Source organism: Panthera tigris, chromosome X, assembly GCF_018350195.1.
Source record: "Panthera tigris isolate Pti1 chromosome X, P.tigris_Pti1_mat1.1, whole genome shotgun sequence".
Lineage (NCBI taxonomy): Eukaryota > Metazoa > Chordata > Mammalia > Carnivora > Felidae > Panthera > Panthera tigris.
Window position 1 is genome coordinate 108,117,074 of NC_056677.1, and position 144,179 is coordinate 108,261,252.

The following is a 144,179-nucleotide window of genomic DNA, read 5'->3' on the forward strand; positions in this document are numbered from 1 at the left end:
CTAAATCCCTTTGGCAACTTTCTGACTTTTGATTGAACAGTGTGATCCATTTACATTTAATATTATTGTTGATAAGGTAGGGCTTAGATCTGTCATTTGCTATTTCTTTTCTGTATCTTACTTGTTCCTTTATTCCTCCATTATTGTTTTCTTTTGTGTTAAATATAAATTTTCTTATATCTCATTTTAATTAAATTGTTTCTTTTAATACATTTTTTTCCTTTTTCTATGCATAACTTTTATTTACTTATTTTAAATATGAAATTTATTGTCAAATTGGTTTCCATACAACACCCAGTGCTCATCCCAAAAGGTGCCCTCCTCAATACCCATCATCCACCCTCCCTCCCTCCCACCCCCCATCAACCCTCAGTTTGTTCTCAGTTTTTAAGAGTCTCCTATGCTTTGGCTCCCTTCCTCTCTAACCTCTTTTTTTTTCTTCCCCTCCACCATGGATTTCTGTTAAGTTTTTCAGGATCCCCATATGAGTGAAAATGTATGGTATCTGTCTTTCTCTGTATGACTTATTTCACTTAGCATAACACTCTCCAGTTCCATCCACGTTGCTACAAAAGGCCAGATTTCATTCTTTCTCATTGCCACATAGTATTCCATTGTGTATAGAAACCACAATTTCTTTATCCATTCATCAGCTGATGGACATTTAGGCTCTTAATACATTTTTGAGTAATGTACTTAGTGGTGGCTTTAGGAATTAAAATTAACATCTATTTTTATTTGTTTCTCTTTCCTTTATCTTTCTCTCTCTTTTAATGTTTATTCATTTTGGAGAGAGATGGCACAAGCAGGAGAAGGGCAGAGAGAGAGAGGGAGACAGAGAATCCGAAGTGGGCTCCAAGGTCTGAGCTGTCAGTGCAGAGCCCAAAATGGGGCTCCAATTCATGAACTGTGAGATCATGACCTGAGCTAAAGTCCAATGCTTAACCGACTGAGGCACCCAGGCATCCCAAAAATTAACATCTTAAAAAAATTTCCTTAATGTTTATTCATTTTTTGATAGAGACAGAGCGTGACTGGGGGAGGGGCAAAGAGAGAGGGAGACACAGAATCCAAAGCAGGCTCCAGGCTCTGAACTGACAGCACAGGGCCCAACGTGGGGCTCAAACTCACAGAGTGTGAGATCATGACCTGAGCTGAAGTCGGATGCTTAACCAACTGAGCCACCCCGGCACCTCCAAAAATTAACATCTTAATGTATAACAATCTAGTTTGGATTAGTAACACTTAAATTTCAACAGTATAAATGAGATTTGCTCTTGTATAAAACTCAGTTCCTTCCCCCTTCATTTGTAATTTTGTCATACAAATTACACCTTTATACCTTATAAGCCCATCAACATACTCTTATAATTAATCCTAACACTTTAAAAGAGTAATTAATCCTAACACTTTAAAAGAGTTTGAGTAGTGGAGTGATCTGACTTACATTTTAAAAGGGTTATTCTGACTGTTGTAGGAAAAATTTATTTTAATGGGGCAAGGGTAGAAGCATAAAGACTATTTAGAAGGATATTGCAAAAACCTAGGTAAAAGATGATGGTGGCTTAGAACAAGATAGAAATCAAAGTAGTAAGAAATTACAGGGCCTTTGAAATATTTGAAGGAGAAAGATCACCAGGATTCATTGGTGATTTGGATCAGGAATCTTAAAGAAAGAGTTAAAGAGAATTCAAATATTTATGCTCTAAACAACTGAAGATGGGAATAATGGAAATATGGGATGCCAGGGAATATTTTGGAGAGAAGAAGTGTAGACAGCAAGATTTCAGTTTTTCACATATTAATTTTGAAATGCCTATTAAACAAAGAAGAGATAATTCAGTTAAATACATGAGTCTAGAGTTCAGGGGAGAGATGTGAGCTGGAAACGGAAATATGGAAATTGTAAACATAGACAGTATATTCAGAGTCATGGGACTGGATGAGATCACCAAGAGATAAGTAGCTACAGAATACAAAAAAAAAAAAAAAATTCAAGAACTGACACCTGAGGAACTCCAACATTAAGAGGTCATGGAAAAAAGAAACTGTGAAAAAACCAGAAACAGAGTGGCCAGTGAGTTATAAAGCAAATCAGGGGAGTGCATCATCCTAGAAAACAAACAAAAAAGCAAAGGGTATCAAGAAGAGAATGATCAGCTGTGCCAAATGCTGCTGACAGGACAACTGAGAACAGATAACTGACCAGAAACCTGGCATTTTCTATGAAGTCAAATTCAGATAGATATTACTTTCCATTTTATAAATAGATTACTGAGAGAATAATTGTTCCCAATGTTACACAGACCCTTCCCTGAAACTGATATATGTATTATATTAAAAAACACAGAAAACTCTACATTCTCACTTTTGTTTATAAATGCAAATGCACATTTTATCCTGTGAGATATGTCATACAAAAATTATTTTTTCTTTTGAATATTTGAAAAATTTTTAATGTTTATTTGTTTTTGAGAGAGAGAAAGAGCATGAGCAGGGGAGAGGCAGACAGAGAGGGATACACAGAATCCAAAGCAGGCTCCAGGCTCTGAGCTGTCAGCACAGAGCCTGATGCGGGGCTCAAACCCAGAAACAACAAGATCGTGATGTAAGCCAAAGTTGGACACCTAACCAACTGAGTCACCAAGGCGCCCCTGAGGTTTTTTTTAAAGAAACAATTTGGAATCTGATAATGGCAAAGTAGCACTTTTGGACCAATCATCTCACAGATTTAAAAAAAAAAAAAAAACTCTGGACAAAATATTTAAAATTAACTATTTGAAGTCAGAAACTAGACAACATTCAACTGTTAAAAGAACAAAACCACAATGGGTAAGATCCATTTCTATCTACATGGCTTTTCTTTTGAAAGTACTACCCAGGGATTTGGCGTGAGTTGGCTAAAACACAAGCAGAAATCTCAAGTCATATTGGTTTGAGGTATCAGAGGATGGAATAGGGACTTGCCAGAGTGGCTAGTAATTGAAGGGGAACATCTCTAAAATAAAGAATGTCACAGAGAGGTGAGTCTCAATTTTTATATACAAACTCCTATCAAATACTTAAATGACCCCTGAACTGTGTGTTTACTGAAAAAAATAAGAAGAAAACTGACAGAAGGCAGCAGAAATAAAGCTGAAAAACTGGAACAGAGATTTTAGGAGTTGTTTACAAGAAAGAAGACAGAGTCTAGAGGCTGAATTCCACCAAGTTAGAAATATTTCTAAATATCTTGGGCTTTCTATTAAAACTCTCAAAGGACCACGCCTTAGGAATAAAGACTATGTCCAAGGATTAAGATGTACCCCAAGACTAAGGGTAAAATAGAATCAGACTCAAATTAACAAAGTAATATGAGAGCTCCAAAAGCTTAAGATGATTAGCCAATAATTTAACTGTCAGCTAGAACAAAAATCGAAATACTCTTAGGAGGAAGAGAATAAAAAATTCTCTATAAAATATCATCAATAGTATCCACTGTGCAATCAAATATTACTAGGCATGTGATTAAAGAGAAAAATGTACATGAATTTATAAGAAAAAAGTGAGTTGAGTAGAAATAGGTACCATAGTCATCCAGATATTGAATTAGCAGAGAAGGATAACTTTAAAAAGCTATCATAATTATGTTAAAGGACTTAAAAGAAAAAGTGGTCAAAATAAGTGGACAAATGGGTATCCCAACATGGAATCTGAAACTATGAAGAAGAACCAAATGGAAATTCTAGAACTGAAAAGTATGCTATTTGAAATGAAAATTCAATAGCTTGGAGAAAGTAGAAATAAGTGATTAACAAAGTTGGAGACAGAGTGATACAAATTATTCAAAGGTCGAGTCTACTCACTACAACAACCAATAACAATAACAAAAGAAATATAGCTTAAAAATCCAATAGCAAAATTAAAATGGAACTCTAAAGTACTTGAATAATCCCAAAAAATATATTAAAAGAGGAGCAAAGGGAAAAGAACTTTTAAAAGGTGACAAAATAACAATGAAATAGTAAAATGAACTACATATTACTATCAATAATTACAATAAACACTTAAGTATTAAACACTCAAATTAAACTGCAGATATTTTCAGAATGGAAGAAGGAAAACCCTAATATATTTTGTTTATAAGAAAAGCGCTTTAAATATATAGACAAATATAGGTTAAAATAAATGGTTATAAAAGTATATAAATGCAAACAATGAAGATAAAAAAACTAAAGTGGCTGAAATAATACCAGATAAAATAGATTTCAAGACAGAAAGTATTTTAACGGAGACAAAGAAAAGTATTTCATAATGATAACAGCCTCAATCAGGAAGAAATAGCAACCATAAATACATATGTGACTAACAGTGGAATTTCAAAATAGTTGAAGTAAAATTTGACAAAATCATAATGATAACAGCCTCAATTAATCAGGAAGAAATAGCAGCCATAAATACATATGTGGCCTAATAATGGAATTTCAAAATAGCTGAAGTAAAATTTGACAAAAATCAAAGGGAGAAATGGACAATTTCACAATCATGGTTGGAGATTTTAACACTCCCTTCTCAGCAATTGATAAGACAACAAGACAAGAACAATTAGCAAACAAATAGAAGATCTGTATAGCACTATAAATACCTTGACCTAATTGATATTTATAGAACACTAATCCATATGAATACATAATGCACATTCTTTTCACTAGAATTGTGTGTGTGCTATGGTATAAAACAATAAATTTTAAAAGATTACAATCAAATAGTGTGCTTTCTGGCAACAACAGAATTAAACTACATATCAATAATAGTAAGATACCTAGGAAAGAGCCAAATATTTGGAAATTAAGAAACATAATTCTAAATAAGCCATGGATCACAGAAAAAACACAAATGAAATAAGAATATATTTAAATGGAATTATAATTAAAATACAACTTACCAAAATTTGTAGGAGCCACTTAAAGCAGTACTTAAAGGTAATTTTATATACCAAAAGCCAACTTTTAAGAATATCAATAAAATTGATAAACATCCACCTAGACTGTTCAAGGAAAACAAACAAAAAAAAATGTCTATCAGGAATAAGAGAAGGGACATCATTATAGTTCCTAAAACAATAAAAAAGAAAAAGGAGAATATTATAAATGACTTCACACAAATAAATTTGATAATTTATTTTTTTAATGTTTATTTTTGAGAGAGACGGAGTGCGAGCGCGCACACACGCACACAAGCAGGGGAGGGGCAGAGAGAGAAGGAGACGCAGAATCTGAAGTAGGCTGCAGACTCCAAGCTGCCAGCACAGAGCCCGATGCAGGCTAGAACCCACAAACTGTGAGATCATGACCCGAGCTGAAGTCGGATACTTAACCAACTGAGTTACCCAGGTGCCCCTATAAATTTGATAATTTAGATGAAATGTACAAAGATACAAATTACCAAAATTAACCCAACAAGAAATTGATCTCTATAACTTTATATCAATTAAAACAATTGAACTAGTAGTTTAAAGTTTTCCAGCAAAAAAAAAAAAAAACCTCGAAGACCACACAAAAAAATGTAATTATGTAACCTGATGGAGGTATTAGCTAAGCTACAGTGATAATCATATTGCAATATGTAAGTGTATCAAGTCAACACTGTACACTTTTATATGTCAGTTATATGTCAATTATATCTCAGTAAAGCTAAAAAAGAAAAAAAACCTCTAGGATCAGATTTTTTTTTGGTAAATTTAACCAAACATTTCAGAGGACAGAGCAATCAATACTGTACAAACTCTTTCAGAAAACAGAAGAAAACAGAATACTTCCAAAGTATTTTTATGATTATTACATTGATAATAAAATCAGACGATGACACTACAAGGAAAAACAACAGACCAATATCCCCCAAGAACATGTATGCAAAAATTTTCAAAATAATTAGCAAATTGAATACAATTGAATGCATTAAAAGGATGCTACGTTATGAGTATGTGTCTGTATCCCAGGACTGCAAGGCAGATTCAATATTCAAAAAATAAATCAATGCTATTCACTATGTAAATACAATAAAGGAGAAATATCACATGATCATTTTAATAAATGCAGAAAAAGAATTTGATCATTTAACACCTGTTAACGATAAAAACTCTTGGCAAACATCCTCAACCTGATTAACAGTATCTGTCATAAACAACAAAACTCTACTGTTAGTGTCTTTCAGGTGAAAGGCTAAATTATCTCCACCTGAGTTTAGGACCCAATTAAAGGTGTCCACTCACACCTCTAATACTCAGTGTTGCACTGGAGGCTCTTACTAGTAAAATATGGTAAGAAAACAAAAGTAAAGAACATCAAACTGGAAAACTATATTTGCAAACAGCAAAGTCTTGTAGGTAGCGAATTCTAAGGCATTTATGAATATAAAAAGCTGGTAGCAATAAGTAAATTTATAAGGTTCACTGATGACTGGATCAACATACAAAAACCAATTTCATTTCTATGAGATGTTAATTCTCTCTGTACTGATCTGTATGTTCTACACAATCCAGTCAAAGTCTCAAAGGAACTTTTTTCTAAAATACATATCACAAACAGGGTGAAACAGGGGTTTAAGAGTACACTTATGATGAGCACTGAGTAATGTATAGAATTGTTGAATCAGTGTATTATGTACCTGAAACTAATATAACACTATGTTAATTATACTTGAATAAAAATAAAATAAAACACATAACAAAAACAAAGGACCTAGGATAGCCAAACAATTCTGAAAAAAAAAAAAGTTGAACGGCTCACACCACCTGATTTGAAGACGTGCTCGAACGCTATATTTAGAATGATCTTGCCTTAAGCATAAGTAAATAGAACAATGGATCAGCATACAGAGTCCATAATTTTGACAGATTGCAAGGCAATTCATTAGCAAAAAAAGGTAGTCTTTTCAAGAAATGGTGATGGAACAATTGGATATTGCAGAGAGTTGAATAGCATCCCCCCCCCCTCCCTCCGCCGCGCCAAAATTTACATCCACCCAAAAGCTCGGAATGTGACCTTATTCGGAGAAAGTCTCTCTGGAGATATCATTAGTTAAGGATCTCGGGATGATACCATACTGGAATTAGAAAAGGCCCTAAATCCATTAACTGATGTCATTACAAGAAGAGGAGAAAAGAAGACACATACAGAGAAGGCCATGTGAAGACAGAGGCAGACATTGAGACAAGCCAAGGAATGACTGGAGCCACTGAAAGTTGGAAGAAGTAAGGAAAGCTTTTTCCCCGGAGCCTGCTGACACCTTGATTTTGTATTTCTAGCTTCTGGAACTGTGAGATAATATATGTCTGTTGTTTTAAGCCTCCCAGATTGTGGCAATTTGTTATGACACCTCTAAAAATGAATATAGATACGTATAAAAAGTGAACCTCAACTCTTACCTCACACCATACTCTAAAATTAATTGAAGATGGATCATACACCAAACTAAATGCTAAAGCCATAAAGCTTTTAGAAGAAAATATAAAATATCTTTATGACACTGGCAGTGGTAAATATTTCCTGGACAGATCACAAAAGAAATTGAACTTCACCAAAATTTAAAACTTCTGTTCTTCAAAAATACAATAAAAGAAATGAAAAGGCAAACCACCAACTGGGAGAAAAAATATTCACATTATTTCTAATCTGATAAAGTTATTATATTTAGGATATACAAGAAACTCCTAAAAATCAACAACAAAAAGACAACCCAATAAAAAAAAAAGGCAAAAGATTTTAGCATATGCTTCACAGAGAGGAAGATTGCGAATTGCCCGTAGTCATATGAAATCTACTCAGCATTATTTGTCATCAGGGAAGTGTCAATTAAAACCACAATAAGAGGGCCATCTTAAGATGAAACTGTATGAGAACTGTTTGTCTCTATACAAGGCTATTATAATATCATTGATTATATTCGTTCTAATGTGCCTTTTATTCACATGACCTATTCATTACATAACTGAAAGCCTGTATCTCCCACTACCTTTCACTCATTTTCACCCATTTTTCCCCCATCCCTCTTCCCTCTGGCAACCAACACTTTATCCTCTGTATATACAGGTCTGATTCTGGGTTTTGTTTGGTTATTCATTTGTGTTTTTTTTAGATTCCACCTATGAGTGAAATCATATGGTATATGTCTTGATTTATTTCAGTCTGATTTATTTCACTTAGCATAATACCCCCAGGTCCACCCATACTGTCACAAATGACACGATCTCACCCTCTTTTATGACTGTGTAATATTGTGTATATATACCACATCTTCCTTATCCATTTGTCTATCAGTGGATACTTAGGGTGCTTCCGTATCTTGGCTATTATAAATAATGCTGCAATAAACACAGGAATGTAGATAACTTTTCAAATTCGTGTGTTCATTTTCTCTGGGTAAATGCCCTTTGTACACTGTTGGTGGGAACGTAAATTTGTACAACCACTGTGAAAAACAGTATGGAGGTTCCTCAAAAAGTTAAAAATAGAAAAATACCATGTGATCCAATGATTTCAAAAATAGTTTTAAAAAACCAATGAGATACTCACCAGATGACTAAGATAAAAAATACCAACAACACCAATTTTCGACAAGAAAATAAAGAAACAGGAACTTTCATATATTGCTGGTGGGCATGTAAAATTTTACAAACAATCTCAAAAAACATCTGAAAACTTACAAAAATTAAACCTGTATCTACTCTAACCCAGCAACTAGCCTCTCAGGTATTTGTCAAAGAGAACCAAAAACATATGGCCACAAAATGACTTGTTCAAAAATGTTTATAGCAGCATTATTCAACATAGCTCCAAATCAGAAACAACCCAAATTCTATCAATAGAAGAATAGGTAAACCAACTGTGGTATATTCATACCATGGACTGTTACTCAGTAATAAGAAATAACAAACAACTAATACATGCAACAACATGGATAAATCTCAAACATGTTATGTCAAGTACAAGAAGCGAGATGCAAAAAAATGCGTACTGTATGCTTTTATGAAGTTTAAGAACTGGCAAAGCTAATCTGGGGAAATGGAAAACAGAACAGTGGTTGCCAACTGAAGTAGAGTCTGACTAGAAGGGAATGCAAGAGATTCTGGGGAGATTGTAGAAGTATTCCATACCTTTATTGGGCTTGTGGTTACATAGGTGTACACGTCTGTCATAATTCATCAGTTTCATGCTTAAGATATGTGTATTTCACTATATGTAAATTCCACTGATTTTCAAAAAAGACAAAGAAAAGAAAACTTAAGTCTCATAGAGGCAGAGGCAAATGGATTCCCCAAAGTTTTGTGTCAAGTTCATGTATGTGCCTTAAGACCTAGACCTCACTGTGTCAACAAATACCTTTATTCTAGGCAACTGATACTCTAACAACAAAAATGAACAATTCCATACTCTTAGCACTTCAGTCCAATCAATCCACTCCCACTTCAGTCCAATCCCAGATGTATGAAAAGCCAATCCACTGTGTCTTCCAGCTTCCCTTCTCTCTTCAGGTGCAGAACTCTGATGTGTTTCAAACTCCTAAGAGAATGGGAGTTCTTCACAGAATGCCTCACCTTTGCTCTCCACCTTACCCAAGCCATATCCCCCAAAGCAAGAATTATAAAGGCATTTCTACCACCTTATTGGGTTTATGATATTCGATGCAAAAGCCAAATAGTGAGCTGTCAGCCTTTTGCTGGAGAAGTAAAACAGTAAGACAGGCACAAGATATTATACCCCTGTGTTTATCCTGTCTTGTAATGTAACTAAAGGCTACCCCTATCCTTTGCCTACTTTGCTCAAGTGGCCAAGGATTTAGGTGTTCAAAATCGCTACTGTCCAAGCATCCTCTAATATTGCTGTAGTCCCAGGCATTGCAGAGGCCCTAAAGGACTACAGTTGCAGCTCTCCACAAATACCTCTAATCTTAGATTATGCCAACTCAACAGGATAATTGATGGTATACTCTCAGAACTACCTTATACTTCATAAAGTACTACTCTCAGTTAACACCTCCACGACATCCTCTCATCTTGAGAACTTGATGAGGAAATCTGCTTCTCAATAACAGTAGTTACCATTTACTGAATATTTTAATCAGGCACGGCTGTGCTTTGTTTTATTTTACCCCTAAAGCAATCCTATAAGTATGACTATTATCATATCCATTTTCCAGATGAAGAAACCGAGATGCACAGAAGTGACACAATTAGTAAGTGGCAGATGTGGGGATTTAATTCAGGATCCGCCTGACAACAGACCTCTCAGTCAAATACTAAGCTATGCTGCTTTCTTGCTAAATCTTTATCAGGCCCATAGCTCGGTTTTGTTTACCAAGGGATTTTGAGCCATGAATGCAGCTTCTGACATTTTATAGTAAGCTTATCCCCACATGATGACAGGAGAAAAGGGGGAATATGATCACAGTTATAAAATTGTTTCAAGAAAATAAAGAAGGGAGAGATCACTAGCAGAGTCTAGTTATCACAATATTTACCTGGACAGTCTCTGTAATCATTGCAGTGCAGGCAAGGAAAACAATAAGTCATTGCCCAGGGATCCCGTCCTTTGAGTATTCAAAAGAGAAGAACTTCTTGGCAATTGAATTTATAGACATTAAGTGCTTTCATTGCAATGCTTGTTTTCTTTTTGAAGCCATTAACTACATTTGGAAATATTTGGGGGCCTCAAGGCAAATTGTTCAGCCTTGATGGGAATCTGGCATGACTTGCAAAGTGTTATAGAAGGAAGGTCCAGAATATGAGGCTTGATCTTTTCCTAAGCACCACAATGGGGTGCCTTGGGGTCCAGTCCTTAAAAGCTTCTACCCTCACACAAAACAGTGGAGTCATCATTTGTCAAAACAGTGAAAGACTTCTTTCAGTTCATGCCACAAGTATGAAGAATTTTTCTAGTTTTCCTGAATACTTTTCCATATTTCTTGCAACAATAGAAGATTATTCAAATTAACCTCATCCATTCAGGTATTTAACATCAATATACCCGCATTCAGAAATAAAAGGAGCTTTTCTATCTCGAGAGCTTCTTATTAACTGTTCTTATCTGGTCAAATTTCACTAGGCAGACCACAGGAAGTTGTAGATCCTAGCGCTTCCCGGATATTGGACTTTCTCCCACATCTCTGCCTGGGAACTGCCAGCTGAGTTATTGCTGTCGGAGAATTATGCAGTGTGTCTGGGCTTTGAGGTTATCTGATCAGCACAGGCATTGGTGAGTAAAGTTTACTTCCCCCCAGCCGGAGAATTATAAACTCAGAGTCTCAGGCCTGGCATAAACTAAAAGGCCATTTTGTCCAACTTGTAGTCAATGCCTGTGTCACTTGAGCATCATATTCAGGCTCCTGCAATAATAGAAGAATAAAAATAAATTTACTAAGTGCTTAATGTATACTAAGGATAATGCTTTATGCATTTCATTTAATATTTGTAACATCACTCTAACATAAAAATTATTTTACAGATGACAAAAATAAAGTTCAAAGGAGTTAGATGGTTTGGCCAAGGTTACATAGAAGTGACAGGGCCGAGATTCAAAACCATGTCTGTCTGCAGAGCCCATTGCCTTAAACACCACATTGTCCCCCATAATTGAATTACATGAGATAATTCCCAGCTCTAATATTCCCTCATGATGCTCCTGAGAGCATCAAGTGAGGAACACTTGACTCATACTTGTCAAAATATCCGTATCAGTGTTAGATTCAGAGAATTCAGTTACCATGCCTGTACCTTCTCATTCTTCTTCTTCCTCTACCAAGAAAAACAACAAACCTACTTTGATTTTCAATATTAGCCCCTCTGTCCATGGTGAGAAAAAAACATATTGGTTAGCATAAAAATGAAACTGGTCATCAAATCATGACTTTTTAAGACAAAAGAAAAGCTTAATTTGAAGACAATATGGGAAATGGGAAATTTGGGAACAAAGATAAACCGGCCATAAGCCATTATTAAGTAATCCCCCAAAGTATCATTGAGTTCAAATTTAAATAGACTCAAGATCTCCTGGTCAAAATGAATCTCTCAGTTTTTCACTTGGTTCTATAAAACAGAATGGTAAGACATGTTTGTCTGACTTGTTCAAAGTTATTTGTATTCAGAGCTCTTTTCCCCTTCTACCTGCTGGTTTGTGACCTCTTCCAAAGCAGGGACCATGTCTTTAATTTACATCTGTTTTCATTCTGAAGTACCTATACATTTACCCTTCCAACATTTATTGAGCACTCTTTGTGTCCTTGACACTGTATTGAGCACTGGATACACTTGAAAAAATGTATTCTCCGTCTCAGTTTATTGAAGAAACTGAACTCTAAACCAACAGCTGCAATTTAATATACAGAGTGCTCTAATAGAAGTATATGCAGAGTACGGTACGAACACATCAGGTAGCACAGTGTCACACACATTACCGATGCTCAATATCCATTTGTTAAATTCAATCTACCTCAAGAGGAGTTTAGCTCAGTAAAAGGGGACCATGACCTATGAGGTAGATCACGGCCACGGTAAGCATCGAAAACCAAGTGCCCTCAGTGCAAGTTCCCCCATGCCTCCCACTTCCCCAAATTAAGACCAGCACACAGACTAAGGATATTAAAATGGAAGAACCGATTCCTTAATTTTAGGTGTTTGTAAAAACCCAACACTTTACTCTGCAAGTGTAATCTTAGGGAATATACTATTATTGTGTGGCCCAGAAATAAGTTGAGTGGGTTGAAACTGAAGATAGTACTAGAAGAGATGAAACAAACTGGTGAAAATCTTAGGGGTAGAGATGGTGGGGGTAGGAGATGGATGGGTAAAAAGTGACAAGCTAAAAGGGATACGGGGGTATGAGCCTCTGAAAATAAGGAATAGACAGTTGTATAATGTTGGTTGGTAGAGAGCAGTAAGTAAATACATTGGTGTTTCCAGCAGAGGTAAACAGTAAACAAGACTTGGTAATCAGTAAGAAGTTGATGAAAACCAACTATCTAAGTAGATTACTGGTTGTTTTGGGATAGTTATTAGGAAAACTGTTTGGGTGGAATACTACTGCAGGAGAAAAGAGGGGGACATGCATGAGACTCCCCCATTACCTGTCTCTTCTACCCTCTGTAACCCCTCTATGGTCACATTTCTTTATTTCCTTGCGCTCATCTTTCTTTTTGATCCCTAATTTTCATCAAACAAGTATTTATTTATCCCTATTGTAGATAAAACAGTATGCCAGGTAAGGACATAAATGACATGTGGTTCCTGCTCTCAAAGAGCTTACAGTCTCGAGAAGGAGATGAATAGTACAATATGTACTCAATTCACAATTTATTGAAGAAAGTGGTTAGTGTTATAACAGAGGAGGAAAAAACAGAACTACTGTGAGAGAACACTAGAGGAAAATATTAATTCTGACTTAGGAGAAAGACTTCTTGGAAGAGATTAAGAAATAAATGGCTAGAATTTTAATGGAGAGAATATGGGTGGGTAGCCATTCTGGTCAGAGGGATGGGAGCAAAGTCATAGAAAATAGAAAGTGGCATGTCTGGAGAATGGTGTGTATATCAAACCTAGGGAAGCCAACTCATCCTAGTTTGCCTGTGATTTCCCAGGTTTGGGCACTGGAACTCCTGCATCCCAGGAAAACTCTCAGTCCCAGACAAATAGGGACTGTTGGTCACTCTAAATATGTGTGGGACATTGGGTACCTACATCAAAGAGAGCAAATAAATAAAAGAGAAACCAAGGATCGGTGAATACAACAAACAGAAAACTAGGTAGTACAGATAATAAAGGATAATGAAAGGTACTGAATGTCAGGCTAAGAAGTTATGACTTGACTTTGGAGGCAGTAGAGAATGAAAGGGTTTTTGGATAAGGGAGTGATACAATCAAAACATAAGATTATTCTGGGAAAAAAATGTCCAGTGAAGATGAAAAGGGTAAAATATTTTTTTTTAGTTTTTATTTAAATTCCAGTTAGGTAATGTACAGTGTAATATTAGTTTCAGGTGTACAATTTAGTGATTCAACACTTCCATTTATCACCAGGTGCTCATCACAAGTGCCCTCCTCGATCCCCATCACCTATTTCACCCATTCCCGTACTCACCTCCCCTCTGGTAACCATCAGTTTGTTCTCTATAGTTAAGAGTCTATTTCTTGGTTTGCCTAGCTCTCTTTTCCCCTTTGTTTGCTTATTTTGTTTCTTAAATTCCACATATGAGTGAAATCATATGATATTTGTCTTTCTCTGACTTATTTTGCATAGCATAATACTCTTTAGCTCCACTCAACATTTCATTCTTTTTATGAGTAATATCCCATGGTGTGTGTGTGTATATATGTATATGTATATACATATACATGAATATATATGTATATATATGTGTGTATACATATATATGTATATATATATATGTGTGTGTATATATATATACATGAATATATATATGTATAGTGGTCATTAAAATCTTCCAAATGTGTGTGTGTGTGTGTGTGTGTGTGTGTATGTATATATGTATACAAACACACACACACATTTGGAAGATTTTAATGACCACTATATATATATAGATATATAGATATATAGATATATAGATATATAGATATATAGATATTCTTTATCCACTCATCAGTCGATGGACATTTGAGCTCTTTCTATAATTTATTATTGACAATGCTGCTATAAACATCAGAATGTATGTATCAAAATGGGTAAAAATCTATTTTGGAACCTATTTCAGGAGTCCATGTGAAAGATACACAGAAGACTTTGACCAGGGCATCTCTAAGAAGAAGGAGCAAAGGAGCCACAATGAAGACATAGTGCAGTGGTAAAAATCACCAAACCTTAATGACTGATAGAAGAAATTTAAAGAAAGAGGGATGATGACTAAGTTTTCCAACCTGGTTTATTGGGAAAATTCAGGTGCCATTAGTAGAAGTAGGAAAGTAAAAACGATAGTTTCAAAATAGGATACTAACGAATATATTCCAAAAAACATTTTTTAAATTTAGGTTAGGTTTCAACTGTCTGGGGCTTGGTAAGTCAAATGGACTTATGACTCTTAGGCTAAAGAAAGATACCTGGCCTGTATTTAAAAAAATTTTTTTTAGCATTTATTTATTTTTGAGAGACAGAGCATGAGCAGGGGAGGGGCAGAGAGAGAGGGAGACACAGAATCCGAAGCAGGCTCCAGGCTCCGAGCTGTCAGCACAGAACCTGATGCAGGGCTCGACCACAAACCGAGTTCATGACCTGAGCCGACGTCAGACACTTAACTGACTGAGCCACCCAGGCGCCCCTGGCCTGTATTTTAGATACCTGGCCTGTATCTATAAGATTTGGAAGCCATGAATACAAAGAATTATGCAAAATCATAAAGCCAGACATGACCATCTATGGAAAGAGTCGAGTTACAGAAATTAGGAAGGCATATATGGTGGTCATTAAAAATCTTTCAAAGGTACTCCAATTCTCATGTTTCACCGGATACATGACATCATTGCCATTTACCAGACACATGACATCACTGCCATATGATTACTTTAGCCAACTAAACATGAATAGAAGAAGTGACTTATGTCACTTCCAGGCAGAAGCGTAAAGAGGCAGTGCACAATTCAACATGTTGTTTCAAGCCATTCAAAATCTGGGGGTTGTTTGTTGCTTAACAGTAAGCTAGATTATCTTGAAGGTTATGGAAAATTTTTTAAATTATTTTTTATATAATTTATTGTCAAGTTAGCTAACATACAGTGTATACAGTGTGCTCTTGGCTTTGGGAGTAGATTCCAGTGATTCGTCACTTACATAAAACACCCAATGCTCATCCCAACAAGTGCCCTGCTCAATGCCCTCTAGAAATGCATACATTTAGTGATCAGAAAGAAGAGGGAGCTGACATAGTAAAAGAATAATCAAAAAAGTGAGAGGTGAATTGAGAGAAAGTGAATCTTAGAAGACAGAGAAGAAAAAATTTCAAGAAGGGATAATGGTAAGAAGTGTTAGGTGAAATTAATTGAAGACAGAGAAAGAATATTGGATTCAATCATTAGTAGTTCATTGGGTCACTTTCTAGTAGGTTCAGTTGTGTGATAGAAACAGAAGCTGTGAGTTGACTTACTCCTCTTGTATAACTGAAACTTTGTATTCTTTGACTACAGCCTCTCCATTTCTCCATCCTCCCAGGCCCTGGAAACCATCATTCTACTCTCTGCTTATATGAGTTTGATTATTTTAGGCTCCTTATGTACGTAGTTTCATGTAGTATTTGTCTTTCTGTGCCTGGCTTATTTCACTTGGCATAACACCTTCCAGGTCATCCATGTTGTCACAAATAGCAGGATCTCCTTTTATTAATTAATTAATTAATTAATTATTGAGAGAGAGAGAGAGAGACAGCAAGCATGAGCAGGGGAGGGGCAGAGAGAGGGAAAGAGAGAATCCCAAGCAGGTCCTGCACTGTCAGCACAGAGGCTGACGTGGGGCTCAAACTCACAACTGTAAGATCATGACCTGAGCTAAAACCAAGAGTTGGACCACTTAACCAACTGAGCCATCCAGGCACCCCTCCTTTTTTTAAAGCTGAATGATATTCCATTGTATGCATATGTGACCGGAGTCAGGTTCTTGAGCCCAACAACCATAAAAATGAGGCTGGATCCTAAAATCAAAGGCACAGGTAAGGCCTCACTGGGGCTAAAGCTGTAGTTAAAGGAAGACACAACACCAACAGAGAATAGTTAGGCTGGTCTCCCCAGAGGGAAGGCTCTGCTTATATAAAGAAACTTCCCTCGTCCTAGTTGGTTGGAAGGCAACTCAGGCAGCTCGTTGGTGCTTTTTGGAGCTACACGTCCTCTGTTTTAAGTCCGGCTTGTATTTGGGACTGCATCCTCAAGGCATCCTGGTTCTGCTCTGCAAGAGAAGCAGTTTAACCACAGCTGCCAGCAGAAAGCACCCCAGGTGCACAACATTTTTCACTCGGGACTTGTGCCCATGTACTCTAAATGCCTCAAATATACCACATTTTCTTTATCCATTCGTCTACCAGTGGACATTTAGGTTGCTTCCGTGTTTTGGCTACTGTGAATAATGCCACAACGAACATGGCAGTGCAGGTATCTCTTCAAGATCCCGATTTAAAGTCCTTTGGATATAGAAGTGGGATTGCTGGATCATCAGTCCTAGAGATCTACCATACCACATAGAGCATACAGTTAACAATAGTGTATTTTATACTTAAAGAAATTACTAAGAGAGTAGATCTTATGTTGTCACAAATTTCTTGTCACAAATAATAAGTAAAGAGGGCAGGAAGAAATTTTTGGAGGTAAATATATTTATGGCTTAGTTTGTGGTGACAGTTTCACAGGTATATACTTCCCTCCAAACTCATCAAGTTGTATGTAACAAATATGTACAGCTTTTTGTATGTCAATCATGCCTCAATAAAGTGTTTTCTTAAAGTTACATTGAGCTGAGGAGCTAACCGGGAGTGTGGAAGTGGAGCTGAGTGATGAGCTTATCCCTAAATTAAAACCTTGGTGAGAGAGACTCTTAAATACAGAGAACAAACTGGGGATTTCTGGAGGGGAGGCGGGGTGAGGGGTGAGCTAAGTGGGTGATGGGCATTAAGGAGGGCACTTGTTGAGATGAGCACTGGTGTCATATGTAAGTGACGAAATCACTGGTTTTTACTACTGAAACCAATACTACACCGTGTGTTAACTAATTTGAATTTAAGTAAATTCTTAAAAACATTTAAAAAAATAAATAAAAACCTGGTGAGAAAGGGAAGTTGCTTAACTAGTGCTGTGCCTCTCTTGATAAACATGATTCCTTATGTCTCTTTCCATCACTCTTTGCTTATACTCTTCCTCCATATCACCCTACTTTTGCCCCCTAGATCTCTCGTTCTCCTAGACATCTCTTCTCTCCCTTGCCTTCTCTATAACCCCATTTCTTCCTGCCATGTCGTCTTTCTCATAATTATGACATCATAGACTCTCCAGGTGCACAGTGGGCCCAGTTCAGCCTGTGGTCCAATACAGGAAATCCATCTACTGTACTGCTGACCGGGCTGAAATTGAATGTTGCATCAATGTGGGAGTGAGCTCACTAATTTATAAAACTGCTTGTTCCATCATATTAAATGACTTTAGTTCTCTAGACGAAAAACCTGTCCTTCTACTCAGCTGAAATATGCCTCCCTTTCGCTTTCTCCCAGTCCCTGTTCTACCCTCAAGTGCCACAAACACAACTATTCTCTTCCGTATCTCCTTCTTGATACTTCCACTCTCTTTTCCCTCCATTCCTCATTCCTACCTCTCACTTCCTGTTCTCTGTCACCGATGGCCCTGAAGTACAAACTAAACATAAGTTTCTTAATGCTTATATGCTTAATATCCTTAGTTTCAAGTGGTTGAGTAAACTGGCCTCACTTTTTAACATATATGTAAATGTAAGTATAGATATATGTAGGCATCAGTATTCAGATCGATGTATTCAGAACACCACATTTTTAGCTCTGAAAACAATGTATAAAAGTGTATATTTTAAACTAGTTTTTGTGCAGCCAGTCTTATGTAAAGAAGTGTTAGGTTTCTTGGTTTTTTTAAAGTGTTTTTAGGTTCACAAAGAAAAAGTTAGGTTGAGCATTTTAAAATCCTCTTTTTTGCTTCACAAACAAAACCATTAAAGTTTTTAAAGTTACTTTTTACTTATGTATGGCCCCTGCCTATATGTGGGAGTTGAGTCAGTTACCCTTAGTAGGTTCAATTAAGAGAGTGAAGGATCCTGGAGAACATCACTCAGCACTGCATTTCTTTAAACTCTCCTCCCTATTCCTCTCAAATGCTGAAGCCTTAGCTTGAATGGGCTATTCTGTTGCTTTTCTAAGGGCTTACTGACAGGCATACAGAGATGGTGGGAAATCTGTTCCAGCACTTAAAGAAACTGTTTATAAAGCTCTTCTCTGGCTGAATATTGTTTCTAACACTAGAGGGGAAGGAAAGGTGCTCATAAATGCACTACTGACTTCCTAGATTCCCTTACACCTTGAAAAGAAACAATAAGGTTAAACAAGAGGAAATCTTAGTTATATTTCTTCTTTCAGAAACAATACTCACTTTTATATCTGCATATGTGTGTAATTTTCACAGCGTTTCCCAACCCATTATCTTGTTAGGGCTTCACAATTCTGTGAAGTGAGGTAGGGAAGGCATGTATGTTTTCATCAGTCTATAGATAATGAAACAGCAGCCCACTTAGGTCACACAGCAAGTAAATGGTCAAACCAAAACTAAAATGCCCTTACTTCAGTATTGTTTCCAATGGTTCACACTGGTTCTTTGAGTTCTATTCAGCTCCAGAATGGTATAGTTATGCTGTGGCTATCCTGAAGATCCACTCTGCGGAGGCCAGACTCAAGGCTTTTCCTACCTGTGGCTTCCACTTGACCGTGGGCATCATTTACTATGGCACAGCAATCTTCACGTACATGTGCCCACATTCTCAATCTTCCCAGGATGAGGGTAAGATCATTTCAGTGTTGTATGGGGCAGTAACAGCCAGGCTGAACCCACTTATTTACACTCTGAAAAACAAGGATGTGAAAGATGCCCTAATGAAGGTGGTCAAAGGAAGGATAATGGTCTGATGGCCATAGGTATCTTGCCCAGCATCCTTTTCAATGAGTCACCAATCCTCTGCTTTTCACAACTGTCCACAAAACAGAATTGAATAAAAGATGAACCTATCTCAGATGCGATCAAATGGAAGTTGGTGTTGTCAAAAGACTCTTTTCCATGACAGTTTCATCTTTAAGAACATGGATCCTGAAGATGGTTCTTTAGTGCATGAATTTGTTTTTCACTGATTATAATCATAACCAAGGAAAAGCAAGTGCTAGAACTTGGGATACAGTGGACAATCTAGTCTCTGTGGTACCACACGACGGAAACTGCTGTTTTACATACAAACAAAACAGAATGCCCTTGCTTATAAACTGCCCCTTCCCAGAGAAGGGGTAGCCACAAACACATGTGATGCTAACCCACTAAGAGCAACACATTTCACATACTAGCTCTGAAGCAGCTAGGTAGCCATGGTGTTCACCTGATGAGAGAAAAAGATATGGCAGGGAGGTACACTCCACATTCTCCCTGGCATGCCATTTATCTCGATATGTTGGCTGCAACAAGTTTGTAATTTCCAGAGCCAGATTAGAATGACGTATGGATCAGCTCTTGCTTTGTTTTGCCTACCCTAGCACTTCCCTACCTACAAACGGAAATGAGAGGGAAGAAAGTAAAGGGAGAGGTCTGTATATCTTCCCGGAGCATATACTCTGAAAAGGACCAGGTGACTGCTAAAGATCTAAGACTAGAAGAATAAGAAATTTAGCAAGATTCAGATGTGCATACCCCATCTATTCTAGGTAACATCTATGGTGCTGCCGAATTGGCTTTCCCCTATTCCCTTCCTTCCTGTGGAGTTGGTCTGGCTTACCCAGTACTAGCTGTGTTGAATGGGTAAGGGGTGTGAGATTGGGTTCTAAAGAGGTAGAGCTGCAATATACACAGTATATATTTATATGTTGAAAGCAACAGGGACACCACGTTGGTTTAGTAAACCAACATTCATAAGGAAAAGTAGAATTTCAGACACGTGAGGGGAACACATGCACTACAAGGAAAGACTAGTCAAGAAGGCTAGAGTCATGGATTGACATAAGGATACCAGATCAAAGAAGAGTGAGAGGCACAGGAACAAAGCCTAAGGAGACTGAAGTGGGCTGACTTAAGAGGGCAGGTTAGTGTAGACCCCTGGTTTTCAAACTCTATGAATCAGATGGGGTATCTTGATGAAATGCAAATTCTGATTCAATAGGTCAGAGTTATAATCTGAAATTCTGGATTTCTAGATTTCTAGCAAGCCTCCAGGTGATTCCAGTTGCTACCAGTATGTAGACCACACATTTGAGTATCCAGAGTGTGAACAATCTCATGTAGAAGAAAAATTTACATACATAAAATCACACAGAAGTCCTTAAACAATTAGACATTATATTTTATAATTCTTATGCATTTCTATAACACTGAGAATAAAGAATACATTTTTCCATAAAGAACAGATTTCTACCTTGGATTAGTCAGGACTCTATAGCTTATGTGACAATGACTCAGTGATGCCTTTCTTAATCCTTAATGATGTTGTTTACAAAATAACATCTAAACTGGGACTTCTCCAGAGGATAATGAGACATTTGCTGCATAGACAGGGGCTTGTGGGCCATAGTTTTGGCATCAGGCTGGAAAGGACAAAGCAGTGGCCCAGTAACCTAACATCATAAATATATGAAATTTGTCCACCCTGAAACCCACATTATTGCATTGGTATCATTGCAAAACTTAAGGCAAATCATATAAGGAACTCTATTCCCCTCAGTACTAAAGGTACTTTCTTTTAATAATAGCTAGCATTTACATAACACTTAACAATTTATGAATTTATAAATTATTTTCACATATGTTATAATATTTCATATTCCAGCAAACCTATGAGATAGATAGGGCAAATATTAGCCCCATTTTCAGAATAGAAAAGGGACTCAGAGAAGTCAAATGATTCACCAAAAGGCACAACTTATACTCAGGTGTCTTAACTATAAATCCAGTGTAGTTTCCATGGTAGGTACATCATGTGCCTTAAAGTAAATTGTTTTAATGCACACTGATTGCCATTCATTTTGGTGGCATGTTCAAGTATTCTAATCAAACAACTGAAAAAATATGAATTTAGGTCATAACATGAAATGCTAAACCAAGAGGCATGGGGTTTACTCCTGTATGAGGAGTAAATAACTTACTTCTTTCATCTCAACTACCAGGTCTTGTCAATTTCTATGTCATTCCCAGTCTTTGGTGTGTGAAACACTTCTTTCCACATAGCAGGGATTACTTTACCTAGCTGTCTACCTATTGAGCCCCACCCCAATTTCAATCTTGAACTTAGACAAGGAATATTTAGGTAACTCTAAATACTTTTGTGATTAAATATCAGGGAAATCAACTTCTATTCCACGATTTGACCCTGTGTTTCAGTTGACTTCCATTACCTTCTTCCAATTAGTTCTTTGGGTCATGGTCAGCTGTCTAGTAGTCTAGGCTCTCTAGGACTCATGAGAAGCCTTACTCTTGCCAGCAGTGTTACGTCCTCCTTCCAGAGACTAGAATCCTACCTGACCAGTACAACTTTCTGCTGTAAAAATTCCTAAGTGATGATTGTCTGCCTCAACTACTTAGTACTGAACCTACACACACAATGAATTTCTGATTATCATGTCCCATCAACGTGTCTGGGTAAGCTTTCATTATCACTAACCCCCAATTCTGACTGGTGATGTGTATCCTCTACTTGTTTCTTTTAGTCACCCTTGCCTAAATTATGTCTTACCTACAAGGTCTTGTCTCATATCACTACCTAGATTTGACGCAGAGTAATTACATGGAGATGTTATATTGGGAGTACAATTTCAGAAAATAAGAAAACGGGACATGGATAATGAATCAAGAAAGCAGGGGAAGCCAATTCAAGGATATGTTATTGAGGGGACCTCAGCTAGGTGAGACTCTCTGCTTAATCCAGTTGAATTTTTTAAAGAAGTTGTATGAACTCAGTCCCATTCATGGGTGGAAACAGCGGGATGAATTAATTTTTTTCCCAAATTTCTGAGGGCAAATTGGGAGACAGTGATGTGGTGAAAAAAATCATCATTAACCAACGTTCCTGAATACTTACTTCATGCCCTGCATTGTGCTAAGTGCCTTATATATGTGACATTGTGGAATCCACACACCAAAAATTTCAGATAGGGACTATTCTTCTCTACAGTAGCTAATGAAGAAACTGAGGCCCAGAACGGTTAAACAATTTGCCCATGGTCACACAGCATATAAATGGTAGAGCCAGGATTTTAGCTCAAACTGCAGGATTCCAGGACCCTTAAACACTATTCAGCACTGTCTCCAGGGGGATGAATTTAGCCACCATGTCCCATCTCCCAGTAGATAAGGATTCACCCATCCACCCAGTCCTTAGGCTTCTAAGTTACACATATATATGTAGGCATCAAGGATGGTCTCACAGTAGTGTTTACTAGTAAATCCCAACTCAGGAGTTGAGAGGCATACAATGAAGGTATGAGATGAGGTATTGTCTGGTTGCACCTGCATGAAGTATGTTGGAACACACACAGCTGACCACCATAGTGACAGCTAGAATAATGTATAAGTGAAGCCAGGATGTACAAAAAAGATGCCTAATATATCCCAACACCAGAGTATGGCCTTTTCTCCCTGTGCCAGATCCACCCAAGTGCCTGAGTCTTGTCTTTTTTTTTTTTTTTTTTTTTTTTTGCTACATCTGGCACCTTTAATTATCTCATGTCTAGCCATATCAAATCTCTTTGTGTTATGGGAGTGGCTGGTTACAAAAGACAATAGGAAAAAACCAAATAGGAAAAATATTTCAACACAGGGAACACAGTATGAGAAAAAGTGCTTGGAAACAGAAACTCAGGCCCTGCTTGGTGAGATAGACCACCTTTTTGGATGGATTCCACTTTTTCATAAAGGAGGCGACTGACAGCCAAAACCGAATGGCCCATTTCACAAGACTGGATGACTTCAAGGGTGTGGAGAAGTGCATAAAAGTGTTTCCCAAGTACATGAAAAGGTGCTGGTGCTGGTAAAGTTTTTAGCAGTCTATGTTGAAATGAAAAGAAAAGAAAGTAAAGTAATGAGTTCTTTGTAGTTAGTTTCATTCAATTTCACAGAGTGTACTAAGCCAATTCAGTGAAGCACTGTTTAGAGTAGCAAATGGTTGGAAATAAAAATTTCCATTAATAAGTGCCTGTTAAATTTGGTAAATCCATGCAATAGACTACTATGCAGACATAACAACAATTAGAAAACTCTTTATGTAGTGACATGCAATGCTTTTCAAGATATCCTTTTTCATACAAGCAGTGTGTATAGAATACTAAACACACACATGTATTTGTTTCCTTATACATGGAATATCTCTGGGAGAACACCCAAAGAACAGGTAACAGTGGCTGCCTCCAGAGAAGGAAACTGGGTGATAAAGGGAGAGGCGTAGGAGAGAGCCTTTTTATTGTGTTTTCCACGTAATTACATTTTGAATTTTGGACAAGAGTTCTTTGTTTTGAGTTTGCTTTCTCCTTTTTTTTTTTACCTTCAAATACTATTTATTTTTTTTCAGTTTATTTATTTTATTTTGAGAGAAAGAGAGATCGAGCTCAAGTGGGGAAGGCAGAGAGAAAGAAAGAGAAAGAGAAAGAGAAAGAGAAAGAGAAAGAGAAAGAGAGAGAGAGAGAGAGAGAGAGAGAGAGAGAGAGAGAGAGAGAGAGAAAAGCCCACCAGGTTCCATGCTGTCAGCCCAGAGCCTGAGCTGGGGACTCACCAACCAGTCTGTCTTTTTGTTATTCTGCTCGTAGTTTGTGTCTCAGTCCTGGACCTGATCTTCTGCCTTAGACATCTGCTTAGTACCTCACTCTTTATAGGACTCAGAGCTTGCTGTGCTTTTGCCAGTCAGTGTCCTCTACCATTACCACCACCTGTGCATTAGCATCCTAATCTGCAATGGTATACTATACTGTGACTGGGGCCCTTCTACCTACTGATTCACCTTTCTGGTATACACAACTTGGTTGCTTTCCTTCTAAACATTACTTATTCCCACATTTTTTCTTTACTCTTCTCTAAGTGCCTGTGAGACCATCCCTGGTAACTCATGTTGGATCTCCCTGATGTCAAGTGTTTGCCTGGACAACCCTTCTTAAACATTATGTTCTATTTCTCAGACTGGAAGTCTTCCCATGGAACTTCGAGGCGATCCTTTCCTTTCAGTATTTCTTCACACCAAATGGGGCCAAATTAGATTATGTCCTGTGGCAGAGATTGCTTGTTATCTATGCCATTATCCATTCTCCTAATCTTCTTTGGTGACAGACGACTGAATTGTATTCAAATAGCAACATATCTAGCTAAAACACAATAGCTCTCAGATTTTCTTGAAGCTAAGTGTGTCTGAGTGACTAAATTCTTATCAAGGAAGTAGAAGTAAAATTGTGGACAATTTCTAGCAAGTCCTAAATAGAAGCAAATCAGCACCATCTTTTCCCCATCCTCCATTCTTTCTTTATGGAATTACGTTTTTTAATGTTTGTTTGTTTGTTTGTTTGTTTTTGAAAGAGAGAGATAGGGAGAAGGGGAGAGGAGGAGAGAGGGAGAGAGACAGAATCCCAAGCAGGCTCATGTTGTCAGCGCAGAGCCTGATGCCAAGCTCGAGCTCTTGAACTGTGAGATCATGACCTGAGCCGAAACCAAGAATTGGACACTTAACCAGCTGGGCCACCCAGGCACACCCCTCCCCGTCCTCCATCCTGATGTGTAGAATGTAAATGTGATATCTAGAGCCCTACCAACCTTCTTGGTCTATGAGAATGTGGGCAGAATAGTTAGCTGGAAGGGCTATGAATCCATGAATATTGCAGAACCACCATAGTTATTCTGGGCTTCCATCTTCAGTGATCTGCTATGTGACATACAAAAAGCCATCCATCCTGTTTCAACCACTAAACATTTTCTGGCCCTTGAAGCTGAAACTGATTCTGACTGACACATTGTCCCTGCCAGTGTGCCACCTCCCTTTGAAGATAACTATGCCTTTCTCCATAATGTTTCTTTTTTATTATTGGATTTTTTAATTTTTTTAAGTTTTTATTTAAATTCCAGTTAGTTAACATAGCGTTATATTAGTTTCAGGAGGACAATATAGTTATTCAACACTTCCACACCTCACCCAGTGCTCATCATGACAAGTGCACTCCTTAATCCCCATCACCTACCTCACCCATCTGCCCAGCTTCCACCCCTCTGGTAACCATCAGTGTGTTCTCCATAGTTGAGACTCTTTTGCTTTCTTTGCCTCTCTCTTTTTTCCCCCTTTGCTCACTTGTTTGTTTCTTAAATTCCACAATGTTCTAATACTCAGCATGTCTGACTAAAGATACCTCCCTATATAGGTAGGGAGTATAGATACTTATAGATTTTTCAACCCTATCCATAGTGTTAATTCCTTTACTGCCTACATACTGATTTATTATTACTCACTGTATATTTGGTGATTATTGCTTTATAATTAATTTAATTCTCCACCCCAAACCATGAGGAGAGGACATACCATGGCATGGGTTAAACGTGGCTTTTCCAAAACAACCTGAGAAGATGTTGGTTGGAGCAAATTCAAACTCATGAACACTGTCATGTTACTATTAGAGTAATAACTACCAAAGTTCTATTTACTGCTCAGACATCTCTTCTGAGCTCCAGTCACACGCATTCATGGAAAATGGACCCATATTTACCTCAAGTTTTATGGACAACCCATATAATACCATTCAAAAACAGAGAGCTTCATCTCTCCCCTTAAATCTCCCTTTCCCCGTGTTTTCTGGGTCTCATTGAATGGTACCACCATCCACCTGAGAGTCATCTTCTATTCCTCTTCTGCCCTCACTACTACCTGTAATTATCCTTGAAGATTTGCCTATTATATTCCTGTGATAAATCTCAATTCCATCCCTAGTCACTCACCTTACCGTCTCTCCCTTTTCCAGGGAAATCATTTCTTTTTTTTTTAAGTTTATTTCTTTTTTTTTCTTTTTTTTAAAGTTTATTTATTTTGAGAGAGAGAGAGAGATAAAGTGTAAGCAGGGGGAGGGGCAGAGAGAGAAGAAGAGAGAGAGAATCCCAAGCAAGCTCCACAATGACAGCGCTGACAGCCCGATGTGGGGCTCAAACTCACAACTGTGAGATCATGACCTGAGCCAAAATTAAGAGTTGGATGTTTGACTGCACCACCCAGGTGTTCCAGGTCCCATCATTTCTTGCTTTGACTATTGCAACAATTTGAGACATGGTCTCTTGAGCAACCCACTCCAATACAGGCTCCACACTATGGTGTCACCTATCTTTCTGAGATGTGTCAGAGTATATCACTCTTGTTTAAAATTCCTGGTGGCTCAGTAGGTTGAGCATTCAACTCTTGATTTCAGTTCAAGTCATGATCTCACAGTTTGTGAGTTTGAGCCCTGTGTGGGCTCCATGTTGACAGTGCAGAGCCTGCTTGGAATTCCTGCTCTCTTCCTCTCTCTCTGCTCCTCCCTTCTCTCTCTCTCTCTCTCTCTCTCTCTCTCTCTCTCTCTCTTGCTCTCTCTCTCTCTTTCGCTTAACATAAATTAACTCGAAAAAAAAGTCCTCAATGATGTCCAGTTTTTTGGAGGCAAGAAGCTAAACTCTTCATTGTGACATTTAAGACCTTCAAAGATCTGAACCCAGCCTGCGTGGGTGAACTGACTGTTGCTGATCCCACCGTACAAATGTATTACCATTCCCACAAACCCTTCATTCATTTCCAATCGCTATATAGGATTGATGTGGACTCTGCAAAATGGGTGCCTTTAAAACCAGTGAACTATCCAATCTTAGGAACCCAGCAAGATTATCTCCTCTAATTTAAGCTTTCTTCAACTACTTTTTGTCTCTCAGCATGAAGAGAAAATCCCTTGTTCATTAGGGTCCCGGCACACAACTTTGTATGTGCTGACTTTGTGCATCTCTTATACTGTGTACATGATTGTGCAATGTAGCACTCCTTCCATGTCTTAGAAAGCAGGAGAAACCAGCACTAGGACAAACCCATGCTGCTGTGTGAACTTCCCCAGACACTCACATAGATATAGGGCCTTCAGAGGGCCATAGAACATTTTGCAACAAAAAGAAGTCCACCTCTAGTCCCCTGTACTTCTCACCCTACTGACTTCAGGGCCTCTCTTTTCCCCCAAGTCCCCACCAGCCCCTTTTACTTCCTGCCCAGGCCTGGTATCACCCAAGTTCCGGGCCTGGACTTGCTGAGGAGATGCAAACCCTTCTTCCCAGGTACCTCTCTAACCCAGTGGCAACTTGGCCTCCTGAAAGATGAGATGCATTTGAGCGGCTTGGCTCCTCAGCATAGCTGATGGTTTCCAACTGCTAAGGACTCTCTGTTCATTTGGAATTGGCCTGAATAGTCTCACGTGGCTAGAAACTAGTCATTGTCACTAAACTCAAGATATCAGAGAAAATACTAACTGGAAATTCTTGTCTTTTTCTTTTTAAAAAATACAGAACCTCTGGGGTGTCTGGGCGGCTCAGCTGGTTAAGCGTCCGACTCTTGGTTTCAGCTCAGGTCATGATCTCGTGGGTTCGTGAGATCAAGCCCCTCGTCAGACTTTGCACTGACAGCATGGCTGCTGCGTGGGGTTCTCTCTCTCTCTTTCTCTCTCTCTGTCTCTCTCTCTCTCTCCCCCCCCCCCACTCATGCTTGCTCATTCTCTCTCAAAATAAATAAATTTTAAAAAATTTAAAATACAGAATCTCTAATAAATAGCACCCTTTCCCCGCCAAGCTGAGAGTCAAATGGAACCAATGCAGACGAGTTGTCTTGTTTTCTGCACCGTTAAGAAATAAGGAATTCAATGTGTATTTACAACGATAGCAAAGCTAAAATAGCTCATACTATGTTGCCAAATGAAGGATAACAGAGATATAAACACTGTCTTTAAAAAGATTCTTTTAGAAGAAAAGTATGAATTGAATCATTTACTGAAGTACTGTTTGAACAGATGGTGTGATTAACAGCTAACATGTAAGCCATCTTGGGAGCTTATGGAAAAGTAAACAAGTGGAGCTAAAAAGAAATCACTTTATTCCCCAAAAGGTTCTTTCATTCATTTTACTAGGAAAATTGGAAAGTCTGTGTTTAGAAGCTCTGTTTCCTTGGGGGTTGTCAGGAGTGAGCAGGGAGGAGAGTCTCTGAGTATGAGCACATTGATGCAGGATTGAGCTCCAAATTTGTCTCCTGAAGGATGAGACGGGTCTGAGCAGCCGAGACCCTCTACACAGCTGACCCTTCCCAACCACGAAAGACACTCTTCATCTCTGCATGTCCTGAAAGGCCTCATGTGCCCGGGTAGAGGAGAAGGGAGTCAGGAGCTGGGAATCAGCTACGTAACAGGCACTCCGCTAGGAACATTCCAAGCACTGTTTCCTCTAAGGCTAGCTCACCATGGCCCCGGGAGTCACACGTTATAAGGCTGATTTTCCCAGTGGGGAAACTGAGGTGGGGAAAGGGGAAGATATCTCCCAGAGCCCGCGTGGTCATGTCCTTTGTGGAGCTGCCCTTGAAACGCTGGCTGTTGACCTTCAGGCCTTAGGAGAGGCAGCTGATTGCAGAGGGAAGAGCACTGACCGTGTCTGGAGGCATGGGTGTGAAAGGGTCCTCTGCTAGCTAGTGCCTCAGGGACAGCAGCTGTTGCCTTCTGTGCCCCAGTTTCTCCATGTTTAAAATGTGGGAGCGGCACCACATGGGCTCCAAGGTCCTCGTTCGGGTCTGAAAATGGTATCAGAATATCAATCCAGCTGGCTTCCCCAGCCCCATCGTTCCTGATCATCGTCAACTGAAATACAGAAAGAGTCCTTACACAGGGGGCAGCTCTAGCTATGGTGCCACCTACGTAGGCAAATCTCCAAGGAATCGGCTGACCCTTGGCAGAGCTCTCTCTCCACTGCCTTACCTTAGTGTTACCGTATCCACTTAGTGATGGCCCACCACGCGTCGTCCTAGTGTTTTCATCTGACTAATATTTACTGAGTGTGTAGTAATGCTCCAAACACTGTGCTAGGCACTGTGGAAACAACTGGGAGCAAGGACACAGTGTCTTCCTTCCTAAAATTAGGCCCCGTGGGGGAGATACAGAAGCAAACAGATAGGTAAAACACCGAAGGGTAAGTGTGGGCATAAGAAAAGGGAACCAGAGTTCTACCTGAGGAGTCAGACTATGTTACCTTGAGGTAATGATGTTGACATCAGATTAAACTTTTTGTCAACCATCCAGATATTTAGAATCACCCAGGTGACTGCTGCAGATTTGCTTGGCCTATTATCCCGGCACTTGGTAGCACTGAGGTGAAAATGTTGGATTCCCATGCCATTTAAGGCCATGCCAGGAAGGTAATGAAATATTTTGTTTCCAAAGTTCTAGAGACTTAATTAAGGAGGAAAGCAACTTTAGTGTTAGTAGTCTGGAAATAAACTCCTTCTCTTGGGCATGTTCCTGTAAATACTTCTGAACTCTTTCATGTGAATGGCCTTCTAATTGCCTCTCTGGGACCTAATCCTGGAGGCTTCGAAATGGTTTCCCTTTGCAACTTTGAAACCTTTGATACTGTGTTCCCTGGCAGGTGTGATTCCACCTCTGTCCCTGACCTTTTCTAATAATTGGACTTTGGGAGTGTTCCTCTCCCCATTTAGTAAAGTTGCTGCTGCTTTTGAGTTACATTTGGAATTAACTTCAGGGCTCTGCTAAATGAAAGGAAAGCATATGTGTTCATATGTGATACTGTTCATTCAGCCCAAGGATTCTTTCATGTCAACAGAAGAAAGAAACTCCTATAACCCCTCAAGTACCTGTCTGCCAGGACACTTACTACTCTGCACCTCACCTTAAAGACAGCTGTGTCAAAATATTACCCCTCATCTCATCACTCAACTGTGAGTTTCTACAAGCAATAACAGTACTTTCGTTGCCCAGAGCCAATGCCTCGTATGTAGGAGATGTTGTTCAATATTTGGCCAAACTCCAAATTTCCAATGTTGCTTTATTGGTTTCTCAGTACTGTTTTATTGTCACATAAAGCCTGCCATAATTCATTCCCAAAGTCAGCCATGGTGCTATCTTACATAGCAATATTGTTTCATTATTTTGACAGGTGCTAAAATTAGCCTCTAAACTTCTTAACTCAGAGTTAATGTTTTCTAAACATTATATTCATCTCCAGTAATTTTCATAACAGCTAACTTCTAGTCTTATGGATCACTTGCTTCTCCTGGAGGAGAAAGGAATGGTATAATCTGTTCTTTAAATTACCATGCTGGACTGCTCATTAGGCTACAGTCGAATCGAGGGCCAACAAGTATAAATAAAGGATTTTAATAATTCCTTATAAGTTTACCAATAATTTATTACTACAGTTATTCCATTTAGTTTCCATGAAAAGCTTTATGTTAACTTGCTTATTGGAAAAAAATCAAATACTCACCATGATTTTCTATGGACTTTATATTGACCATAAGAAACTAAACATACCTGAAATCATAGAGCTAGAAGAGTCCTGAACAATTGTGTAGTGCCACGGGAAAATGCTTGAGTGGGAAAGCAGTTCACATTTTGTACAGCTGACATCATGACTATGAAAATAGCATAGGAACAGGGAAAGAGCCCAAATTCTGTTAATGGTCACAACTAAACAGTGGAATTCTCTGTGGTTTTGTTCAGTTACCTATGGTTTTCTATGGCTTCCATGTTTTCTCTACTGATCGGAGAAAATGTTGATTAGGAACAAAAATTGTCCATAGTGAGATCCATTTGCTTTATAGAAGAGGAACCTAAAGTTCAGCATGTTCTAGCAAAACCAGGACAAGAAATTTGACCTCAGCACTTTTAGACTAAGTTGTTCTTTGAATTAAGATTTGAGGAAGATGTGGATTTATTTATAATTTCCAAGCTCTATTGAGATATTACTGACCTACCACATGGTCTAAATTTATGGTCTGCAATTTGATGATTTTATACACTTATATACTGAAAAATGATTACCACTATAGCATTAGCTAACATCTCCCTCGTGTCACCTAATTACCATTTCTTTTTTGCAGTGGGAACATTTAAGATCTTACTCTATTATCAACTTTCAAATATATACATAGTATTATTAACCATAATCACCACACTGTACATTAGGTCCCCAGAACATATTCACCTTATGAGTGGAAATTTGTACCCTTTGACCAACATATCCCCATTTCCCCCACCCACCACCCCCTAGTAACCATGGTTCTACTTTCTGGTTCTATGAGTTTAATTTTTTTTAGGTTCCACATATAAGTGAGATCATAAAGTATTTGTCTTTTTCTGTCTATTCCTGTAGAATTTCATGTTTTAATTAATCTAAACTTTGGGTGAAATAAGAATTCTGTGCATTTTAAAAAATGTAGCTGTCAATCTAAATTCAAGCGGGACATGAACAATGAATATGCCTACTTGGTTTCCTCCTTTTAGACAAAGCAGTCATTTGGACTGATCATCTTGCAGGGATCCCTCGTCCTACTCCTGAGTTTCTCCTCTCAGTCATGGCTCTTACCAAGTGCCTGTTGCCGGCAGTGCCTTTGGTCACCCAGGGAGTCTCATCACCTCTGCTGCAAGAGGAGATTAGACTGTTTTGGCAAATGGTTGTCAATGTGTCCGGGTATGAGTTGGATTCACTGAAAGGACCTGAACTTTTACATGATGGGTGCTAATTCCTGCTAATTGCCATCACCTCATAATTAAATTGGCAGAAATGTCACTCCAGGGGCAGGGCATATGAAAACCAGCAGGCTTAAAAGCAGCCTTCTAGAGAACTCTGAGATTGGGGAGTGTCAGATCAACAGGCTGTTTCTAGGCCTCAGTTCTTGGAGGGATTCAGAGGACACAGGGTATCACGGAGGAGTGCTGTTAGAAGCAGGACACAAGACCTGTGTATGCATAAGGAACCACTGTTTGCAGTGACCTGTGCTGGGTACAGGAATAACAATGGAATAACATTGGGCTGGGCAGTTCCCAATCAGTATAATGCAAAAAGCAAATGCAAGGTGGTGTGCAGGCTAGAGGACATGATTTCAAGAATAATTAGCATCCCATCTACATCAGCAATTGGCAAACTATAGCATGTGGGTCAAAAGCAGTCCAGTTGCAACAGAGACCTACGGCCTACAAAATCTAAAATATCCTTTACATGACTGATTACAAAAAAAAAAGGTAACCAGTCCCTGTTTCAGATCATAAAAGAGAAAGGTTGGAAGAAGTAAACCTGAAAGGAAATCAGGACAAAACAGCAGTTAAGGAGACCCCAACCTATTTCTGAAGCTCAGAAATGGAAGAACTTAACAGAGGAGACAAGGGTGGGGGGGGGGGGAAAACTGTGCGCTCGGATTAAAATATACATGGACGAGGATATTTCTATAAAGGTGATTCTGAATCATCTAAAATTGAAGCTGGCAAATTACAGCCCAGCCATCAAACTTGGCCCACTACACGTTCTTTTTAATTGTAGTTTTATTGGAAGACAATAACACCCATTTGTTTATATATTTTCTATGGCTGTAGCATTAGTACAAAAACCTTTAATAACAAGCTAAGACATTTAACTCTTCATTTCTCCTCAAGCCCCCTCCTCTTCTGGTCTTTCCCAAAGGGTAAGCTCTGTGAACCAGCATCGAGGGCTCTTTCTCTCCCTTCTAGGTGTACCTAGTGTTGTTCACCTATTCTAGCCACATTTCCAGTATTATCATTTTTATTGCCAGTAATCTGTAAGAGCAAGTGAGAGAAACTTTATCTTCAAGCAATACTTTGGCCTCATTATTACATGTGATATCCCAAATCATGGGTAACGTAGTAGGGTTGAAATTTTAAGATTTAATTTCTACCCAAATTTCTCCTAACATATTGATTAAGGGATTAATGCTATGTTGCAAGGATGTCTCCAGTGACATGCCAAGGACCCTGTTGTGTTCAACACTTTTATCAAATGACTTTGGTAAAAATCCAGAGGGCAAATGTGCCAATTTTTGGGTGATACAAAAAAAGCAAGAAGTACTTAGGTGAAGTTTTGGATACCAGAATTAGCATTCAAAAGGACCTCAGTGGAAGGGAACTCTGGGCCAAACTGAACAAGATGAAGAACTGGTTAGCAAATGGTAAAGCTGAGCCTTGAGGTTAAAAGAAAACCAGTTGTGCAGTCAGTCACAAGAAGTGATATAATTGTTTTGAGAGTAGTTTCTGTGGAAAAATCAAGGTTTAGGGGCCTTACTTCCTTGCTAAACATACTACTAAAAAAAATAACTGGCCATCCTAGGATCACTTAGTATAAGAATGCTGCCACAGTTTGTAGTTTCTCCATGATGGACACTGGTCAATCCATGATTTCAGAAGGGTTTATGGTTCAAAGGACGACTCTTCAAGAGGACACTGGAAAAAAAAATCAGGAGTAGATCTGGGTTTGTAATTGAAAGGTCTTAGAACAAACTATATCATCTGAATTGAGATAGAAGGACCATGGTTAACTCGGAGAATACATTCTGTGAGGTTGTTATCACTAATGAGTTTCTGCAGTAATCCTAAATCTTACACAGGAATTGAAGAATTTCATGGGACATGAATTAGACTTTCAGTGGTAACATTGAGAAAGTCCAGGACAAACCAGGATGATTGGTCACCCTACACTGAGCTTTGCTACACTTACCTCCTATCCAGCAAATAGTTATACTTGTTTTTGCCTTAGTCTTATTAGCGCTTGCTGTTCCCTCTCCCGTATTCTCTCTTCCCCTAAATTTTCACATAGTTACTTTGTGTCATTTTGGTCCCCACTCAAACATCACTTTCCTCAAAAGCAAATATCCATGATAACAATCTTGTTCCACTGCTCTTTCATACCGTCCTCTTTTACTTTCATCTTAACAGTTATTACTATCTGAATTACTTTATTTGTTACTTGTTGTTTTCTGTCTCATCCCCACAGAATAGAAGTTAAATAAGAAGGGAACTCTTGTCTCTTTTGTTCATTGCTACATCCTCAGCAAATAGAACAGAACTGACACACAGTAAGAAATCAATAAATATGTGTTGAATGGATAAACGAATGAATTATTCTGTATGACCACGAAGCCTCGATTGAATCCTCCCATGTACACACCAAAAAGCTCTGAGGAAAAAATACCCACCAGCTAAGTAAAATTCAGTTACCTAGTAAACTTTCAGAGTAGGCCACACAGATCAGTATGCTATAGGGATTGGGTCTAGTAGACTCCGGCTATAAGGCAAGAAAGTTGCTGTCAATTAGGCCTTATGAGATTGCTCGATAAGTATTGTCTACACCCAGAAGAGCTGCGTCTGTGCCACTTGCATGCTCTGTGCTGTGTACTTAACATGAAAAAAGTCTGTTTTCTTCTTAAATCTCTTGTGATTATCTGTCTCTGGTCAAACTATCATCAGAGACTTTAAGAAATTTGAAATTAAAAGATTCAGAGAAAATGTATCTATGTCCCCACAGCCAACTTCCCTTTTAGAAACATTGGCCATGGAATTTCTTTCCATTATGGACTCCTAAAGTATATGGTTATTTTCTCCCAAGATTCTGGTCCATTCCATCATAATTAAGTCCATAGCATCATTTCCCCTCAATGCTTCTTTAACCTTCTGAGAAATGAAATTGTCACTAAGGCAAATCCCAAATTTATCAGAGGCTCTGCTTTCAGAGGAATGAGACTTCTATCAGATGCCTGGACAGCTGAAGCCTTCCATTCCTACTGTAGCTTGCCTCTAATGCCAGTTCTGTAATCTTCATTAGGGAAGCATCAACCATGTCCTCTGTGAAATATTTCATGGATGGCACAGCAATTTCTCCCAATTTGTATGCTCCTGCAAATGTTCTCCATCTTATTCTCCTTCATATTTTGCAGATTTCCATCCAGGTTTAATATGTTTTTTTAATATTTGGGGGTGAGAAAGTCCCTAGAATAGAATCTTGAGGAATGAGTATCTCACATAGGCAGAACCTTACCATCAACCCTCTATGGAAGGAGTGACCCACAAATGCCCAGTAAGAAGTGACTATCTGGCTGAAAGTCCCCTCTCCTGTCGTCTTTCTACAGTCCTGTCAGTCAACACAATATTTTTTTTTTTTTACCAAGAAATTGACAAGTACAAATTCAGGGGAAAAAAGATATTCAGGGCCAGATGACCCCAAACAGTATCATTAAATGCAATATAAAAATACCTGAATGGAAGAATCCATTTAGTCAAAGTGACATCAAAAGCTTTTATTTCAGCATTTTTCAAGACTTTCCTCTGTGCAAGGAAATGCCAGAGAAAACAGAGGCAACTCAGATATGGTCACTAAATCCAGGGGCTTACAAACTCCAAAATGTACACTCAGCCTTACTTCCATGATATGGGGTCTAAATTCTTCGAGTTAAAAAAAAAAAACTAAATAAAAATAAAACTTTACCTAACCTCTGTGATCCCACAATCATACTTGAAAGAGAACTGGATTGACCAACATAGCGTTATCATTTGCAGAACCCGGCAAACGCAAAAGTTATGCAATCATCCTACGTTGTACATCTTGTTCTCCAAAATTCCTCAATATAAATTCTTCATAGCACTACCTGAACATTTAACTTGCTAGCAGAAAAGAAAATAAATTAATGATGAACTGCTCAGAGAGAATGAAGTTTCTCTTTGAGGAAGACTGGCTGTGGTTCCCCAACACCACTATATTCAGTGACCAAAATCACTGCTATATGGAATGGTCACTGAAATTCTCATAAACCAGATTAGGAGGAAAGTGACCATTATTTTAATGAGCTAAATATAGCAGAAACTTCTTCCTCCTTTGCCTTCTCTCTCTGTTTGTATTAGACAAGGATACCTCCTAAATCCCAAAAGTGGAAACTATTCTTCAAGACTGAGGTCATGAATTTAAAACCACCACAAGATTATCCAAATTTCCAAGGTTCCTTCTTGCATTTGAATTGTGCCTTCTTTTAACGCTACTTAAATATTTTTGGTCTGTAAGTACACTATACATTTTTGGCAAACACCAATATTTTAAAAAAATATCTAGATGTATTCAGAAAGGACATCTCCTCAATTTATTTTTCTGTGGCTTGGAACAAAGTAACAGAATTTTGGACACTTCAAGAAGAAATTTCATTTTCATATTTGTGCAGGCAAAGAAAAATTGCATGTCATGAACTGGCATGAACTATATTATTATTATGTATGCTAGACAATGAATTTCTTTATTGTTTTTTGGACACCAACCTTTCATGGTAGCCTCATTACAAGACTTCTCTGTGTAAATAAAAGAAAAATACATTTAACAAGTAGAAATAAATGTGCATGATTCACCAGCACAGTTAACTCAAGATTTTCCAGCCTTATAACCACAACTGATAGGAAGATTTATTACCACAGCTGCTTGTATTAAACTTCTTTTCCTCGCAGTTGAAGGAATCAAATTTCTTCTTGGAGATTAGTCATTTGTGGGGGTGTTGCCAACTGCAAAATGCTTCTGTTATGAATGAGGTGCACTTCTCTGTTGCTGTCCTCCAGCCCTAAGTCAGTGAGTAATTTTCATCTTTTTATGTGTCTTTTCCCGCCTACCATCAGGAACAAATTTTAATGACTTACACAAACTTTCTTTCGTTGTTACTCAAACCTAAAACTTCAGATGGTATTGTTTCTAATAATGTGATAATATCGCAAGTAAAGGTGGGATGAAATGACATTTTGGCACATGTTTACAAGGATGAAATTCAAGCAGAAGGAAAGGTCTACATGGGATGTGAAAGTGGGAACGGAGCTAACGTATCTTATGTAGCTAATAATTGTGCCTGGCACTGTGCTAGGTTCTCTATAGACATAATCTTATCTAATTCTTAGAACAATCCTGCAAGAAACCAGGTGATATTCCCACTAAATATATAAGGAAACTGACTTTCTCAAGATTGTGCAGCTTATTAGTGGCTGAACCACAATTTAGGCTTAGATTCCACTGACTCCCTCACTTTCTTTCTGTATTTTGACATTCTGCTTTTTGGGTATGAAGAATTACCCAATTATATGCAGCACTAATACAACAATACGATATGGAGAGATTTGATTCTGTGTCTAAATAAGAAAATCCTACAGCCAAAATAGATTTCAATGGGTCATCTGTTTCACTCCCTACTGAAATCTCACAAAACTGACAAGGCTCTGTCTTTTCCTTCCTTCCTCCCTCCCTCCCTCTCTCAGTTCCTTTCTTTCTTTTTCTTTCTTTCTTTCTTTCTTTCTTTCTTTCTTTCTTTCTTTCTTTCTTTCTTTCACACTTCTGGAAACATGCATTCCAAAATTTGACTTATCTCTCTTCAAAATTTCCAGTAACGATTGTCTTCATAAAATCCTTTTATCTAATACAATCTTCCCATCACCCTTTAAGCTCTTGTTTGTATTATACGGAGATGGTAGTATCTGAACATAGTAAGCTTCTGTCATTGAAGATATATGTCAGAACAATTGAACAAAGAGTGATGTTTTAGTAAATCCACAAGTTGCTTCATTTATTTCATGTCATTTTGGCTGGTGTTGTTTTTCCATTGACTTGAGTGATTTCTTTAGCTACATATACACTTTCTAATTTACCATCCATATGTGGTTTTAATATGACATGTAAGAAGCAAAAAAAAAAAAGAGTTGAAAAGCAAATAAGCATTTCAAGCATTCACAATTATATCATTGAGCTTAAAGTTAAAAATTATTTGTTAATCAGTGAGCCAACTTAAATAGAGCTGTCTATAAATGTGCATTTTTGGTGGGGAGATGTAGATACTTGCCTCTTTTTTTTGGTCAAGAATAAAGTCAGTCATCTAGCTATGACCCTTTATGAGAGAAATAATTCTGTTTAACTCAATGTTAATGACGGTCTTACTTGATCAAGTGTAAGTACCTCTAATGGGGATCTAACACAGTCCAAACAACTTAACCTCACAAGGTTCCATAAGATAGGAAAACGAAGAGAACCTGTATTTTCATCATTGGATACTTGAGCAGCTGAGTCTAACTCAGTAAAACAAATGACACATAACAATTAATCTGAAGTCTAGAGCATGAACTCTAACAGGCTACTGAGATGCTATTCCTCTTATTTCCTAATATAGGTTACATTACATTTTCACTTTCCCAGTACTTGAGATGACTAAATGGGCAGTCTAAAGACAGACAATGCCTCTGAGGTGACTGAATTCATCCTCGTTAAATTTTTCCAATAACCTCAAACCCAGGCTCCCTTGTTGGGACTGCTGTTTTTCTACCTGGTCACAATGTTTGGGAATAACTTTATTGTTGTAGTGTGATGGGATTCTCAACTTCATATCCCCATGTATTTTTTTTCCTCAGTAATTTATCCTTCCTTGATATCTGTTACTCCACCAGCTGGGAACCATATGTCTTGGCCCAATGCTTCAGGGACTTCCCCATTATTTTCTATACCAGCTGTTATGCCCAGATGACCACATCCCTCTTTCCAGGGATGACAGAATGTCTCTTCCATGCTGTCATGGTTTATGACAGGTTTGTTGCAATCTCCAATCCCCTGCATTACACCACCATTATGAATAATGAAGTTTGCGTACAGTTGGCCTTGGGAACCTGGGCAAGTGCATTCTTAGTAGCAGTCTTACCATTCATTGCAATTCCTGTTTGTTATTATGGACAGAATGCCATCAGCCATTTTACCTGTGAGATCCAGGCCTCGCTGAAGCTCATCTGCTCAGACACTCCTGTCAGTCTGATTCTGGGTCTGGTTATCAGTGTGTTCATATTGACCTTGCCTTTCACTATCATCCTTATTTCCTACTTCCACATTGTGGTTATTGTGCTGAGGATCCATTCTGTAGAGGCCAGCCTCAAATCTTTCTTCACCTGTGGACCTTATCTAACTGTGGTCAACATATTTAATGGTATAGCCATCTACATGTACCTGAAACCTCAAAGAAATCTCAGGAAGAGGACAAATTCGTCTCAATATTTTTTTAAAAAATTTTTTAACGTTTATTTATTTTTGAGACAGAGAGAGACAGAGCATGAACGGGGGAGGGTCAGAGAGAGGGAGACACAGAATCTGAAACAGGCTCCAGGCTCTGAGCTGTCCGCACAGAGCCCGACGCGGGGCTCGAACTCAGGGACCGCGACTTCTCAATATTTTATGGAGCAGTTAGTCCCATGTTAATTCCCCTCACTTACACCCTAAGAAACAAGGGTGTAAGAGGTACACTGAGGAAGTTAGCCAAAGGAAATGAAAAATCCTAATGGCTCTCTTTAAATCTCTTCAATGTGCAGGAAAAACAATGAGAACTCAGTCTGTAAAATTTCAATTTTTTTTTTTTTAAAACAAACAGGGGCAACTGGGTGGCTCAGTTGGTTGAGCGTCCAACTTCGGCTCAGGTCATGATCTCGCAGTCCATGAGTTCGAACCCCGCATCGGGCTCTGTGCTGACAGCTCAGAGCCTGGAGCCTGCTCCGGATTCTGCATCTCCTTCTCTCTGCCCCTCCCCCACTCGCGTTGTGTGTGTGTGTCTCTCTCTCCCTCCCTCTCTCTTTCATTCAAACATAAATAAAGATCAAAAAAAATGTTTAAACAAACAACAATAAAAATCTTACTGAACATTCTACTAGGTCCCTACTAGACACACTCATTAACAAGTTTACCATAAATGGTAACATTTTGTCAAGTCACATTGTGACCTAAAGCCATGAATGTGCCCAAAATAGCTCAGAGAGAGAATAATAGTAAGAGATAGGTAAAGGTGGATGCTACAGCTGTATTAGTCTATCAGGGACAGGTTCTTTTCTGAGGTATAAAGAGCCAGTTTTTTGTGACCAACCATCTTTGTACTTGCCACACAAGGATAAAATTCATATATAGCACACTGATTATACAACCATTGTATATTTTATAGGTGTCTACCCCAATTTGAACCTAATGGACAAATAATCCCTTAATTCCCACATTTAGGTGATAACTTCTCATAGCAAGAAGTATCTTTTGTATGTATAAAGCACTTTATCGCTTAAAAAGTGTTTTTAAATAAATTATTCTAATTTATACTTATAATTTCTTGTTTTAAAATAGTTTGCATGTTATACATATTAATAAATCTTTTCTCAATGAACATTGCTTCTACAAATATTAAATTTCTATCATATAAATCTCTTACAAAAATGTCTAAACTGAAATTGTTATTCTTTTGCCTTCTCCTATTTCTCTGCCTTCTCTTCCATGATGTGCCTTAGCGACCCTCTGGTCATTTCTACTCCCACTTCTCATACACATTCATGAGCTTTAGCATTTCTGTTCTACCCAAGCATCTTCAAGTCCAAGATTGTGATTATTTTTCTTTCTTCCCCATTTAATAAGATGCCATATGCACTTTCTATTATTGGCAATTAACATGTATTGTTCACTTTGTATTATGGTAATTTGTTGATTCTTTTTCTCATCTTAACTTTGACTCTGGAATTTTTCTGTCATAGCACATTGAGGAGGTGGTTATGTCTTGTTTCTAAAATTTTCTTTCTTCCCACACTCTTTTCTTAGGTAGATGGTTATCTGGTCACATTATTTTCTACCCTTAGCCTTTCTCTTTACTTTCTGAAGGTTGATCATTGTGGGGTGGGTGGGTGTGTGTGTGTGTGTGTGTGTGTGTGTGTGTGTGTGTGTGTAATTGATAACCTATACAAAAATTTTAGAATGGTTCCTGGCATATAGTAAGCATTCAATAAGTTGCTATTTTTTGAATAGCAAATTTTTTATAGGTTGCTAAGATATTATTGTGATTTTCTGAAAGTTTCCAAACACTCCTACTGTTTATTTTCCCAAGTCAATCTCCTTTATACATTCTCCACTCCAGAGTGTACGACGAGAAGCCTCAGAACCCCATTTGCTAGTTTTAGAAACACAGTTATATCATATTTCTCTTTGGCTCTTGCTTTTATGGCTTTACTTTTAATCTGTTTAACTCCTATTCCAGTTCCTCTGACCTATGCTTGATATATTTTAAGTAGAGACAGCCCCAAACTTAGGAATGAGTTATGTTCAAAAGTTAACTCATAAGTCATCAGCTTGGAACTCAGAGCACGTTTTCCCCACAGAGACAGAGTAGCTACATTCCAAAGGCAGCTCACCAACACCTATTTAGGTCACCATTCTATCACTAATAATACTAAAAGCCCTGGGAACATTTTTAAAGTGTGTTTATTGGAAGATAGGTTTTGAGTCCACATTTGGATTCTAAAAACACAGGCACTGTTCGATGGTATTACTACTTCAAAAAAAAAAAAAAAGTCTTCCATGAGGATTAGTGCAACCACCCTCATGCCCTGATGAGTGTATGGGGAAATATCTACAAGATGTAAGAGTGGGGCTGAGGGAGCTTCTCTAGAGACTACAAAAGTAATAACTTTCTTCTATGTATGGGTCATGCACAATTCAGAGGGCTACTAGTCCTCCCTTCATTTCTCTTTATGTTATCACTGGTATTGGATGGCTTGCTAACACAATGCCTGGGGCTATTCATTTTACAAACATTTACTAAATGGCTACTGTATGTTAGGGATACAAATCCAGGTAAGTTATTCGCTGCCTTTGAGAGATTCATAATGGAGTTGGGGAGTAAATAAGCACAGTGGAGTGCTGTCGATACTGTGATCCATATTTGTACAGGTTACAAAGTCGAGTTCTAAATAGACAATCAGGAAATATTTAATAGAGGAGATGACACCTTTAGTAGAGTCTTGAGAGAGATGTAGCTTGCCAGTTGGATAAGGGAGGACAATTATGGACGCAACATGAACAAGTACTGAGGTACAAAACCCAGCTTGGTGTACTTCCAGATACTGCCAACAATTTAATTCCCACAGCAGAAGGTGTGGGAAGTGTTTTGGCAATATAGAAAACTCGCGAAGAAAGCAGTAGGCCAGATTATGGAGAGACTGCTATGCTATATTAAGGAGCTAGCACTTTATTTACTCTACAGGTCAACAAATTATGGCCCAAATGGCCAAATCCAGCTCTAGGTTTGCATAGCCCATGAGCTAAGATTGGTTTTTAAATTGTTAAGTGATATAAGAAAAACAATAACAACAACAGCTAAGAAGCCTATTCAACAAAGACTGTGGGCAGCCTGCAAAGTCTAAAATATTTACTCTCTGTCCATTTACAGAAAAAAGTTTGCTGAGCCCTGTTATAGGTGGTGGGAAACCATTAAAGATGTTTAAGCAGATCGGTAACATGTTCAGAATTGTGTTTTTAAAAGCTCACTTTTACAAAAAATGTATAAAATTGATTGAAGAGGTATAAGATTGGACATAGAGTCAACTAGGAGGCTGTTAATAATCTGCGACTTGATGCAGAAATGAACTAAGAATGTAGCAAAAAGGATTTGGAAGAAACTTAGGTCATTGGAGTACCCCTTCCTTTTTCATTTTTACATGCAATTTCATTTACATTCAGTATGCATTTTCTCAGAAGCAGGGTCTTTAGCACAGATATAATAAAGGGTTTCAGGGGTTGGGTGATCTCATCATGAACGTCATTCACTTCTTTTCTAACATTCAAAGAACACATAGAGATATGGAGAGGGTAGGGTCCAAAGTCACATAGTTGTGTTTTATTCATATATGACAACCCCCTTCTCTGATCCAGAATAACTTTGTACGGCATAAAAAATTGCATTTTGTTCAAATAAAACATGTTTATTTAAATATAATAAATGTCCTCTGGCTCCTTGCATGATTTCTAAAGTTCACTCCTCACCTGTTACTCCTTTAGACATACTGTTGCATTTCATGAATCATGAATAGTACTACTATGAGCCTCAAATTTTTTTCTATAAAATATTGTTATTCAACATAGTACTGGAAGTCCTACCCACAGCAATCATACATCAAAAAGAAATAAAAGGCATCGAAATCAGTAAAGAAGAAATAAAACTTTCACTATTTGCAGACGACGTGATACTCTATATAGAAAACCCAAAAGATTCCACCAAAAAAACTGCTAGAACTAATAAACAAATTCAGCAAAGTCACAGGATACAAAATCAATCTACAGAAATCTGTTGTATTTCTATACATCAATAATGAAGTAGCAGAAAGACAAATTATGAAAACAATCCCATTTATAACTGTAACAAAAATAATAAGACACCTAGGAATAAACCTAACCAAAGAGGTGAAAGATCTATACTCTGAGAACTATCAAACACTGATGTAAGAAAGTGAAGATGACACAAAGAAATGGAAAGACACGGACTGGAAGAACAAATATTGTTAAAATGTCTACACTACCCAAAGCAATCTACACATTTAATATAATCCTTATCCAAATACCAACAACATCTTTCACAGAACTAGAACATATGGAGCTACAAAAGACCCCCAATAGCCAAAGCAAAATCTTGAAAAAGAAAAGCAAAGCTGGAGGCATCACAATTTGGAAATTCAGGTTATATTACAAAGCTTTAATGATCAAGATAGTATGGTACTGGCACAAAAACAGACACATAGGTCAACAGAACAGAATAGAAAATTCAGAAATAAACCCACAATTTATGGTCAATTAACCTTTGACAAAGCAGTAAAGAATATACAATAGGAAAAAGTCTGTTCAACAACTGGTGCTGGGAAAACTTGACAGCAACATGCAAAAGAATGAAACTGGATCACTTTGTTACACCATACACAAAAATAAATTCAAAATGGATTAAAGACCCAAATATGAGACCTGAAATCATAAAAATCCTAGAAGCGAGCATAGGCAGTAATTTCTCTGACATTGGCCGTGGCACCTTTTTTCTAGATAGGTCCACTAGGGCAAGGGAAACAAAAGCAAAAATAAACTATTGGGACAAAATAAAAAGTTTTTGCACAGCAGGGGAAACAATCAACAAAACAAAAAGGCAGCCTACGGAATGGGAGAAGATATTTGCAAATGACATATCTGATAAGGGTTAGTATCCAAAATATATGAAGAACTTAAAAAACTCAACATCCAAAAAGCAAGTAAGCCAATTAAAAATGGGCAGAAGACACAAACAGACATTGTTCCAAAGAAGACATACATGTGGCCAATCACTAATCATCAGGGAAATGCAAATTAAAACTACAATGAGATTGGGGCGCCTAGCTGGCTCAGTCGGTTAAGCGTCCGACTTCAGCTCAGGTCATGATCTCGTGGTTTGTGAGTTCGAGCACCGTGTCGGGCTCTGTGCTGACAGCTTGGAGCCTGGAGCCTGCTTCGGATTCTGCCTGCCCCTCCCTCCCTCCCTCCCCCCCTCCCTCTCCCTCTCTCTCTCTCTCTCTCTCTCTCTCTCTCTCTCTCCCCTGCTCACACTCTCTCTGTCTCTCAATAATAAATAAATGTTAAAAAAAAAAAAGCTGGGAAAAAAAACTACAATGAGATAGTACCTCACAACTGTCAGAATGGCTAAAATCAACAACACAGGAAACAACAGGTGTTGGTGAGGATGTGGAGAAAAAGGAACCCTCTTGCACTGCTGGTGGGAATGCAAACTGGTGCAGCCACTGCGGAAAATAGCATGGATGTTCCTCAAAAAGTTAAAAATAGAACTACCCCATGATTCAGCAATTGAACTATTAGGTATTTACCCAAAGAACATATAAATATTAATTCAGAGGAATACATGCACCCATATGTTTATAGCAGCATTATTTACAATAGCAAAGATATATAATCAGCCCATGTGTCCATTGATAGATGAATGGATAAAGAAGATGTGTATATATACAATGGAAAATTATTTAGTCATAAAAAGAGTGAAATCTTGACATGGACGGAGCTAGAAAGTATAATGCTAAGTGACATAAGTCAGTCAGAGAAAGACAAATACCATATGATTTCACTCATATGTGGAATTTAAGAAACCAAGCAAATGAGCAAAGGAAAAATAAAAGAGAGATAAAGAAACCAAGAAACACACTTAACTATAGAGAACAAACTGATGGTTACCAGAGGGGAGATAGGAGGGGATGAGTGAAATAGGTGATGGGGATTAAGGAATACACTTGTCCTGATGAGCACTGGGTGATTAAAATAAAAACTTTAAGAATATATATAGTTATTTTCCTGCAGAGGAGGAAGGCCTGTAGGCAGCAGCCATGGCACCCAGCTCGAATGGCATGATGTTGAAGCCCCACTTCCATAAGGACTGGCAGTGGCATGGCCTCATGGTTCAACCAGCCAGCGGGGAAGATCTGCAGACTCAAGGTCGGGAAGCCAAAGCAAGGCCCAGAGCCTCCATGTCCGGACCCATCCAGCCCATCCCATGGTGCCCCCACAGTGAGGTATCACACCAAAGTGCAAGTTGGCAGGGGCTTCAGCACGGAAGGGCTATGGGTGGCTGGCCTACACAAGAAGGTGGCATGGACCATTGGAATCTCAGTGAGTCCAAGAAGGTGGAACATGTCCACAGAGTCCCTGCAGGCCAATGTGAAGTGGCTGAAGGAGTATGGCTCCAAGCTCATCCTCTTCCCCAAGAAGCCATCAGCCCCTAAGGAGGGAGATGGCTCTGCTGAAGAACTCAAATTGGCTACCCAGTTGACAGGACCAGTCATGCCCATGTGGAATGTCTGTAAGAAGGAGAAAGCCAGAGTCATTAGAGAGGAGAACTTCAAGGCATTCGCTGGTCTTCACGTGGTCCATGCCCATGCCTGGCTCTTTGGCATCTGGGCAAAAAGAGCCAAGGAAGCTGCAGAACAGGATGTTGAGAAGAAAAAAATAAAGTATCACTGGCAACTTGTGATTATGTATATGTATATGTATGGTTAATATGTAATGTTATATGTATATGTGATATGTAATGTCATATGTATATATAATGTCATATGTATATGTAAAGTCATATATATGTGTGTGTGTGTGTGTGTGTGTGTATATATATATATATATATATATATATATATATATATATATATATATAAAATGTCAGTGACTTCCAGTTTATAAGTTTTTCTTTGCTCAACTATCATTCACTCTCTTTGTTTCATCATATTGGTGATTTCCTTCTTATTCTATATACTATAGAAACCCACAGATATAATCATTCTGTCATAACCTTCAACATACACAAGGCTATATTTCAATTATATCTCAATACAGCGGCAGGGGGGAGAAACCTAAAAATAAGTGTTTGCTCAGCTCATGCAAAAAAGTCCTAGAATAATAATATCTAAATTTTGTTCAAGATATTTTCACAAATACCATCTCATTTGATCTTCACAACAATGTGAAGTCACTTTACAGATGAGAAATTCAAGGATCTGGAAGCTCAAAGATTCTCCCAAGGTTGCACAGCTGGTAAGTGGTAGAAGTGGGACTAAAACCCATCTCTGACCCCAAAGCGTGTAGATTTTGCACTGCGCCACGTCCATAACAGAAGCAGATACAGATTTTCTCAACATCTTTTTCATGATGCTCACTCACACTTGAGCTGTGAAGTCTGTGGCTGAGTCATTCTTTCCTTTTCTGCTCGCTTTTGTGTGCCCCTGTGTTAGCCCATTCCTGCATTACAGCTCCACAAATGACCCTCATAAACTGACTTCAAGTCACCTTAGCTTATCTGTCTATAATCTCTCAAACACATGACAACTATCTTCCCTTCTTGCACCTGAGAAAATGTCAGTAGCCTTGCTTGATTTTGTTTCTTCCCTATATTACCCAGACTCTCTCAGTCTATTGCAGACGTTTGTCATTTGCTCTTTGATTTTCTCTATTTCTGTTCTAATTTCTTTATTCATTTTCTGTGCTCTCCATTAGTTTGTTCTAAAATTGAAAATATATTTTTCTCTTCAAAGCATTTGGCTTCATTTCTTTCCTTGAGAGCTTTCTTCAAATTATTTTTTCATCTGTACCAATCCTCTCTGACAGCTTGAAATGAAAGCTGGGCTTCTCTCCCCTTGACCATTCCTCATCATTTTCAATGCCTTTTCTTTACTTATATGAATTTGCTCATCTCCCATTTACCTCTGCCAAATTTCCAAGCTTTTAAGAAATTAATTTCAGCTATTACCATTGCATGATCAGAAAAAGTGCTATCTTTCATTTTATACATCGGACCTCTACTCTCTCTTGCATATAAATCCTGTCAACCCTACTGGATCACTTCCCTTTTATGTGAGCATTCTGCAAAGTGTTAGCATACGCTTCCAAATTATCTTTCAAGTCTACATTTTTACACACAATTTTCTAAGTATTCAGCTCCACTGGTCAATTTCCAATTATCTCTGGCCCTATTCCCTCTTCTGAGATGTAATTGAAATGTCCCTCTTCTCCAAAACCACTCTACTTTATGAAGAATGAAGAAAGGGCACCGAATCCTTAATTTACAAATCCAAGCTGTTCTTCTGTCTAATTGACATCCTCCATCATGCCTTCCAATTCAGATCTCCTATCTTTGAGACATTTACACGATGATATTTTACCAAAAATCCTCTGTTGTAGTATCTTTCTCCTTTTCAATAACAGAAAAACTCAAACCATGTCATATGAATAATGGACTAGTACTATAAGCAAGCAACAGCATGTTGCAGAGATAGAGTAATTGGATAAATTATTTGTGGGTAAGAAAAATATGGATTATTTTTATGACAGATGAATTTGAGGTAGGTTTGGAAGCATAACTAAAATTTTAATAAGCAAAGTGTGGTATGGGAAACAATCATGTCATATTCATTCCAAATGGCAAGAAAAACTGCACCAAAGTGTAAATGCTTGTCATAGGGTGTATTTCAGAATGGCTGCTCCCATTGGCTGAAAGATAGTTTGCTAGTATTATAAATTAAGGACAGATATCATATGTTTTCACTCATATGTGGATCTTGAGAAACTTAACAGAAGACCAGTGGGGGAAGGGAAGGGGGAAAAAATAGTTACAGACAGAGGGAGGGAGGCAAACCATAAGAGACTCTTAAATACAGAGAACAAACTGAGGGTTGATGGGGGGTGGGGGAGAGGGGAAAAGGGGTGATGGGCATTGAGGAAGGCATTTGTTGGGATGAGCACTGGGTATTGTATGTAAGCCAATTTGACAATAAATTATATTATAAATAAATAAATTAATTAATTAATTAAATAGTAGGAAAAAAAGAAAGATAAAGTGGGGCACATTCTAGAGCATATTGTTAGCCTTAGAAGTTCAGTTTTATCCTATAGTAAAGAATAAACCATTGGAAGTTTTTTAAATGGTGGTAACATAATAGACTCTCAAATCTTTACTGAAAGAGTGAATGAGTGAATCAAAGATAAATCCAAATGTTTTATTTGGGTTACTAGGAAGAGAGCAAAAGTCTTAACAAGGGAAAGAAAGAAGGGTACCTGTTGGCTTTGGTCAAAACCAAACATAATTGGATATAACTGAATGTAAGTTGCTTGAGAGCCATTCAATCGAGCTGTTCATCAAATATATGGATATGCAGGGCTGACAGGCTTAATACACAGATAAAAATTGGAAGTCCACCACACAGAAATGAGAGTTAAAACTGTAGAGGTGAGTGAAATCACCAAACACTAAGTCAGAGAAAAGATCAGAAGGAGTATTCATGGAGAATACCCACACTTACGGAGTAGGGAGAGAAAGAAGCAAGTTAAGGAGAAAAAGCATTGTATGAGAGTCAGAAAAAGAATCCAGAGGCCGAAATATTATTGAAGCCAAAGAAATAAGGAATTTAAAGGAAGGAGGTGTTTACCAATGCTGAATGTTTCCAAGATACAGAGGAGGATGAGTTGTTTTTTTTTTCTTAATATGAAATTTGTTGTCAAATTGGTTTCCATACAACACCCAGTGCTCATCCCAACAGGTGCCCTCAGAGGAGGATGAGTTCTAAGAAGCATTAAGTATGACAATTCAATTAGGAAGTCATCAGAAATCTTTAAATAAGATATTTCAATAGACTGGAAGGTGCAGGAGCTAGATGGTAGGTGTGAAAATGTAGAGGCAGCAATTGTAGGCTACTCTTTAGGGAAGGCTGGTAATAAAAGAAAGGTAAGAAATGAGACAGTTCATGAATTTATAAGGATGAAAGGATGAAAGTTCTTAGAACTGGAGAATCCACTGTATGATTTTAGGCATAAGGAAAGGAGTTTGGTATAAAGTAGGATATACACATGCACACACTTGTGTGTACATATATGGATATATGTGTGTATTTGGAGGGAGAGAAAGGCAAGGAGAGTGGGAGGGAGAAGGGGGAAGGGAAGGAAAGAAGTAAAGGAAGCAGGGAGGGGAATAAAAATATAGGGTAAAAATGATAGCATGGGAAGTGAGGATAACTACTGAAGCAAGATCCCGAAAAATCAAGAAGTGGAATCAGTTAACCATGTACATGCAGTAATTAGCTCTGACAAGAAGGCAGGTGGGAGCTTCTTCCTCAGAGGTAGAAAAAAAGGATAGGTTCCGATACAGAAAAGAGTTAAAGTTAAGGGAGAAAAAGAAACAAATAGATATTCCTCTCTGACCAATTTGAATTTCTATTACCCATTTCTCTATTCCCACTACTTCCAAGTCTTGGACTCCATCTTCAGGGAACCTGTAGTATTTACTTTCCTGCACTGCAGATGTTTTACGTAGCAAACCAACACTGTCTTTTTCTTTCAGCAAACACTAGTTTACCCCACCTATTTTTTGCTGTCCTTCTGTTTTATTATTTCCCTTTACTCCTTTCTCTATCCCTACCTGATGTCCATTTTTATTCTTTACTTCAACATAAACGCATGATCCGCATACATTCGTTCCTGAATCTCTCCTTTTCATAGACTTTTCCTGAGTAGTGAAGATTATGGCTAGTGATTGCTATGTCTTTAAAAAGGTTGAACTGTGATAGAAAGTGATATCCAGAGAAGGGATAGGATAGTGGGAAAAAACTGGAACATATTTGTAGGATAAGAGTCAACAGAAAAGGAAGTGAGGTACTAAAAACAAAACAAAACAAAGAAATTGATTCTAGAGCAAGTGGAAGGAAATGAAATCCAGAGCACAGATAGAAGGACTTTTCATAAAGAAATGAGGATACTTTTCCACTGAAGCAGGAGGTAAAGAGTCAGTGATGGGTCACATGCATATGTGTTTGTAGGAGGAAGGAAAAGACCTCTATTCTCTGGAATAGTAGGGACGCCAAGTGCTAAAAATGAAGGTAGAAGTGATAAAGTAAAAGATGGGAGGAGGCTCATAGAGGTTCCAACAAGCTATTGTGGGAAATGGAGGAGAGAGTTCACTAGGAAAACATCAGATTATCATACAGCATGGAGGGTCAAAGACAGCTTGAGATCCATAAATATTAAGAAGCACAAATCCACATAGTTGTGATATCTCATCTTAGCAATACTTAGCAGCCTACATGTAGGAAAAGATGGCCTGAATAAGGCCTAAGTGTAGAAAAAGAGTTGAATTAATTCAGGTGAAATTAAGCTAGAGATGGATTCCAATGTCCCAAGAGAGTATGTTGTGCTTGAAAAACGACAGGGGTTTGTTATGGCTGAAAGCATAGTATATGAAGCTGGAAAATTTTCATCAGGAACCTAATTATTGGTGTTCTCAATTCCTCTGGCAATGGGGATTTATTGAAGTGTTTTCAGCATGAGAATGACTTGATCAGCCCTGTATTTTGAAAATATCACTAGGGAATATGTGTGGAGGGTAGACTTGGAGGAGATATTGGAGGCACAGAGGCTATTTAAGAAGTCATTTCAACAGTATAGATGAGAAGACCTACACAGAAGTGGGCATGGAGAAGAGGAAATGGATTAGAGAGATGTACAGAGACATTTGTTTGAGAATAACTTGGAGAAACCTTGGGGACTAAATGAGATTTTAATTTATTTCAATTATTGTATTTCTTCCTACAGTTCCCTATTACTCTACTCTGCAGCATAAGTGATCCTTCTTCTGGTAAAAGCCAAGAGAAAAAAGCTTAGAACTAAATGTAACTAAAAGTCATAGATGATTACATTTTGTAATGCAGTCTGAAGTCTGGAATTGTGAGGCCTCCAGCTTTGGTTTTCATTTTCAACATTACATTGGCTATTCGGGTTTTTTTCTGGTTGCATACAAATTTTAGGATTGCTTATTCTAGCTCTGTGAAGAATGCTGGTGTTATTTTGATAGGGATTGGATTGAATATGTAGATTGCTTTGGGTAGTATAGACATTTTAACAGTATTTTTTCTTCCAGTCCATGAGCATGGAATGTTTTTCCATTTCTTTATGTCTTCTTCAATTTCTTTCATAAAGTTTTTATAGTTTTCAACTTACAGATCTTTTAACTCTTGAATCCAGAAATGGACCCACAAATGTATGGCCAACTAATCTTCGACAAAGCAGGAAAGGGTATCAAATGGAAAAAAGACAGTCTCTTCAGCAAATGGTGCTGGGAAAACTGGACAGCGACATGCAGAAGAATGAATCTGGACCACTTTCTTACACCATACACAAAAATAAACTCAAAATGGATATAAGACCTAAATGTGAGGCAGGAAAACATCAAAATCCTAGAGGGGAGAGCAGGCAAAAACCTTTGACCTCGGCCACAGCAGCTTCTTACTAGACATGTCTCTGGAGGCAAGGGAAATAAAAACATATATGAACTATTGGGACCTCACCAAGATAAAAATCTTCTGCACAGTGAAGGAAACAATCAACAAAACTAAAAGGCAACCAACAGAAGGGGAGAAGATATTTGCAAATGACATATTGGATAAAGGTTTAGTATCCAAAATCTATAAAGAACAACTCAGGAAACAACAGATGTTGGTGAGGATGTGGAGAAAGGGGAACATTCGTGTACTGTTTGTGGGAATGCAAACTGGTGCTACTCTGGAAAACAGTATGGAGGTTCCTCAAAAAATTAAAAATAGAATTACCATACAACTTAGCAAGTGCACTACTAGGTATTTATCCAAAAGATACAAAAATGCAGATTCAAAGAGCACGTGCATCCCAATGTGTATAGCAATGCTGTCAACAATAGCCAAATTGTGGAAAGAGCCAAAATGTCCATTGACTATGAATGGATAAAGATGTGGTATATATACAAAATGGAATACTATGTGGTGATCAAAAAAGAATGAAATCTTGCTATTTGCAACATACATGGATGGAACTGGAGGGTATTATGCTAAGTGAAATAAGTCAGAGAACGACAAATATCATACGATTTCATTCATGTGGAATTTGAGAAACTCAACAGATGAACACAGGGGAAGGGAGGTAAGAATAAGATAAAAACAGAGAGAGTGGCAAACTATAAGAGACTATAAAGAACAAACCGAGGGTTGCTGGAAGGGAGGTGGGGGGGGGATGGGCTAAATGGGTAATAGGCATTAAGGAGAGCACTTGTTGGGATGAGCACTGGGTGTTATATGTAAGTAATGAATCACTGGTTTCTACTGAAACCAAGACTATATGTTAACTAACTTGAATTTAAATAAGTAAATTTCTTAAAAAAGAAGAATAAAGAAAACTCATAGAGTATTCTTGAAATTTGAGCAGTCTAATGGAAAGACCATGGGCTTTGGAGTAAGACTGACCTGGGTTCTAAACCCATGCACCACCACTTAATATGTGCACGGTTTAGCATTATTAACTTCACTGAGCTTTAATTTCTTCCCGTGTAAAAAGAGGATCATATATATTGTCCAGAGCTATTGTTGAGTTTAAATGAAATACTGAATACACGTGTAGGAAGTAGGTGGTTTGAACAATTCCTGGTATATAGTAAATGCTCAACAAATGGTAGTTAGTTCTGTTTCCATTGTTTTGTTACTAATAGTATCTTTGCTATTACCTCAGTGTTCATGTAGTGCTTTTGCCAGGTTCTGCTGCCCTGTAGAGGCCAGTTTTATAGTGTCACAGCCCATTCCTGGCTTTGCACTGAAGTCATACTAAGCCACACTGTAGACCGATGGCTCCTCAATTATTGCTAAATAAGCCACTGTGCTTTAAGTACCCTGTGTGCTTTAGGTCACATGGTGTAGAGGACCTTCCCTGCCTCTTCTCCCCCCACTGAGTCAACTGGCACTAGATTTACACCAATGGCAGAGGCTGTCCCTCAAATCAGACTGCATTTTCCTGGCAAATAAAACCATACCACACATAGATACCTTCTCAAATCACGTGTTTAATGGTTGCCACACTGTTTGTACAATAAACCTCATGCCATTCTATATGTTATATCGATATTTTCCTAGATATGCCTCACCTACAATTGCCTGAAAAAGTACCGAATGGAAGAAGGCTCTCAAGTCCTATCAAATAAGTGGCTCCTCCAAAAGCAAAATCTTAGCAGCCAAGACCCCTCTAACTGCATCATGGGCAGTTGTCACTGAAATAACATCTGCCAAATGAGTGGCTGCCCACAGAGACTGCCCTTCACATAACCTTTGGTATGTAGTTGTGCCTCTAATTACACCCTGTGAATACAGAAATCTTGCCATATAGTGGCTCTCCTCAGATTATACATGTACAGACATGATCAAAATAGTTTGCTATATTCTTCTAAAATCCACTATGGTTCCTTTAACAGAAGTAGCATGTTTGGGGTTCTGTCCTCAGGAAGTTACTGGGATGTTGCTCTAAAGGATTATTTTTCCAGAACTTTAAGTGATAACCTGAGTTAGAGGTACAAAATAGTTTGTGCATGACTGGAAATCAAAATGTTAGGGATTTTCCAGAAATTTCCTTCAGCATTACCCCTAAGGCCTTCAATTAAGAAGACTTCTGATAAGACCTTATTAGGTGCTCTTGCCAATGGTTTCAATCAGGCAGATATTCTAGAATGTTCCTTCGCCCAAGCTAGAAATGAGCTTAATGGCATTCTCCATGCTCACATGGAAAAGTCTGATTTCATCTTTAGTCTTTTGAGTACAGGAAGTCACTGTATGTCTACCTAAAAGTCCAAATTGAGGAATAACTGGGTGTCCCAGAGCTTGCTCAAAAATTAGAGACGACGAAGTACCATTTTCAGTCCTACATCATCATTGTTCAATGTCTAGTTGTTGGACAAAGTGCCCCTGGCCTGGAATATTGAAAAGAAGACAGATGAATCTCTTCCACAGCAGCATTTTATTGGTCTACCCCTTGCATTTCTAAAGAATAGTGCTGGGGGAAATAACTTAAAATGACAGACACTGGAAAAAGGGATAGATGCTCCCAAGGAAACATGAATGAATTTCATGCTAAGGCATGTAAACATTATCTTGAAGGCTAAGAATGTCCACTAAATGATTTCAAGCAGAGAAGTAACATGGTTAGATTTACATTTGAGATAGGCTCTGGTTGTTGGGTGGAGAATAAATGGGAGAAGTCAACATTGCATGTGGGGAGAATGTCTATAAGGCCATTGCAGTAATCCAAGTGAGAGAAGATGGTGGCCAGTGATGAGTAATTTGGAAAATTGCGTGAATTCAAGAGATATTTAGAAAACAGAATGAAATGAGTGAGGTAATTGGATGAGAAAGAAGATGGAAAGAAGAATGTGTCCCAGATGGTACCACCAGTTTGATGACTTGAACAAGGTGGTACTATTTACTAAGATGGGAAATACTGGAAAATGAGCAAGTCTGTGAGGCAAAGAACGGGCATGGTAGGTAAGGTTTTGGCATGGGGTATAAGTATCGAGGATAGTGGGTGGCAAGGAGAGTAAGGAAAATACTAGCTTCTTTGAAAACTTTGAGTTTAAGATGTCTGATGGATATTCAGGTGGCTATATATAGAAGAGCTGGTTGCATATATATGTGGAGCTCAGAAGAAAAATCTGGGAATATATATTCTGAAATCTGCATGCAGATGGTAGTTGAAAGCATATGTCCCTTTTAATTGGCCCCTTTAATTTCTCCTCTCATGCCCATGGCCCAAGGAGCTCTGCCTAAAACGTAATCCCACCAATCCCTGAATTACTAAGAATTATTTAATCTTCTTCCTCATGTCTTCTTACCCAGCCCAGGCCTCAGTGGCACCATCTGATATATCCCTCAGGAGACTGAGCAAAATTCTCTGCATCCCACACAGTTGTTTGCAGGTTCTACTGATACCCAGAGCTTTGAACCTCTAATGGCACAAGGGTGCCCTCCAGTGTTCAGCACGATGCATTCAGGGGCAAAGACAGAACAGAATTAGGAACCTTTGCCTTCAACCAGCACCGCTGCCCCGCCCCTCTTGCTTTTGGGGAAATTCACTAACAACATGGAACACCAGATTAGGAAGGAATCTACGTACTTCAGATTCTGGCAGGATATGAGGAGAGTTGAGCTTGCAATATATTTCTTCAGTAGTCCCACCAGTTAGGAGATAACCTGTAATGCCATTTGTTGAGTGGAAAGAATAAGCCCTGCATTCTGGATTCTCAGCAAGTCACAGGGGGAAACAAGATGGATTGGTCAGAGTCCTATTATTTTTTTCAGAAATAACAAGCCTCAGAGCATGAATACAGATATGTCTGCAAAAGTAAAGAAAGAAAGGAAGCCATGCCACAGGCCTCCTGGACATGCTAGCCTCTGAAAATGTACCAAAGCAAGGCTAATCACTTTGTTCACCAATTCCAATGCCACCACTGGAAACTCATTGCTATACTAACCAGGGTCCCAGAGTGAGAGCAGAAGATTCACCTTTTACCCTTACCTACAAAAGGCAGTGAGGAGGGCATTTTATAACAGAATTCTGGGTGGTATGCTGCGGCCTTTACACTGGTAACCGCATACCAATGTCATCCTAGTTTAAATGGAACTCTCTTAGTTGGGAGGAATAGAGATAATTATATTGACATGCTCATAAGAAAACATGGAAAAAATAGTATTATCAGTGTGTTACTGCTCATATAGACTTCCTAGTCTATTGCCTTTACAGAGTAAGATCCAAGTACCTCACTATATCCTAAGGAAATCTATGCTCTTTATCTTACACTGCACCTCTGCCTTAAGTAACAGCTATGCCCACTATGGCCCTACACCATCTGTCTCTTCCTTACCTGGGATTTGAGACAAATACACCACTTACCAGAAAGCATTTTCAGAATTGAAGGCAAAACTGCATGGGAATATGATTAATCTGGGATCTAAGGCCCATGGTTACATCAGGCACTTGAATTGTTTCCCTAAGCCTGAGGCCAAGTCCTTCCAATACCAGAGTGCTTACTATTTATCAGGGGAATGGTACAATGCTAGGTATATCACATTTCTATAATCCTTTGATTTTACTGGACATCCCAAATCACCAGGTTTTGAGGCCAGATCATCTGCCCTAACGAGCATGTCCTGGCACATCATGCAAACTGATACCTTTAAGGGCATCCGTATCCAGCCATAATTTTAAAAAATGATCAGGGTTCCTGGATGCCTCAGTCAGTTAAGCATCTGACTCCTGATTTCGGCTCAGGTCATGATCTCATGGTTTGTGAGTTTGAGCCCTGCATCAGGCTCTATGCTAACAGTACAGGGACTGCTTGGGATTCTTTCCCTCTCTCTCTATCCCTCTCCTGCTCACTCTCTTTCTCTCTCTCCCTCTCTCTCTCTCTGTCTCTCTTCTCTCAAATAAATAAGTAAACTTAAAAAAATGATCTCGCAGCAGAAGTCCATGCTGGTGCTGGACTAAAAGTAGGGTACACCCCAAAACAAAAATGAAAAGAACAGACTAATAGGTTTCCCCCTAATTTAGAAAGTCTGACCTCAAATACCATGCCTATGTCCAGTGATCTTTCAAGATGTTGACTAAAGTTCACGTAGGCTTTTGGGGCATCCATATCTATACATCCTCCAATACAGTAGCATCTGGGAGACCTGTGGCCAAAACAAGAAATACCTTTGGGAAGTCAAGAATATAATATACTGCTCATAGCCCCTATATGTGTCTCTAAGATTCCACAACATGAGAATTTATCATTAACTTGCATCCCTGCCACTGCCATATCTTCAATCTGGTGATTATGGAATTCCTCACTAAAAATTCCTCACACTTTATCCTTATTCTGGTTCTTAATCCTTTCGCATCCATAATAATTTAAATTATTCATCTATGTAGTTTCCAGGATCTTTGAAGCTTCTAAGATCAAGTTTGAAGAGTACCATTGAAAGCCCTTCATCATGGTATCCATTATTAATGCCTAAATGGAGCACAACCAATTTTTAAGGAATACTTCTGATGTTCTATCTATGGATAACTCAATACTTCCACCTACTCAGAAGAATTGGACTGCAACATAAAACATCCTTTTATATAAAATACCTCTTACAAAGCAACCATGTTTTCTACCCCCAGGATAGCTAATACCTGCTAACTGGTCAGTACTATGGGAACTACAAGATCTTCACAAGGGCTTGAAGCCAAGGCTGGTATACACTGAGGGAGGATATTCATATGAAAAATTCTATGTAACTGCTTACAGGCAAGTACCTACCACCCACACTGAAGGATGATCAGTTGGGACTTTTTGAGGTGATAGCAAGTCAACTATCTTGTTCTTTTGATGCCAACTGACCTCTTCATTTGCATACATTTTACTTTCCACCATTCTCTAGAATGTCTGTTCACTGGGAACCTAGGCTCACTGCCCACTCCCAAGCAGACCCAACAAACTAGCGAGGAGAACCAGAGTACATCACAGGGGAAGGGATAGACTTTTGGCAGGAAAACTACCAAACCAATTGAGAAAACTATCGTCCACAAAAGCAGCCACAGAATCATACTTTCCGAAAATCTTCCAGAAGGCACTGTTTTCCATAGGTCAAATTTCTGACTTGCCTTTCCCAAAGAAAAAGGTAGTGAAGTAGCATGGTAATGTCAAAATATTTGACTGCTACCTACCCTCCATGTGTCTGACTGCATCAAAGAGCTCTGAAAAAAAAAAGACACAGCAAACATCCAAATTCTAGTTTAAATAACCTCCTCCTCTTGCATTAGCTATCTTTGGTCCCTGAGGCTCTTGGTTCTTCATTTTGGTTACAACTACCAAAAGTTAAGATATATAACTCTAGGACACATTTTCTCCTGAACAAGTTTAGAATGTCCCTGCCAACACTTTCCTTTTTAATTCATCTTCTTTGGGGTGCTTTCAACAGGATCAACCCAACTCTAGGTTGACACATTTTTTTCCTTATTAATGTCATAAGTAAGTTTTCTGCCTTTATTTGCTCTTTAAGATGACTCTGCATATCTCTGCTATAATTCCATTATGTGCTGATTTTCAAGCTATAATATCAAGGTCAGTTTCCCAACTGACGCTACAAGGAGCCCTACAATCACAGCTTTTTTTTTTTTTTTTTTTTTTTTTTTTTTTGTCTACAGGCACTTTCTGAAGTGTGGCACATGTAGAGGGAAACCAAGTAGAGTGAAACACTACCAGTAAGGTTGTGAAGACAGAGACTGTATTTTACAGAAGCTGATGCAGCTAGAATTTTTAAAGCAGAGTATGAGAGAGGAAACTATGCAGAAAAATCACACCAGGAATCTCCTAAGGGTTCCCTGTGACTATTCTGTTGAATACTAAGATGTGCATGCATCAGGTAAAATGCCAAAAGGCTAGGCAAATAACAGTTAATAGAAAGATTTCAGTTGAATAATTTCTAGCACTCACATGCAGGGATAGGACACACTTGACTTCCATCCAGCTAAAGCAGATAAATGTTACTGAAACCTGAAGCACTCACTAGATTTCAGAGGAATTAGTTTCCTGTGGCTGCTGTAACAAATTATCACAAACTTGATGGCTTAAAACATTAGAAACCTATTCTTTCGCAGTTCTGGAGGCCAGTAGCACAAAATCAATGTGCCAACAGGGCTGCACTCCCCCCAGAGGTTCTATAGAATACTTTCCTTGCCTTTTCTAGCTTCTGGTGACTAATGGATGACTTAGCATTCCTTAACTTGTGGCTGTATCACTCCAATCTCTGCCTGCATCTTCACATCACCTTCTCCTGTACTTATGTATGTGTGTGTATGTGAGTGTGTGTGTGTGTGTGTGTGTGTGTGTGTCAACTCCCTCTGCCTCGCTCTTATAAGGATACATGTGATTGCATGTAGAATCTACCCAGATAAGTCAAAATAAGTTCGTCTTTTCAAGATCCAAACTTAATCACTTATTTACATATACAGTAATATTCACTCTTTTACAATAAAAGGTAATATTGATGGATTCTGGAGATTTAGAAGTGACTATATCTTTGAAGGCGGGAGCATTTTTCACCCTATAACACCTTAGCAGTAAGGCTACAATGAACCTGAAACAAGGCTCATATTTGATTCATCCTAACAAAGCTTGAAAAAAGCCTTGAGAGTAACACCTGCAAGATGGCAGAGTAGGAAGCTCAGGACCATCCTTCCCCTGACAAATATACCCATTTAGCAACAACTCATGGAGAAATTTTATTCGTGAGAAATCCAGAGATGAAGTGAAAGGTTCCTGTACTTTGAGTGACTGTGACACCAGACTCATCGAAGCTAGTCGGATGATTTGAGACATCTTGCCCAAGTCCTTGCCCCCAGTGCAATGCCAAATGATCAAAAAGAAATCCTCAGACTCCTGACTTTTCTAGGGGAAAGGAAAGAGATGGTTTGCACATCCAGCACCACAACTTATCTGAGGGGCCTCCCCAGAGGATTGACTTCTGCCCTAATAGTCTTGGAGCTTGAATGTGTCCATCACAGTCTAGTAGGCTAGGGGAGAACAAAGACATCAGCTTAGGTTGGTTAGTGCCATATCTTTCCCTCGTGGCTCAGCACACAGGAATAGGAAGCAAACATTTTACTAGTGGGTTACTAGGGGTAATAATGAGTGGTGCAACTCGTATTTCCATCTCTTGATTCTTGGACCCATGAATCATGACTATCAGTGAAATAGCACCATACATACATATAGGACATTGATTCAGAGCATAGTCAGTCTCCTGTAGAACCTTGCCCCCGTCCTGCAAGGTATTGCCACTAGCCAGCAACGTAATCAAAGGGCAGTTTGACCATTCTATTGGGCCAGCTGCTTCATGATGATGAAGAACATAATAAGGCTAGTGAAATCCATGAGCAGGGCCATTACCACATTTCTTTTGCTGCGAAGTGAGTTCCTGGATCGGAAGCAATGATGTGTGGAATACCATTAGGGTACATAAGTAATTCTGTAAGTCCATGAATGGTAGTTTTGGCAGAAGCATGGCATAGAGAAGGCAAACCCTATCCAGAGCGTCTATTCCAGTAAGGACAAAACACTGACCCTCTCATGATCAACTTGGCATCAAATAGCTAGTGAAGAAGTATATATCAAAATTTTAATTTAAAAATATAGCATCATTTCTGATTGCTAAAAAAAAGTGAAAGACTTAGCTGTAAACCTAACAACATGCAAAGAAATTGTATGCTGAAAACTATACAAGAAAGGAAATTTTAAAAATCTAAATACATGGAGAGACACAGCATGCTTATGAATTGAAAGACTCAAAAGAATAAAGGTGTCAATCCTCCCCAAATTAATATATGTATGTAATATAATTCTTACCAAAACCCAAGCAAGATCTATTGTAGCCCATATATATCTATTACATATAGGTATATAAACAATATACCTACAAAAATACCTCGCCTAGGTTTTTTTAGGAACTATTGTAAAATTTATATGAAAAGTCAAAGGAACTAGAATAGCTTATAAACAGTTTTAAAAAAATACAAAGTGGGAGGAATAAATCTATCCAATTTCAAGATTTATTATGTAAATACAGTAATAATGACTGTATGGTATTGGCGGAGTGATAGACACATAGATTGATGAAGCAAAATAGAAAACCCAGAAATAGATATATACAAATATACCCAACTGATTTTGGCAAGGTGCAAAAGCAATTCACTAGAGGAAAGATAGCATTTTCAAAAATAAATAGTATTGGAACAATTGGAAATCCAAAGGGAAAAAAGTGAACCTCAAACAAAGATTCACACTTTATACAAAAGTTAACTCATTCTTTTGAGCTAATAAATGCTTGTTATCACTCTAAAAAAATTTACTCAATTTTCTATCTGAAACCAACAGCACGGACAACAAGAGCAAGAATAAATAAAATTAGACCAAGCCAACTTAAAGTTTCTGCATAGCAAAGAAAACAATCAACAAAATGAAAAGGCAACCTACGGAATGGGAAAAAATATTTGCAAACCATATATTTGATTGGTGGTTAACCCCAGAATATAGAATTAACTCTTACAAGTCAATAACAAAAAACCCACAAGTAACCCAATTCAAAAATGGGCATGGAACCCTTGTACACTGTTGGTGGAATGTAAACTGGTATAGTTACTATGGAAAACATGGAAGTCCTTTAAGAAATTAACAATAGAATTACCATCTAATCCAACAATTCCACTTCTGAATACAGTAAAGCCTTGGATTGTGAGTAACTTGTTCTTTGAGTGTTCTGCAAGATGAGCAAATATTTCTAATAAATTTTAACTTGACAATTGAGCAATGTCTTGCAATACCAGTAGTATGTGACTTCGAATGTCACATGATCACAGCTGAGCTGATGGGTCTTCTCTCTCCCTCTCTCTCTGCAGGACTGTGGGTGATCATCTCCCATGCTCGGGTGCTCGGTCTCAGGCTCCGGTGTTTCACACAAATCAGTGATTTTTCAGAACGTTGGAGGGTGCCCACAACTCATACTAGTGTATTTTTTGTCACTTCAGAGCGCTTATGGACAGTCCTTTGCTTTTCCTTAGAAGAATAAGCTTAGGAATGCTTTGCTTGATTCTAGGTTAGGCTGCCTGCAGATATAGACCCTTTCCTCTGCTGCCTTATTGCCAGTTACACTAAATACAGTATATGACAAGAGTTTATTAATACTGTACTGTAGTCGACATCCATTAGTGATAGTGAAAGTCATCCTACACAATAACCCTCCTCTCTCGTTTCCCTCGCACCAGCCACGAAGGTTTTCAAAGGTAAGTGCAAGTTAATTTGTTTATTTTTCTTTATATTTTGTATTTTATTATTTTGTATTGTAATCATTTTTACATGAATATTTTTGGGCTGTGGAATGAACCATCTGAGTTTCCGTTATTTCTTATGGGGGAAATTCACTTTGATATACAAGTACTTTGGATTACAAGCATGTTTCTGGAACAAATTATGCTCACAAACCAAGGTTTTTACTGTATATATATCCAAAGGAAATGAAATCACTATCTCAAGGAGGTATCTGTCCATGTTCATTGCAGCATTATTTACAATATCCAAGACATGGAAACAACCTAGATGTCCACTGACAGATGAATAAAGAAAATGTGATTATACACGTGTGTGTGTGTGTGTGTGTGTGTGTGTAAATTCTGACATTTGTGGCAACATGGATGGACCTTGAGGTAATTATCCTAAGTGAAGTAAGTCAGACATAGAAAGACAAATAAGGTATGATCTTATTTATATAATCTAAAAAGTCAAACTCATAGAATCAGAGAATAGATTGGAGATTGCTGGGGCAAGGGGGTGGAGAAAATGGGTGATCTGGTCAAAGGTACAAACTTCCAGTTATAACATGAGTAAGTTCTGGGGATATAATATACAGCATAGTGACTATAGTTAACAATACTGTATTGTACACTTGAAAGTTGCTAAGAGAGTAAATATTTTTACCACACACAGGAAAAGGTAACCATATGAGATAAAGGATGTGTTAACTAATCTTACTGTGGTAACAATTTGGTAAGACATGCACATACCAAATCATCACACTGTATACCCTAAACATACACAATGTTATATGTCATTTATATCTCAATAAAGCTGGGGGAAAATAAGGTCAATTTTACTCCAGTAAGAAAGCCAAAGTTAACTGAGAATTTCTGAAGTATCCATTTTCATTCAAGATAATCCATATTGAAATCTATAATACAATGATATACTGAGCTGGATGCCTAGCAGATTGTTTTGCTTATATTTTTCCACATTTGTAACCAGAATACATTGGTTATTAAATACTAATATAATGGCTGTAATGGTTAATCAATGATTTACATAAAAATATGTCAAAGGAATAATCTGCCCCCCCTTAAAATGGGGAAAAGACCTGAATGGACATTTTTTTTCCAAAGATGACATACGAATGGCCAACAGCTTTATGAAAAGACTCTCAACATCACTCATAATCAGGGAAATGTAAATCAAAACCATAATGAGATGTCACTTCACACATGGTAAGGTGGCTATTACCCAAAAGTCAAAAGATAACAAGTGTTGGATAGGATGTGAAAAAAGGTAACCCTGCACACTGTTGGCAGGAATGTAAATTGGTGCAGCCATTATCAAAGACATTATAGAAGTCCCTCAAAAAATTAAAAATAAAATTACCATATTATCTTGCAGTCCCACTTCTTAGTATATACACAAAGGAAATTAAAGCTGTATCTCAAAGAGATCTGCACTCCCATGTTCATTGCAGCATTGTTCATGACAGCCAAGACATGGAAACAACATGAGTGTCCATCAACAGATAAATATATAAGGATGAGCTGGACAGATTCTTGTGATTGTTTCACAGTATACTTACCTCTAAACTCATGAAGTTGTATATATTATGTGCATCTTTTTATGTCAAAAATAATTTAAAACATAAATTGAAATCAAAAATTAGAAAAAGAAAAGTTAGAGAGGGAGAGAGCCAAACCATAAGAGACTCTTAAAAACTGAGAATAAACTGAGGGTTGATGGGGTGGGGGGGAGGGAGGGGAGGGGGGGTGATGGGCATTGAGGAGGGCACCTGTTGGGAGGAGCACTGGGTGTTGTATGGAAACCAATTTGATAATAAATTTCATTTTTAAAAAAAACCAAAACTTAGAAAAAGAAATAAAAACTTTTAAAGACTACATATTTTCTGATTCCTTTTATATCATATGTTCTGAATAAGCAAATCCAGAGACAAAAGTTAAATTAGTGGTTTCCAGAGAGTAGGAGATGGGGGTGACGAAGAGTGACTACTAGTGGGTATAGAATTTCTTTGGGGGTGATAAAATGTTTAGGTATTAGTTGTAATGGTTGGACAACATTGTGAATATACTAAATACACTGAATTGTACACTTTAAAATGGTTAATTTGTGGAGAGGCCAAGATGACAGAACAGCATGGAAGTCTTTTTCTGTGTCTCGCATCTATGAAATGCAGCCAGATCAACACTAAACCATCCTGCACACCTAGAAAACTGATTTGAGGATTAACACAACAATCTGTACAACGTGAACCACAGAACTCAGCAGGTACATGGCGTGGAGAGGCGAACTGGGGAAGAGAGAAGCTGCAGAAGGCAGGGAGCTGTTTTAGTGTGTGGAGAGAGGACAGAGACGGGGGAGAGGCAGGGGGAATACAGGAAAAGCACCCCCCCAAAACCAGCTGGAGAGAATGTGGAAAAGTGGAAACAGCCGCAGGGAGTGAACTAAAAAGGGAGAAGGGAGAAAGGAGAAAGGGGAGGGTTTAAATTCCATTAAGAAAAACTTTATAAACAGGGGGAGCGCAGAGTCTGAGGCTCCACAGCTCGATACCTGGCGGTGCTCTGGTGGGAAGGGTGAATCCCCAGGAGCAGAGTGGAATCTGGGGGTCTTCAGGCCACATGGGAAGCAGTTCCCCTACTGGGAGGACATCTGGTAGAGGTTGTACGGCCCCCCCCCCCCACAGGCAAAGGCCTCAGTGGACCTGGGAGAACAACCACATTTGCTGGTGCTGGAACAAGGTTGTTGGGGGTGAAGCCTGGCACCAGGTATGTGTTGTGATTTTCCATAATCCTTGAAACGCTGCTGCTAAACAATCGCGTGAACTTTTTCTGGGGGGGCTGGCACTCAGCCACAGTCTCTGGGCCTCGGCAGCAGCACGGTCTCTCCAACATTCCTGGTTGCGGCCGACACCCGGCCGCTGCTCAGTGAGACCATTTGCAGCGGGGTGGAGCAGGTCAAAGCCGCAGTCCCTCGGGAAACACGGCCACATCTGAGATAAAACTCAGGAGGGAGGTGTCCCCAGGCAATCTGACAGCTTGGTCACAGACAGTGTAAAAGCGGGAAGTGGACGGAAGTGGGAGACAAGGGATAGGTGCGCAATTGCTGATTGGAGAGAACAGAGTTCCGATACTAAAGACTGGGTAGCTGGGTGATGCCATTTTCACCGCTCCCGCGCATGTGCATACACACCTACAAGTGCCACAGCAACAACACCAGTAAGCTATTCAGCGCCATCCAGTGGAGAAAGGAGCTGATACACTAAGCCCCGCCCAACTGGGCCAACCTCGCTCTTCAGGAACACAAGTCTTTCTGCCTGCTTCCTTTATGGACTGTAAAGCACTTCATAGTTTGACTTCTGGGGAAAACGAAGTAATTTCAATCATATTTCAGTCTGTTTGTTGGTCCATCTATTCAATTTTCTTTTTTTTCTTTTTTTTCTCTTTTTCTTGAATACAGAAAGAGAAAAAATATATTTTTATTTTCACTTTTTATTAAAAATATTTTTCTTGGGGCATCTGGGTGGCTCAGCGGTTGGCATCCAACTTTGGCTCAGGTCATGATCTCACAGTTCAGTTTATGAGCTCGAGCCCCGCGTCCAGCTCTATGCTGACAGTTCAGAGCCTGGAGCCAGATTCACATTCTGTGTCTCCCTCTTTGCCCCTCCCCATTCATGATCTGTCTCTCTCTCTCTCCAAAATGAATAAATGTTAAACAATTAAAAATTTTTTTTTCTTTAATTTTTTTCTACTATATTTTTTTTACGTTCACGTAAATATTTTCAAATTCTATTTTACTTCCATCATTTCATTTAATTCTAATTCACTGTATTCATTTTTCAAATTTTCAAATTATTTCCTTTTTTTTTCTTTCCCCTTTTGTCTCTAATCTGCCGAGCAGAAATAAAAACAAGCAGAAATAAAAACAATAATGAGAATATTATGAGCAACTATATGCCCATAAAATGGGTAATCTGGAAGAAATGGACAAATTCCTAGAAACATATATACTACCAAAACTGAAACAGGAAGAAATAGAAAATTTAAACAAACCCATAACCAGTAAGAAAATCGAATTAGTAATAAAAAAAATGTGCCAAAAAACAAGAGTCCAGGGCCAGATGGCTTTCCAGGCGAATTCCTCCAAACATTTAAGGAAGAGTTAACTCCTATTCTCTTGAAACTGTTCCAAAAAATAGAAATGGAAGGAAAACTTCCAAACTCTTTCTATGAAGCCAGCATTACCTTGATTCCAAAACCAGACAGAGGCCTCATGAAAAAGGGGAACTATAGACCAATTTCCCTGATGAACATCGATGCAAAAATCCTCAACGCAGTATTAGCCAACTGGATCCAACAATACATTAAAAAAAATTATTCACCACGACCAAGCAGGATTTATACCTGGGATGCAGGGCTGGTTCAATATCCACAAAACAATTAACAATTGATGTTATTCATCACATCAATAAAAGAAAGGACAAGAACCATATGATCCTCTCAATAGATGCAGAGAAAGCATTTGACAAAATACAACATCCTTTCTTGATAAAAACCCTCAAGAAAGTAGGGATACATGGAGCATACCTCGAGATCATAAAACCCATATATGAATGACCCAACGCTAATATCATCCTCAATGGGGAAAAACTGAGAGCTTTCCCCCCTAAGGTCAGGAACAAGACAGGGATGTCCACTCTCACCACTGTTATTCAACATAGTATTAGAAGTCTTAGTCTCTGCAATCAGACAACACAAAGAAATAAATGGCATCCAAATCGGCCAGGAGGAGGTCAAATGTTCACTCTTTGCAGATGACATGATACTCTACAGAAAATCCAAAAGATTACACCAAAAAACTGCTAGAATTGATTCATGAATTCAGCAAAGTTGCAGAATATAAAATCAATGCACAGAAATTGGTTGCATTCCTATACACCAACAATGAAGCCACAGAAAAATCAACAAATTGATTTACAGTTGCACAAAAAAACATAAAATACCTAGGAATAAATCTAACCAAAGAGGTGAAAAATCTATACACTGAAAACTATAGAAAGCTTATGAAAGAAATTGAAGAAGACACAAAAAAAATGGAAAAAGATTCCATGCCCCTGGATAGGAAGAACAAATATTGTTAAAATGTCAATACTACCCAAAGCAATCTACATATTCAATGCAATCCCTATCAAAATAACACCAGCATTCTTCACAGAGCTAGAACAAATAATCCTAAAATTTGTATTTTACCAGAAAAGATCCCGAATAGCCAAAACAATCTTGAAAAAGAAAACCAAAGCAGGAGGCATCACAATCCCAGACTTCAAGCTATACTACAAAGCTGTAACCATCAGGACAGTATGGTACTGGCACAAGAACAGACACTCAGATCAATGGAACAGAATAGAGAACCCAGAAATGGACCCACAAACGTATGGCAACTAATCTTTGACAAAGCAGGAAAGAATATCCAATGGAATAAGGACAGTCTCTTCAGCAAGTGGTGCTGGTAAAACTGGACAGCAACATGCAGAAGAATGAACCTGGACCACTTTCTTACACCAGACACAAAAATAAATTCAAAATGGATGAAAGACCTCAATGTAAGACAGGAAGCCATCAAAATCCTCGAGGAGAAAGCAGGCAAAAAACTCTTTGATCTTGGCCACAGCAACTTCTTACTCAACACGCCTCCGGAGGCAAGGGAAACAAAAGCAAAATGAACTACTGGGACTTCATCAAAATAAAAAGCTTCTGCACAGCGAAGGAAACAATCAGCAAAACTAAAAGGCAACCAACAGAATGGGAGAAGATATTTGCAAACGACATATCAGATAAAGGGTTAGTATCCAAAATCTATAAAGAACTTACCAACCTCAACACCCAAAAAACAAATAATCCAGTGAATAAGTGGGCAAAAGACATGAATAGACACTTCTCCAAAGAAGACATCCAGATGGCCAACCAACACATGAAAAAATGCTCAACGTCACTCATCATCAGGGAAACACAAATCAAAACCACAATGAGATACCTCCTGACACCTGTCAGAATGGCTAACATTAACAACTCAGGCAACAACAGATGTTGGCGAGGATGCAGAGAAAGAGGATCTCTTTTGCATTGTTGGTGGGAATGCAAGCTGGTGCAGCCACTCTGGAAAACAGTATGGAGGTTCCTCAAAAAACTAAAAATAGAACTACCCTACGATCCAGCAATTGCACTACTAGGCATTTATCCATGGGATACAGGTGTGCTGTTTCAAAAGGACACATGCACCCCCATGTTTATAGCAGCACTATCAATAATATCCAAAATATGGAAAGAGCCCAAATGTCCATCGATGGATGAATGGATAAAGAAGATGTCGTATACATATATATGATGGAGTATTACTCGGCAATCAAAAAGAATGAAATCTTGCCATTTGCAACTACATGGATGAAACTGGAGGGTATTATGCTAAGTGAAATTAGTCAGAGAAAGACAAATATCATATGACTTCACTCATGAGGAATTTAAGAGACAAAAGAAATGAACATAAGGGAAGGGAAACAAAAATAATATACAAACAGGGAGAGGGACAAAACAGAAGAGACTCATAAATATGGAGAACAAACTGAGGGTTGCTGGAAGGGTTGTGGGAGGGGGAATGGGCCAAATGGGTAAGGGGCACTAAGGAATCCACTCCTGAAATCATCATTGCACTATATGCTAATTTGGATGTAAATTTTAAAAAAATAAAAATAAAATAAAAATAAAAATAAAATAAAATGCAAAAAATAAATAACACCATGTAGGCTAGAAAAAAATCAATAGTATTTCTATATACTTAAGTCAATTAAAGTGGAATTTAAATAAAATACAGGCTCATCTAGTAATATAACCCTGTCTTAAAGTGAAGTAGTTTGGGACTTTAATTACATCTGCAAAATCCCTTTAAAAATAGCACCTAGGTAGGGCGCCTGGGTGGCTCAGCCAGTTAGGTGTCTGACTTCAGCTCAGGTCATGGTCTCACATTTGTGGGTTTGGGCCCCGCATCAGGCTCTGGGCTGACAGCTCGGAGTCTGGAGTCTGCTTTGGATTCTGTGTCTCCCTCTCTCTCTGCCCCACTCCTGTTTGCAATCTGTCTCTCTCTCTGTCTCTCAAAATGAATAAACGTGAAAAAACATTTTTTTAAATAGCACCTAAGTGAGGGCTTGATTGCATAACCTGCAAAAGCTATACATACACTAAGGGTCAGGAATCTTGGGGCCCATCTTAGAACTCTATCACAAGTATTGATACACTCGACAACGTGGGTAGATCCATAAACATGCTTCATAGAAGAAGCTAATGAAAAGAAGATTTCACATACTGAATAACTTCACTTAAGTTAAATTCTGGAAAAAAACAAGGCTAATCTATGGTGACAGAAAGTAGATCAGTGGATATGCATTCCTGGGGTTGGGAGGTATTACAGATTGCAAATGAGCACAAAAGCACTTTTGGAGTTATGGAAATTTACTATATATTGATTGCAGTGTTGGTTACACAGGCATACACATTCATCAAAAACTGTGAACTCTTTTAATGAATGTATTTTATGGCTCATAAATTACATGTCACTACAACTGATTTTTTTTTTTAAGTGAAGGCAAAAAGAAGGAAATCTTTCAGATGAACAAAAGCTGAATCAGTTTGATACCATAAGCCCTGCACTATAAGAATAATAAAAGGCCTTTAGTCTGAAGAAAATTATAGATTAAATCTCAGATATATACAAAGGAATGAACACACCAGAAATAATGTACAGATTTTCCTCAGCTTATGATAGGGTTATGTCTCTATAAATCCATTGTAAGTTGAAAATATTGTAAGTCAAAAATGCATTTAATACACCTAACCTATAGAATATCATAGCTTATCCTAGCCTACCTTCCACGTGCTCAGAACATTTATATTAGCCTATGGTTGTGCAGAAATCATCTAACACAAAGCCTATTTTATAATAAAGTGTTGAATATCTCATGTAATTTATTCAATACTAAACTAAAAGTGAAAACCAAAATGGTTGTATGGGTGCAGAATGGTTGTGAGTATATTTGTCCAGCATCACAAGTCAGTATTGTACAACATATCACTAGCCCAAGGAAAGATCAAAATTAAAAATTTGAAGTACAGTTTCTACTTAATACATATCACTCTCACACTATTGTAGTCAAAAAATTGTAAGTTGTACCATCAGAAATTAGGGATCATCTATATATGAGTGACCATATAAAAAGGTGGTTTTGTTTTCATTTCATTGACTGTTTACATCAAAAACTAAAAACAATTTATTGTTGAATTTATAACATGTGCAACTATAAAATGCAAAATAAACAAAAGATGTGAAGGAGGAAATGGCAATATACTGTTTCAAGTGTCTTACATTATACATGAAGTGGCATAGTATAATAATATTTGAAAGTAGGTTGTGATAAGTTAAAGATGCATATTTTAAACCACAGAAATACCACTAAAAAATAAAATGATAAGGGGCGCCTGGGTGGCTCAGTCGGTTGAGCGCCGACTTCGGCTCAGGTCACGATCTCGCGGTCCGTGAGTTCGAGCCCCGCGTCGGGCTCTGTGCTGACAGCTCAGAGCCCGGAGCCTGTTTCAGATTCTGTGTCTCCCTCTCTCTGACCCTCCCCCGTTCATGCTCTGTCTTTCTCTGTCTCAAAAATAAACGTTAAAAAATAAATAAATAAATAAATAAATAAAATGATAAGTAAGCCAATTGGAGATAAAATGGCTTGGAGATAAAAAGAGTCAAGGAAAGCTAAGGAAAGGATAAAAATGAACAAAGAGCATGGAAGGTGATTCAAAAGAAAACAGCAACATGGTAAGAATTAAACAAATTAGAAAGGAAACAGCAAGATGGTAAGAAATTAACAATGTAGATAATGATGTTAGATGTAGATTTTCTAAACATTTCAATTAAAGGTAGATATTTTAAGATTGGTTTTTAGGGGCGCCTGGGCGGCTCAGTCAGTTAAGCATCCGACTTCAGCTCAGGTCACGATCCTGCAGTTCATGACTTTGAGACCAGCGTTGGGCTCTGTGCTGACAGCTCAGAGCCTGAAGCCTGCTTCGGATTCTGTGTCTCCCTCTCTCTTTGCGCTCGCTCCCTCTCTCTCTTTCACAAAAATAAATAAACATTAAAAAAATTTTAAAGGTAGATATTTTAAGATTGGATTTTAAAAGACAACTATGTGCAATCTACAAGAAACACATGGTAAATATAAAGACACAGGGTACTCAAGGATGTAATGTACAGCGTGGCGACTGTAGTTAATACTGTATTGCATATTTGAAAGTTGCTAAGAGAGTAAATCTTAAAAGTTCTTATCTTAAGGAAAAGAATTCTGTATATAATATGGTAATATATGTAACTAGACTTAATATGATTATCATTTTGCTATATACACAAATATCAAATAATTATGTTGTACACCTGAAACCAATATGCTGCATGTCAACTATACCTCAATAAAAAAATAAAAAATTTAGAAACTTCAAGGATGGAAATAATATACTCTGCTTACCCTTATCTTTTTAAAAAAAGTTGAAGAACTTGTATTAATATCAGACAAAATGGAGTTCAAGACAAGAATTATTACCAGGGCTAAGGAGGGAATGTCATAATGATAAAAGAGTAAATTAATAAAGACTATATACAAATGCTACATGTGTACACACCAAAAAAACAAAGCTTCAAAATTCATTTAGCAAAAATTGGTAAAACTGAAAGGAGATAAAGCAAATGCCCAAATATATTTGGGGATGTCAATACTCTCAAATCAGTATCAATAGAACAAGAAGACATGAATGAATTCATTAAGATATAGAGGACTTGATCAACACTATCAATGAAGTAGCTTTGATATTTATAAGACACTGTGTACAATGATTGCAAAAGACACATTTTTTATTTATTTTCAATTAATTAATTTTTTTAATTAGGGTAGAATTGACATACAGTGTTATTTTAGTTTTCGTGTACAGTATAGTGATTCAACAATTCTATACATTACTCAGTGCTCATTTTGATAAGTGTACCCTTAACACCTTCACCTATTTCTGCCGTCCCCCACCCATCTCCCCTCTGGCAACCACCGGTTTGTCCTCTGTATTTAACAGTCTAGTTTTTTTGCTTGTCTCTTTTTTTCTTTATTTCTTCATTTGTTTTATTTCTTAAATTCCACACATGAGTGAAATCATATGGTATTGTCTTTCTCTGACAGACTTATTTCACTTAGCCTTACACCCTGTAGATCTATCCATGTTGTTGAAAATGGCGAGCTGTCGTTCTTTTCATGGCTGACTAATATTCCATTGTATATATACCACCTCTTCTCTATCCATTTACCTATGGATGGACACTTAGGTTATTTCCATATCTTGACTATTGTAAATAATGCTGCAATAACTGTAGGGGTGCATGTATCTTTTCAAATTAGTGGTTTTGTTTCTTTGGGCAAATAACCAGCAGTGGAATTACTGGATCATACGGTAATTCTATTTTTAAGTTTTTAAGAACATCCATACTGTTCTTTACAGTGGCTGTCAGTGCAACTCTTTTTGCTTTGGTTGATGGAATGTTCTCAGAGCTCTCCTAAAGAAGATAATTATATATGTTTTCCAGCCTACATAACGTATATACTCTAGAGTATACACAGACTGCACTCTAGCATGCTCACTTCTCTGAGCCTTGATGCCTTTCTTTGCCATCCACAACAGCAGTTCAGGCCTTTTTACTTTTACATTGCTTTATTCAAGTTACCAACTGCTAACCCAGAAGCATTTTAACACTGGTCTTGGTATCTTTACCAAGATATTAAATACTGTATCATTGGAGCACTCCCATATTTTAAAAATGTCCTTTTTTCAACGTTATGCTCCATCCTACACATCCTTATCCAGCACCCTCAGAATCCAGTCCCATACATACTCTCTTAGCCCCTATCAATAAATATTGACTAGGCACTATGATTGTTGCGGGGTATAATCCCTTCTTTATCCTAGCAGGACTAGCAATTCCCCGGCTGGGTTATGTTGTGACTTTAATGCCGGTTATTGTTCTGGTGGTAAGGAGAGGAGGTGAGGGTAGATTCTAGGAGCAGCGGGGAGTGGGCACAGTTTGCCTTCCTGTGATTGTCCACAAGCATAAATCTTTAACATGGAGTACTGGGTCACTTTCGCAGACTCAGAATGTGCAAGGGAATCTTTAGATTCAACATTTTTGTGTATATTGACCCTGATATCCCCCCACCCCCTCTGAGTTTCTCACTGAGTCAGGGCTCTGAGAAAACTTGTCAGGGCTGAGAATTCAATATTCTCTGCTCTGCCTCTTTTGTAATTCAGTAGTGGGGCTGATCTTCAGTTTTTGTCTGTCCCCGGGCTGAATGAGATGAGAGTTTCTTTATCGGCTGCTAAAGAAGATCTCTGGCTTGCACATTTAGCCTTTAATTAGTGCTTAATCATTTTTAGCTTTTTGCCATCTTTCTCCAAACATCAATAACTCCAATAATAGTCATCCAATGTTAGTCTTCACATTTACTCATCCCCCCATATCTCTCAAACATTGAAGACATTGTACCTCCTAGTATGTGCCCCGCATTGATATCCCATCCCAGTTTCCTCCAACACTAAAAGATTTAACATGCGTGACAGAAGCTATCAGTACTTCACCTACCATCAATGATGGGTTCTTATTTGTCAGATAGTCAGCAAATGTCTACCTGAGAATCCTATTTTAGTGCTGTTTCCCAGGACCACACCAGGAACTAACTCCCACAAGATGGGTTCCTCTGAGCGCAGATCCTGAAAAGGTGATTTGCACACAGGACCTTTATTGGGGTGTGCTTAACAACACTCGTCAGGGAGTGAGAAAAAGAGGATTGAGGAGAGAGAAAAGCTGAGTCGTGATATAGTCACAATGAGGACTCAGCCAATTTTACGGGGCACCCTAGAGCTGGGATTCACTTGGAAAATTGACACACATTTAGGCAAGGGGGTTGGGCCTATAGACTCCTACTTCAACCAGTCAACCAGTCAACCAGTCAACCAGTCAATGGATACAGGCTACCCCTGAAAAGGAAGTCATAATATTAGAACATAATATTATAAGTCTAATATTAGAATATTATAAGATAATATTAGAATATTTGTTTAAAAACAATTTGTGAGGAAGAATTCAGATTTGAGCTGTCAACATGCAAGACTACTGACAGCTAGGATAATAGGCACCTTGGTCCTGAGAGGGGAAATGGGGTATATGTACAGCACACACAGAAGCCACTATAGGATTCATGTATAAAAATAACAACCTGCTCAGGCAGTGCCTGGGTGACTCAGTCAGTTAAGCATCTGACTCTTGATTTCAGCTCAGGTCATGATCTCATAGTTCATGAGATGGAGCCCTGAGTCAGGCTCTGTGCTGACAAGAGCCTGCTTGGGATTCTCTCTTCTGCCCTCTCCCTAGCTTGTGCTCACTTTCTCTCTCTCAAAATAAATAAATATATATTTATTTGTTATATATATATATATATATATATATATATATATATATGTTTATACACACACATACACACACAATATCATACCTGCTCAGAAAGAATATCCAATGGGAAAAAGTCTGTTCAACAAATGGTGTCAGGAAAACTGGACAGCAACATGCAAAAGAAAAACTGGACCACTTTCTCACACCCTACACAAAAATAAATTCAAAATGGGTAAAAGACCTAAATGTGAGACATGAAACCATAAAAATCCTAGAAGAGGACACAGGCAATAACTTCGTTGACATTGGCCATAGCAACTTCTTTTTTTTTTTTTAATTTTTTTTAACTTTTTAAATTTTTTTTTGAGAGAGACAGGGACAGAGTGCGAGCTGGGGAGGGGCAGAGAGAGAGGGAGACACAGAATCCGAAGCAGGCTCCAGGCTCTGAGCTGTCAGCACAGAGCCCGACATGGGATTTGAACCCACAAACCGTTGAGATCATGACCTGAGCTGAAATCAGCCGCTTAACCGACTGAGCCACCCAGGCGCCCCCGGCCATAGCAAATTCTTTCTAGATATGTCTCCAGAGGCAAAGGAAACAAAAGCAAAAATAAACCATTGGGACTACATCAAAATAAAAGCCTTCTGCACAGCGAAGGAGACAATCAACAAAACTAAAGGGCAACTTACAGAATGGGAGAAGATATTTGCAAATGACATATCTGATAAAGGGTTAGTATCCAAAATACATAGAGGACTGAAAAATTCAACACACAAAAACCAAATAATCCAATTTAAAAAATGGGCAGAAGACATGAATAGACACTTTTCCAAAGATATACGGGTGGCAAACAGACACATGAAAAGATGCTCAACATCACTGATTATCAGGGAAATGCAAATCAAAACTACAATGAGATACCACCTCACACCTGTCAGAATGGCTAAAATAAAAAACACAAGAAACAACAGCTGTTGGCGAGGATGTGGAGGAAGGGGAAACCCTCATGCACTCTTGGTGGGAATACAAACGGATGCATCCAGTGTGGAAAACAGTATAGAGTTTCCTCAAAAATTTAAAAACAGAACAACCCTATGATCCAGCAATCACACTACTAGGTATTTACCCTAAGAATACAAAAACACAAATTCAAAGGGATACATGCACCCCAATGTTTACAGCAGCATTATCTACGACAGCTAAATTATGGAAACAGCCCAAGTGTCCATCTACTGATTAATGGATAAAAGAAGAGGAGGTGGTGTATGCATGTATGCATATTTGTGTGTGTGTGTGTGTGTGTGTGTGCGTGTGTGTATACACACATACACGGGAATATTACTCAACCATAAAAAAAATGAAATCTTGCCATTACAATGACATGGATAAAGGTAGAGAGTATTATGCTAAGTGAAATAGGTCAGAGAATGACAAATACCATATGATTTCACCCATATGTGTGGAATTTAAGAAACAAAACCAATGAGCAAAGAGAAAAAAGAGTGAGAGAAAGAGAGACACGCAAACCAAGAAACATACTCTTAACTATAGAGCTATAGAGAACAAACTCATGGTTGCCAGAAGGGAGGTGGATGGGGGGGATGGGCTAAATAGGTGACGGAGATTAAAGAGTGCACTTGTGACGAGCACCAGGTGTTGAATGGACGTGTTGAATCACTATATTGTACACCTGAAACTAATATTACACTGTATGTTAATTGGAATTTAAATTAAAGCTTTAAAAAATGTACAACCTTGTCCATTCCTTCTTAAACACCCTTTCCCTCAATTTTAACTTATGTCCATCCCTCTAGCCTCATATCTTGATTTAATTTCTTGTTTATGAGCTAGTTCTGACTGCGTCCACATTAGATCTCAGATATCCCTGATTAATTAGGAGCTATGGAGAGTTTGTCTACCTCACGATTCTACGAAACCTCAACAGCATAGTCAGGAACAGCTCAAGTTTACCTACGTTACCCAAGATATGTGTCTACTAAGTCTCTACCTCCACAAGTGCTACATATGAATTTGGAGTTAATGCAGCAGAGCTCATGGCCAAGGAGCCAGTTTGTTTAGGTTATAGAGCTCTGAGACTTGTCTGGATTCAATGAGCAGCCTAAAACAGAACAGTGAAGAGTTTAAACTATCACCCCTGAGGGAACCTGGAGGTCAGAGCCAGAAAAGCAGCACCCACCATGGAGTGTGAAGGGTAAGCAAGGTCTTAAATGTGAAAAAACAAGGAGAGGAGCCAAGATGGCAGAACAGCATGGAAGCTTTTTCTGTCTCTCATGTCCATGAAATGCAGCCAGACCAACACTAAACCATCCTACACACCTAGAAAACTGATTGGACGATTAACACAACAATCTGCACAACCTGAATCACAGAATTCAGCAGGTACGCGGCAGGAAGGAAATTTGGGGAGCGAGAAGCCCGTGAGGGTAGGGAACCGCTTTTGCGGGCAGAGAGAGGATGGAGACTGGGGAGAGGGAGAGAATATGGGAAAAGCACCCCTCCCCAAAAGCAGCTGGAGAGAAAATGGAAAATTGGAAACAGCCGCAGGGACTAAACTAAAAAGGGAGAAAGGAGAGAGTTTAAATTCCATTAAGGCTGTAAACAACAGGAGCGCAAAGGCTGCAAGTCCGCAGCTCGATACCTGGTGGTGCTCTGGTGGGAAAGGCAAATCCCCAGGAACAGAGTGGGGTCCGGGAGGTTCTCGGGCCACACGGGGAAAAGCGGTTCCATTGCTGGAAGGACATTTGGTAGAGACTGTTGAAGCCACCTGGTCCCAGCAGACCCCAGAAGGCGGCCACATTCGCTGGTGCTAGGGCAAGGTCGTTAAGGGTGAAGCCTGGTGCCAGATGTGTGTCGTGATTTTCCATAATCCCTGAAACGCTGCTGCTACACTGTCTCACGAACATTTTCTGGGACAGGCTGGCAACTGGCCACAGTCTCAGGGCTCCAGCAACAACAGGGTCCAGCGGTTGTTCCTGGGTACAGCCGACATTCAGCCATTGCTCAGTGAGACCCTCCCGCAGAGGGGTGGAACGGGTCAAAGGCGCAGTCCTTCGGAAGTAAGGGGCCGGGAAAACAGAAGGGTGGAGCCATTTTTACCATTCCCACGCATGCGCATACGCACCTACAAGCACCGAAACGATCCACCCCAGTAGGATAGCAGCGCCATCTAGTGGAGAGCGGAGCTGTTACACTGAGCCCCGCCCAACTGGGCCAACTTCACTCTTCAAGAACACAAGTCTCATCGCCGGCTATAGTTTAAGGACTATAAAGTGCTACATAGACTGACTCCTAGGGAAAAATGAAACAATTTCAGTCCTACTTCAATCTGTTAGCAGGTTCTTCTATTCAATTTTCTTTCTCTTTTTTTCTTTTTTTTCTTTTTTACAATTCTTTTCTTTTTCTTGAATACAGAAAGAAAAATTCATTATTTTCAATTTTTATTAAAAATGCCTTTAATTTTTATTACTATATTTTTTTACTTTTGTGTAAATTTTTTCAAATTCTACTTTACTTCCATCATTTTATTTTAGTCTACTTCAGTGTATTCACCTTTTCAAATTTTCAATTTCCTTTTTTTTCTTTTTCATTTCTTTTTCTTGAATGCAGAAAGAAAAAAACCTTCATTTTTGCTTTCAATTTCTATGAAAAATATTCTTATTTAATTTTCATCATTATATTTTTTGCCTTTATGTAAATTTTTTCAAATTCTATTTTACATCCATCATTTTCTTTTAGTCTACTATCATGTATTCAGTTTTTCAAATTTTCAAACAGTTTCTTTTTTTCTTTCCTTTTTTCCTTTTTATCTTTTTTCTCTTTTTCATTTTTCTTTTTTCTTAAATACAGAAAATGAAAAAATTCATATTTATTTTTAATTTTTATTAAAAATATTTTTCTTTAATTTTTTCTACTATATTCTTTACTTTTGTGTATATTTTTCAAATTCTATTTTACCCCCATCATCTCATTTTAGTCTACTTCAGTGTATTCAGTTTTTCAAATTCTCAATTTCCTTTTTCTCCACCCCCCTTTTTTTTCTCTAATCTGTCAAACCACTTTCAACACCCAGACCAAAACACACCTAGGATCTAGCATCATCTATTCGATTTTTGTGGGTGTGTTTTTATTTTTAATTTTAATGTTTTTTAATTTTAATTTTTCTTAATTTCAATTTTTCTACCTCATTAATTCCTTTTCTCCCTTCAAAATGACAAAACGAAGGAATTCACCCCAAAAGAAAGAGCAGGAAGAAACAACAGCCAGGGACATAACTAACCCAGATACAAGCAAGATGTCTGAACCAGAATTTAGAATCACGATAATAAGAATACAAGCTGGGTTGAAAATAGATTAGAATCCCTTTCTGCAGAGATAAAAGAAGTACAAAATAGCCAGAATGGAATTAAAAATGCTATAACTGAGCTGCAATCACGGATGGATGCAGCGGCGGCAAGGATGGATGAGACAGAAAGGAGAATCAGCGATATAGGGGACAAACTTATAAAGAATAATGAAGCAGAAAAAAAGGGGGAGATCAAGGCAAAAGAGCAATATTTAAGAATTAGAGAAATTAGTGACTCATTAAAAAGGAACAACATCAGAATCATAGGGATCCCAGAAGAGGAAGAGAGAGAAATAGGGGTAGAAGGGTTTTGTGAGCAAATCATGGTGGAAAACATTCCTAACCTGGGAAAAGACACAGACATCACAATCCAGGAAGCACCATGGACCCCCATTAGATTCAACAAAAACCAACCATCAACAAGGCATATCATAGTCAAATTCACAAAATACTCAGGCAAGGAGAGAATCATGAAAGCAGCAAGGGAAAAAAAGTCCTTAACCTACAAGGGAAGACAGATCAGGTTTGCAGCAGACCTATCCACAGAAATTTGGCAGGCCAGAAAGGAGTGGCAGGATTTATTCCGTGTGCTGAATCAGAAAAATAATGCAGCCAAGAATTCTTTATCCAGCAAGGCTGTCGTTCAAAATAGGAGAGATTAAAAGTTTCCCAAACAAAAATTAAAGGAGTTTGTGACCACTAAACCAGCCCTGCAAGAAATTTTAAGGGGGACTTTCTGAGGGGTGAAAAGATGAAAATATATAAATACCAAAAGCAACAAAAGATTAGAAAGGACCAGAGAACACCACTAGAAACTCCAACTATACAAGCAACATAATGGTAATAAATTCATATCTTTCAGTACTCACTCTAAACGTCAATGAACTAAATGCTCCAACCAAAAGACATAGGGTAACAGAATGGATAAGAAAACAAGATCCATCTAAATGCTGTTTACAAGAGACCCACTTTAGACCTAAAGACACCTTCAGATTGAAAGTAAGGAGATGGAGAACCATCTATCATGCTAATGGTCAACAAAAGAAAGCCAAAGTAGCCATACTTATATCAGACAATCTAGACTTTAAAAGAAAGACTGTATCAAGAGATGAAGAAGGGCATTATATCATAATCAAGGGGTTGGTAGACCAAGAAGACCTAACAATCGTAAACATTTATGCGCCAAATGGGAAAACACCCAAATATATAAATCAATTAATCACAAACATAAAGAAACTCATCGATAGTAATACCATAATAGTAGGAGACTTCAACACCCCACTCACAGCAATGGACAGATCATCTAATCAAAAAATCAACAAGGAAACAATGGCTTTGAATGACACACTGGACCAGATGGACTTAACAGATATATTCAGAACATTTCATCCTAAAGCAGCACAGTATACATTCTTCTCCAGTGCACATGGAACGTTCTCCAGAATAGACACATACTGGGACATAAATCAGCCCTCAACAAGTACAAAAAGATCGAGATCATACCGTGCATATTTTCAGACCACAACACTATGAAACTTGAAATCAACCACAAGAAAAAATTTGGAAAGGTAACAAATACTTGGAGACTAAAAAAGATCCCACTAAAGAATGAATGGGCTAACCAAGCAATTAAAGAGGAAATTAAAAAGTATATGGAATTCAATGAAAATGACAACACCACAATCCCAAAACCTCTGGGATGCAGCAAAGGCGGTCATAAGAGGAAAGTACATAGCAATCAAGGCCTTCCTAAAGAAGAAAGAAAGACCTCAGATACACAACCTAACCTTATGCCTTAAGGATCTGGAAAAAGAACAGCAAATAAAACCCAAAACCAGCAGAAGACAGGAAATAATAAAGATTAGAGCAGAAATTAATGCTATCAGAACCAAAAAAAAAAACAACAAAAAAAAAAAACAGTAGAACAGATCAATGAAACCAGAAGCTGGTTTTTTGAAAGAATTAACAAAATTGATAAACCACTAGCCAGTTTGATCAAGAAGAAAAAGGAAAGGACCCAAATAACTAACATCAAGAATGAAAGAGGAGAGATCACAACCAGCAAGCAGAAATAAAAACAATAAGAGAATATTATGAGCAATTATATGCCCATAAAATGGGTAATCTGGAAGAAATGGACAAATTCCTAGAAACATATACACTACCAAAACTAAAACAGGAAGAAATAGAAAATGTGAACAGACCTATAACCAGTAAGGAAATTGAATTAGTAATCAAAAATCTCCCAAAAAACAAGAGTCCAGAGCCAGATGGCTTTCCAGGGGAATTCCACCAAACATTTAAGGAAGAATTAACTCCTATTCTCTTGAAACTGTTCCAAAAAATAGAAATGGGAGGAAAACTTCCAAACTCTTTCCATGAAGCCAGCATTACCTTGATTCCAAAATTTTAAAACATAAAAAATAAATTTTTTAAAAAAAATATGAAAAAATAAGGCAATGGTTTCTTATAGTAACCTGTCTAGGTGGGCAACCTGCCCACTATGCCAGTTGAAACTTCTTTTCATTAAATGTGTCTTTCTCATTTGGAATTTCTACAGGAAACACTATGAGGATGCTGTGGTCAAAAGGATGGTGCATTTGACCAGGAATCTAGAGGCAAATGTCCAGAGAAACTCAGCTCTGCCACTTATTAATCATATCACCTGTGGTAATTCACTTAACCTATCTAAGGCTCTTAACCTATTTGATGATTTTCTTCATGTCTAATGTGATGATATAAATACAGTACTCATTTCCTGGAATTGTTGGAATTCAATGAAGTAGCAAATATGAAGCTATTCAGCTTCACATTAATGTCTACTTTCACACAGATCTGCTTTCACAACAGAAGTTGCTTTTCAGCCAGCAAAGCATTATACGCCATTTATAAACAGGACAGGTTTTTGGTTTGTGTTCATAAAAATTAGTTTCTAATTGACTCTTCTGTATCTTCTGCAGTAGCTTGGTCTCATGGTTCTTCTACTAATCAGCTATCAGGATGGTCTGATATGGTATTTTTGTTGATCAACTGCTTCTGGCTACATTTCCTTCTTTGGTTTAAGACCTGGGGTTTTTAGTCTGCTCTCCTTCCTCCTCTCTCTCTCCCCATGTCTTCTATCTCTCACTTCAAGCATTGCTAAAGAATACGGCAAAAAGAGGATGTTCTCTGTTTAAGGGTTTTACTAAAGTTTATGCTGGAAAATAGAATATATCAAACGTAATAGACCTGGAAGAGTATCGGGGAGTTATAGAACACAGAGTTTTTACCATCTCCATTTTCTATCATTTAAAACTCCCTTCTGACTTGGGTCTTTGTCCCTAGTAGGTGGAGCTCCCTCCTTCCCTCCCATCCCCAATTTCTTGATTGCCACCTCCGGGTATATCTTACAGCCCTCGAAAGCTCCTCTTCTCATCTTGAAGATGCAACCCATGCAGTGCCCTGAATGTCCCTTTCTCCAGTGGGCAGCAAGTGTCTCTGAAGCAATCCAGACAGGGTAACCCCTTGATCACTAAGCTTTTGTGTATTTTATTGTTCACACTACTCCTCACAGTCTGTGGCTCCTCTCCTGCTTAGCTTTTACAAAAAAATTTACCCTGCTTTCCAGCCCTCAGTCTTCTACATTATGTCTGTATTCTGACTAGTGTTCTCTTTCAATTCAGAGGAGGCTTGGCCATTTCAAAATCCAAGGCATGCCCTTTGGCCTTTTCCATGCCCCCAAGTATTCTAGCATCAAATAAGAGTAATGCACGCTCTGTCCTGGAAAGGGAGTGGAACTAGCCACAGACACAATTCTAATGTACTCCCCAGACACAGCCTTGTACATGACCCGAGCTGGCAACCATCTCCATGGAAACCAGAGAAAGTATGCATTTTGAGCAGCCTGAGGTCAAGTCCCTGTGGCATATATATTTTCCAGGGTGAATGATGCAGGTGAAAGTCACTCAAGTAACAGTGATACAGGCTAAGTCTTAGATGGACCTACTTGTCCCCAGCCAACTATCAAAGGTCACCCTGAGGTTTCTCAATTTGCCATAATACTACCAACTGACATTATTATCCCAAACTTCTTTGCTATCTAACTAGCTAACTCTCAAAAAGGAACAAGTTTTGAAAAATAATGGCTTTTTTTCTCCCATCACCCAAGCATGAAATGCCCTGACTCATGGGGGCCATTCGTCCATTCATAATTGAAACAATTTCATGCCAAAAGAATCTGCAGAATGATGTGCTGTTATATTTTGCTGGTCTCTCTTCTATGTAAACATCCTTAGGACTGAGCTACGCAGTGCTTTAGAAAGAGCCACTGTCAAGGTGACATCATAAAGATGATGACATAGGTTGTTGATGATTTAAGTCTCTCCTACAAGAAGACCAACTAGCAGCTATCCATGGAAAAGACTCCATTGTGAAAATCCCAAACCCTAAGGGGGGCTAAAGTACCTCTCTGGACCACAGAGACTGAGAAAGACCACATTGGAAGGATAGGAGAGGGCCACTGAGAGGGCCCCCCTGGGCCTACGGTCGCTCCAGTGTGAAAAGATAGCCCAAGGTGCACACCCAGCTCCCCAGGCATGCAGAACACTTTCAGAGAGGCCCACTGAAATCTTGCCTGATAGAGATCACTAAGGGAATCTGTGGGGCTCAACCACTAAAGATCAGATAGACCGAAAAAGGGGGCAGGGCTTATAGCAAGCAGTGTTCGTGAAGCTCACACAACTGAACAGCTAAGAAACAAATAATTGATTTTAAAATTGGGCAAAGGACCTGAATAGATATTTTTCCAAAAAAAGATGTACAAATGGCCAACAGGTACATGAAAATGTGTTCAACATCACTGATCATTAGGGTAATGCAAATCAAATCCACAATGAGGTATCACCTCACACGTGTTGGGATAGCTATTATCAAAAAGACAAGAGAAAAGTGCTGGCAAAAATGTAGACGAAGGGGCGCCTGGGTGGTTCAGTCAATTAAGCATCTGACTTTTGATCTTGGCTCAGGTCATGATCTCAGTTCGTGAGATAGAGCCTCCACATTAGGCTCTGCGCTGACAACGGAGAGGCTGCTTGGGATCTTCTCTTCCTCCCTCTTCTCCCATCCCCACCTCTCTTTCTCAAAATTAACTTGAGAACTTTTTAAATAACGTGGATGAAAGGGAACACACGTACACTGTTCATATGAATATAAATTATTATAGCCACCATGGAAAACAGTATGGGGGTTTCTCAAGAAACTAAAAACAGAGGGGCGCCTAGGTGGCTTCGAAGGTTAAGCGTCCAACTCTTGATTTTGGCTCAGGTAATGGTGTCATGGTTCGTGAGATCAAGCTCCCCACTGGGGGCTCTCCACTGTCAGCGCAGAGCCTGCTTGGGATTCCCTCCCTCCTTCTACCCCTCTCCCCCATCAAAATAAATAAATATATAAACTTTAAAAAACAAATTAAAAACAGAATTACCATGTCATACAGCAGTCCCACTTCTAGGTACTTATTTAAAGGAAATGAAAACAGATATCTGCATTTCCATGTTTATTGCAGCATTATTTTACAACACCTAAGACACGGAAACAACCTCAGTGTCCATCAACAGATGAACAGATAAAGAAAATGTGTGTACATAAGAATGGAATATTCAGCCATAATACAGAAGGAAATTCTGCCATTTGTGACAACATAGGTGAAACTTGAGGGTCTTAAGCTAAGTGAAATAAGTCAGACAGGGAGAGACAAACACTGTATGATCTCACTTATATGTGGAATCTTAAAAAAAACAAACTTATAAAAACAGAGTAGATTGGTGGTTACCAGGAGCAGGGGTGGGAGGGTTGGAGAAATGAGTGGAGGTGGACAATGGGTATACATTTCCAGTTATAAAACAAATAAACATTGGAGTTATAATGTATGACATGGTGACTATAGTTAACAATATCGTATTGTATAGTTCAAAGTTGCTAAAAGAGTAGATCTTACAACGTCTCACCACAAAAAAGAAAAAGTAACTATGTAAAAAAAAAGAAGAAAAAGTAACTATGTGAGGTGATGGGTGTGTTAACTAACCTTTATTGTGGTAATCATTTTACAATATATACATGTATCAAATCATCACATTGTACACCTTGACCTTACACAATGTTCTATGTCAATTATATCTTAATAAAGCTGGAGGGGGGAGGACAGCCATTGCTTGTAGGAACTAAATTTCAAAATACTCAAATACAGAGATGGGTGGCCTGCGTCTAGCAGAGTACATTCAAGTTATGGAAATGTGTGATCTACAAACATGAAGAGCAAAGAACCAAAAGACTTAGTTTACCCAATTAGGACCTCGAAGGGCCCCTAGGTGGCAGTTTCCCTGAACTGTATTTTCCTTCAGCCTAGGGCTATGTTCCACTTTGTCATAATGGATACACTGCTCAAGACTACTCTTGACCTTAGATGCCTTATTGTCTCAGTCAGGATCGTTGAGGGAAACAGATATCACACACTGGATAATTTGAGAATAGTTTAATAGAGTGACCATTAGTAAAAGTGTGGGCAAGATTTAGTGAAATGTACCAGATTTAGTGCAGTATTCCATTACTGACAAGAGGGAAGAGGTTACCATGCCTAGGCCTGAAGATGTAAAGGGGTGGTAACTGGAACCCAGAGAGGGTAGCCATATATTCAGATAATTTTACAGGAGCTGTGACCTTCAGTAGGCCACTCGAAGTCAACAATAGTGACTCCTCAAGGAAGGAGCCAGAGGAACAAATACTCTGACTTCAATTTCTCCCCCACCTTCCAATATCCTGCCTGTGTCTCCCTTTGGCCAAACCCGATCAAAACACAAATGGTAAGGAAGTACTTCATTGTAAGCAATAGAGGCCATCATTCCTGGGTCTAGAAGGAGACCTGGGTGGAGAAGAGTCGAAAATGAATCCGGAGAGAAAAATGATAAATACCCAATACATCCACACTCCCTAGATATGGATTAAGTCTCTGGCCCTCCCTGCCTCTCAGACAGTATCCTTTCACAGGAGCTGTTAAAAACTGGTATTTTTTACCTTGTTTCTCCCTACACTGTCTATGGTGAATTCCTTCTTCTCCTGCAGTTTCGCCAAAGACACGCACGGCAATAAGCATCTTCCTTCTGTAAAGGGCTTTTCATGTTCTGCAATTTAGTTCATTGGATTACTTTGTGTCTTCAGCCCAACGATACATTTTTTTAAAGTTATGACTGTGTACTTTATTCAGCTTGTTTTGGTTTTTAATAAGAGTGACAGTTTCCTGAAACTTTCTACATCTGAACTGGTGGCAGAAATTGGGTTAAGGATGCACTTGGAAGACAAAGCTGAAAGATTGAAGGTATAGTTTGAAAGAAAGAGTCAAAGATGGTTGTTTGGGGCTTGAGCAATTAGAATAATGGAGTTGCTATTTAACTGTAATGAGGCAGACTGTGGGATAATTGGGCTGGGGCTGAGGTGGGGGAGAGGCTTGTGAGGTAGAAAAGAACAGATACAAAACTCCTTGTCTTCAGAAATCTTAAATTTAGATAACACTGTGTTTAGATAACATTATCTTACGTCCATTAAGTACATACATACCAGACATTGTGTTAAGTTCTGTACCCGAACAGGTTAATTTAATCCTCACAAAAACTGTATGAGGTAAATGCTGTAATCGTTATCAATTTCGCAAATTAAACATAGAATATTAGAGAGGCGATGTGACGTGCACAAGAAACGGTAGCTGAGTGAAGTTCTGAACTATGACTTTCTGTCACCAGAACTCATAGAAAGTTTGACCTCCTCTGCCCTATGTGACAGGAGCCTATAAGTGAGGCTGACCTCTAATTCACCACAGCTACATCATAGCTACTCTTCCTTTACTATTATGTAAAACTTTCCTGCCTAGGAGAGTTATAACACCATGTTATCCCTTCTCAACTTTTACAGTTTCATTACACGTTACTTACTGACCACATTAATCAATGACCTTGGTGTCCAAGCTTCTCCATGTTCTAAGTTCTGCTATTTGTACAATTCATTCAAAGCTCTCTCCATCCCTCCTTATTAACTGCAGGGCTTCTCAGTAGTTGACTATCACTTGAGTCACCCATATTCACAGTCATGCCTTAGACCTTGTCACCATTCATTGATGTCCTAGCACACCACTCTTTCACCACCTTAGACCCCTGCAGTCCCCTGACCACCCTCCATTTTCCCCGTTTGCCAGCCCTTCCTTCCTAATACAGGAGCCTGCAGTTGTTTGCCTGCACTATACCCACTGATACCTGCAACTGCTTTTCTGCTCCACCAGGCTACGAGACACCTCCTTTGCAAAGTGAAACCCCAGTGTTAGTCGCATATCCACATTTCTCTTTTCCTGTGTCTGAGTTTCTGGACGCTGCTGGAGAAAAACCCTGATTCTGATTCAGGGCCCACAAACTCAGCTGGGCCTCACTGATCCTCTCTTTTGAATTGTTTTCGGTCATTTTCCATTCCATTCTAGCATTCTAGTAACCGATATTCGAAATGTTTGTGACTTCTCTCAAGTTCCCCAACCAAATTTCTACCTCCCATGTTCTCACCCAATAACTATGAACATTATATCATTAATACCATTAAAACGATTAAATATAAATCGCTTCAACTCTCTTCCACCTTCCACCTATTTAAGTATAAACACAGGCACCTGCAACACCCGGTTCTGCACAGTTGTATCTTCTTTCCTTTCACACTGATAGATCTGTGTGTCTTCTTGGTCACACCACCATCTTTTTCTTCCAGGATTTCCATTCATTAATTACCTTATTTCCTAGAATTTCAACCTCTCACTCTCTACTAGCTTCTTCAATAAGAAGTCTACACTTGCTAAAATTACTTAATTCCCATTTACTCCAAATCTACAACTTAAACACCCATACTTCCGCAATGATAGCTCTGGAAAACTTCAGAAATGTCTTCCATTTTGCCATTGTGACTGAGCATGCCTCAGTCTAAACTTGTTTGACTTCTCACCACCTTAGATAATGCTGAATATGACTTTCCAGAAGTTTTCTCTTCCATGGGCTCCATTACATCACAGTCTCCTGGTTTACTCTTATCTCCTTATCTACTGCTTTTCCTTCTCTTTACTGGAGTCTCTTTCTCTCCCCATTACTTAATTGTTGGTACTTCTCATGGACCTGCCCTTTCCAGGACTTATGTTCTTAGAACGTATCAATTATTCTTAACTGACTACGCTTCAAAGTCACCTGTGTAACATCTTTTAAAAAATTTTAACCAGACTCCATATCTGAAAATTATGACCAATAGACTTATTTTTCTTTTTTAATGTTTATTTATTTTTGAGAGAGAGAAAATGCATGAGCAGGGGAGGGGCAGAGAGAGAGAGGAAGACAGAACCTGAAGCAGGCTCTGAGGTGTCAGTGCAGAGCCCGACACAGGGCTTGAACTTATGAACCACGAGATCATGACCTGAGCCAAAGTCGGACACTTAACTGACCGAGCCACCCAGGCACCCCACAATAGACTTTCTTTCCTTCCTTCTTTCCTTCCTCCCACTTTCTCTCCCTCCATTTCTTCCTTCCTCTTTTCCCTTATTTTATTTTTCCAATATTCCTCCCTGCCTCTCTCATTCTCCTTAATTCTTTCCCTATCATTTCTCCCTCTCTTCTACCTACGCTGATAAATAAACATTCATTAAACACTTTATGTATTTCAGATGTTGCATTTTGCACAGTAGGAATGTAGCAAATATTGTAAATACTTGCACATTGCTTTAGAGGACCCTGTTAAATGTATGTAAAATTGAATGTGAAATCCCCATTGTGTACTCTAATCAAATCTTGCTCATCCCAGTCATGAGCATAAATGAGAACCCAGATTAAGAAGGCAATGCCAGCGCCTGGGTTGCTATTCCGCTGGTGTGTCTTTGACACTGGGGAAATGTGGAGGGATGTGAACCACGTGGCTAACTCTGTCAAGTTTACTAGGATGCAGATAATGTAAGTATATAGCTGAAGGCTTAACCACAACTGTTTCCCATAACAGCTTCTGCAATTGAGGTTTATTCCCATGCACTGGGAAGGGGAAACAGTAATAGCAAGAGCACCTTATACCCATGAGGATGACTACTATTAATAATAATAATTATTGGGGCGCCTGGGTGGCGCAGTCGGTTAAGCGTCCGACTTCAGCCAGGTCACGATCTCGCGGTCTGTGAGTTCGAGCCCCGCGTCGGGCTCTGGGCTGATGGCTCAGAGCCTGGAGCCTGTTTCCGGTTCTGTGTCTCCCTCTCTCTCTGCCCCTCCCCTGTTCATGCTCTGTCTCTCTCTGTCCCAAAAATAAAAAAAATAAAATAAAATAATTAAAAAAAAAAAAGATAGAACATATTTAAAAATAATAATAATAATAATTATTATTATTATTATTACTATTATTATAACAAATTCTTGCAAAAGTGTGGAGAAATTGGGACTCTTGTGCACCATTGGTGGGGATATAAATTGGCACAGCTGCTGTGAAGAACTCTATGGCGCTTCTTTGAAAAATTTAAACCATATGATCCACTAATCCCACTTCTGAGTATATACCCAAAAGAATTGAAAGACAGGTCTTGAAGAAATATTTGCACCTCCATGCTCATAGAGGGATTATTTATAATAGCCAAGAGGTGAAAACAACCCAAATGTTCAGCAACAGATAAATGGATAAATAAAATGCAGTATATACAAACAATGGAATATTGTTCAGCCTTAAAAAGGAAGAAAACTCTTTCACGGATGAGCCTTGAGAATGTTATGCTAAGTTCCATAGTGCAGTCATGAAAAGACAAATATTGTTTGATTCCACTTATACGAGGTATCAAGAGTAGTCAAATCCATAGACACAGAAAGTAAAATGATTACTAGTGCCTAGGGGGTGGGGGAAACAGAGTTGTTATTTAATGGGTATGGAGTTTCAGTTTGACAAGATGAAGAGAGTTCTGGAAATCTGTTGCACAACAATGGGAACATACTTAAACATACTGAACTGTACACTTTAAAATGGCTAAGATAGTGAATTGTATGTTATGTGTTTTTGCCACAATTTAGAATTTTAAAAATACATTGACATTTTCAAGATTTCATTTGCATCAGCTTATTGTTGAGGATCATATTCTTCTAGCTTAAGACACCTAACTTCAAATTCATTTTTTTCAAGATAATACAGAAGAATATATTTACAAATAGTATCACTATTTCTCGTGAGCTATTTACCTCAGTATAATTATTATATTCTTACTATCACAATGAAGTGCATATACAGGGGAGAGAAAGCAGTACGAAGAGTTGCCAGATATGGAGAGGTCTGGCAGTGATGAGGTTTACTCGGCAAAAATCTGACTGACAAATATCCAAGGACCAGAAAATTACTGAGACTAGTTTCCTACCCAGTGCATTCAAACCCCTCCTCCAAACATAGATGCAATCTTGCAAAAAAAAAAAGGGGGGGGGGCAAACAAAATGACTAAAATTATATTTCTGCCCCTCTGCCAAAGTAGAAGTAAGTTGAATTATTTATTTTAAAAAGTTATATTTCAGGGAGTCTGTGTGGCTCAGTCAGTTGAGCATCCGACCTTTGATCTCAGCTCAGGCTGTGATCCCAGGGATGGAGCCTCACATCAGGCTTGGAGCCTGCTTAAGATTCTCTCTCTCTTCCTCTGCCTCTCTTCCCTGCTCACTTTCTCTCTCTCTCTCTCTCTCTCTCTCTCTCTCTCTCTCTCTCTCTCTCAAATAGAATTAAATTCAAAAAAAAAATAGTTATGGGGTGCCTTGGTAGCTCAGTCAGTTGAGTGTCTAACTTCAGCTCAGGTCACGATCTCATGGTTCATGGGTCCAAGGCCCACATTGGACTCTGTGCTGACAGCTCAGAGCCTGGAGCCTGCTTTGGATCCTCTGTCTCCTTCTCTCTCTGCCCCTCCTCTGCTCATGCTCTGTCTCTGTCTCTCTCTCTGTCTCTCTGTCTCTCTCTCAAAAATAAATAAACATTAAAAAATAGTTATATTTCTGGCTGGGTATAGATTGAGATTCATACTGACATGGAAAATTGCCATATGGCACAATCATATCTTAGAAGTATGCTCATGGGAATCAATAGCACTGTTCATATCAGGTTCAGCCCTGATATGGGTCTTGAAGGTGGCAGGGAACAGATACTCCACAATAAATATTCCAGTTTATTTTCTCTGATTATTCAGATGGAATATAAATGTGTGAGAAATGAGTGAGCTCTACAAAAGGTGGTTATAGGAAGTTGGGGGCTATACATAAAGATATGAGGAGTTGGAAGTGAAATGTGACAGGTTTTGTAACCTTAGAATGAACCTAGGACTGGCCTTAGAATTTTCAACAGGGCCAGGTGCAGTGGATGTGACAGAAGAACCAGCTTGAATCTCTTACTTAATGGTTTCCACTGGTTAGCAGTGCTTGTAGATAGAAACCACAGAAAGAGCCTCAGTCCAACTCAAGGCCATCCTGTAGGTCATGTAGTCCCTCCTGATAAAGACCAGTGCTCGCTTATGGATGCCGATGGATGCAAAATGCAAGCATGGGTCTCCTAATGACTTTCAAAGAGGATATCCTAATGACTTTCAAAGAGTATAGAAATGTATATACTCTTCAAGTACTATATTTAATTTACATACTTTCTCTGGGCTTTGGTTTGATGGTTTGAGGCCATGAATATTTAGGTATAAATTTGTAGGACTTCATAGTCCTTCAAAGTCTTCAAACCAGGATAATTTCATGTGATTCAATCTAATGCAAACCCTGGTCCAGAAAGTAATGCCCATCTCATAGCAGGTCACTGGGTCCACACACCCACACTGTTCCTCCTTCTCTGGTCTCTGAATGTATAATTGGAATGTACATTCTTAGATTCTGCAAGATCTCTCCCGTTGCTTCTCTGGCTTATGGATAAGGGACCATTTTAATAGGAAAGGCCACGTGAAAGTCCCTAAAACTTTCCTTCCAGAAATCTAAATAAGAAGAGACATTACAGGGGCACCTGGGTGGCTCAGTCGGTTAAGCGTCCCACTCTTGGTTTCGGCTCAGGTCATGATTTCATAGATTTGAGTTTGAGCCCTGTGTAGGGCTCTGTGCTGACAACATGGAGCCTGCTTGGGATTCTCTCTCTACCTCTCCCTCTTCCTCTCTAGCCCTCCCCTCCTCAAATAATAAATAAATTTAAAAAGATGAAGAAACATTACATTGCCAAAGGCACTGCAGAAACTAGTATCACTATCAAAGATTTAAAAGATGGACTAGACAGATCCTATTACATTTCTCTCAGTTCTCCAGTTTGACCTTTGCAAAATCAAGTGGCTCATGCCTGGTGACAGTGGACTTAACAAAACAGGAGCCCTGATTGCAGTTGCTGGATGTGCTATCTTTATAAAAGCAGATCAACATCATCTCGGCACTTAGTACAAAGATATTGATTTGGCAGAATACTTTCTTCGTGACACACATCAGCAGGGAGGATTGAAAGCAATTTACTTTTGCATGTCAAAAATAGCCAAGTACATACATCCTCTTGCCTGAGTGCTATGTTAACTCTCTTGCTCTTTGACATAATATCGTCCACTGGGACCTTGAATATCTTGACACTCTTCAGATTATCATTCTGGTCCACTTCATTTTAATTGTACCTGTTGAGCTGGAAATGACAGCTACCCTCGATGGCTGGGTAAGACATTTATATACTAAGAGATGGGAAATAAGTTCTATAAGTTTTGTGAACCTATGATATTGTTGAAATGTTTACGGGTTCACTTGTATGCCAAAAGGTGGTAAATAAACCACATAGAGCTTCAGGGCCTGCCATATTGGTGAAGTTTTAGCAGAAGCAGGGCATGTCTTGGAAGACACTAGCCTTTTTCTAAAATAAAGAACAAGTTGTCACACCTTGTAACTCTTACCACCAAGAGAGGAACAGTATTTATTTGTCCCCAATAGGAGCGTCATAAAATAGACACCTAGAACTGTAGAGAAATAACAAGCCCTCTGTGGCAGGGAGATACTCTCTGTTTGCAAAACATCTGCTGTGTTACCACACCCAGTCAACACTGGGTACCTGACCACAAGATACCAAAAGACTTTGCAAACAGAGATGCCCATAAAAACATCATGGTGTTAACAAGTCCACCATGTCATAAATTTGGTAGTTCTAACAGCTATCCACTTATCCCCCTGAATGCTGAAGCAATACATTTGGGACTATGTTCAAGCAGGTCCAGAAGGTACTAATGAACTACATGAATAGGTGGTCAAGATGCCCATGTCACCTAACTCTAATGCATTAACTCCTATTCTTCGAGTCACACCAATGGCCTCATGAAATCTCTATAACCAACTGACAGAAGAGGAAATCACAAGGGCTTGATTTACAAATGGGTCAGCATAGTATGCTGGCACCAGCCAGAAATGGACTGCTGCTGCCACATTACAACTCCATTCAAGTGGCCAAAACCAGAAGATTGAGTATAAGGAAAAGGTATATGGATGGATCTGTGAAAATGGACACAAACATACAGATATTTGTCTCAAGTTAATACCCACCAAATAGTATACATTGCAGAGAACTCTCTTAACAACCATGTGGACAAGAGACTCATCCAGTGGATCTCAGCCCATGTCCCTCCTCAGCTACCCCAATACTTGTACAATGTGCTCATGGAAAAAGGAATGCCAGCTATGCATGAGTCCCACCACTGCAACTGCTGAATATCCCAAACCATCTGTAGTAGAAATTGCCAATATTAGTTCCCAGTATGGCACCATTACTCAGGTAGGTCAGCCAGACAGTTGACAGAAGATCAATTACATCAAACCCCTTCCAGTTTGGGGAAAAGCAGCAATTCATCTCTGTCTGAATAGATACATACAGCAGATATGTGTTTGCCTTCTCTATCTGTAGAGCCTCCATCATCCCCACCATGCAAAGGCTGAGAAAAATCCGGATCCACTGACATTGAACTCTGCACAATAATACCCAATACCAAAGGGACCACTTCATAGCAAAGGAGGTGCAACAATGGGTCATGAACTTGAGAATCCCTGGAGTTGTCACGTACCTCGTCACTCAGAATCAGCAAGCCTAATAAGACAATGGTAGATAGACCTGTTGAAGGACAAGCTAAGGCACCAGCTCACTCACAACATCTTGAGATGTAGTATAATCACTGAAACCATAGGCAGTGTATTATTTTCTTGAATAGCTTAAAAACTTAGGTCCAGGAACTGAAAGGCAGTAGTAGGAGTGGCTCCACCGACTATCCCTCCAGTGGCCCGCTTGTGGAACTTTTGCTTCCCCATTCCCACAAACCTAAGCTATGCTGGGCTTGATATACTGGCTCCAAGATCGGAAGCGACTTCTACCTGACGACACAGTAAATGTTCCAATGAACCAGAAACTGCAATTCCCATCTTGCAGTTTTGAGATTCTAATGCCAGTGGGACAACAAGCAAAGAAAGACATTTTTATACTTGCTGGGGTAATCACCCTAATTTCTACTAGGAGTTAGGGTGCACAGAAATAGCGAGGATTCCGTTTGAAACTCAACATCTCTTAATGCATCTATCCCCAGTGATAACTGTAAAAATCCAATTGTAGCAACCAGGACCGAAAGAAGGGAAAGGCAACTAAGTACTCAAACCCCTCCGGGATGAAGGTCTGGGTCACCCCACCAAGCAAGAAAACTAAATTAGCCAGTATACTAGTTAATTGTGAGGAACGTATAAACACATTGGTTGTACAAGGAGATGATTAGTATAAATTATGGTTCTTGGACCAAATACAGTAGCAGGAGCTGTGTCTTGATGTACTAACCTTCATTAGGAGAATAACCCTCCTTTTGAGGAGAATATAACTGGCCACCAATGTGAAAGACTGTTTCCTCATCCAGAAAAGAAATGAGAACGGGTTGTTCTCACCAAAATGGAGGCTCCAGATTACATTATCAAGGGGTGGATTGTAGCATCTTGTATTTATGCCTCCTTTCAGTTTACACAAGAGGAGTCCTTGGCCACTTGCTCAAAGGAGATCCCTGGCTGTCACCACTGTCACCCTGTCTGCTAATAGCACCAGCTCTCATGAAATCCCCTGGGCTGAGATCCAAGCTCCAGTAGATCCTCCTTTATAGCTGTTTCAATGAAAATGTCAATTACACAGCCATAAAAAAAAAAAAAAAAAAGAATGAAATCTTGCCATATGCAACAACATAGATGGACCTAGAGGGTATTATGCTGAGTGCAATACATCAGATAGAAAGACAAATGCCTTACGATTTCACTCATATGTGGAACCTAAAATAAAACAAACAGGGGCGCCTGGTTGGCTAAGTCAGTTAACCGTCTGACTTTGGCTAGGTCATGATCTCATGGTTCATGAGTTCGAGCCCCACGTGGGGCTCTGTGCTGACAGCTCAGAGCCTGGAGCCTGCTTCAGATTCTGTCTCCCTCTCTCTCTGCAACTCCCCTGCTCACACTCTGTCCCTCTCTCTCTTTCTAAAATAAATAAACATGAAAAAAATTAAAATACATAAAATAAAACAAACAAATGAATAAACAAACAAAACACAGAATCAGACCTATAAATACGGAGAACAAATTGATGGCTTCCAGAGGGGAAGGAGAATGGGAGATACAGTCTTCCAGTTATGGGATGAATAAGACACAGAAATAAAAGGAACAGCATAAGAAATATAACCAATGATACTGTAACAGCATTAAACGGTGACAGATGGTAGCTACACTTGAGCTGAGCACAGCATAGCGTGTAAACATGGGGAATCACCATGTTGTACACCCGAAACGAGTGTAATACTGTGTAGCAACTACACTAAAATTTGAAAATTAAAAAAGAAAAACAAATGGCCACAGCTTCCTCAAAGGTCTGACCCCACCTCATGGAAACTCGGGCTTTCCTGCTTCTAGCCTCAAATGTAGTGCCATGACATGGGCTACGAGTTCCGACTTTCTGGTGATTACTTGAAAGGGTAACTGACACAGCCTAGAAGTTCAAGGGCGTTGATCAGCTGAACCAAGGTAGTTTCACAGTGCTTACCCAGACACATCCAATGTGAACAAGCCACCAGCTCTGTCTCCTCGAGAAGCTGTAGAAATCTCTGTAATGTGCTACTTCATATTTGCTTTCTCTCCTTCCTCGCCTCATTTCCTTCCTCTGCTCATTCTAGCTGCTCTGTAATTGTAGCCTTCAAGAAACCCTTAGTACAACAGCTGTACTTCAGTCTCTGTTTTCTAGTGAACTCAGGCTAAGACACACCTCTTGTATCTCTTGGTCATCCGTACCAGAACCCCAGTGTCAAAGGTCACAAACCTGAAGGTTCTTCCTAGACATTTTCCTCTTTTTCAGCCTCCATATCTCCTCCCCATCACCCACCTGGCAAAGTCTAAACACTAAAAAATGATGAACCAGGGCCTCCGTGGTGCAGCTCCAGCCATCTCTACAACTTCTCTTGTGGTTTTCCTTTTTGTGAGATCTCCTTGCAGGATGTATGCCTCCTTCTATACACCTTCTCACGAGTCTCCTAAGTTCATCATTCTCTGTTAGCAGCATCCCCATTATTCCCAATGTCCACCTGGTAAAAAAAAAAAAAAAAAAAAACTGCTCATCACTCAAGACGAAGTTCATGGGTCAGAGCCTCTACGAAGCTCTCTACCTGACACTGCTGACAGAATAAGAACAAAACACAGCTAACATTTACATAGTCCTTACTCTATACCAGGTCCTGTCCTGGGTGTTTTGTATGTGATGCCCTCAGCTAGCTCTCACAACAACCCCATAAATTATCATGACTATCCCCTCTTTCACAGGTAAGGAAACTGAGGCACAGAGACCTGGGGTCACATAGGTAGTCCAGTATTTAAATGAGCATGCTTTTATCACATTCTTCTGCCTTGCCATGACACAAGTCTGCCCGGCCGGACATGCCATATACTATGCGTTCTGCCATCACAGCACTGACAATACATGACGGCCTTCTTGTTCGCAGGACTGTCTCCCGAATAGACTGTCAGTTGCTAGAATTTAAGATGCCGAAATCATTACTGTGTGCCCAGCACAGAGCACAGGATCTGGTGCAGCATAGGTGTCCAATAAATATTTGCAGAATTTGTTGATTAATCTGGTGTGATTCTTGAGAATGACAGATCTTAGACCTAAGTTTGCCATTTTGCAAAGCATTTTTCCCAGGAACCACCTCATTTGGTATTTCCAATATTTCTGTAAAATATTTATCCTTAGCATGGTTACACATTTAGTAAATGGAATAGGCAAGGCTTGAACTCAAATGTTTTTATACAAAACCCAATGCTTTACCTCACTGTATATATTTATTGGCTCACCTGGTAATTTCTGGGTGACATATGTTGAAACATTAGGAACAATTTTGAGTTTTCTCATTCTTCTGTTCCAGGGGCTAGGTAAAACACCTACATCCATGAAACTCTGTAGGAAGTTGAGCAGCCATGGGCAGAATATTATAGACCCAAAGTTATACTTTACCAGAGTAGAGGCATTCTAACAAAAAATAAGATTAAACAAGCCACCTGATTTAAAGAAAAGTTATGGGGTGTCTGGGTGGTTCAGTCAGTTCATTGTACGACTCTTGATTTTGGCTCAGGTCATGATCTCACAGCTGTGGGATTGAGCCCCACATCGAGATCTTTGTTGAGCATGGAGCCTGCTTAAATTTTTTTTTTAATATTTATTTGTTTTTTAGAGAGAAAGAGACAGAACGTGAGTTGGGGAGGAGCAGAGAGAGAGGGAGACACAGAATCCAGAGCAGGCTCCAGGCTCTGAGCTGTCAGCACAGAGCCCAACACGGGCTCAAACCCATGAACCGTGAGGTCATGACCTGAGCCAAAGTCGGACGCTTAACCGACTGAGCCACTCAGGCGCCCCGCGTGGAGCCTGCTTAAGATTCTCTCTCTCTCTCTTTCAACAATAGCCAAATTATGGAAAGAGCCTAAATGGCCATCAACTGATGAATGGATAAAGAAATTGTGGCTTATATACACAATGGAATACTACGTGGCAATGAGAAAGAATGAAACATGGCCTCTTGTAGCAATGTGGATGGAACTGGAGAGTATTATGCTAAGTGAAATAAGTCATACAGAGAAAGACAGATACCATATGTTTTTACTCTTATGTGGATCTGAGAAACTTAACAGAAGACCATGGGGGAGGGGAAGAAAAAAAAAAGAGGTTAGAGAGGGAGGGAGCCAAAACATAAGAGACTCTTAAAAAGTGAGAACAAACTGAGGGTTGACGGGGGTGGGATGGAGAGGAGGGTGGGTGATGGGTATTGAGGGCACCTGTTGGGATGAGCACTAGGTGTTGTATGGAAACCAATTTGACAATAAATTTCATATTAAAAAAAAAGATTCTCTCTCTCTCTGCCCCTCCCTGCGCTTGTGTGCACACTCTCTCTCTCAAAAAATATAAAAATAAAAACGGAAAAATAAAGAAAAGTTACAATCTGTACTGACCAACGTATTGGATTTCCAGTATGTTAAAGACGGTAGTATGAAGCATTGCAAAAGTCTTTACCTTTGATGTTAAGGATCCTTCACCTCTCTTAGTAACCTTATATTATAATCTTTTGAAATTGCCCATGGTAATCTTCTTAGTAAGATTCTCTAACATTTAAATTTATTAAATATATGTCCTTTAGTCGAATCTTTGAAGCTCACTGAAAGTGTTATTAATGTGTTTTGCTATTCAGACACTTGACTAGAATGGGCCACAATTAAAACCATTGCTTCATCTTAAATATAATTACAATCTTTCATATAAAGAACGCCTGTGGGGGCACCTGGGTGGCTCAATCGGTTAAGTGTTGGGTTTCAGCTCAGGTCACGGTATCACAGTTCGTGAGTTCAAGCCCCGCATTTCACTCTCTGCTATTGGAGCAGAGCCTGCTTTGGATCCTCTGTCTCCCTCTCTCTCTGCCCCTCCCCACCTCACGTGCATATGTGCACACACGCATGCTCTCTCTCAAAAATAAACATCTTTTAAAAATTTAAAAAAAGAAATGATGCAAACATTGACTGAACTTCTAATATACACTAACCATTGTGCCTGGCACATATAGAAACCCAATAAGCTCCAGGAATGGGAGTATGCTCTTTTAACTCACTATTGTATATGTGTAATTTAACACAGTGCTTGGCAAGTAGCAGGTACCCAAAAATACTGACATAGTATATGAATAAAACATGACAAATTCATGGCTCCTGCCCTTGAAAATATTGCAATACACAATATTTGGACCTCATGAGAATTTATGTTGAGCCCATGGATAAACTCACATTCCACAACTATACATGAGCACTTCTGGGGCCAAAGAAATAACGCAGAAGAGCTAATTAGGTATGATGTGATACAGAGAGCATTGTGACATGTGGCTTTGTAGGGAAGAGACAAGGTTGTGGAAAATAAAAGTGACCTTGGCAAGACCTTGTGTCCAGAGGTCTTATAATGCTCACTGTAGGAGAGTCCATTTTTTTTTTTTTTTTTTTTTTTTTAGTTTATCCCTTTGGAGAAAACAATGAGATTGTGGAATGTGGAAGCTACTCATTTATAGAGTTCAGAGTTCACATACTGTAGCTTGAGTCATTCTGTGAACTCTGTGACCTAGCCTCACACAGAGCCATGACATAGTAGGTGCTTCCTATGTATTGTGGAATGAATGTAATTGAATCAAATGAAATGGCTGCTCTCAGCCCCAGGAGACAAAGGGGAAGACTTGCAGCCAAGCTCTCTATTGGCATCTTGTGGTCATAAGTATACATGACACCCAACCCCAGAAACAGGATTGAGGAAAAGCAAATTCACTTCTACAGGTTGTGAGAGGAGAAAAGAAGCTTGGTGATGAGTGGCAGGTCCAAAAAGGGACAGCAAGCATTCTCTAAGGGAAGGCCTGACTTTCACCTCTGTGACTCTGTCTCGAGACTCTGTGGGTACACCGACCCATAGACAGGGGGCTCAGCAGCCTATCCTCTGCTTACAAAGGTACATCTCTGGGCTGGAGCTGGGCCGAGAAAGTGACTTATTTTGAGTTTATGCCATCTCAGAGTTCAGAGAACAGGGTCCAGATAAGTCCCTACCGTATCTTTCCAATAGTAATGATTGGCAATTGGAATGGAGGTGAGGATTTGAGCCATATCACAACTGTGTGCAAACAAAAGGATTCTGATCTGAAAATGGCAAGAGTGGGAGCCCACGGGGTTCTGGTCTTGAAACAGAAGGCATATGTTGCATGGAAACATGTTCCATCAGTCCTAGAAAGTTAGGTTTGTTCTACCTACTTATACACCTCAAAAAATATGGAGGCTTTATATACAGTCGGCCGCCAGGCATATGTCTCCTGCACATGCCCTCAACTCGTCAACTCGGGTTTCTTCTGCCATGGCTTATCTTCTCCTTTGAAGCCATTGCATATGGCATATTTTTTTTACAACCAATTTTGACCTGTATAAAAAATTAAAGCGGGGGGCACCCGTGTGGCTCAGTCAGTTAAGTGTCTGATTTCTGCTCAGGTCATGATCTAGTGGTTTGTGAGTTGAGCCCCACGTCGGGCTCTGTGCTGACGGCTCAGAGCCTGAAACCTGCTTCAGATTCTGGGTCTCCCTGTCTCTGATCCTCCCCCGCTTGCACTGTCTTTCTCTCTCTCTCAAGAATAAATATTAAAAAAAATTAAAGGGAAGACTCATATTAATTCCCACAGCACTATAGCAAGAGTTAGATTTTGTCACCCAGAATGGCCAGAAGTAAGCAGGTCCAATCACAGAGCACCAAATAGGACTGCTTGAAAGCACCCCCCTCAAAAAAAAAAAGATAAGAAGGCCTTCCACATTTTGTTTATCCATGCACAGCCATGAAAAAGGAATGAAGTATCGATAGATGCTGCTATATGGATGAACTATGAAAACATCATGCTAAGAAGTCAGACACAAAATGCCACATGTTATATGATTTTATTTATATGAAATGTCAAGAACAGGCAAATCCATAGAGACAGAGAGCAGATTGGTGGCTGTCAAGAGTTGGAGGTAGGGGTGGGGAATTGGGAATGAGTGTTTTAATGGGTATGGGGTTTCTTTTTGGGTTGATGAAAAGTTCTAGAATTAGATAGTGGTGCTTGTTGCAAAGTTTTGTGAATATACTGAAAACCACTGAATTGTGCACTCTAAAAGGAAGAATTTTATAATATATGAATTATATATCAATTAAAAAAAAAAGACACATGACGGGGGGGGGAGGTGCGCTTGGGTGGCTCAGTCAGTTGAGCATCCAGCTCTTGATTTCGCGTCAGGTCATGATCTCACAGTTCATGGGTTTAAGCCCCACATCAGGCTCTTTGCTGACAGCGTGGAGCCTGTTCAGAATTCTCTCTCTCCCTCTCTCTGCCCCTCCCCTGCTCATGCTTTCCCTCTCTGTCTCAAAATAAATTTAAAAACAAAGAAGAGAAAAAGGACATGTAAGAAAATGCAGGACAGATACAAGAAGGAAATTTTGGACCACCCTGAACTTTTGTGCACAATTCTGTGTGGCAGATCCACTTTGGAGAACCCTGGGGCCCGTGACTGGTCATGATCAAGCAGTATTGTGCACTTGAGTGGCACAGGATCTTCTGGGGAAAGTTAGGCTGATATCCCCAGGGCAGCATTTGTGGCATGATCTCTGAACCTGTGCTCCAGGGTCAAATATTTGTATCAGAAGGGAAGTTTTTCTATCTGCAGGTAAAGGGATAAGCTTCTTGTTTCTCTCATGTGTTCCCAGAAAATACTGACTCCAGTAATATAATGTCAGACCTGTCACAACCCAGAGCATAGCAACACCACCATCAAAACCAAGGCTGTGTAGATAACCAGAATCAAAAAGTGTTGAAATGTTAGACACAGTTGAAGAAGCCAGGAGCTTGGGTAGTTTTTATAGACTCAAAGTTGTACTTTACCAGAATAGATCCCTTCCAACAGGAAATAAAATTAAACAAGTCATGTAACTTAAGGAAAAGTTAAGAGCCGCAATCAAAAACTAGAAGCTATACATGGGGAATGCCAAGTAAAGTAAATAATTATTGAGGTCTTACTACAAGGACCCAAGAGGGCAAATTAGAATAGCTAACATACACTGAGTATTTAAACGTGCCAGGTATTGTCATAAGTGTTTTAGAAATATCGAGTCCTTTCAGTCCCACAGTAGCCCCATGAGGTAGGTACCATTACAATTCTCATTGTATACATGAGGAAATGTAGGCACAGAGAGGCTCAATAATGAGCTCAAAGTCACACAGCTGTTAAAATGTGGGCCCTGTCCTTAGCCCCGCCCACAGTACTCCTAGTAGTTGGGTTGTGCTGAGGTCAAGAGAGAACCCTATCACCTGGAGAAGGGAGAAGCTCCCAGGGGCGAGCAGGGAGTGGGTTTCTGCCTTTGTGCCCTTAAAAATGCCTGTGAGCGGTGAGGGGGCGGATCTGGGGCCATTGGTTTGTCCTGAGCCCTAATTTCATCCCTTGGGCAAGGACAGACTGGACCCATTGAAAAGGTTGCCCTGGGCCCTGGAAGAGAAGGCGAGGAGTCCTGCCAGGTCTCTGTCGGCATCTAGCGGTCATGGGGGCATAGGACACCTAACGCAGGCTGGGCGAGTGTGAAGCTGGCAAGTGGGGAGAACAGAACAGAGCAGGGGTTCTTCACTTCGGGCTGCAGGGGAAGGGCGGGAGTCTCTGTGAAAACTAACCGCCCCCCCCCCCGGAGTCATATGCGAAAGCAGTGCTGGTGCATTTCCCCATAGCTGTCATCAGGTCCACCGTGGGTTTTGTGACACGCACAATTTAATAAACCACAGCTGGAGTGTCAGGAAGTGGTGTCCCAGAGAGAAGCTGGCTCTGGGCTGAGGGCCCTCCTACTGCGTCCTCACCCTGGTGGGCAGAGACGCACGGTGCAGGGCGAAGGACTTTAGGAGGTTGTTGGAATGGACAAGGTATGTTCACAGCGCTCCTAGAACCGATGTAATCAAGCAGCTAAGCATGAACCATAATTAATGAACAAAGGCAAAGATCAGAACTTGAAAAGCCCTATGAAACATCAGGTCTGGCATTAGTTCGGTTGAATGAAGGGAGGCTGCCATAAACCAACAGAATGGAATGTTTAGGTCAGAAAGCAGAAAGATTCCGAAGTAAGCAGGGAACAAGGGACTGGTCAGAACAAAGGAGACTAAACCCTACAAAGGAGTCAGAAGGCTGTTTTCATGTGGTGACAACGACTCAGTGTGTTGAAAAATGTTGAAGGTAACTTCCCTAAAGATGGATTCAGAAATATATTTCATATCATTCAATTTGGCTAATGCTTTAAAAGCACTTCTACAGTGCTTTAAAAAATGCTGTAAGGTCTCTCTCACAGAGAACAAAATCACAAAACAAATTGGGGAAATTGTAAGTCATTCTTTTCCTCCAGAGAATTACTGCGCTTTCAGAAAAGGAAGACGTTGTTTCTTACTTAGGAAAATGCATTATTTGATTAAAACTCAGCTACAATTTCTAGCTGCAATCGGGGCCTCAAGTGCTATGGACTTGGTAGTTGTCAGAAACACTTGTGAAACTTAAAAAATATAAATGCCCTGCCCACTTGCACCCATCATCCCTGGAAGGAAGGGTGGGAGAAAGGAAAGCACAGAGGCAGTTACACTTTAAAAAATAACAAAAGGGGGCACCTGGGTGGCTCAGTCGGTTAAGCATCCAATTCTTGATTTCGGCTCAGGTCACGATCTCTCAGGTTCGTGAGACAGAGTCCCACATCCAGCTCTGTGCTGACAGTGCAGAGCCTGCTTGGGATTCTCTCTCCCTCTCTCTCTGCCCCTCCCATTCTTGTGCTCTCTCTCTCTCAAAGTAAATAAACATTAAAAAAATGAAAATTAAAAACAAAAACAAAAACAAAAACAGAACCCTTCCCAGGCAATTTAACACACACTCACAAACATATTTCTCCACTGGAGAAATGCTGAACTATGATGAGTAGCTAAAAGTAAAAATTTAGTAAATGATACTTCTGTCTTGCAAAACAAACAAAAAAAGGAACATAAAGGCAAGTATCTAACATGTAATTGTGTTTATTTTAAAATGTAATTACAAAAATCAAATAAAGTAAAATAAAATGTAGTTACAAAAGAATATATGCTATAAAAGATACATGAAGAAAAAGTCATTTCTCCATTTCTTCAAGGTTAACATATGCTATATAAACAGAACTAGGTGGTTACTACTTGTTTTCACAAAACTGCAATTATTTACTATGTGAATCTATTTTCTTAGTAGATGATTGACATGCATCCAAGTCAACTGATTATATATATATTATATATACATAATTATTTTTAACAGTTGCATAATAATTGATAGCAGATTGAACCATACTTCATTCAACCATTCCTTTCCCTTCTAGATAAACCTTCAATTTGGTTTCGGTTTTCTGACAGTACAAATAAAGCTGAAATAAACATTTTGTACAAATACCATTGTGCATTAAGTGTTTTTATTCCCAAAAGATTGATTCCCCACAGTGAGTGTACTGAGTAAAAGAACATGTGTATTTTTACTTTTACCAGACATTACCATAAGTATTTCATAAAAAGCTTTCAGTAATTTATCCCCCCACATACACACCCCCCAACAGCGTGTGTGTGTGAATGGCTCTCTCCCTCTCAGTTGCACCAACAGGGGATGTTTTGTTTCCTTTAGTTATAGCTTCATTTTGCATCTCCCTCACCAAAAACGAAGAATCTTTTCATGAGTTTATCAGACATCTGTATTTTCTCTTCTGAGAATATCTTGTTCATTAATTTTCCCATTGGTTCGTTTGCTTTACTCAGAGCAAGATACATTAGCATTCATGTAACATGTATGCCATATATTTCAGTTTATTGTTTCTCTTTTGGTTTTGTTGTTAGTGATTTTTGATGTATAAAATTTGTTAATTTTAATGGAATTGAACATGCCAATGTTTTTATGACTTGTGACTTCTGGGTAACCCGTCTTACGAAGGTCTTTCCTATACAAAGATCATGAAATAGCATCCCCAGTTTTCTTATAACATTGTATGGTTTTATTTTAGGCATCAATCCATCTGTATGATATTTTTACACAAGGTACGAGAAAAAAGGCTAGCTTAGTTTTATTCTGTAAATATTAAATTAGGCTAGCATCATTTATAAAGAAATTATACTTTGCCCACAGACACAAAACACCTATCTGGTCATATATTAATTCATATTTCATATATGCTGGGATCCATATCTGAAATTTCTTTTTGTTTTCACTAATCAACTTTTTTTTTTATTGCATTCAGTGGGTCAGCAAGAGCTGGAGCAGTGTATAAAGGGCCACACTCACTTTTAGGGAGTGGCTTATTCCCTGGAAGGATAGGACTCACTGTGGTTCCTTTTACTTCAGATCAGATGACTCAATAATTCTAATTATTGCTTAAATCTTAGGTGTGAGCAAGAGTTTGATTCAAATTTGAAGGGTGCCTGGGTGGCTCAGTTGGTTGAATGGCCGACTCTTGATTTGGCTCAGGTCTTGACCTCACAGTTCAGAATTCCAAGCCCTGAGTCAGACTCTGCACTGGCAGCACGGAGCCTGCTTGGGATTCTCTCTCTCTCCCTCTCTCTCTCTGCCCCTCATCTGCTCTCTCTCAAAATAAACATTAAACAATTAGAAAATAGAATTTGATTCAAATTCAATTCTACAAAATAATGCATAATACAAAAACCACAATATTTATACTTAGAGTGAGCAATAAAGAGTGGTCAGGCAATTTCACCTTGTTATGCTAGCAACGTATCATGTTATCTCCCAGAACACAATTTAAAATCACAAGTATTGATGTGCAAGAGTAAGTTTTTTTAAACGTGGTAAAATATGCATAACATAAAGTTTACCAACTTAACCATGTCGAGTGTACTGTTCAGTAGTTAAGTATATACTCATTGATGTGCAACCAATCTCCGGAACTTTTTCATATCCATTAATCAAGAACTCCCAGTTGTCCCTCCCCCCAGCCCCTGGCAACCACCGTTTTACTTTCTGTTTCTAGGAGTTTGACGACTCTGGATAGATCATATAATTAGAATTATACAGTATTTGGTTTTTAGTGAGAGGCTTATTTCATTTAGCATAATGTCCACGTGTTTAGAAGAACATCTACAGTTTAAGAAGTTCCATATATATTCTAAATATTAACCACTTTTCAGATATATGATTTGCAAATGTTTTCTCCAGTTCTGTAGATTGCCTTCTCACTCTGTTGATTGTGTCCAATGCACAAAAGTTTTAAATTTTGATGTAGTCCAATTGCTTTTTTACTTTTTTTTTCCTTTGCTTTTTTTTTTTTTCCTTTGCTTTTACTTTTGTTGCCTGTATGTTTGGTGTTATATCCAAGAAATCATTGCCAAATCCAATGTCATGAATGTTTTTCCACTATATTTTCTTCTAAGAGTTTTGTAATTTTAAGTCTTACATTTAAGTCTTTAATACATTTTGAATTAATTTTTGTACATGGTGTAAGGTAAGAGCCATTATTCTCGTGCATGTAGATATCCACTTGTCCCAGCACCATTTGTTGAAAACACTGTACATTCCTCATTGAATGGTCTTGGTACCTTTGTCAAAAATCATATGCTCTTATACACACAGGTTTCTTTCTGAGCTCTTTATTCTATTCCATTGGTCTATATGTCTGTATTTATGCCAGTACCCACCATTTTGATTATTGTAGCACTGTAATAAGTTTTCAAATCAGGAACTATTAAACCTCCAAATTTGTTCTTCTGGTCCCTTGAGATTCCATATGAGACTTGGGGATGGATATGTCTATTTTTACAAAAGTTGCTGGGATTTTGATAGGGATTGCACAGAATCTGTATATTGATTTAGGTAGTATTGACATCTTAACAATGTTAAGTCTTACATTCCATGAACATGAGAGGTCTTTCCATTAATGTATATCTTCTTTGATTTCTTTCAGTAATGCTTTGTAGTTTTCAGTGTACAAGTCTTTTGCCTCAGTTAGGTTTCCAACTTTATTTTTTTTTGCATGTGGATATCCAGTTGTCCTAGCATCATGTGTTAAAATACTATTTTTTCCACCTTAATTTGCTGTGGCATCCTTGTCATAAATTAATTGACCATAAATAAGAGTTTACTTCCACACTCTATATTCTTTTTCATTGATCTGTATGTCTGTACTTCTGCTAACCTTTCGCTCTCTTGAATACTGTAGCTTTTCAAATTGGACATGTGAATCCTCCAATTATGTTCTTCTTTTTAAAAAAAAATTGTTTTAACTATTTTGGGTACCTTCCATTTCCATATGAATTATAGGATCAGTTTGTCAATTTCCACACCAAAGCCAGTTGGGATTTTAATAGGGATCATGTAGAATCTGAAGATTAATTTGGGGAATACTATCATCTTAACAATATTAAATCTTCTAACCCATGGACATGGGTTGACTTTCTGCAAATAGAGGTCTTTCATATATTTTCAATAACATTTTGTAATTTTCAGTGTATAAGTGTTGCATTTATTTTAATTAAATTTATAGCTATTTTAATTTTTTTAGGCTATTGTGAATAGAACTGACTTACATTCATTTTGAGAATGTCATAGCTAGTGTGTAGAACTCAAAATGATTTTTGTATATTGCATTTATGTCTTATGATCTTTTAGAATTGGTTTATTAGAGCAAGAGGTTTTTTAGTGGATTTACCCTGGGATTTTCTTTATTCATGATCACACCATCTGCAAATAGACACAGGTTTAGTTCTTGCTTTTTAATTTATATGACTTGTTTCTTTGCCTTGCCTAATAAATCTGGTTAAAATATACAGTCCAATGTTGAATAAAAGTGGTGAGAATAAACACCCTTGTTGTTTCCCTGATCTTAGTGGGGGGCATATTCAGTGTTTCACCATTATACATGTCACAGGTGGGTTTTTCTTTTCTTTTTTTTTTTTTTATCAGCGTCAATAGCTTTTTTTAAAATTTTATTTCTTATTTTTTAAAATTTACATCCAAATTACTTAGCATATAGTGCAACAATGATTTCAGGAGTAGATTCCTTAATTCCCCTTACCCATTTAGCCCATCCCCCCTCCCACAACCCCTCTGGTAACCCTCAGTTTGTTCTCCATATTTATGAGTCTCTTTGTTTTGTCCCTCTCCCTGTTTTTATATTATTTTTGTTTCCCTTCCCTTATGTTCATCTGTTTTGTCTCTTAAAGTCCTCATATGAGTGAAGTCATATGATTTTTTGTCTTTCTCTGACTGACTAATTTCACTTAGCACAATACCCTCCAGTTCCATCCATGTAGTTGCAAATGGTAAGATTTCATTCTTTTTGATTGCCAAGTAATAATCCATTGTATATATATACGACATCTTCTTTACCCATTTATCCATCAATGGACATTTGGGCTCTTTCCATACTTTGGCTATTGTTGATAGTGCTGCTATAAACATGGGGGTGCACGTGTCCCTTCAAAACAGCACACCAGTATCCCGTGGATAAATGCCTAGTAGTGCACTTGCTGGGTCGTAGGGTAGTTCTATTTTTAGTTTTTTGAGGAACCTCCATACTGTTTTCCAGAGTGGCTGCACCAGCTTGCATTCCCAGTCACAGGTGGGTTTTTCATAGATGCTCTTTATCAGGCTAAAAAAGTTTCCTCATATTCCTAGTTTGTTGAATGATTTTATCACGAAAGAATGTCGGATTTTGTCCCATGCTTTTCCCCTATATATTGAGATTATCATGTGTTTTTTGTAGTTTATTCTATAATGCTTTATCCTATATTTATATAATGCATTACATTGATTCATTTTCATATGTTAAGCCAAACTTGCATTCCTGGAATACATCACACATCTTGGTCATGGTGCATAACCCTTACTAATATGCTGCTGGATTTAGTTTACTAGTATTTTGTTTATTTTTGCATCTATATTCACCAGAGATATTGGACTTTAGCTTACTTTTTTTGTGATATTTTCTCTAACTTTAGTGTCTGGGTAATATTGTCCTCATAGAATGAGTTAGGAAGTGTCACTCTCTTAGTCTTTGGAAGAGTGTCGGAAATTTTGGTATTCTTCTTTGAACATTGAGTAGTATTCACAAGTGAAGGCCTCTTGGCCTGGGTTTGTCTTTGTAGAAAATTTTTTGATTACCAATTCAATCTCTTTACTTGTTACAGAGTTACTCAGATTTCCTATTTCTTCTACAGTCAGTTCCAGTCTTTCATGTCTTTCTTACAGTTTTGCCATCTCGTGTACATTACACAGTTTGTTGGCATTGTTCATAGTGTCCCCTTTAATCCTTTTTGTTTCAGCAATGTTAGTCCTGATGTCCTTCATTCATTCTTGATCTGAGTAATCTGAGTGGTCTACTTTTTTCTTGATCAATCTAGCTAAAGGTTTGACAATCTTATTGATCTTTTCAAAGGACCATTTTTAGTGTCATTGATTTTTATTGTTATTTATCTATTCTCTATTTTATTACTTTCTGCCCTAATTTTTACTTCCTTATACTTGACGTAGTTTAGTTTGCTCTTCTTTTTACAGTTTCTTAGGTTAAAGGTTAAGCTATTGATTTGAGAGTATATTGTTTTTTAATATGGTCATTTAGAGCCATAAATTTCCTTCTAAGCACTGCTTTAGGTGCATTTTATGCATTTAGGTGCATAAGATTTTGTATGTTGCATTTTTATTTTCTAATGGGAATTTGGCTGTTAATGTTATTGGGGTTTGCATAGTACATGCTAGAAGGCTGGTTTGTGCAAGCACATCCTGAATGTCCCTGTTAATCACTATCTTGAGAATGTAGAGATCCTGTCCTCCCTTTACATTCCTATTAGGCAGAATATGTAGAAGAATGTGCTGCTCTGCCTTCAAGGTCAGGGCCTCGGGGGTGGCCAACATTGAGCATCTCCCTTAGAGAATGTCCAGAAGGCAGGCTTTGATTTCTTTGGAAGGCTGGCTATGCTAGGAGGGGAAGAGCTACAGACAGTTGCTGGGCTAAGTTGCTACATTATAAAAGCTTGCTGCGTGTAGATTCTGGCAGTGGATTTTTCCATCACTGTCTTTTCTTTGGCCCCACCAGCCCATCACCATCACGCACCCTTGGCTTAGAGTCTGCTAGGGTGCAGCTACACGGGTTCTCTTGCATATGATGGGTCATTTTTTTGCTTCTTTCAAGATTTTCTCTTTGTCTTTCAACATTTTGACAGTGATGTACTGACAAAGGAAATGTACAACTTTTTTAATGTTTGTGGGCCCTGCTCCTGGGCTCTCAGGGAGGCTATACTTTAACTTTTACTAAGGTCAGAATGACTTCAAACTTCAAAGCATGGGGTCTATTTCTGCCCTGAGCACACATTGCACATCTGCTTCCTTAGCAAATAACCTAAAAAAAATTCAAACTAAAGATAAGAATAAGAATCTTCCTAAATTCCATTCCCATATCTCCAGCGCCTGCAACCGGACACATGTCAAAAGCATAAGATAAAGTTTGTAATTTTCTGGAATGCCCTTTGTCATGGTGATTTGTAACTCTTGAAATAACAAAAAACACATATAACACTGTATTAAACATTCCTTCTCTGGAGCACTCTGTTCTTTGTGAAGATTGTGTATCCTGGGCAGCTGTCTTCACTTGGGCTCAAATAAAACTCTTCCTTTTTTTTTAAGAAATTCTAAAAGGTTTGCTCATTTTGTGTTGACAGTATCTATCTAGCTGTGGATCTCTTTGCGTTTTTCCTGCCAGGAGTTTGTTGACCTTTTAGGTTAATGCTTTTTATCAAGTTTAGAAAGTTTTCAATCATTATTTTACATTAGTTTTTTCTGTACCTTTCCTCTCCTTCTGGTATTTCTGTTATGTGTATGCTGGTACATACATGGTGTCTGGTTCTTAATGGTATCTCACATCTCTCTGAGGTTCCGTTCATTTCCTTCTAATGCTCTGCTCTCTTCAGATTGCATAATCTCTATTGATCTATCTTTAAGTTCCGCCATTCTTTCTTCTGCCAGCTCAAATCTATTGTTACTCTAGTGAATTTTTCATTTCAGTGAGTGTACTTTTCAACTCCAGTTTCCCTTCGGATCTTTTTTATAATTTCCCTTTATTGATATTCTCTATGATGAGACATTATCATCACACATTCTTTTAATTCTTTAAACATAGTTTTAGTTCTTTTAACATCATACCTACTTTGAAGATTTTGCCTAATATGTCCAACATCTGGGCCCACGCGAAGGCAGTTTCTCATGCTTGCTTGAGAAACTTGTTTCTCGATACACAGATTACACTTTCCCATTTGTGTGCGTGTTTTCGATTTTTGTTGAAAACTGAACATAATAGTATTTTGTATCAACTCTGGATACCAATCGCCCCCACACAGCCTCCGGCTACTTGTTTATTTTTCACTTTGTTTGGTAGCTAGACTAGTTCGGTGAAGAAGATTCCTCCAGCAATGCACAGCCTGTGACATCACTCCTCCAAAGGCTCAGCCTTTGACCACGTAGAGATGCATTCTCAGCATGCACAAAGTCACCCTAGGATGACAGCTGTCTTAGGTAGGCTGTCAATCTCTTTCACTTCTTTTGTTAAGCTGTCTGCCCTTTTTGGTATCACACCTAACAGCAAGTCTCCACTAATTGCCAGTTGATCTGCTCTTTTCAGTGATCCCTTGGGGCACAAACTGCTACACAGTGGGATCCCTTTAATGTCAGGTCTCCTTGCAGGAGTAAAATTTGAGAAGACTTTGAGGTTTTTTCTTGTCCCAGGAGAGTGCTCTTCTTAGCTCCCTTTTCCTTAATTGCTTGTCACCAAAATCTCCATTGTTTGTGGCACTATTTTTAGGTGTGACATTCCCTACACTCTGTTCCAAATAAAGCCAGTAGCCTTGGGAAGAGCTTCAAAGCTCTTTATTCTTACAACGCCTCTCCCCCACTGGGCAAAATCTCTGAGCCAGCCGCTCCGGAGCTAAAGGACCTACTTCTCTTGGAGTAACCCCATCCCTCCGCCCCTCCCAATTTATAGGCAAGGTGCTGGGCTGGAACAGGAGCCTGTGCTAATTTTGGCTTGCCTGCCCCATCAAGGAACCTCCACACTACTAGTGAGCTGGGACAAGGGTGATCTGGGCCTCAGTGTTTTGGGCCTGCCATGCCACTGCTAAGAGTGTGTGCCCCATGAATCAGGGCTTGGTGGAAGATAGCCCTAGACATCTCAGTTGCACTTGCCTGGAATTTAGCCTCTGTAAATTGAAGCTGGGGTAGATGAGAATGCCCACAGCCTCTGATCCTAAGGAGATGCCACAGAACCGGATGGAGATCTGGAAGGATGACTGTGATTTTAAGCGGGATCGTTTTGAGCGTCTCTTTCCGTGATCTCCCTGTTAAGCTTCTGGCTGGTCTGCCTCGCTTTGTCTCGCATCCAGCTGTTCGCCTCCACTAATGGTGAACTGATCGCCTTTCCTTTTTTGACAATTCGCTCGTGCATAAATTGCTCCACAGTGTGATCCAATTAGTCAGTCATTTTGCAGGGCCAGTCTTTGAGGCCAGTCTTTGAGGTCTGCTCCAACCCTAGGACATCTCTTTAAAAAGAGAGCTGTCTCTTGATAACCTATTAATTTGACTGCAATAATTTTATATGATTACATTCTGATATCTGCAGTATCAAGTTCTTCTCTTGCTCTACTTCGTTCACATTGTTTCCTTGCCTGTCTTTTTGAAAACTATCCCCTTATCAACTTTAAAACCAATTTAATAAACATTCTATTGGGCTTTTAACTAGAATGCCATTAAATTTGTATCTTACTTTTGGAAGATGAACATTTTTATTAAATAACACGCCCACCCAGGAACATAATATATGAAATCCATCAATATTATCCTACACTTTTCTTCGTGTAGATGTCAGAGGCTGAGATGAGCTGGAGCAAGTTGAACTGCCTGCCAGATGTTGGAGTAGGCAATTAAGACAACAGGACAGGGGGCACCTGGGTGGCTCAGTCAGTTAAGCATCCAACTCTTGATTTCAGATCAGGTCATGATCTCACGGTTCGTGGGTTCAAGCCCCTCACCGGGCTCTGTGCTGAAAGTGTGGAGCCTGCCTGGGATTCTCTCTCTCCCTCTTTATCTTTCTCCAACTCACGCATGCACTCTCTCTCTCAAAAGAAATCGATAAACTTAAAAAAAAAGACAACAAGGCAAAATGAAAGTAACAATTTATTCATGCATGACAATTGTATAAGCAAGAGGAGGGAGCTCTGGCTCCTACAAATGTCCAATTTTTTCCCCACAGAATGGCACTGGGAGAGGGTCAGATAGATGTATCAGTGAAGAGGGAATGGTCTCATTGCCAAGGAAACATCAAACAAAAGGCCCTGCCATCTTACGGACCCAGGGGTCAGGGCAGCAATGTAAAAGTACTGAGTGCTAAGTCAGAGTGGAAAAAAATATCTTTGAAACCATCTGATTGGGCAATCTTGCAGGGGCTCCTCAGAGACGTCAGCCAAGGGCCCCAATAAAGAAACTTCTGAATGCAGTCACCTGGGCTAGGAATACAAATAAATGTATGAACACACCTGGCCAAGGGAGCTTGAGACCTTGAATGTGACTCCTTTTAGAGACTGCAGTGAACTTGTGTACTGAGTCTGGTGTGGAGAGGGCAGTTTATCCACAAGAGGCCTACCAAGTAAAGGCTTTGTAATTACCTATGGTTGGGATTGAAAGATCACACATAGAACTTTGGCTCAGAACTAGGCCCCGGTAGGCCTTTCCTGTTAACACCCTTCCCAAGTATGGTAGTTTTAGATATGATTACAAGTAGTCTATTTGGTTTTTCGTTTTTACACTAAACAAAATTTCTGCTCTCATGGAACTTACACTCTCATGGAGGGAGAATAGATTTTCTCTAGAGTCGCTTGGATTTTTAAATTTACAATATCAACAATGTACTCTTACTTATTCTTTTCCAAACTCATTTCCATTATTTCATTGACTTATACTATTCATTTGACCCTCTGAGGCAGTGTTAATAGCAATGGTAAAAGCAGGTATATCTGTCTTGTTAAATTGTTTTAGTGTTTCATCATTTGCTTTAATATCATCTTTAGGCTTCAGTAACAATCTTTATTACCTTTATTTTTTTTTAAGTTTATTTATTTAAGTAATCTCTATACCCAATGTGGGGCTTGAACTCTCAACGCCAAGATCAGGAATTGCATGCTCCATTGACTAAGCCAGCCAGGTGTTGCTATTACTTTTATGTAGCTTTTTTTGTATGACTATTTTATTTAAAAGTTTTAAAATAAATGGCTGCTAAAATTTATCACATGCATCCATTGATATAATCATAGTGTTTACATTTAACCTGTTGATGCAACAGAATATGATGATACATTTCCTGATTTTTGTTCTAGGTTTTGATCACTCCATCTAAAAATACTACCTCCACATCATTCTATCTTTAAAAGAATTTTTTTCAGGTTATTTATTTATTTTGAGAGAGACAGAGACATTGCAAGTTGGGAGGGGCAGAGAGAGAGGGAGAGAATCTCAAGCAGGCTCCACGCTGCCAGCACAGTGCCCAATGGGGGGCTCCAACCCACGAGACCATGAGATCATGACCTGAGCCAAAAGCAAGAGTTGGACACTTAACTGACTGAGCCACCCAGGTGCCCTGACCACATCATTCTATCTATATACTGTGTTGTATTTTTATTACACATCACCACATTGTATATGATAATAAACAAAGGTGATTTGTTTATTTTCTGTTTCCTCCCAATAAAACAGAAACTCCTTAAGGGAGAGAGTGTGTTCATTCTGTAAACAGCAGAAAACAGAATATCATGAGAATGGAATAGATGCTCAATAAAGATTTATTGAATGAATAAATGAATTCTGTAAGAAATCATCCATTTCCTCTCATTTTTCAAATACAATGACAAAAAAACTTCTCGAGTAAATCACTTATCACGTTAACCTTTCCTGTATGTGTAGTTATTCTATTTTCTCATTTTTAAAAATGTTAACAGTGGGGTGCGTGGGTGGCTCAGTCAGTTAAGCATCCAACTTCAGCTCAAGTCATGATCTCACAGTTTGTGAGCTCGAGCCCGCATCGGGCTCTCTGCTTCAGAACAGAGCCCGCTTCAGATCCTCTGTCTGCCCCCCCTCTGCCCCTCCCCTGCTCATGCCCCCCCTCTCAAAAATAAATAAACATTAAAAAATGAAAAAATTGAACAGCTTACTCAGAGGGTAATTTACATACCATGAAATTCACTCCTTATAAGTGTAAAACTCAAATGACTTTTAGTAAATTCATAGTTCTATACCTACCATAATCTGGTTTTAGATCATTTCAATCTCCTGAAAAAGTTTCCTCATACTTGCAATTAGTTTTCAGTTTGGGAAATTAACTACTTTGCAATTTAATTTGAAACTAATTTGCAAAGTATGCAATTAATTTCTCATTGCCAACTTCATCCATTCACAAACATTTATCTGCTGTCTCTATAACTTTGCCTTGCTTCAACATTTCATAAAATGTAATCATTCAATATGCTTTCTTTTGAATCAGACTTTTTTTCACTTAGTGTGATGTTTTTGAGGTTCATTCATGTTGTAGTATTTATTAGTAGTTCATGCCTTTTATATGTTGAATAACATTCCATTAGATGGATATAACACATTTTGGTTATCCATATACCTGCTGATAGACATTGCACTGTTTAATTTGGGGCTACTCTAAATAATGCTGCTATGAAAATTTGTGTGTATCTTTGTGTGAACATACATTTTCATCTCTCCTGGTTAGATACCTTGAAGGGGAATAGCTGGGCCATATCCTATATTTATAGTTTTTATTATTTTTTTAAATTGAGATATAACTGACATATATAACGTCGTATAAGTTTAAGGTGTATGATGTATTGGTTTCATACATTTATATATTGCAATAGGATTACCACCACAGCGTTAGCTAACACCTCTGTCACATCACATAATCATCATCTTTTTTGTTTTTTGTTTTTCCCATGGTGAGAACAATTAAGATCTAGTCTCTTAGCAACTTTGAAGCTTATAGTACAGTATTGCTGACTAGTAACTACGAATAATGTAAGCCCCCCCCCCAACAGGTTTTCTTGTTTGTTTTTTTGCAATGCATTCAGCTTTTGATTTTTGAGGCATCCACTCCAAAGACAGCTTTCTCAAAGACACTGCCCGTTATAAGACTACTAGAGAAAGAGCCAGGATGCACTGCTCTTGAAGTTCTTTTGTTTTAGAAATCTTTGGTTAATTTAGATAATTGAGTTTGGCCACTTGTTTTTCCTTTCCGAAGCTTTAATTTCCTCTCTTGTTTAAAATTCACAAAGAGCGAACCTGAGAAACTCGAGGTCCCCACCTGGACCTCAATAAAAGCAGAACCCCAAGCCTGAATTCACTCACACCCTCTCTCCTCTGTCTCTCATCAAGACCTCACTGTGTGGCCCTCAGGCCTGGTGTATACCCATCAGGAATTGTGAATAGTAAACTTCTTTTTTTCCAAATTTTCCTGATGGTTATCGCTGCAGTGAATCTTGCAATCATGCTAAGAACCACAAGGGCCTGTCCAGCCACAACACTTGTTCTAAAAGGAGAGATGTCTGTGGGGTTTTGCCATGGACCCAGGTGCATGCCCCAGGCATTTCTAAACAATAACACTATCAATAGGCTGGGACCAACACAAGAAACTATTCTGTGCATTCCATTTCCAGAACTTACCTATTTATCTATTAGTTGCAAGCTTGTACCCTTTAACAACATCTCCCCAATTCCCCCACCAGCCAGTCTGTGGTAACCACCATTTTGTTTTCATGAGTTTGGCCACGTAAGTTATATCATACAGTATTTGTCTTTCTCTGACTAATCTCACTCGGCATAAGGCCTTCAAGGTCCATCCATGTTCTCAGAAAGAGCAGGATGCCCCTTCTCATAGTTTAATATTCCACATCTTTGTCCATTTGTCTTTTCAGGGACCCTGAAATCGTTTCCATTATGTTATCTATGGTGAATAATGCTGCAATGAACATGGGTATGCAGATATCTCTTAGAAATACTGACCTCAATTTCTTCACATACATACCCAGGAAGGGGACTGCTGAATCATATAGTTGTTCAATTTTTAATTTTTTGAGAAACTGTCATACTATTTTCAATAATGGCTATACCATTGTACATTCCCACCAACAGTATAGAAGGATTCCCTTGTCTCCACATCCTTGCCAACATTTTTATCTCTTGTCTTTTTGAGAAGCCATCCTAATAGGTATAAGGTGATATTGTGGTTTTGATTTGCATTTCCATAATGACTAGTTGTGCTGAGCATGTTTTCATACACCTATTAGCCATTTATGCATTTTTAGAAAAATAACTGTTCAGGTCCTTTGTCAATTTTCTAATTGGATTACTTTTTTTTTTTTTTTTTTTTTGCTATTGAGTTGTATGAGTTTTTTAAATATATTTTGGATATTAACCCCTTAGCAGATACATGGTTTGTGAATACTTGCTACCATTCTGTAGGTTGCCTTTTCAATGTGTTGTTTCCTTTGCTGTTCAGAAGCTCTTTAATTTAACGTAGTGGTTTCTGGCTTGTTTTCTCTCTAAAGAAATAGTCAAACCATTTTCCAAAGTGGCAATACAACTTTACACTCCCACTGGCATGTATGAGTTCCAGTTTCTCCACACCCTCAGCAACACTTGGAATTATCTGTTTTAAAATTATAGTTGTTCTAAGGGGGCCTGGATGGCTCAGTCAGTTAAGCATCCAACTCTTGATTTAGGCTCAGGTCATGATCTCACGGTTCATGGGATCGAGCTCCATGTCTGGCTCCACACTGACAGCACAGAGTCTGTTTGGGATTCTCTCTTTCCCTCTCTCTGTTCCTCCCTCACTCACTCTCTCTCTCTCTCTCAAAATAAATAAATAAACTTAACAAAAGTATAGCCATTCTAATGGGTCTGTTGTGGCATTGTATTGTGATTTCAATTTACATTTTCCTATAACTAGTAAAGTTTGAGCATATTTTCAAGTACTTATTAGCTATAAATATATCTTTAGTAGAATATGTAAGTTATTTGGCCCATTACTATGGACTGAATATTTTCATTCCCCCAGATTTACATGTTGAAGCCTAATCTCCACTTGATGGTATCTGGAGGGAAGGCCTTTGGGAAGTAATTAGATCATGAGGGTAGAACCCTCATGAAAGGATTAATGCACTTATAAGACACACAAGAGATGATCTCTCTCTTAGCCATGCAAGTATATAGTGACAAGGTGGCCCTCTACAAGCCAAGTGGGCTCTCACCAGATATCAGATTTGCAGTGTCTTGATCTTGGACTTTCCAGCCTCCAAACTGTTCGAAATAAACATCTGTTATTTAAGCCATCCAGTCTATGGTATTTTTAATATAGCAGCCTGAACTAAGATACCCATTTAATTTTTTATTTTCTGAGATTTGAGAGTTATTTGTATTTTTTGCACACAAGTCCTCTATGAAATACATGTTTTGCAAGTATCTTCTCTCAGACTGGTTTGCCTTTTCATTCTATTAAGTGTCTTTTCAAAAGCAGTTCTTGGGGCACCTGGATGGCTCAGTCAGTTAAGCGTCCAACTCTTGATTTCAGCTCAGTTCATGATTTCATAGTTCATGAGTTCAAGCCCTGTGTCAGGCTCCATTCTGACAGAGTGGAGCCTCTTTGGGATTCTTTCTCCCTCACTCTCTGCCCAACCCCACTCACATTCTTTCTCTCTCTCTCAAAATAAATAAAATAGACTTTAAAAAACCAGTTCTTAATTTTGATGAAATCTGAATCCTATTTGTCAATCTTTGTTTAACCCAAAGACAAAAGATTTCCTCCTGTTTCTATCTAGAAGTTTGATATATTTTGCTTATATATTTAGGCTTATGATCCAGTCTGTTAACTTTTCTCTGTGGCTGTGTTGTGAGGTAAAGGTTTAAATTTGTCTTATGAATGTGTATAGACAAAGGTGCTAGCATGACCCATTGAAAAGACCAAATTCTCCTTCCATTGATTTGTGTTGGTATCTTTGCCAAAATCAGCTGAATGTAGATGTAAGGATTTTTTTCCAGAATCTCAGTTCCATTCCTTTGAACCATATACCTGTAATTTTGCCAATATGGCACTGTCTTGATTATTGTGGTCTTACAGTAAGTTTTGCAGTTAGTGTAAGTCTTCCAACTTTGTACTTTTTAGAATTTGCTTTGGCTATTCTAGATCATTTGCCATCTCCATGTAAATTTTAGGACCATCCTATCAACATGTATTGGGATTTAAATAGAGATTGACTTGAATTTACAGATCATTTGGGTATGATCACCACCTTGATGATAACTGTTTCAATCCATGAACATGGAATGTGTCTCCATATATTGAGATATTCTGATTTCTCTCAGGAATGTTTTGTAGTTTTCAGCATAAAACTCTTATGTAAAGTTTAACCCTAAGTATTTGATTCTGTTTGATGCTACTGTGAACAGAATTGCATTCTTAGTTTAATTTTCAGGTTGTTAATTGCTGGTATGTAACAATATAATCAATTTTATATATTAATATCATATCATATGCATTTATTAAACTCAATTATTACATTTAGTAATTTTTGTTCCTTGATTTTTTTTCTAGAACAAAAGCAGTTTTAACTCTTTCTTTCCAATCTAGATATATTTCATGTCTTTTTTTTTCCTTCTTGCACTGGCTAGAACATCCAATGAAGTATTGAAATAGATGTGGAAAAAGTGAACATTTGTGTCTTGTTAGTAACCTTAGGGGAAAATAATACATTTCTTCAACATTAAGTATAATGTTACCTCCGGGTATCTCATATATGCCCTATATCATATGGAGAAAGTTTCCCTCAATTCCCAGTTTCTTGAAACTCTTTATTATAAATGTGTGTTGGACTTTATCAAATATTTTCTGCATCTCCTGAGAAAATCATATAATTTTAATCCTTTATTACTATTGTACAGTACATTGACATTTGATTATTTAATAATCAACCTTACATTCATAGGATAGATCCCACTCGGTCATGCTATTTATCCTATTTATATGTTGTTGGACTAAGTTTACCAATATTTGAAGTATCATTGTGTCATGTTCATGAGGGACATATTGGTCTGTAGTCTTTCCTTCCGATGTCTTTGGCTTTGGTTTTGGACAAATACTGATCTCACAGGATAAGTCGAGAAATGTTTCCCTACCCTCTATGTTCTGAAACAATTAGTGAAGTACTGGTATTATTTCTTTTAAATATTTAATAGAATTTAGCAGTTAAGCCACCTTAGTACGGACTTTTCTTAGTGGAAATATTTTGGATTACTAATTTAAACAATTTACTTGGGGGGGGTTTATTCATATTTTTTATTTCTTCTTAAGTGTGTTTTGATTTTTTTTCTAGGAGTTTTCAATTTCATGTAAATTGTATAATTTTCCGGCATACTATTATTCATAATATTCCTTTACAATCCTTTTAATTTATGTAGGATCAATAGTGATGTCCTAATTTCATTGTTAATTTTGATACTTATGTGCCTGTTCTTTTTCTTGATCTGTCTAAAGATTTGTCAACTTTGTAGATTTTTTCCTCTTAGAACCAATTTTGAGTTTGTTGGTTTTCCCTCTTGCTTTAGTTTTATATTTGACTTTGACTGTAGTCTTTATTTAAAAAAATTTTTTTAACCTTTATCCATTTTTGAGAGACAGAGACAGAGACAGAATGCAAGTGGGGGAGGAGCAGAGAGAGAGGGAGACACAGAATCTGAAGCAGACTCCAGGTTCTGAGCTGTCAGCACAGAGCCCAATGCAGGGCTCAAACTCAGAAACAGTGAGATCATGACCTGAGCTGAAGTCATAAGCTCAACCGACTGAGCCACCCAGGTGCCCCCACTGTAGTCTTTATTATCTATCTATCTATCTATCTATCTATCTATGATCTATTTATTTATTTAGTTTTGGACTTATTTTGTTCTCCTTTTTCTAGGTTCTTAAAGGACAAATAAGATTACTGATTCACAAATTTTCTTTTTTTTTTTCATTAAAGTGTATTTTTTATTATGTATATTTTAATTAGTTAATAAACAGTACAATATTGGATTCCGAAGGAGAATTCAGTGATTTCCTACTTACATACAACACCACTGCTCATTACAAGTGCCTTTCTTAATATCCATCAACCCATCTAGCCCATTGCCCACCCACCTCCCTTCCATCAACCCTCAGAGTTTGTTCTCTGTCATTAAGAATCTGTTGTGGTTTGTTTCCCTTCTCTTTTTCCTCCCCTTCCCATATGTTCATTTGTTTTGTTTCTTAAATTCCACATATGAGTGAAATCATATGATATTTGTCTTTCTCTGATGGACTTATTTTGCTTAGCATAATACATTTTACTCCATCCACATTGTTGCAAATGGCAATATTTCATTTTTTTGCCTGAGTAGTATTGCATTGTGTATCTTTATACCACATCTTCTTTATCCATCTTTTCTGATTTGGTCTTTAAAGATAATAAATTTCTTTCTAAACTTTGCCTTAACATCAAAATATTTTCTAATTACCTTTATGATTTCTTCCTTGACCTACCTTCATTGCCTTCATTTATGTTCACTATTTTTTCACGTACCATTTTACTTTCTCTTTAAGATTTTTTTTAAGTAATTTCTAAATCCAATGTGGGGCTCGAACTCACAACGCCAAGATCGGGTTGCACACTCTACTCACTGAGCCAGCCAGGCACCCCTTAATTTCTCTTTTAATTTTTAACTATATTTTTTGGTTAGCTTCTTAGTCGTTATTCTAGGGGTTACAGTATGTATTTGAACCTATCAAAATATTGATCAGATTAATACTATCTTACTTCCAGTAAAATGTAGAAAGATTCTTGTATAGAGTTCCATAACTCTGAACTCTTGTACTCTTATATATATCAATATATGATATATAGCCAACAATATAGTGTAATAATTATTGCTTTAAGTTTTTTTTAACATTAACATTTAACTTTAACATTAAGTTGTTTATTTTTGAGAGAGAGAGCGAAACAGAGCATGAGTGGGGGAGGGGCAGAGAGAGGGCAGGACACAGAATCCAAAGCAGGCTCCAGGCTCTGAGTTGTCAGCACAGAGCCTGACGTGGGGCTCGAACTGACGGACAGCAAGATCATGACCTGAGCGGAAGCTGGACACTTAACTGACTGAGCCACCCAGGCGCCCCAATTATTGCTTTATGTAGTCGTGTGTCTTTTAAATAATTGAAGAGAAAAAATAGAATGTTATATTAACCCAGTTAATTACCATTTCCTGTGTTCTTCATTTCTCCTCTTGGATTGAAGTCATCATCTAGTCATTTCTTTTCAGCCTGAAGGCCTTCCTTTTGTATTTCTTACAATACAGGTCTGCTAGCATGGAATTGCCCCAGTCATTCTTTAGGAAGGTCTTTATTTCACTTTGGTAGAACTTTCTTATTGATGGAGGTAGGCAGGAGGTGGATGGGAAAGGTCCAGGCCACAGTAACACAGATTCCAACATTTCTTACCCAAAGACTAACATTCTTGAATGCTTTTAGTTAATTTCCAGAGCACAGAAATGGCTGTTTTTGTTAATTTTATACAGCTTTGTAGTTGCTCTTTGGAGAGAGAATTTTGTATCCTCACTTGGCCAGGGCTAGAAGTGCCTTTCTCAATATTAACATTGCATATTTAAGGAAGCCTAAACTTGAAAAATATTTTATGAATATTAATCATTTCATTCCTTAATCACACTTAAAATAGGTTGTTATATTTTACTGCTGTCTTCAAAGAATCACTTTGGAATTCATTTATTATGTGTATTGCACTTTAGGCTTTCTATTTTTTTTACTTGATTTTTATAATGATTGACTCAATCCTTCCATTTTGGGGTGGGAGTCCTTTATTAACATTTAGTAAAATAAGTTCATTATTTTTTGTGTTATTTCTTTAATTAAAAAATGTATAATGGGGTATAGATGAAAGCCTGCCTTTCACTAAAGCATTTAAATAGTAAAATTGGATTTGATGTCTTTTTTCTTTAATTCCTTCCTGGATGTGTTGGAGAAATGAATAAAGTTTTACATCATAAGATGGTGGACGGGACTAAAAAAAAAAAAAAAAGCTCTGGTCTCTAGCTTAGAGACCCCTCTTCTGGGTTCTTCTTGCCCTGTTTGCTGCACACGCAAAAACCCCCACAGATATGGAAGCTGACAACTATAAATTACCCTTCCCACTTGCATTCGGCACTCAGATCTTTGGAGAAACGGTCTCCTCTGAGCCCACCAGTGTTAAATAAATCTCTGATTCACCAAGATCTCCGAGTGCCGCTTGGTTTTTCCGCCAACGTTCCAGCCTGGTTCCATAACAGATGTTATGTAAAGTTCCCTTTTTATTTCCTATTTGAGTCCAAGGAAATCTGAAACACGTTCCTTAATTTCATGTTAGGTAAGATTTAGTAACTTTTCATTAATTATTTCTAAAGTTATTGGTCAATGGACAATGTGGGCTGCAAAATACCTATTTTAATATATCAAATAATTTTTGTGCCAAACAAATGATTAAGTTATATAAATATTCTAAGATCTTATTAAAAATTCTCATTCTCTAATTGTGGGAATGTAAAATATCATATTTAATAGGTAACTTATGTTTATTGATCGAATCATTCTATTTTCCGTCTTCTACAGGAACCTAAAGATTGATGTATGTGTAAAGCAAAAGAATCAGAAGTGAATACTCATGAATCTAATCAGTGCTTATTTTAACATGGTCTGTTTACATCAGTGATTTTCTTGTTTGCAGAACATTTCTTTATTTCCTCAATCCATTTACAAATAAAAGGTATTTTCTACTGAGAAAATGGTAACACCGACCAATAAATAATAATTAAAAAATCCTAATAGAAGGAAGAGAGGACTTTGTAACTGGAAGGTACTTCTGTTACAGTCTTAAATGAGACGAACAGCAAGCATACATACACTGCATAAAAAAAACCATACTTATTATGAAAGTAGCGTACAGAGATGTGTCACTCCCTGTGAGACATTGTTTTGAATACAATGAAAACCACTACCTAGACCCTATTGTTGAACTTAGTAAAAGGTAACTTCCCATAAAAGAGAGGTATCAGTGCTTGATCACAAAATGGAATCAATCTATGAAAGCTTCAGAAGCAAAGGGAATGGCTAGAGAAACCCTTTTCTAAGCTAACTTCCAGCATTTTCTTTTCTTAAAAATGGATATCTCAGACTTAGCCCTTAAGGCAGACAACATGCCAAGGGAAAATACAGGATATTAAAATGCTAAATGAGGGGCGCCTGGGTGGCTCAGTCAGTTAAGCATCCAACTTCGGGTCAGGTCATGATCTCATGGTTCATGGGTTCGAGCTCCATGTAGGACTCTGTGCTGACAGCTCAGAGCCTGGAACCTGCTTTGGATTCTGTGTGTCTCTCTCTGCCCCTCTCCAATTTGTGCTCTGTCTCTCAAAAACAAATAAAACGTTAAAAAATTTAAAAAAGTTAAAATGCTAAATGAAGAAAAGCAGAAATGCACAGGCAAGGTAGAGTAGAAATTTAATTTCCAAAAGACAAAAGATGACTGATGAGGGTGGATGACTTAAGGTCTCAGTTTGATTTCAAATATTAAAAAGTTAAAGAAACAAGCTTAAAATGAAGTCATTTAATCCACCCCCAAGACAGAAAACCAAGATTTAATTGTAGTTTCAACTTGTCTCAGGAATGTGACCTTTAAAGTTCAATTTGAAATTCTGGTTCAGCACTAGTAAGGTCATCTGCATGACAAAAACACTGCCACTCTCTTTTCCCCAAAAAGATGTCTTAGCCTCAAAAAAATTCATTCTTTTGTTTTGATAATAACTTCCTTGCCACACCCTCCTGCCTATAAAAAACCTTCCATTTTGTATAACTCCCCAGACCATCTCTCTAGTTGCTGGATGGGATGATGCCTGATTCATGAGTCACTTAATAAAGCCAATTAAATTTTCACATTTACTCAAATGAATTTTGTTTTTCAGCAAAACCAAAAGCAAAAATGTAGCACTGTGAGCAAGTTTCCTCAAACTGGACAAAATGCTAAACAGCCATGTTTCCCGGCGCCTTTGTCTATTGGTGGTGTTTCTTCAGACTGTAAGGGTAAGAGAAGGTCTGGCCATAAAAATTGTTTGCATATCTGGAGCACAACTGCCATTGTTAGGGAACAGTTTCAAAACATTCCAAGTTGTTACAGCTTCCTTCCTGTGAGGCCACCCAGTTAAGGAAAGTCTGACCTATAAGGAAGTAGAACAGGCTTGAGTTCCAAACTAGACCTCATTGCCTACTCCCCTAAGGCCTTACAAGACACTTGAACATCGGCAATATCTGGATGTAGAACCTGAGGAAACTGCAGCGAGCTAGCAGCTTCCAGGAGGTCCAAGCATGGGATGGCATGGGGCAGGGCTTCGTTTTCAAGGGCGAGGGTAGAAGAATCCAACCAAAGACAAATGTAGGCTCTTGTGGGCAACTGTCTCCTGTTCTTACCCCTTGCAGCAAGAGTTAAGCAGCGGGCTTTCATATGGTGTTCACATGCTATGGTTCCCTTGTGGCTGAAGTGTCAGAGCACAATGGACAGGCCTGTTTAAAGGGAAGTTTAGCAGCATTTGGTATGATTGCTAAGGATCTCAATTACACAAAATTCTGGAGCCCCACTGACTGGAGTAAGGGGAGCCTGATTAGGAGTCAAGGCTAAGCCACTCAGTCTAATTTTGTCTAGCTGAAAAAGAAGAAGAACAACAACAACAACAAAAACAACGACAACAACAACTACCCCAGACAGAATATATTACAAGAAGGGAGGGCATAAAACTATTTATTGGTTTTTCCACAGGAAATCGAGGTCCATTGTAGGGGCTCCATTAGCCCTCACCCCCACCCACAATGTTCCACTTTGGCATACTGATGATTTTGAATGAAAAGTTACTTAAGAAACAGGCAGTGTCAAAACAAACAAACAAACAAACAATAAAACAAAAACAAAAAAACAACAAACAAACAAAAAAAACACTCTGACTCTCCTTTGTCTCCAGAAAGCAGGAAATAAATCTGTGTGAAAGGTACCCTCCCTGTTTTAGGTCAAGAGACATCTCTATCACCAAAGATAAAAAATTTAGAGACACAAAAACTGTATAAACAAACTTTGTTACTTTTAAATAATTTACTATCCCAGTCCAAATTCTGTTTAGAATTCCTTACTAATTGAAGCTCCTGAACATAGGTTTTCTTTGTCTTGTCAATTCCTCACAAATTTATTGTCTTTGTCTAAAAAGAATACGGGGTGCCTGGGTGGCTCAGTCGGTTGAGCGTCCGACTTTGGCTCAGGTCACGATCTCGCGGTCTGCGAGTTCGAGCCCCGCGTCGGGCTCTGGGCTGATGGCTCAGAGCCTGGAGCCTGCTTCCGATTCTGTGTTTCCCTCTCTCTCTGCCCCTTCCCCGTTCATGCTGTGTCTCTCTCCGTCTCAAAAATAAATAAACGTTAAAAAAAAAAAATTAAAAAAATAAAAATAAAAAGTATAAAAAACTGCCTGCCTGGTCATTTCTTTAGCTCTCAATTTCATTATTGGGCCTCTGTGAGTATGCAACTAAACGTTTTTTTCCTCCTATTTATCTTTCTCATGTCAATTTAATTCTTATACCAGCTAGAGGAATCTTGAAGGGCATAGTAAAAATTTTCCTCCCCAACACCTTGAAGTCTGGGACCACTAATCCCATTATGCCAATCAATGTTCTCTGTTCTCTGGTTTATAGATGGTTGGAAACAAAGATGTTTCATAGGCCTCTCTTGTGATACCTGAGACAAGATGAACACTCCATCAAATTTTTTATCTAGGCCTGAGAAATCAGCTACAAATATAGTGTAGCTGCTTCCTTCTTCTAGACTTAAAGAATTCTTTCTGGGGTGCCAGGGTGGCTCAGTCAGTTAAGTGCCCAACTTCGGCTCAGGTCATGATCTCATAGGTCATGGGTTTGAGGACCACGTTGGGCTCTGAGCTGACAGTGCAGAACCTGGGGCCTGCTTCAGATTTTGTGTCTCCCTTTCTCTCTGCCCCTCCCCTGCTCACGCTGTCTCTCTGTCTTTCAAAAATGAATGTTAAAAATATATATTATCAGGATTCTTCCTGGTCTTCTTCTCCATTTGACGATCACGTTTAGGTGTGTGCATCTATTCTGCTAGCCAAAGTTATACTGGGGTATAGTATTTTGTGTGGTCTGTGACTCATAAACATACCAGATGCTCCTCAACTTCCCTTGGAACAAGCTTGTCTATATGACTCTGACACTTCAGCCACAAAGGACCTAGCTCCATAGCTTAGGGACACCATGGGAAAGCCCATTAACTCTTGCTGCAAGGGGCAAGAACAGGAGATAAATGCCCACAAGAGGCTACATTTGTCTTTGGGTGGATTCTTCTACTCTTGCCCTTGAAAATTAACTCCTGCCCCATGACTTCCTATGACTGGACCTCCTGGAAGCTGCAGGCTCACTACGGTCCCCTCATTTTCCAGGTCTCCAGGTCCCACATCCCAATACTGCCAATGTCCAAGTGCCTTCTAAGGCCTTAGGGGAGTAGGCCACTAGGTCCAGCCTGGAACGGAAGCATGTTCTACTTCCTGATAGGTTAGACCTTTGTTAACTGGTTGGCTTCAAGGGAAGGAAGCTATAACAATTTAGGGTTTTGAAACTATTTCCTCACGATGGCAGTAGTGTTCCAGATATGCCCACAGGCCCTGTCCTTGAAGAACTCTTACCCCACCCTTCCAGCCTGAAAAAACGCCACAAAGAGACAAAAGAACCAAGAAAGATGGCTGCTAGCAAGTCGTCCAGTGTGAGGAAATTTGTTCACACTTCCACACTTTTGCTTCTATTTTCTATCTGAAATGAAACTGAGACCAAAAACCACCTACCATTATCAGACATCTTGTCCTGTCAGAAATGAAATTTCCACCCGACCTTGTCTATGGGAGTCTGCTTTATTTCACTCAGTTTCACATGTCCAGTATTTTCCCATGCATCAAATTCCTCCATCAAGGGATAAACTGGGTACATTCAGACAGAAAAAGGAGAGGAAATTGCCCGAAAGCGGGAGATCTCAAGCCAACAATTCACAAGTCCCAGTGATCTTTGACCAGGATCATCTCCAAGACAACACAGGAGTACTTCATTTTGTCACTTTTTATGTTGAATTGTAGGCAACAATTTGGCATAAAGCCATAAAAGGAGGGACCAGCTGTCTTTACTGCATGCCATACACAGCATGATACATACACTTACATATGTATAAATCCCAAACAGAGGTAACTCAGACTTTTATCCCATGATTTCATCACTTAACATTAGAACAGTCTTTTCCCATGCCAATAAACATTATTACATTACTTCCTGTTATTTTATTGTGTTTTTGTGTACATTTGTATGTGTTACTCTTTGTCTCTTAGATGGAGGGTTACAATAGTTTCTCCTCAGTGAATTAAGCAATAGTGCATCCAAGGATTCAGAAAATAACGATGTGAAGATGAAAAACTAAAAAAAAAAATAATGGGGTGACTGGGTGGCTAAATCGGTTAAGCTTCCAACTTCAGCTCAGGTCATGATCTCACAGGCTGTGAGTTCAAGACCCATGTTGGGCTCTGTGCTGACAGCTCAGAGCCTGGAGCCTGCTTCGGATTCTGTGTCTCCCTCTCTCTCTGCCCCTCCCCTGATCACGCTCTGTCTCTCTCTGTCTCTCAAAAATGAATAAACATTAAAAAAAAATTTTTTTTAACTAAAAAAATAAGACAACAAACTACCTTAAAACCTGTGAAGACAACTGATAACATTTTGGATTATGTATATCATAAATCAACATATATATATATATATAAATCAACATATATATATGTATATAATACTAGATTTAGTTTCACACACACAAAAATATCTGTATTAAAATTGGATTTATATATTACAGTGTGATTTGGATCAGAACAAGTGTTTACTTTATAAAGCATGAGGGGGGTTGTGAGGGCATAGGTGCCTGAATGGCTCAGTTGGTTGAGCATCTGATTCTTGATTTAGCTTCCCTCATGATCCCAGGGTCCTGGGATCAAGCCCTGCATCCAGCTCCATGCTGAGCATGGAGACTGCTTAAGATTCTCTCTCTCCCCCTGCCCCTGTCTCCTGCTTGCTCCTGCTCTCTCTCTCTAAAAACAAACAAACAAACAAACAAACAAACAAATAAGGAAGCACTGAGGGGAAGGAATTCACAGGTTACCAATTAAAAGCCTTGTTTTTCAGGACACCTGGGTGGCTCAGTTGGTTAAGCATCCAACTCTGGATTTTGGCTCAGGTCATGATCACAGGGATGTGGGATCCAGCCACTGAGTGTGGAGCCTGCTTAAGATTCTCTTTCCCGGGGCGCCTGGGTGGCTCAGTCAGTTAAGCGTCCGACTTCAGCTCAGGTCACGATCTCACGGTCTGTGAGTTCGAGCCCCGTGTCAGGCTCTGGGCTGATGGCTCAGAGCCTGGAACCTGCTTCCGATTCTGTGTCTCCCTCTTTCTCTGCCCCCTCTCTCTCTGCCTCTCCCCCGTTCATGCTCTGTCTCTCTCTGTCTCAAAAATAAACGTTAAAAAAAAATTAAAAAAAAAAAAGATTCTCTTTCCCTCTGCCCCTCTCTCCTGCTCATGTTCTTTCTCTCACTCTAAAATTAAAAAATAATAAAATAAAATAAAAGCCTTGTTTTTCAATATTTCAAGCCTGCATTATATGTGTGTTATATATATGATGTAAATTATATTATTATATGTGTGTAATGCAAAAACTTGAAGTACATCCTTAAAAGATTGATTTGCAGAGTTAGATGTTGGATGTAACAATATTAGATGTTTTGTCTGAATTTAAAAAAAAAACTTTTTTAAGTTTATTTATTTATTTTCAGGGAGGGGAGGAGCAGGGAGAGAGGGAGAGAGAATCCCAAGCAGGCTCTGCACTGTCAGCACGGAACCCAGTGCAGGGTTCGACCTCACCAACACAAGATCATGACCTAAGACAAAATTAAGAGTTGGACGCTTAACCCAACTGAGCCACTCAGGCACCCTGAAGTTTTATATGTACAATCCAAAGTGCACACTGTCTAGAGCACATGTTTGTGTGGTTCAATCTTATCACACATGTTAGAGGTAGAGTAAAACACACTTTACTTTGCCATTTTTCCTATCTGCTATCTGCAGACTTTTATGGTTTGATCCTCAAAGTCCAACAGTTTGCTTTTCTCCCTAAATCACAGGCAGAGAATGTCTCTGCATTATCAGGACAAAGACAGTGTAATTCAGATTTTGTGAGGGCTGAAGGGAATACCTGGTGTAGCTCAGCTGAACTGATCCATAAATAACTAGAATGATGAACCCATCTACGATGACGCCCCCCCCCCCACACACACACTATCCATGCTTACAAAGGAAATATCAATAAAATTTGGCTCTGCAACTCAGACCTGCATAAGTGGGACTGCCTTAGGCTTCCAGGCACTTTCAGGTACATGGCCACTAAAAAAGACAGTTTACAAAGGATGAACACAAGTCTTGAACTTAAGAATTCCAGGTCTAAGAGCAACTACATTTGTAGCTTCTGAATGGGACTCTATCTCCATACATACGGCTGTACTCTTCCAAGAAAATAGTCATGTCAAATTACTCCTCCATTGGAGGCAGCCCAGCTCATCTGATAGAGGTTCTATGGGTGAAATAGGAGGGGAAGGGTAGAGGTCATTTGTCTCATTCACAAAAAAAAATGAGACAAGTTTCCCAAAGAATCTCCAAGGAACTTCTAGCAGCCAATGGCACCAGTGGCTACACACCATCAGTGAACTCAACCATGACCACCCTACAAGAGAACTAGGCACAGGTGAGGATATCACAAAAACTAGTTGAGGAAGTTGAGGTAAAGAATGGTTTAGCCAGCCTGTCTAAACCCCCAAAGTGCATATTCTCAAGACATGCCCCCAAGGCCTGCACTTGGCTGAAGTCCCAGCCCACACAGTTAGGCAACCGAGTCAAGCCCCGCCTCCATACTTCCTGTGCTTGGACTTCCTGGTGGCCGCTGGCAGGGTGCTGGCCTCTAAACCTAACCGATGCTACACCAAGATCCTGACTTGGTCCACTTCTCCTGCCAGGCCACAGAGAAAAAAGGTAGGGAGGCCAGGCTTGGGTCCAGAACCCGTCCAGCCTCCCACTGGCCTGAAATCCCTCAGTGGCGAGGCCATGCAGGGAGGAACCGTTCAGGGCTTGGGACTGATCAAACTATTTCCGCAGGATGGCAGTATTGTCTCAGAAAAGCCAAATAACCCCGCTTGGAGCCGTTGTCCTCCCGCCCTTTCGAGTTTGAAAAAACACCGTGGAGACGCAGACACCGGAAAATATGGCTGCCTTGTATTTTGCTCAGTTTGAGGAAACCTGCTCAGAAACAGCATCTTAGCGTTTTGCTTTCAGTTTCCATTAGATATCAAACTGAGTTCTGAGACACCTACTCTTGTCTGGCATTTCTCTTTTCCAGAGTTTGGTTTCTATCTGATAACGTTTCCTACATCTGCTCTTTACTCAGTATTGTATCTCTAGCATTTTCTCAGGCTATCAATTTTGGGGGGATGGTATCAGGGGGCAAAAGAAAATGATTATACTTAAGGGCTTAAAGAAGAGCAAACCTACGCAATAGGCCCAGTGGTTATTATCTCACTTCCCGAGTTTCCCAGGGTCTGCAAGTATTAGGCCTGTGTGTTGAGTTGGAGGTAGCCATTTGGTGGAGCTCTACGGGTAAGGTCCAGAAAGCTCTCAAGCCTGAATACCAGACAATACCTACTAGGAGTGACACATACTTAAATTACTATAAATTCCAAATGGGACACATGATTTTGTCTAATGGTGTCATCGTGTATCATTGGGAAACAAGCATTTTCTATGCCATTAAATGGCCTTAAGACAATTTCCTATGACTTTATTGTGTATGTTTGTCACTATTTTTTGCTTAAGGATTATTAGTCTTATGGTATTTCCTCATTAGTAACTGAGACACAGAACTTATTTGTACTTTTGCACAAAGTCTTTAGTACCACCTTATATCATTTCATCAATATATCAATGTATATTTTTGGGTGCTTGAATTTTCTTGAATTTTATTCTAGAACAGATTTAAAAATTATAATCAAAAATATATGGTATATGGACCATCAGTGAGAAGAAATAATCACTTTCAAAATGTCTTTGCCATTTATTATCATCCTTTCCTTATGCACATATAATATGTACTTTTTTTTTTTTTTTAAATCAGACGGGTAATGTGCTGATGTCAGAGCAAGGTTTAAGGTGGCACATGTCACACAACGGCGTGAACACCCAATCATCATGCTTATGAACTACAAAAGGATCTGTACGTTTATAAAATACTGTTTAAATTCCCCAGTACAATAATTGTTAAAACAAGTGTTCTTTATTATGCCTGAATGTTTTTCAAATATCATTAATAATTCTTTGGAATACTGACATGTTTAAAAATATTGCCATTTTTTAAAATGGAGGTAAAATTCATGCATTATACCATTTTAGTGGGTATAATTCAATGCATTTATTACATTAACAATGCTGTGCAAGTATTATCTCTATCTCCTTCCAAATCATTTTCATTACCCTGAAAGGAAACCCAAGACCCATTAAATAGTCTTTTTCCATTCCCTTTTCTGCTCAGCCCCTGGCAAACACTAATCTGCTTATTGCCTCTCCAAAATTACCTACTCTGGTTATTTCATATAAATGGAATTGTACCATATGTGCCTTTTTGTGGCTTTCCTTTTTTCCTTAGCATAATGTTTTCAAGATCCATGTAGTAACATCTTCAATACTTCATTTCTTTTTATGGCAGAATAATATCTATTATATGTGTGTGTCACATTGCTTGAGTCCACATTTTGGCTGTTGTGAATAGGCTGCTATGAACATGTGTATACATGTACTTGTTTTCAATTATTTTGGGTATATACCTAGGAGTGGAATTGCTGGGTCATATGGTAATTCTTTTTTTGTTTTTTGTTTTGTTTTGTTTTGTTTTGTTTTGTTTAGCCTTTCTGCTTTACTTGTCTGTCACACATTTAGCAATATCCCTGGGTGAGTGACCTATGATTAAGGATCATCTTAAAATTAGGCTTTTTTTTTTTTTTTTGGGAACTTTTTCCAAACTTGCATTGTTTGGAACTAGACTCAGATTTAATTAAATATTTACTTTAATTTGGTTTATTGCAGTTTGTAAACTCTAAAAGAACTCCAAATAGTCTTTTATTTTCATAGTTAACCTGAAATTCTTATTATCTTCAAATGAAAGGATCTTGCCTTCGGACGCAAAGTTGTGATAGTAAAATTTTTGAAAGAATTTTGTGCCCTATGGTAATTCTGTTTAAATTTAAGCACGGCCAACCTTTTTCCATAGCTGCTGCACATTTTGCATTCCCTCGACCACTGTATGAGGGTTCCAATTTCTCCACATCCTCACCAATACTTGTAAGTTTTTTTACTGTTATTATTGTAGCCATTCTACTAGCCATGAAGTGGTATCACTTGGTGGTTTTAATTTAATTACATTTCTATCTTGAGTATGTTCATGCATCTTTTCATGTGCTTTTTGGCCATTCATCTATCTTCTTTGGAAAAATGTATACTCAAGTCCTATACCTGTTCTTTTTAATTATTTGTCTTTTTGTTAAGCTGTAAAAGTTCCTTATATATGGATATTAGAACTTTGTCAGATAAATGATTTACTAATATTTTTCCCATACTGCACATAGTCTTTTTACTGTCTTCATGGTGTCTTTTGATGCACAAGTTTTTTTAATTTTGATGAAGTTCATTTATTTTTTATTTTGTTGCCTGTGTTTCTGGTGGCATATCTATGAAACCATTATCAATTCATGGTCATGAAGATTTGCTGTTATATTTTCCTCTAAAGTTTTATACTTTCACTTTTTACTTTTAGAACTTTCACCCATGTAGAGTTAATTTCTGCATATGGTGTGAAGGAGGGGTCTAAATAATTCTTCTCTATATGGACATCCAGTTGTCTCAGCACCATTTGTTAGAGACTGTTCTTTGCCCATTGAATGACCTTGACACCTTTGTTGAAAATCAATGACCATAGTGTATGGGGTTGTTCTGTGCTCTCAATCTTTTTATTGATCCATGTGTCTATTTTTCATGTTTTATTTAAGTTATCTCTACACCCCACGTGGGGCTTGAACTCACAACCCTGAGATCAACAGTCAAATGCTCTTCTGACTGAGCCAGCCAGGTACTCTCATGTGTCCATTCTTATTTGAGTACCACACTGCTTTCATTACAGTAGCTTTGTAATAATTTTTGAAATATGGAAGGGCCACCTCCAGCTTGGTTTTTCCATAATCAAGATTGTTTTGGCTACAGAAGTTTTATGCAATTCCATACACATTTTCTGCAAAACCAGTTGCTGGGATAATGATAGAGATTATATTGAACCTATAGATCTCTTTGGGTGGTACTGCTGCCTTAACAATATTTAATCTTTCCAACCTATAAACAAAGGATATGTATTTAGGCCATCTTTAATTCCTTTGGCAATTTTTAATGTACAAGTTTTTCATCTCTTTAGTCAAATATTGTCCTAAGTATATTATTCATTCTGATGTTACTGTGAACAGAATTTTCTTAATTTCATTTTCAGATTGTACATTGATTTCTGCGAGTTGCTTTTCTACCCTGTAGTACTTGCTGAATTCATTAATTAGTACCTATATTATTTTTGTGGATTTCTTAGGATTTTCTTTACATATAGTTAAGTTATTGCGAACAGAGATAATTTTACTTCTTCCTTTCTAATTTGTATTTCTTGTAGATATTCTGCCTAATTTTCCTGGATACACCTTCTAGTACAATGTTCAACAGAATTGGCAACAGTGGGCATTCTTAACTTGTTCCTGATCTTAGAAGTAAAGTCTTTCACTATTTTCGTCTTCTATCTCTGAGGATACTATCAGCTGTGGGTTTTTCACAAATGTCCCTTATCATGTAGAGGAAATTCCCTTCTACTTCTAGCTTGTTGAGTGTTTTCAGTTGCTTTTGTGGAAGGATACAGAACTCAAGTTTCCAATTCCACCATTTTCATTGATGTCACATTTGCCACCTGGTTTTACACTTCTAGAAACAATCACACTTCTTTATAATATACCTGCTATAAGAGCCATTTATGAAGTGAATGAAACAAGAGCACAGGTAATGCCACCTCCAACAGACAAGGACTTTTAAAATGTAGATTAATCTTCGATTCTTTTCACTGCTTTGGTGCTCATCTGTTTATGCCCATCTGCTCCAGTAGAAAAACAACTAAACCTTCTTTGCCTGACTGGTTGGTTCAACTCCTAGATCTTCCTAGTTCCAAGCAATGGGTCTCCAACGAATTGGGTGCACCTGAAAGCTTCAGTGTCAACAGTTGCTCCAGCCAACTAGCAGGCCTCACAAAGAAAGCTGTAACAACTTAGGGTGTTTTGAAACTATTTCCTCACGATGGCAGTAGTGCTCCAGATATGCCCACAAGCCTTGTCCTGGTGCCCTCTTCTCCCGCCCCCGTTGAGTCTTAAAAAACGCCAAAGAGAAAGAGACAAAGACGCCAAAAAGCATGGCAGCCTTGCGTTTTGCCCCCTTAAGGGACTGCTCTTGCTTTTCATCTCTATCTGAAATAAAACTACTCACCTTCATCAGGCATCTTGTTTTTCAGGTATTAAATTTCCACTGAAACTAGTCTATTGTGCATCAGCTTTTCTTCATTCAATGTTACTTGTCTTTTCACGTGGCATCAGATCGTCTTCCTCGAGTGATAAATGGATCCAGGCAGAAAAAGTCGGAAGAAACTACCTGAAGACTGTAGACCAACCCCAGCTGCCAATTCACAAACCCAAGCAGTCTCTGACCTGGCTTTGTACCCAGGCAACCACGGAGCCCTCCATTTTCTAGTCTCATGTTGAATATAGTGACAAGTGTTTGGAAGAGTTATCGAGGAAAGCCCAGATAGTTCACATCACTGTACACGATACACTGCTCCACATGGCATGATACCTGTACTTACATGTGTATAAATTTCAGTCATAAGTTATGCAGGGTTTTGTCTCACAGTTTCATCATTTAACATTAGAACACAGCACTTTCTTGTGTCATCAAGCATTCTTCAAATTCTTCATGTGACAGCTTCCTGAAAACACTCTTAGAATTCATAAATATTTGAAGGATAAATAGAAATCCTTTATCACACATCTCACTCTCCTGGGGCAACCAACATTAGCAACTTGATAGATACATACATACAAATATTATATATGATTGCTCACAAAAGCTGACACCATTTAACTAACTAGTTAAAGGCTCATCAATACACTCCCCTATTTGCTCAAAGGACTGTTCAAACACACAAACACACACATACGTGGACAATCACATCAGATCTTTCTTCAATTCCATCTGGTCACACTACAGGTAAAATTCAGTGCGTGGATATTTCACACAATTATTAGGTAATGGGAAATTTCCAATGGCATAAACTATTCATGAGATAACTGATAGTGCTTTCTTACTAAATCTCAAAACATTTCTTTACTGTTGCTGAAATCCTAAATATAAACTCTAGCAAAGAAATGCAAAATTGAACAATTATAAAAAGGTAAGCGAGGAATATTCCCTATCACAGAAGCTCAATAACTATTTTTATTTAATTTTTTAATTTAAATTCAAGTTAGTTAATATACAGTGTAGTACAGGTTTCAGGAGTAGAATTTAGTGATTCATCACTTACATATAACACCCAGTGCCCATCCCAACAAGTGCCCATCACCCGTTTAGCCCATCCCCACATCCCCCTCCCCTCCAGCAACCTTCAGTTTGTTCTCTGTATTTAAGAGTCTCTTATGGTTTGCCTCCCTGTTTTTATTTTATTTTTCCTTAACTATTTGTATTTACTGAATTCTGATTGTCTACTTGTATTTATGTAGGGGTTGCAGCAGGTGTGTATGTGTGTGAAATTTTTATTTCTTACAGATTTTAGAAAACATCATTTATGTGAAATTTCCTTGTGGTTTAAGATTCTTCCTTCTCTCATTTCTCTTAGATCTTACACAGAGAAGCTACTTAAATGTCATTAAATATACTTTAGAGGATTGGATTTTATGTTAAGTAATAATTTATTAGAAGCATTTAGTCTCCTTGACTATAAAAAACAAAATATTTAAACATTCCATCATGTAGATAGTACAGTGTGTCTTTATACAAAATATAAGATTACAATGAATATTATCAAAAACTAAGCCTTGTTTGTCAACATTTTAAGCCTTCACTATATATATGTAAAACTTGTAGACCCCCAAAAAATTACTTTAAAAAAGAAGACGCTTTTAGTTGTTTTGTTCAAATTTTTAAGCATATATCCAAATGGGAATATTGGCTTTCTAGAATACATAAATCTGTGCATGTTTGGCTTAAATTTTTCACATATGTTAGAAGTAGGATAAAACACAATTTGTTTTACCATTTCTCTTACCTGGTGTGAGAAAACTTATGTTTTGATCCTTAAAGTCCAACATCTTGCTTTTCTCCCTAATAACAGGAAATGTCTCTATCAGGACAAAGACAATGGAATTCAGTCTTCATGAAGGCTGAGGAGAATACCTGATAGAGCTCAGACGAATTGATCCATAAACAACCAGAATGATGGGCTCATTGAGCCTTCCCTGCCCCCCCCCCCCCCCCCCCCCGCAAACACACACACACTATCCTTGCTTACAAAGGACATGTCAACAAAATTCCTTGGCTCTACCACTTGGACTTGGATAAGTGTGATTGCCTTAGGCTTGCAACCACTGCCAGGCACATGGTTTTATTAAAGACAGTTGGCAAGATATGAACACAAGAGTATTGAACCTAAAGAATTCCACAAGGAAAAGAAACTACATGTTTAGCTTTAGATATAGGATGTTATCTCCATACATAAGGCTGTACACTTTTATGTATTTAATAAAGTAGTTATGTCGACTACTCCATAGGACACAGCACAACTCATCTGGTCTATACTTTGTGGGTGAAATAGAAGGGTAGAGGTCATTTCTCTCACTCACAAAAATGAGGCAAGTTTCCCCAAAGAATCTCCAAGGAACTTATCGCAGCCAATGGCAAAAATGTCTACACGCCATCAGTGAACTCGACCACGACCATGCTACAAGAGAGCTAGGCACAGGTGAGGATATAACAAAAACTAGTTTGTTTGTTTATTTTGAGAGAGAGAGAGAGAGAGTATGAGTGGGAGAGCAGAGAGAGAGAGAGAGAGAGGGAGAGAGAATCTCAAGCAGGTTCCATGCTGTCAGCACAGAGCACTTGAGGCAGGGCTCGAACTCACGAATAGTGAGATCATGACCTGAGCTGAAATCAAGAGTCCGACGCTTAACCATCTGAGTCACCCAGGCACTCCACAAACACTAGTTTTCTTCAGTACTGATAGAAGCCTGTCTTTCAAAGTGGAATGTTTGCCTGGACCATCAGAGTCCAGGAAAGTCCATACCTAAAACATATCTTGAACCACTGGAACGTCACAGCAGAGCACCAGACCAACATTATTTCCTTTCTTTAAGAATTCAGATACTGACATAATAGAGAGTAAGAATACAAGGAGAGACGCACATATGAAATTTTAGCCACCCTTCTCAATTTTACAATTATGAGGATGAGGTATCTGGAGGTCTCCATACCAAAAGGGTGGATAACTTATAAGGTCACTGAGGAATCCATCAGGAACTATGTACGAAGCTGGCACAGAGAAGAACACTAATATGAGGTGAAGAATGGTTTCCTCAGGCCTAAATAATGCTATCCTCCTCAGGGGAATACCGAACAAAAATCACCACCTCTCTGCTCTCCTTGCAAGAGCTGACATGCCATCAGAGTCCTGTCGGGAGAAAGGAATTAACCCTGGACCTCACTCACAATTAGCCTGCAGAGCCACGGAAACTGCTAGCTGGTGGGCTCTGAGAATCCCTCAAGGCCTCCCATTACACTTCTGGTTTTCATCCACTCGAGCAACTCCAGTCTCCTAGAAGATGCTCTGCCCCACACTGGCATGTCAGTGTCCCCCCACTGCTTCTATACAGGCCCATCTTGCTCCAGACAAGTCTTACACTACACCTCTGGTGTGCCTCAGCTCCATCAATGGCATTGACTACATATGGTACCTGGCAGTGGCCTGTGCACTGTGCTCTGCCACTGCTATCATAATGAGCCCGGGCCTACAACACCAGGCTAGCCAGCCTGTCTAAACCCCCAAAGTGCAAATTCTCAAGACATGCCCCCAAGGCCTGCACTTGGCTGAAGTCCCAGCCCACACAGTTAGGCAACCGAGTCAAGCCCCGCCTCCATACTTCCTGTGCTTGGACTTCCTGGTGGCCGCTGGCAGGGTGCTGGCCTCTAAACCTAGCCGATGCTACGCCAAGATCCTGACTTGGTCCACTTCTCCTGCCAGGCCACAGAGAAAAAAGGTAGGGAGGCCAGGCTTGGGTCCAGAACCCGTCCAGCCTCCCACTGGCCTGAAATCCCTCAGTGGCGAGGCCATGCAGGGAGGAACCGTTCAGGGCTTGGGACTGATCAAACTATTTCCGCAGGATGGCAGTATTGTCTCAGAAAAGCCAAATAACCCCGCTTGGAGCCGTTGTCCTCCCGCCCTTTCGAGTTTGAAAAAACACCGTGGAGACGCAAAGACACCGGAAAATATGGCTGCCTTGTATTTTGCTCAGTTTGAGGAAACCTGCTCAGAAACAGCATCTTAGCGTTTTGCTTTCAGTTTCCATTAGATATCAAACTGAGTTCTGGGACACCTACCATCATTGGGTATCTTCTCTTTTCCAGATTTCAATTTCAAATTGAAAGAATTTGTGGAATAATATATGTAATTTATGAGGCATTATACATATATTTTAATAAATACATTGATTATATCATATATTTCCATATTGTATACTGTACATCATATACAATATACTATATACTATGCTATATGTTACTTATAATATGTGGTGTATACTATATACTGTATATGTGTAATATATATGTACTATAATATATGCAATTTTATGTTATGTTTTATATATACTACATACTATGCTATGTATTATATAATATGTAATATATAATAAATATGATAGTATAACATATATACCGTTATGCTATATATAATACATACTATTATATACTATATATTATATACACTATAGTATGTAATAACTATGTTACATATATAATACATAATATCTAATATGTAAATGTAACTATATATGTAAAATATAGTACATTATATATATGTGTGTATATGTTTTTCTCTGGAAAACACTTATGCAGTGACTTTTCCAGTATTTCTTATGTTATTAACTTATAGTTTCATTCCACTGTAGTCAGAGAAGACACTTTATATGATTTTAATCTTTTTAAATTTTTTGAGATTTGTATTCTGGTCTAACATTCCATCTATCCTGGAGAATACTCCATGTGTACTTAGAAATATTCACATTCTCTAGTTCCATAATTGTCTTCAGCCTAGTTGTTTTATCCCTTATTTAAAGTGTGTATTGAAGTCCATCTAGTCTGTAGAACTCTTATTTTTCCTCTTGGTTTGGTTCAGTTCTCGGTTCATATATTTTGGGACACTTGTGAAGTGCAGATGTTTATAATTGTTCCATCTTGATATACTGAAACTTTACCAATACATAATGTCCTTCTTTGCCTCTTGAAGGAATTGATGTTTAAATGTGTATTATATCAGGCATTATCTCTATTTTCATAGAATATGTTTATTCATCATTTTATTCTTAACCTACGTGCAAACTAGATGTAAAGGGAGTCTCTTTTAGACACCAAATAATTGGATCATATTTTCTTAAATCCATTCTCCCAATCTCTGTCTTTGAATTGCAGATTTTAATCTATTTACATTTAAAGTTAATACTGGTGAGAAAAGACTACTGCCATTTTGCTATTTTTTCTCTATAGGTCTTATAAATATTTGTTCTCAATTCCTCGGTTAGTACCTTCTTTTGTGATTGATTTTTTCCAGTGCGGCATTTCTGTTCCTTTCTCATTTCCTTTGCTGTATATTTTAAATGTTTTCCTTAATGGTTATCCTGGGGAATACAATTAATATCTTATCAGTATAACCATCATTTTGATTAAATAACAGTTTTTATACTACACAAAACTGCTCATTTACAGTTTCAACAACTTTTATCTTATTTTCACAAATTACATCATCAAGCATTATGTGCCAAATGAATTACTGTTTCTGTACTTGCCTTTTAAATCATATAGAAAACAAATGGAGTTACAAAACAAAATACTTCTGGCATTTATATCTATGTAGCTACCTTTATCCTTGCTCTTTATTTTTTCATATGGCTTTGAGTTACTGTCTAGAGTCTTCATTTCACCTTGGAGGATTCCCTTCTGCATTTCTGGTATGGGAAGTGTTCTAGTAACAAACTCCATTTGTTTTTCTTTTTTAGGAATGTGTTAGTTTCACCGTGGTTTTTGAAAGTTTGTCTTGCTGGATATGAAATCCTTGGTTGACAGGTTTTTTTCTTTTAGAATTTAAATACGTTCTCTCAATGTCTTGGCTTCCATGATTTCTGAAGAAACCAACTATTAATCTTACTGAGGATGCCTTGTATATGTTGGACTGTCTTGATGCTTTCAAGATTCTCACTTCATCTGTGACTTTTGCCAGGTTGATTATAATGTGGATCATCTTTGCTATCTCAGAGTTTGTTGAGCTTCTTGGATGTGTACATTGGCCATTATTTCTTCAACTATTCTTTCTTCTTTGTCATCTCTCTGCCTTAAATTTTGCCCAGTTTTAAGAAGCTCACACTATTGTTCTTCTGCTTTTGGTTCCCAACTGAAATCAGAACTGAGGCTTAAACTACCCATCCTCATCAGGCATCTTCTTTTGCAAGAACTCAATTTTGAATTGTTCTAGTTCTGTTCTTCTTCATGTCAGCCTTACATTTCATGCACTTCCCTATGTTATCAAGTAGTAGAGGGCAAGTCTCAAGGAGTTAGGCTTAAAAGGAATAAAAAAATTCTGAAAACTCAAGGGAAGGATTAGGGCATTTCTGGGCAACAACAACAATTGCTAACAATTATTGAGTACTTACAATGTGCCAGTGAATATTCTAAGGCTCTTGATAAAGATTCTTATATTGATTCTTTGCAGCAACCTTCTAGATAAGTAATATGATTCTTACCAGTTAATAAATAAGGAAAGGTAGCAGGAAAAGTATAAATACCTTATTCAAGGTCACAAACCCAATAACAGTTAGAGACAAATTTTAAAATCAGATGAGCCAGACGTCAGAGTTCACATTATTAAGCACTGGAGAGGCAAGCTGTAACCCCACTTCTGAAGCACTGAGGCAGTCGCCCAACTTTTCCTGATTTTCTTGCATTCTCTAAGCCTCACATGCAGGGAAACTCAGGTAACAAATTCAGTTCTATCTCAAATTCTTGGTATACAAGAACAATAGGGAGAAATAAATCAGACTTGGTTGACTTTCCAATCATTAGTCCACCATTCTACCATCTGTTGCTTTTCACTGGAAGCCTTAAAACTTTGTAAAGTCCCCCTAAATTGATTTTATTTTAGGGAAGCAACCCAAGGGAGAAATTCCCAGAAAATTCACACCTATACTCAGCCACCTATAGATCCAAAAACTCCTTTGGCTCAGAAGATGATAAATTGGAATTGGGAGTGGAGAGGAATGCGGCCACATTCACATACCAATGTTTTAAGAGTCAGAAAAATACTGACATTGTTTATTTGAATATATGGATGTGTGTGTGTTGATATTATTTCTATATTTTTCAGTATGCTATTGAAGAGCATAATTTGACACCACAAAATATGCCTCATTGGCATAAGGATTATTTTTTTATTTTTTTAAAAAGCAGACAAGAGAGAAACTCTAAAAACCAAGTTGAAGTTACACTTTTGTAAGAGACATTTAATTTATAAGGAAAAATCACCATTTGTAAGGGTGTCTTTGTTGCTGTACCAGTAAAAGGGGTATAATTCAATCTCTAAAAGCTCTTACCAATGGACAAGACAAAGCCTTAAATCTGCATTAACAACCATACCCTTGTTTACTGTGCTTTTCCTGTACACCTTAACTGACTCCCTACTCCCAACACCTTTTGTTTTTAGCTGAAAGTGGTATTTAAGGTG

At 38.5% G+C, this 144,179-nt stretch overlaps 2 protein-coding genes and 1 non-coding gene across 3 annotated transcripts; 2 read left to right on the top strand and 1 right to left on the bottom strand.

Annotated features, from left to right (window-relative positions):
• The first annotated feature begins 30,320 nt into the window (after nt 1-30,320).
• LOC102969176 (olfactory receptor 13H1-like) lies at nt 30,321-41,715 on the top strand. The gene is made up of 4 exons (XM_007085468.1): nt 30,321-30,366; nt 32,248-32,434; nt 39,166-39,786; nt 41,679-41,715. Exons 1-4 carry the CDS (start codon nt 30,321-30,323, stop codon nt 41,713-41,715), a joined length of 891 nt encoding a protein of 296 aa, XP_007085530.1.
• Nucleotides 41,716-45,945: 4,230 nt separating this feature from the next.
• Nucleotides 45,946-65,781, top strand: LOC102969477 (60S ribosomal protein L13-like). The gene is given in 3 exon segments (XM_042973972.1): nt 45,946-46,001; nt 46,003-46,585; nt 65,632-65,781. Coding segments are annotated over 3 exon segments (789 nt in total).
• Nucleotides 65,782-133,187: 67,406 nt separating this feature from the next.
• LOC122235629 lies at nt 133,188-133,290 on the bottom strand. Its single transcript, XR_006213669.1, has one exon. It is a non-coding gene; the product is annotated as a small nucleolar RNA U13 (small nucleolar RNA).
• Nucleotides 133,291-144,179: the final 10,889 nt, after the last annotated feature.

What these genes read in the sequence shown, in the direction of transcription:
- LOC102969176 (XM_007085468.1), top strand. Translation starts at nt 30,321, where the DNA reads ATGGTTTCCCTTTGCAACTTTGAAACCTTTGATACTGTGTTCCCTG. An exon ending in CTTTGATACTGTGTTCCCTG is followed by an intron (nt 30,367 to 32,247) that starts GCAGGTGTGATT and finishes TCCTCCTTTTAG; the next exon opens with ACAAAGCAGTCATTTGGACT. An exon ending in ATGGTTGTCAATGTGTCCGG is followed by an intron (nt 32,435 to 39,165) that starts GTATGAGTTGGA and finishes TTTTTTCCTCAG; the next exon opens with TAATTTATCCTTCCTTGATA.